The sequence below is a fragment of the Nannobrachium achirus genome (genome assembly GCF_963921795.1).
Source record: "Nannobrachium achirus genome assembly, chromosome: 19".
Taxonomy (NCBI): domain Eukaryota; kingdom Metazoa; phylum Chordata; class Actinopteri; order Myctophiformes; family Myctophidae; genus Nannobrachium; species Nannobrachium achirus.
This window is the reverse complement of record NC_137826.1, coordinates 33,357,502-33,495,651: the sequence shown is the minus strand read 5'-3', so window position 1 is coordinate 33,495,651 and position 138,150 is coordinate 33,357,502. Positions and strand designations below refer to the sequence as shown.

Below are 138,150 nucleotides of genomic sequence, written 5' to 3'. Positions count from 1 at the left end.
TGCATGTTTAGAATGGTAACAGCTGAAATCAATAATATACTATTATGTAGTATTACGATATTAACCTGAGGGGCGCATTAAGTGAAGGTGGGGGCCGCATGTGGCCCTCGGGCCGTCAGTTGCCCATGTATGCTTTAGACCATACGTTACCTTGCTCCATAAATTGTCTAAATTGGGCCCCTAAAGTCTGGTCAGGATTTGAATAATAATGAACTATAACCAACATAAATATAAATGTTGACACAGTATCAATGTACTAGTACCAGTTGTTTGGGCATGGGTCTGCAATGCAGTCTTGCAGTCATGTTGTATCCAACATGATTCACAATATGCACTACATTAACCCATATCAGAGACAACCAAACAAGGCACTGCTTAGTCAGGGGTTCAGGACATTTGCCAGGAGGAGCCAGGGATAGACCAGAACCACTACACTTCCTGAACCACTTCATTCATGGAATTTGCTGTTAACAAAGTACTGGTCAGATATGTGTGCATGAGATGAAGACACCACATCTCTCTTCATTCATTGGCCTGGTCCTTTCCCGTTTTAACTCTCATTCAGATATGGCCACCAGGAAATGTGGGTTGGAATCAAACAGGACTGTAAGCTTTCAACTAACTAATCAAAAGATGAAACGAGACAGTATCTCAGCCTGCGTGTCCTTCTAGTACAGACAAAGCACACCGTTGTATAAGAACCTTTCACTTAGCTTGCACAAAACAAGATGAATTTTCAGAATATACTGTAATATTTGTAATTATCTCCACCAGGCCTGAACGAATACCAGAAAACTCAACCTAAAACAAACTCACCCTTTTTTTAAATAAGAAATCTCATCCCAGGGCACAGAAATGTCACCCCGAGGTTAGGAAATCTCACCCCAGGACCACACAAAACTCAACTAGGAAAACTCACCCCAGGACTGCAGAAAACTCACCCAATTTATTTGAGAACTTTAGTTACTAGTTACTTTGCAGACATAAATTATAATATTATAAAACATGCATTAAACACTTGTGATTGACTCGTTGTGAGCTTGTAGATCTGCTATTTTCAAATATTTGTACTTGGTACTACATTTTAATGCCAACACTTCATCTTTACTGTGTGTGTGTGTGTGTGTGTGTGTGTGTGTGTGTGTGTGCGTGCGTGCGTGCGTGCGTGCGTGCGTGCGTGCGTGCGTGCGTGCGTGCGTGCGTGCGTGTGTGTTCTGCTGGACAGATTGGCGTTAAACTTTGCAAGCACACTCCCATAAGGCCATGGTGGAGGAAAGAGGCCAATTTTTTCAAACTGGCCTCATGGTGGTGCTATAACAGCCCGCTCCACATTTTGACCTATAACTGGACTCTGTATCATGCTGTAACTCCCCGTACGCCCATTTCTGGCTGACTATATTTTTCAAATTCCATTCCAATTGGCTTCGATTGGCTCCTCCAATCGTCCCCAAATTTGTATCACACAACTCTAAACAATGTAGAGCCAAAGGCGATTTCAGTTCACAAATAGGGGGCACCACAAATGTCACTGTCATTGTCTCCGCCAGGCCAATACCCGGATACCAGGGCAGAATGCTGTGAAAGGCAGAAGAAGATATGCCACCCTTTTCACATTGGCCTATTATAGCACCACCAGGAGGCCACAATAACCTGCCTGGCGGAGACCTGTGCTCTGAGGAACACTTTTTTCGAGTTTCAGAAATTAGATCTCTTTCCCCCCACACATTAAATTAGGCCCAAATGGTCTCCTGAATCACGTGGCAATGACAGCCAAACAGGATTTTGAAACTGTTTTTGACCCTATCTGTGTGTTGCCTTCAAGTATTTGTGTGTCATGATTGAATTTATCATTCAATCGTACCCACATGTCTGTGATGTTGAAGAGCCTCTGTAGAGTGCACCTCCAAAACCGCTTTTACTTCTGCAAAGGGCACAGCAAACATTTGCACCCATTCAGCTTGTACTGGTATATTATATCTGGAGGAGGCACAGAAAACCCCTGCCCACTCATGTCAATGAATGTTGCTCACCCAGCACATACCCCCCTCCTTCCGGGTTTGGGCCAATATGATAGATGAAGATAGGGTCAGTCCCGGCCAGTCAGGTACAATTCATGCGCATGGGAGGCAAAACTGGATCCGGAATTCACTGAACTTGACATTCGTACATTGGAGTCAATGAGAGCCGGCTGGACCAGCTTGTGAACAAACACTATTTCTGAACGATTGCATCCTTTATCAGTTAATCGCTTCAGGTATATAAAAGAAGACATGTCATAGGTTGTTTTCTAATCACTTTTTGTGCAAACTAAACGGCGCCATGTATTGTTTCTGGCTCAGCAGTATCGCAAGATTTGGTTGTCAGGATGTCAATGATTGATAGTCTTGCGATACTAAGGCACATGCAGAAATATACTTTGTGCTCTTTAAATACCTTAATAAGACTAGAAATACTGTTCCTACGAAACAGTGTGGGCTCGCTCGTGACTATATTCTGCATCGTGCTAACTGTCATGTGAAGCTCAACCAATACTCCAGCTAACACCACTCCCAGGTTTTCCGCACCCCATTGGCTAAGGGCCCTGCCTTTGTACTGTCTACGACGGAACTCACTATATATATATAAATAATGAAGGTAACATAGTGTTCTCGCCTTTTATACAGTGTACATAGAAAAGAAACACAGCAGAAAATAACGTGTGAATAATGTGTGATGGTTTTCACAAAGGTTGTTCAGAATAGTGTTTGTTCATAAACTGGTCCACCTGGCTCTCTTTGACTCCAATGTGTATTCCATTGAACTCCTGAATGCAGTTTGCTGAATAAATAATGGTCTTGATATGAAAAAGGTTTAAAACCACTGGTCTACGTCATGAACTACCGCCATGCACACGCCTGTGCTTTGGTCGAGCCCCTTCTTGTGCCCGGTCAGGTTTTGGGCCCTAGGCTGCAATACCCGAGTTGGTCACTTGTGAACTTTTGCTCCAGAAAGCCCTCCAAGTCCTGGGTGCTTGCTTGCACCATCTGTTGTACAAACTCTATTTCCCCTCGCAGCTTCCTTGTGTCTGGACGGCTGCACTCCATGACTGACACAGCCCTATAGGCAACCAGGCCTGGCTTTTCTAGTTCGCACATGGTAGCACTTGACCACACACAGACATCAGGATATGATGAGATATCCTGAAAATTTGAATAATGAATGTACAGTATACTATTTTTCTTGTGTTATAGATAGAGACTGATATGCTCCATCCTTGCTAGAATAATAATAATGTTGCCTTGTGAACAAAATTGGACACTCTTGTTTCACTCGAAACTGTCTTTTGTCAGGCTATGTACACCATTATTCTATTCTCTCAGCACTCATTTGTCAGGTAGTAATTGTAACTGCAATTATGTGTTCAATTTAGAAAAATAACCATAATCAACCACTTATGCTTTTGAAAGATATATTAGACGCTTGAAAGTTTCTGCTCCCCAAACACCACACTTGAAATTGAAAATGTAGAATTACATTTTCTATTACAGCTACAGTAAAGTGGTCCATATTGGAGAGGATGAATGTAATTTCAAATGTCTCCGAGGAGCTTTTATTTAATTGGTTTAAGATAAGAACAATCCCTGTTTAGTAAGGGGGAATTTGATGGATTATGACTGGAACCAGAGAGAGGATCTGTTGTTCCATACATCCTTTTAGAGATAGCCTAACTTCTGTATTAGCCTGCCTATTTGTCCTCTATATTAGTTGCTCATCATCACCAGAACTCTTTAATAGCACGGAGGCCTGCAACTTTGTATGCGGCTGTGTGTGGGCGGGAGCTCTAACATGATTGGGTCTGGGGTACCGTGAGTTTGAGTGGCAGCCCTTAATGGGAGCCCTGGAGAGGTAACCCAACAGCTGTGAGTTTGCAGCTAATGAGAGACAGGAGGAGGTAGCGAGGATCACATAAGAAACTCTCTGATAAACTGTTCCTTTAGAATGGCCACGGAATGACAGGAAATCATGTTTTCTCCAGAGAACATTACAGAAGGCTTTCTCTTTTGTTATAAACCTTCCTTTTGACATATTACTTCTGGTCTGTTTCTAATGCTTAGCAATTATGATCACAACAGTGTCAGGTGGAAGAAAGGATGAGGATAATGGTTGCTGCATGGTGGCCTTCGTTCACTGACTAATGACGAGGCTGATTTATAGCAGTGAACAATGCACACAAGTGGCTACACCTACACTGCTGCAGTTTGAAGAACTGATTTCACTGATTAAAGTTAGTAACCAAGGAGGGTACAAGGTGCGGCCTAATTTTTTTGAAGGATTGGAGGCTTCCTCACTGGCAAGCAGTGGTGTAACTATACGTAGGCCTACACTTAAGTAGCCTACTGTACTTAAAGGAGTAGTTCACCCCCAAAATTATTTATTTCTCTATTGATTACTCATGCCATTGAGACTTGAGTTCAATAATATTTTTTTGAATTTGTCGCATTCCTTAGACAAAAATGTGATTATAGTAGAGATCTTTGGGCGGATCCGAGATCCGAAATTACCCGGGATCCGACCCGGTCCGAGCCGGTTAACGGGGCCATTTATGAGCATTCACCACGGTGCGGGGCGGGGCCGTTACCGCCTGCCCCGGGTCTCTGGTTCTCTGACTGCTAGGACAGCGGTTCCATGATACCCGAATTGACCCGGCGATTGGCTGTTACATCTGTCAATCACCCCCATTTTTTCTCCTCCGGTCAGTGCTATTGGCTGCCTTGCTGCGTCACGTGACTTGTCAGGAACTATGGCACTAGTTTTAATGATAAACAAAACAATATGCTCTGTCTGCAGCAACATAAATTAACAGTGGATTATCATTAACAATGGCTAAGAAGAAAGATTACAGATCCAAAGAAAACGTGGATGTATTGTTCCTGTCCGCATTGATTGACTGGGAAATACAAATTAACAGTGGATTATCATTAACAATGGCTAAATTTTCAAAATTTTCTATAAACAGGCGGGGCCGTTCGGACCGGATCCATCACGTCTCGACTCTCGGGGCTAGTCGGGTAACGGTTCTCAAATTCCAAATAATAGACGGGCCATTTGGGTCCGGCTCCATTTTCCCCGGGTCCATTTGGGTTCGGGTAGTTAAAATGGGACCTGTGAAGGCCTCTAGATTATAATAAATTGATTCCGGATGGGGAACCAAATGCATGGCACTGGATGGGGAAACCGTCTGGGTAAGATACTAGAATCTATTTTTTGTCTTGGGAATGCGACAAAAAACAAAACATATTATTGAACTCAAGTCTCCATGGCGTGAGTAATCAATAGAAAATGTTTCATTTTGGGGGTGAACTACTCCTTTAAATACAACTACAAGTTTGAGATATTTGTACTTTACTTGAGTATTTCCAATTTCCAATTATTTTACATCTAGGCCTACTCCACTACATTTATTTCAAAAACTTTTGTAGATTTTGATGATTCTTACAAAACATAGCCTACATTAAATAACCACTATACATTGTGGCCATTTGAAAATAGACAATCAATCTACAAGCTCACAATACTAGCCTAGCACAGCTAAACAATCCACCCATGTTAAAACAAGGTGGGGATATACTGCAGAATAGTTAGCTGCATTAGTAGGCCTACATATAGTCTGGCCAAGCTATCACAATACGGTGCTGCCTTAGTTTTTTAGGATTAGAGGCCAATTTCTTCACTGGCAAGAGACCAAACCTAAAATGCGCTCCAACATCAAACAAACGTTAACAATCAATTCTCTAATTTCCCGAGATGGCTGAGACAACCAAATTATTTCCCCACTCACAGTAATTGCCGGAGGGTGGCGCCAAATGAGTAAGTAGCGCTCACATAGGATAGCCGACTCAATCCCAGATTCCATAATGATAAATTGAATCTAAACTAAGTAATGTCCTAATTCTGCAGCTTACTTTCTATAGGTCTACGTTCGTTGGGCTTATATAGGCTTATACAAAACATTATGCATAGGATGTATTGAACTTGATTATTATAGGCTCACTATATAAACTGTCCGTTGCCCTGAGACCGTCATGGATCGACCTTAACCTGGTGTTGAGCAGTTTAGCCAATTTGCCACGTAGGCTACGTCTACACAAACGTTCAGATTTAAAACATAAAGTGCTAACTGAAAACTCGTAGCTGTCAGCCTGTCACAATATGTTATGCTCAAGCAAAATTACCCGTATTTTCCGTATTGTTTAATAAAACGCATTTTAATCCGATCGGTTACTATTTTCTAAACACGTTTTTACGTATCAGAGTGCGGTACACCTCCCAACCAATGGTGTCACGTAGTTGAGAAAAAATCGAGAAAATGGCCGCCGATCGGATTAAAATGCTTTTTAGTAAACAATGCGGAAGATATGGGTAAATCTGCTTGCGCGTAACATATTGTGACATATTTGAGCCTTCAGTAAGCACTTTTTTTTTAAAAAGCTGAACGTTTTTGTAACGTACGTGGCAAATTGGCTAGACTCCTCCACACCAGGCTGAACCTCATCCATGGCAGTCGTGTGATACGACCGTCATGTTTCGGGGCTAGTTTTTACCCGTCTCGCACAATATCCAGCAAAAAAAGAGACACGATTCAGAAGTGCTGCTGCCACAGCCCTTGTTGACCTCATGTCAGTCAGTGAGCCTACATTTTAAGGCACCTGGGAATGGGATGATGACAAGGTTTAAATATCATTCTCAGGCGTTTTTTCTGGGGGTAAGGAATGCGAGTGAAGTTGTTCTATGTGCTGCGGTGACGGGGAGCCCCACCTCCTCCCACGCTCCGATGAGCGGACTGGAGAGAGGGGGCAAGTAACCTACCGACAGTTTCTCATCACTTGCTCCCAGCAAACGCTACAGTTGGGCTTCGCGTTCAGACCCAGGGTCTTTATTTTTGCGAGAGAGCGAGAAAAAGCAATCTGCATTTAAAATGTTCTTAGAGGTGTCAGTGCGTCCTTAGAGTGCGCTTTCCTTCTTTATAAGAAACGAAACGCTTGATAAACTTGGACCGAAGGGATGATATGTGCCAGAGTGCATATCTTGGCAACGATCCGTCAAGAATTGGAAAATGGCATGCAATAGGTTTATATCCAGTGGAATAACGCGTTTATTTTTGCAACGATATCATAATAAACGAATCTGACACAACCGATTGGCTGCAAATATTTTTATGGTAAAAGATTTTTATTTTATTTTGAACGATATGGATGGCTGCCAAGCCGAATGGATTGCATAATTTTGATGGGAAAGTTATAAATCGTTTTAAATGGATTTGCTCCCCGTGTCCCCGCTGAAGTTATTTTGATAATACAACTGAGGAGGTGGCGATCGGAGGGTTAGACACGGAGATCACCAGGAGAAATATCACTTATAACCTACGGACGGATTACGCGACAATAAGCGCTCTTTGACAAGTCTTTGGCTCAGGTAATGAAATGATGGCAATTGTCAATTCAAACCGTTTTAGCTGGTTATCTGTTTGTTTGAAATGTTTAAACTGTAAGGTGGACAGATGGATCAATTAGCCTAAGTTCCCTTTGGAAAATATGCTCTAAAGTAGGTCTATAATGATGGTAGGAACTGTAGACCTACAGTATAATAATGTTCCTCAACTTCCTCGGTATTATGATGATTTTGTGTGCAAGCAGATAGGCTATAGAGCCTATCCTGTTTCTTCGATGTTAACAGGTTGTGATGTAGGACAGCCTGGGCTATAGACCCATATGGGAGAGAGAGAGAGAGAGAGAGAGAGAGAGAGAGAGAGAGAGAGAGAGAGAGAGAGTGATGGCATAAGTGATAAGACGACGCGCTGCAATAAAAGCACATCAGAGTAGCCTAAATATAGCCTGCAAAAAGGTGTAGGCTATGTATGTGGAATGGAATCACTTCATGTCTGTTCATATGAATGCATGCTGCGCTTCATTCTGATAATTTGCCGCCGGCTTACTATAGGGATCGGCTAATTTAATTTAATTGAATTATTCCAATCTGATCTCGTGAAGCAGAAAATGTGAGCCGTTTCCCTCATCTGGTATCCACCACCGTGTTGCATTACATTCTTTGACTAATCATGAACGCAGCATTCCACGACATTCATCACTGTAGATCAAATTGGAAGACATTTGCTCAAATGACAGTTTCAGCAAATTAATTGGAACCACCACACTAATGGCCTATTTTATGTAGGCTATCACTATTGGTAATACTTTGGTTAATTCCCAGGCTGTTCTGTAGATTTACCATCACATCCACACAATCTATTTCGTTCCCTCCTTTGGTGAGGGATCGAGGTTGGGACGCACTGGATGTTGGCAGTGGCACTCAGTGGTCACATTTTACAGCGCTCTAGTTTATTCTGCATTTGTGACGTCTGCCACATCAGGCCATCAAAGCAGAATGTAGGCCTGTAGCCTTTGATTCCCTAAACATTGATGTGCCTGTCTATATATAATCTATATGCTACTATATATAGGCTAACAGTTGAGTTGTTTTGAAAGCAGTTGCATTATTAGAAGTCTGCATAGGAAAAGGTATAGGACAGTACAGTTCACTGACACAAGTTACACTAGAAGGATTTAGACCACAAGAAAGCTGTTGGGCTTGTTTAAATTGGGGTCCCTTAAACCAAGAATACTAATGGCCTATTTGGACATAGTGGAACTAGAGCAAATTGGGTAGCCTAGTTGTGGGATTTGTTATGTTTTGATTTCTTAATGCAAAATACTGTAGGTGATATATAGTCCCATATAAGACAATATAATTACATTAGCAGGTTACATTGTACCTAATACATACAGTATAGTTGTCATTTATCAAAATTACCCAAATTCTAATATTTGCCATGTTTCATTTGATCGTATTCAATGCAAATTTTAGGGTATAGGCCTATGACCTATCAAGTTGAATGTATGGAGGATCCATAGACAAGCCTGATTTTAAACTTTCGTGATGAATAGGCCTATGTTGGATGTACAGCTCGACTGAAACAATGTATTTTCATCTCATGAAAGGTGTTGATGTGTCACATCACATGACACAACACTTATTTATAATAAAATATGTTATTTCTGCCGTGTGTGACATCACATCTTTCACATGGCATGATATTTTGTCACTAAATAATAAATTAGGCTTTAAATTGGCCAAAACTAGTCCCATGATGATGTAATACTGCATAACCTGTTGCATGGTGGTGGTGGGAGGGCAATGTTGGCTCAGCTGTTGATTAAGTGTTTGGATATTGAGGCAATCATTAGATCCATCCATGCATTCCAACAAGTGCTAAAGCTGGACATCAGTGTGGTGCATTGTATATAAGAAGCTGTAATTTGGGATTATCAGAGCATCTCAGAGGAGACATGGAAAATGTGGTTAGTCTAACGGTACTTAAACGGCAATGAGTCAGTTACAATAAGATAATATCTCACCTGTAGATGGCTCAATTTGGAGGATAGGAGTACAACAGGTATCTTTTCTCTTGTGACAACAAATCATGCAGTCAGAATCAATGAGTTGACAGTATGCGTACAGCATTTTTTGACATGTTCTTTGCTAGAGCTGTCGAAGGGACTACTAGTCCACAGACTGAATGTCATGCAGTCACTCACTGTTTCCTCACTTAGCATCTTGTCTGTTTCTATAGTAACCAGGCCAGGCACGCATCATTTACTTGGAATGAAATTTTAATAGTCTGCTTGCAAAACAGGACACGGCACATTTTAGTCCGTCCTCAGCTTCCATCGCTGAAGAGTTGACAGCTATACTTATTAATACTTTTAGAATAAATTATTGATTCAATATTAGACTGCTATGATGTCTCCCTTCAAAGTTCAATTACATTTTGGATTTCTCGCCTTTTCCCCCCACATGCATAATGTGATCTTAATGTTCAGTTCATTTCAGTTCATGGGGTTCAAGTGAACTGTAAGCTATATACTATTATACTTGTATGTGGTAGTCACAAGCCAATAGCCGATCTACAGATTAGCTATTTTCCATGCACATCATCAACAAGTCAGGCCTTACATTATGTTGAGAACCACTGGTTTATACAATGTTATATCATTATTGTTATTGTGTAATATTGTTTAAAGGAGCCCTTTTCCCATTTTCAACCTTATCTAGTAGAATTGGCCTCACTAATGATCAATATAAGATGGCACAATTTCCATCTACTCATTATGTGTTATTGGTGGGCTATCAGGACAGTTCAGAAACCAGCCTACCAATGATATCATCAATGGGGATTCCAAGCGAATAGAAACTACAGCCTTTCTCCTCCTGCAAAGTTAGCATGCTGAAATAGAAGCCATTGTTCTTGCATTAATAAAAAATAAGTTTGGTATCTTGTTTCAAATGAACAGACCTGAGCGGTCCAAAGCCCTGCTCTGAGACACAGCGTGAATAGACAGAAATGGTGCCATGTCATGTTATAATGAGCGTTAGTGAGGATTTTTAATTCACACTCTATTAGCTGGCCATCATTGATTTGGTATTACAGAAGTTAACAAAAAAGCTACTTATTTCCTTACATTGCATCAATTTGCATGCCTTTAGCGTTGTGAGCAATATTCTGCATTCCAAATCATCATAATTCACACCAAGCTGACTGACCAGGATATATTTCCTTGGGAGTTTAAAGTGTGGAAGGACTCAAAGCATGATGATGGGGTGGAACGTGCCTTTAATTTAAAGATGGCAGTAGAGTCCAATTGCTCTGGCTTCAATGATAAATAGATCATAATAATCATCTCCTTGCAAAGGACTGTAATGTGATTACATTTAACAAGGGTTTGGAGAGTCTTTAGTGAAGGACAGTCTGGCTGGTGGCTTTATCAAATAATTTTAGATTAGAAATATGTTACGAGGGAAATTGGTAATAGCTCACTCAATTACATTTGTCTTGTTACCCTCTTGTAAAGTGACACACTGGTCACCTTGACATGGCAACATCATGATGGGAAGAGATCGGTTTTGGGAAAGTATAATATTGTGCTTATGGATTACACTAACTCCATAATTACATGGACCGTGTCTGTAACATATTGATTTTTGGGTCTGTATCCTTATTACTTTAGATAAGGAGGAGAATGACCAATAAGTGTGAGCATAGAATCCAGATTGTTTGCTTAAAATGTAATGCATGTTCCACCATCCATAACAGAACGAAAGTCATACCGAAAACAATTTATTATTCACTCACCGCCCCTTCATTTCAAGGTGTTTCTTTTCAGGCCCCTCAGGGCTGATTAAAGGTCATTGCCTTGAACATAACCTGTAACTTTGCCTGGTAGAAAGAATGATTGTAAACTGACTATTTTGCTATGCTACTTATTTCCAAATGGAATGTGTGTGTGTGTGTGTGTGTGTGTGTGTGTGTGTGTGTGTGTGTGTGTGTGTGTGTGTGTGTGTGTGTGTGTGTGTGTGTGTGTGTGTGTGTGTGTGTGTGTGTGTGTGTGGTTTAAATCGAGAGACCTGTTAACACAGTCATTAAGGTTTTCTATTGATACATGGTAGACGACTATCTGAAACAGCAGATTTTTGACTGCTAAATGGTTGATGTACAATTATCAGAATTATACATTTTGGAATCTGAATTTGGTAAAAATGAATTGACCCACCTGTAGAAATGTTTTTCCACAATGAATATTCTTATGTATTTTATGCCTACCAGTGTAGTGTCATCCTCAATGTGCGTAGTTTGATAGACATGCCTGTAGGTGTAATCAGTAGTTTACATAGAGTAGTGTAGTTCCCCGGATAAACACAGAGAGGGTTTCTGTTCTGACACACAGCGATATGTCTCCACCATACGTACTGCCTCATGTCTGGGCCAAGCTCAGGATCCAACAGGAAATCAAGGTGGCAACTTCAAGCATTTATTGCAAAGTAATTCCAGGAATTCTGGTGTTCAGTGTTCAGTGCAGAGTTGAACAAATAGGCTCCTGGCTTGGAGGTGTTCTAATGTTCCCGGACAAAGTCTTGGCACTTGGTGACTTCATCTTCTATACTGACTGATTTGCCCGGCAGGCAAACTGCCCGGGGGTTGAAGAATGAGTGGGACACTTTTAAAGTTGGACTGTACTGTACCAGGTGCTTAACGTTGTAGCGGCTTTGTTTTGGAAGTTGTTCAAGATTCTGGTTGAGTGCCTGGGCCAGCTGGTCTGCACGCTACCTGAGAGTCCCAGGTAAGACAGGAATGTCTCCATTCCTTCACTTGTGTGATGAGCAGTGGGTAGAGGCTGTGTGGGCATTGGGCTGTGAAGAGTTTTGTGCTGAGCAATGATCACGGCGTCCCTGAGACAATGTTGACAAACAGAGCCGGCTCTTGCACAGGGACTTAGCAACTTTGACTTTGACTGCCTTGTTGAGTTGGGCTTTGGCCAGGTGATGTTCATCTCTATTTCCCCTCCTTTTGATGTTCCACAGGGTTTGTAAATACTTGTACAGTGTACCACACAGAACATTTGAATGAAATACATTTGCCAGTATGCCTACAGCAATCCCTTGCTTAAGTAGTCAGGTAAGCAGCTGTGTTAAAGTCCACCTATATCAGCTCCACATTAAACCAAGAAAAGTCCTGAAGGCTAAATTAACTGTGAGACTGTTGGACCCATTTTACATTCTACAAGTTAAATTAACACCAAGGAGTTTTTCAGTGAAGGTTTGCAGAACAAACATGCTCAGATATGGGCCATTGTTAGACTATGTCGGCGGTTGTAATTCATTCATGTTGTTGCCTAGGGAGTGAACATTGCAAAGTCATATTCTAGGAAGTGCCGCAAGGAATCCTTACATCCCCTAGGGGGACTTTCCCCTTCAGCACAAAATGCACTATGTCGTGTGCAAGAGTTTCCCTTTGGCTGTTTGGTGTTTTATTAAATAGTCTACTGGACTGATCAGCAATGTGGTATGAAGGCCATAATGTATGATTTAAAAATGAACACAATTCTTAATGTAAACAAAGATCACCACCTTCATGGTTGCTGCCAGGCACATTGCCATCTGGAAGACAGCCACAGCGCCAATTGTAAGGCATGAACATTGTCAACCATAACGATCATGTCACTAATGCTAGCAATGCAATACTTTTCATAAAGGAGTCAATGTGGCAAATAATAAACAACACTCACTAAGTACGATGTTTAATAGATGTAAATTGGATGAGTCATTTTCTATCAATATAATTATGACTGCATTCACGCTTGTATGTGTACGTTGTGTTATTTCAATGTCTTAAACGCACATTGATTTAGCTTAGCATAATCTTAGTTAATGCCTTTGACCTAATTCAGAATTGTGACTTGCGGCATTTTGATGGCTGCCAAATTAGAGTGCCATGTTTTTATGTCAGTGCAGGCAGCTCTCAGAAACTTAGGTCTGTTCTGCTCATTGCAGTCTCTATCCAGTGTTTTACGCCTCCCTCCCTCCATCCCTCTCGACCACACACACACACACACACACACACACACACACACACACACACACACACACACACACACACACACACACACACACACACACACACACACACACACACACACACACAAGCATGCAAGCTCACACGCTTATCGACTAGTAGCTCCCCCTACAAATGTAAAGGGGACACATCAATAACCAAGCAATTAGTGCATCAATAACCTGCACTTCCAATTTTAACGAATTCAGAGGAGCTGGATTTGTGATTGGATTTCTATATATTTGTGTTTTGCTGTCTAGCTTAACACATTTGCTTTGTCCCTTCTTTTGAACATTGTTTCATGCAAGGAGGAGCAGAACAAAATATTGATTCAAGATTTAAATTATGCACTGTCCGCTCATACATTCTCTTAGACTTGTTTTTCTCTGTGTTTCTCTCACACACAATACACAGAAGGGGCTTCCAGCCTGCAGCCTGTACAGCGAGCTTCTACAGAAATTAAAATCACCTCATTATACACAGTAAAATCCCTAGTGTTGGTTTAACTCCAAAGAGTGTGCAGGTCCATTTGGTAACATTTCTGCACGTGTGTGTGTGTGTGTGTGTGTGTGTGTGTGTGGGTGATACCCTGCTGAGCGCACACACGCACACACACACACACGCACACGCACACGCACACACACACACACACACACACACACACACACACACACACACACACACACACACACACACACCATGCAAAGGTGGTTAAGAGCTTTTGAGAACCTTATATTTCACCTCAATAAACTCTCTGCTCCTATTTCAAGTTACCCATAGAACTCTTCACGCATAGGAGAGATAATTATAGTCAGAAATCCATTGCAGCATGAAAAAGTCAGAATTCTTTAGCTGTGGGGAATATGGATCAAAGAATATGCTAAAATGGTGGGTAGTAATTAATGGGGAGACATAGCGGCATAAGAATCAAACATGATGATTACAGTGTTTAAATTGGCCAATAACAATGGAGCAGAGATGGAAATCCCTGCATTGCGCATTGATGTAAGCTGCATGAGGTGATAAGGGATACCCCTCGTTAGAGAGGTGGTAAAGGATAGGCCCCCATTAGATACCCTCCATGAAGAGAAAGGTCTTTATTGCCTCTTGGGTCTCCATCTAGCACAGCTCGGTCCTGGGTGTTCATGACCTTTCTGTACTGTGAAATCCTCAGTGTTAATTTAACACTAGAGACTAGAGTGTATAAATGTCAATCAAATTTCTAATGTGTCCTGTCCAGTAAGGCTGTGGTTCTCTAATATTTTCCCATGAAGGACCCCCAAATTGACACTTATTAACTTGCGGACCCCCATTTGAAAAGATATGCCATGGGGACACCCATAAGAGAAGATCTTTACAGCTCTAGCAGTAATTCCCAACCATTTTAATTTCAAGGAACTCCAGTTTGACATGATGCATTAGGCTACGGACCCCCATTTAATGGCATTTCTATCGCTGGGACCACAATTTATATTGTAAAATCAGTGTTAATTTAACTCTGAGACCTAACAGGTCCATTTGGTCCCATTTGTACACTCTCTGAGTTACATACCCAAAAGGGTCCATTCGGTTCCTAACTATCATTTAGGTGGGGACCCTTGGAACTCCCTCAAGGACCCCTGGGGGTTCCAGGACCCCACTTTGAGAACCAATGGAATAAGGTCCATTTGTCATTCAGAGGGAGTTTAGGCCTGTCCTTATTATCAACATTTACAGTATATGCATTAGGCTACAGACCCCAATAAAAATGAAAAAGAAATCTCCCAGACCCCAATCTATTACTAAAATAATCACTCTCTGAGAGTGTACAAATGGAACCCTGTAATTGTCCATTTAGTTTCCAGCTAATAATTTTAGCTGGAGACGCCCTCTGTAGGTTTGTGTTTGAGGATATCGTCACTGTCGGGCAGAAACCTTGTATCTCCAAGTTTCACATGTGTATGTTTTTTTTGTAAAGTAAAGCCCATACAAGACTGTTGCACAAAACTAGAGAAAACAGCAGATCTGTAGATCTGTTTTCTAGTCTAAATCCTTTTTAAATTATAAATACAAAACAAACGGTTTTCGACATACAAGGTTTCCAGTTTCCACCCGACAACGACGATATTCTGTTCTGTTGGATTCTGTTTCCTGCTTCTCGTCAGACATTTAATGATGTCGAGGAACGTTCTGTAATATCGAGCCTCTCAGGCTGTATGAAGTCTTTGTATCAGATCTACATTTGATTGTTCTGCTGCCATAATGCATACTGGCCCCTCCAGCTTGTATTCTGTCTGAACTCTCTAGATATTTCCACAAAATGAAATTTGAACAAAAGACGTATTCATTACAGCTCCGAGACACACAACATAAGAAAGAAAACATGCTGACCTATTGTTATAACATTTGGAAAAAGCTTCTGTTGAAAAAAAAAACTAAAAGCGAAGAACGAAGTTCTTGCTGCAATAGTTTCCTTCGCTAACTGTTGTACTGTGGCTGCAGGGCGTCTGCATTTTGGGATTTGTTTTATTGACAAGTAACTTAGTTGTAAGTGTATAGGATGATGCCCGTTTTACACAAGTTAACTATGTACATCCTTCTATAAATTCACTGTATCTCTGTGCGTGTGCTTGTTTGCTTGTGAGTGTGCAGTGTTGGAAAGTAATGGAGTAAAGTAATGAACACTGTATCGTAACTGTGAGTGTGTCACCAATGTATCTTGAGAACCATCGATTTGACTTGACCCATACCGCTGAGGAGCCGCGGAAGTGATGCGCTGAATGATAAATCTGTGAATCCCCATATATTGACATCATAGTACTGACATCATAGAACTCCATATATGGGCATAAAAAGGACATATTAACTCATCTAGTGCCATTCCCGAGATGTCTCGTGAAATGTACTCGAGTATCTGTAGTGCCATTCACGAGATATCTCGGGAAAATTAATATATTACTGTAACGGCGAGTACATTACCGAAATCCGTCGCTGATTTCGCATCATCACGGCTCCACGAGCACAAAATAGTCCCATCCATAACATTGAGGTGGACGGGGGATCTCATCTTTAATGTCCATTATCTCAAAACTACACTTTAGAAGCTAGGATGGAGGCAGATGCTCGCTTATGTTACACAGTTATAAAAGCTCCCGGTCGGCCATTACACAACTCCACGTGGACATGGATCGGTTCCGGCGCACGACCCGATGACGTCAGACCGGAAGTGATTGCGCTGTGGACTTCTGGCCTTCAAAATAAGATAACGGCGGTGATGCCAGCCTGAAGGTGGCATCGTGGACTTTATAATCCGTTAATTTCATGGGCACAAAATGAGTTAACAGGCAGATATCAAAATATCCATATATATAGGCATAAAAGGAACACAGACAGATGGGTACAGCATGTACAACATGTACAATGGGTAGTGCATAACCAGATATTGTTACCGATTGCGATTCCTGGTCTGGTGTATGAAATGCAGTGAGCTATGTGATGTTGTCTGGGTACAAAGTCCTCTTCATTTTGTTGTTGTTGTCCTGTAGTATATAATTAAGTTGCTACTGTGCTTTGATCATGCAGTCAAATGTTTTCTTGTCTGAGAGGTGAAAGGTTAACTTGTCAGCCATCACTGAATGTCTTTGTCTTTATCGCTCTCTTTGATGTGCACTGTGTGACATCCCTATGTAATGCAAGTAAGTGATTTGCCAGCCTTGAAGATGTCATTTAATAATGGGGTGTTTTTCTATTTTTGCATTCGAAATGTCAAGACGCGGTTTTCCGAAGGAAATGCAATATTAACATGTGTATTTCTTTATCATTTACAGGCAGATCATCTGATGACGAGATGGAACTGAATTTGGGAGCAGTGCTTCTGTGGGTGCTGCTGTTGGACTGTGGTTTGGCTGGAGCCAGTATCCTGTATCGCGTCCAAGAGGAACAGCCTCCCAACAGTCTCATAGGCAGCCTGGCAGCAGACCAAGGGCTGCCAGATTCAGGCCATCTCTACAAGCTGGAGGTTGGGGCACCTTACCTTCGCGTCGATGGGAAGACGGGAGACATCTTCACCACAGAAGTCCCCATGGACAGAGAAACCCTGAGGGACTGCCGCATGCTACCCAAGGGTAAGCCATGCTACCTTGAATTTGAAGTGTCCGTGACGGATCTCATCCAGAACCAGAGTCCTCGGCTCATCGAGGGACGCTTCGAGGTGCAGGACATCAATGACAACACACCCCAGTTCCCCTCCTCTGTGCTCACCATCTCTGTCCCCGAGAACACTCACATGGGGGCGTTGTTCTCCATACCCGTTGCCACGGACAGGGACTCGGAGAGGAATGGGGTGGCCGACTATGCTCTCACGGCAGGGCCAGACGCTGCAACCTTGTTTGGCTTGCAGGTGGCCGAGGACAGAGGTGAGAAGCTGCCCCAGCTCATCGTCCTGGGCAGCTTGGACCGCGAGTTAAAGGATTCCTATGACCTGACCATTAAAGCAGTTGACGGGGGGAACCCTCAGCGCTACAGTAGTGCTTTGCTGAGGGTGGTGGTCACTGACGCGAACGACAACTCCCCCAAGTTCGAGAAGTCCACGTATGAGGCGGAGGTGTCGGAGAACAGTCCTGTGGGGCATTCTGTGTTGCAGGTGAGGCAGTGTTTCATTGACTTATGTCAAGTGTTGCATGCTTATTTGTATTTATTTTTTTTGTCACTGTCGAGCAGAAACCTTGTACCTCCAAGTTTCAAATTTGTATGTTTTTTCGTAAATGAAAGCCCTACTTCATCATACAAAAGTGTCACACAAAAGTAGTGAAAATAGCAGATCTACAAGCACACAACGCCTCGCAAGGCGAGGCGTTGCATGCTCGTAGATCGGCTATGTTCACTATTGTAAATCGTTTTTAAAATAACCAAAAAAAGGAAGGTTTTGGACATACAAGGTTTCCACCTGACAACAGCGATTTATTCGTTCATTTTCTCGATTTCCTTTTGGGCCAACTTGCAATAGTGGGGTTTGAAACTTTAATCGCAAGCAAATTATTTTGTGCTGTTGTCTGCACTAGTCTTTTGAATTTCATATTGAAGAGCTGACAAGCAGAGTACCGCTCAGCCAGTTTATTACAAAATAATAATAGCCTTTTTCGTATAATTCTCTCCTTGAGATGCATAGATTGCATTTCTATTTCCGAATCCAAGAAAATCTCCCTTTATAGATATAAAATTAATTCTCCCTGAATATCAGTTTATTTTCAGTGGAGAAATGCTTGCTCTAAATTGAGGGCTAGAGATCTCTCTCTGATATGAAACTGTTATGTAACACAACAGAGGCCACAATTAGTCCTTAAGGGATGCCCCATTTTCTTGAACTGATTCACTGGTTATTTGCTTATTTATTTTATGTATTTATGCTGCTGCAGTCCTGCAAGTATTTTAGCATTACTAAATGTCACGTGTGATTAAATGTTGATGCTAAACTCATTTACGATTTTCTTACCTTTTAACGTGGTCGCGTGTGTGTCCATAGTCCACGATGGAACACGTGTGCACACCATTCGCCCCCCCCCCCCCCCCAAAAAGAAAAAAAGAAAAAACGCATGTGACTCGGATCTGCCGTTCTCCAGTTAGCCTCAGCACTGTTTACAATGTATGCAAACAGAAAGAAACAGAGTACAGAGAAACGGTTTCTTCCGGCCCCAAAAAAAAACGTTTCTGGTTCTGGGTTACCCGGCCTAACCTGGAAATATAACATATAAATGAAATCAAATTAAATTCTCTGGTTTCTCGGGTGCAGCGGCCTTGACCAACTGCTTTTTCTCTGGATTCTCAGGTTGGGGCAGTAAATGAGTTAATTTGTTATGTGTTCTATTTATTTGTGGTTATAAGACCAGTGGAAGAAATTGACTAGTGAATCATCATCATTAGTGATGAAATGTATGTGATGTAACCTGTCGCCTAATCGCAGCATGCATTCATTAAGTCAAAATTAGCATTTCTCTAGCACAATTCCCTAGAAAATGTGTGTTAAAAAAAAGTAAAAGAGAAATACCAGCAGTGAGTTCAATAATGAACACAGTGGGGAGGGGAAGTAGTGAATCATGTTATGCCTCTAAAACGGTGTGCACACACACACACACACACACACACACACACACACACACACACACACACACACACACACACACACACACACACACACAGTCACACGCACGCACGCACGCATGCACGCACGCACACACACACATTATGACAATTAATTTGACAAGAAACTGCACACCTTCCCTTTGGTTCTAACCCTGAAATGTTCCCCTTGATTCAAACCTTTAACCACAGACATTCTTTTTTTTATGTTGTAGGTCAAAGCAAATGACTCTGACATGGGCCCTAATGGAGAAATTGAGTACACACTTCACCAGGCATTAGACCCAGTGCCAAAGCTCCTGCGAATCGATCGCTCCTCCGGCGTTATATACGTCAAAGGATCACTGGACAGGGAGGAAATCAGCAGCTTGTCTTTCTATGTGGTGGCACGGGATAAGGGCCCGCAACCTAAAAGCTCCAAAACCTTCGTAACCATCGAGGTGACCGACCAAAACGACAACGCGCCGGCAGTGGAAATCCGAGGCATCGGCCTCGTGACTCACAGCGAAGGCGTGGCCAACATATCAGAGGACATGCCCGTGGGCACGGCTGTGGCTCTGGTGCAGGTCTCTGACAGGGACGAGGGAGAGAATGCCGTCGTCACCTGCGTGGTGGCGGGGGACGTGCCCTTCCAGCTGCGGCCCGCCAGTGACTCCTCCACTGACAGCAAGAGGAAGTACTTCCTGCAGACCACAACGCCTCTGGATTATGAAAGGGTGAGGGATTACCGTGTGGAAATTGTGGCGGTCGATTCTGGCAACCCGGCGCTCTCCAGCACCAACTCTTTAAAGGTGCAGGTGACCGACGTGAACGATAACTCTCCGATATTTTCCCCGACCCTTTTCGAAGTGGAATTCTTAGAGGAGAATCAGCCGGGGGAGAGGGTGGTCGATGTGATGGCCTTGGACGCCGATAGCGGCACTAACGCGGAGCTCGTCTACAGCATTGTGGGGGACTCGTCCATCAAGGGCCTGTTCGAGATTGACGCAAATTCAGGAGAAGTGAGAGCCCGAACGCCACTAGACCGAGAGCACAAAGAGCACTATGAGTTCCGGGTGAGTGCAGCAGATAAAGGCTCACCGAGCCATAAAGGAACAGCCACTGTTGTGATAAAGGTCCTTGACCGCAATGACAATGACCCCAAGTTCATGCTAAGTGGCTATAGCTTCTCGGTCTTGGAGAACATGCCTCCCCTCAGTCCCGTCGGTATGGTGACGGTCATGGACATGGACAAGGGTGAGAATGCTTTCGTTCACCTCTCTGTGGAGCCCGACGGGGGGAAATTTGTGGTTCAGAATGGAACGGGAACCATTCTCTCCAGCATATCGTTTGACCGGGAAAAGGAGAGCAGCTATACCTTCCGCCTAAAAGCAGTGGACGCCGGGGAGCCCCCCAGGTCCTCGTACGTCGGCGTAACCATCAACGTGTTGGACGAGAACGACAATGACCCCGTGGTCACCAAGCCGTCAAATTCCTCCTTCAAGCGCCTGTCTCCTCAGTCGACACCAGACAGCCACGTGGAGTTGGTGGAAGCCGAGGACCTGGACAGCGGGCCGAATGCAGAGCTGTCTTTCAGCATCACCGGTGGAAATCCTTACCAGCTATTTCGCATCTCCCCCACCAACGGCGAGATCACCCTCGCCAAGGAGATGTCCAGAAAACACGGCGGGCTGCATCGCGCATCGCTTGGTTGTGCGGGTGAATGACAGGGGCAAGCCTTCGCGTCACACCACCGTCCTCGTTCACATTTATGTCAATGAGACCATTTCAAATGTCAGCCTAGTGGAGGCACTGGTGGGGCACAGTCTTTACACGCCGCTGGACAGAGACATCGCCGGTGACCCCGACAACGGCCTGGCTGCCCAACGTAGTAACATTCTTTATGGCAGCCTCGCCGGCTTGACGGGCGTCGTCCTGCTGATCGTGGTGGTGGTGTTTATCCGCCACCGCATGCAGAGCGAGGCCAAGAGCGGCTACCAGGCCGGCAAGAAAGAGTCCAAGGACCTCTACGCCCCGAAACAGGGCCCGAAGAGCGGAAAAAGCAAAAGAGGACGCAAAGGCAAATCCCAAAAGTCATCAAAACCTCTCGGAGAAGAGGAAGAGGTCAGCCTTCAGAAGAGCCTCAAGTTTAACCTTGACGGAGTCAACGACAGCCCCAGGATTCACTTGCCACTTACATATTCTCCAGGAAGCCCTGATATAGGCAGGCACTACCGCTCCAACTCTCCCCTGCCATCCATCCAGCTGCAGGCCCAGTCTCCTTCTGCCTCCCAAAAGCATCAGGCCGTCCAGGATCTTCCCGCCACGAACACCTTCGTAGGAACAGGGGGAGACGATAACTCCACCGGCTCAGACCAGTACTCAGACTACAGCTACAAGGCCAGCCAGTCCAAGTACAACAAACAGGTAAGAGCCGGCTCTCATAAGGCTATATGACAGGGGTCTTCAACGATTTCAGGCCAAGGACCCCTTAGCTGAGGGAGAAATGAAGCAGGGACTCCCTCTACATATTGTATAAATGTGTGATGCAGATTTTCATTGATTTCATAGATAGATTCATAGACTTGTTTGACAGCACTGTCATCGGTCTATGTTGGATTTGTGTTTTAGTTAACTTGACCTTTCACTCTGTACTTGGTCTGCTCTTTTTTACCTCTACACCAAACTGTATTTGACGAAAATAGCCAATCTACAAGCTCTCAACGCCTCGGGCTGTGAGGCGTTGAGAACTTGTAGATCTGCTATTTTTGGCTAAAGTTCTCCTCAGAATAGGGATACAGGGGTTCAAGTTGTTAATTTAAAAGAATGATCCTATCACATAGATTTGGCGGCCCCCCTGTAGTAACTCTGAGGACCCCCTAGGGGTCCCTGACCCCCTTTTGAAGACCCCTGCTATATGATATTCTCCTTACTGTCTATAAAAGCTGTGTGTGCGTGCGTGCGTGGCTGCGTGCGTGCGTGGCTGCGTGCGTGCGTGCGTGCGTGCGGGCGTGTGCATTTGTGTGCATTCATGTTTGGAGGGTGTTAAAGCCAGAATGCCATACAGTTTAGGATATAAACTTTGCATACTTGCATATGCTAATGTTATATTACGCTGCAGTCCAATCAGTTTGGAAAAATGAACAATCCTCTTAGCATTAGAAAGTCCAGGACTGAGAGTATGATGTCCTCATGTCCTCCAGAGACGACAAAATTCTAAAATATTTCTTTAAACATTTATGTCTAAGTATAAACATTATAATAGATTTGTGCCATTATTCCCATTTACAAAATGGAAACGGTTCCCCAGAAGCCTAATAGCTTCTCTGTTATCCAAGTTATTCTCTATGAAGCTGTATATAAATATGGCATAAGAGCTCAGGCTGGTTTCTGTCTATAGGAGACACTTAATAACATTGATTTTCACATTATATAAGCCTTGCTTAGGGTACAGTACTATTCCACTTAGATGTTTTGATTGCAGCTGGGAAAATAATCAAGAGTGACAGTTTTTCCATGCACAATATATTCCTTAATTTTGCCCATATCATTATGAAATTAATTTGGTTAAGTAGTTAAACATGCATTACAGAAGATTGCTCTTTTCACATTGCAAATTTCAGCCAATTAGGCATACTGTTGTTCTTCCACAGCTGTAGAATGAAGGCATAAATGCGTGTATAAATCATAGTGGCTGACTGGTTGTAAACATTTATAATACAATGTATGTTGGCTTAAAGGGGAAGACCACCCATTTTCAATATTGAACTATGTCATTAATATACCTTAGAGGAGTTGTGTGGAAATTAAAAAAAAAGTTCCCCCTCTTCTGTGTTGCCTAGAACTGGAGGATTGATTTTGGGGTTTGTATTGTAAATTACAACTTGATGACATCACACATTGTACTTTACAATACAAACCCCAAAATCAATCCTCCAGTTCTAGGCACAGAAGAGGGGGAACTTTTTTTTTTATTTCCACACCTCCTTCCACAACTCCTCTAAGGTATATTAATGACATAGTTCAATATTGAAAATGGGTGGTCTACCCCTTTAAGTATCACAATGAATTTACAGTAATTGTGAGATTTAACTTAAAGTTGAAGAGTACAATTGAGAAGTAAACAACTTTCTAGTAGTAATGCAATGTACAACACAGTAATCACATCTTCAATACTCAACCTGCAAGAAAAATAGCAAGAACATATAGCAAGTTCTATGATCCATGTCAGAATCACATTTTTCTCAGAATTAAATTGAGTATAATGTAAACCAGTTTTAAACAATCCATTGTTTTTGACACCTAAAGTATTCACACACGCACACGCGCACGCACGCACGCGCGCGCGCACACACACACACACACATCTTCGTTCTTTCTTTCTTTCTTTCTTTCTTTCTTTCTTTCCCAACAAATTTAATTTGAGTTTGTTCTCAGCCCATGGAAAAGTATGTCTATAAAAAATATAATAATAAGACCCAGTGGATTATTGTCAGTCTAGCTTATACCAGTTATTCACTTGTAAGCAATTGCAAAAGAATTGCAAAAAAAGAAAATCACTTTGGGCTTTATGTTGACGCTATGTCTACAGTACCCGAAAATGAACTCAAATGTGAGAGTAGTGTTAGGACTGAGACACTATTGTGTGTCAAAACATTCAATACTCTCTCACATTACATCCTGCAGAGCAGCAGAGGCAACTGCTTTGTATTTGAGATTCTGCCACCCTTGCATGAAATTGTTTTTCTATACAAAATTTTGCACTTATAGCAATCTCACTTTTGAGTTAAGTTCTAGCTTTGTAAACAAAACAGCCTGACCATGTCATCATTGCACAGAGAAGCTGTAAGATGAGCATTTCATTCTATTCAAATTACTCCCATTACAAGTGGTGGAAAGTAACTACAGTAAGTACATTTACTTAAATACTGAACTTAAGTACAATGTTGAGGTATTCGTACTTTACTTGAGTATTTCCAATTTCCAATACTTCTACTCCACTACAGTACATATCGGATCCAAATATTGTACCTTTAATCATACATTTATTTGAAAACTTTAGTTACTATAGTTACTTTACAGATATAAATGATAATACTGTAGAACAGGGTTCCCCAATAGGCGGCCCACGGGCCATTTGCGGCCCGCACACCAACCCCAGTAATAATGGTGGTATAAGATCAGCAACAACACTAGTATATCGTTGTTGTCAGGTGGAAACCTCGTATCTCCAAATTTGTACGTTCTTTCGCAAAGTAAAGCCCTGCTTCATTCAAGATTCAAGATTCAAGATTAATTTATTTGGTCCCGAAGGAAATTTGTCTTGGACAAATCATTCATCATTCAAGGCCGTCTCACAAAAGTAGTGAAAACAGCAGATCTACAAGCACACAACGCCTTGCACCGCGAGGCGTTGTGTGCTTGTAGATCGGCTGTTTTCACTAGTTTAAATCATTTTTAAAATGATAAATGCAAAACGAACGGTTTTGGACATACAAGATTTTCACCCGACAACGACGATATCTGAACTGTCGCTGGAGTAGCGGGAATGCCACCGTCGCCCCCTGGAAAGCTGTGGCCCTCGGCTTGGTACCCTAGACATGATTCGGCCCTTGGGGAAAACTAATTGGGGAACCCTGCTGTAGAACATACAGTACATGAACCACTTTAGCCCTATTTTATACATAGGATATTTGAAAATAGACAATCTACAAGCTCACAACGCGTCGCATCGCGGCAAGTTGTGAGCTTGTAGATCTGCCCCTCATTATCTATTCGTTTCCCTATTTGTTTCCCTATTCCCCGCAACGATGTCAGTCCATCCAACATTAGTACCAAGCAAGATATCTGGGCAACGCAGTGGCATTTGCTGTGCCCCCTTCATGATCCACAGAGGATGGCACTTCCATTTTGTTGACCCTATATGGCCTTTTGTTCTAGTGCTACCCACTCGCACATAAGATATCACACTAATGGGTGTAATGCAGTACAACTTGCCCATCCCACACTTTGATCACAAGTAAGATAAATCTAAAACCACTGGCTTTATTTATTGCAGTGGAATTTGATGTGCACCTTCATGCTCCTCTAGGTCACAAGAGGGTGCAGGGAGCATCATGACTCAACCTTTAGGGGATGCTAGCGGGGCTTTTGCTGAGCACACGTTCTGCAGAGCGCTATACTTTGGATCCATAGCCCATATACAGCTGTACACAATGCTTTAGTGCTGACCACTGAACATTTTCACTGGACAATGCGATAGCATATTTTCAGGGAACGGGGTGCTCTACTTATTCACATTCCACACCCAGATTTCCCAGCCAGTACTAGAGATTAGAATTGGCGGCTTTCCAATCACAAGCACACTTCTGTGCTCCTTTGCCCCAACCCCAATAGATTAGGCCTCATTTCCCTATAGTTGTTTGGCTTATGGTGTAAAGCAGGGGTCTTCAACGTTTTCAGGCCAAGGACCCCTTAGCAGAGAGCGAGATGAAGCTGGGACCCCCTCTATATATTGCATAAATGCGTGATGGAGATTCTCATCAATTTCATAGAAAGATTCATAACCACTTAAAATCTTAAATCGTCAATACTTAGTAAACCTGACCTTTCACTCTGTACTTTGTCTGCTCTTTTTTACCTCTACACCAAACCTATTAGCCAAAAATAGCTGATCAACGCCTCACAGCGCAAGGCGTTGAGAGCTTGTAGATCTGCTATTTTTGGCTAAAGTTCTCCTCAAGAGTATGCGAGGCGAGGGTTCAAGTTGTTCATTAAAAATAGTTATCCTATCACATAAGGAGAACTCTGAGGACCCAGACCCCCCTGTTGAAGACCCCTGGTGTAAAGAGTACTTTTGTAAATACACAAACACGCCTATGTGTTTGTCATAATGAATGCTTGTCATTGCAGCACATCTTGCCAGATGTGGACCAGTCATCAATAATAGCTCTATATATTCCAAGCTGTTCATCAAATTTTGTTGTTGATTTGTTTGTTTGTTGAACGAATAGTTTCCCTATATGCCTAGGAGCAACACTAGTGAAGAGAAGACAAACTGTATCATATCAATTTCATGTTGATAGAATGGCATAATTTCCTATTACAATATACAAAGGGTTCAGTGTATGGACCTTTTATTCACACAAATGCAATCTATCGCACCAATGGTATTAAAGCCCAGTCAGAATGAAAAAGACCAGCTTGACACAGATTTGGCTGTATGACTGGAGGGAAATTGAATATATTCCAGGGCTCATTTAACAATTGGATATCCCACACTGGGCAGTATGTGGCATGGAGGGCTGGGACATTTCACAGTGGTCACCAATCTACCTTTGGAAAGTGTCAGTGGCGACAAAAAGTCAAGTGCTGTTAGCAGTTGTACCTTTGTTTGAATGACACAAGGTCTTGTTTGCCTGGTTAAGTCTGTCCGCACGTTGCTGCACAGCCTCAACACAATATGGCTGTAGAGAATCACAACCGCCTCATGACTCACTCATCATCCTCACCCAAGAGTCAGCCTAGTGTCTGAAAATGTGCCCTCACCAGTGAACACTGGACAATTCCTCCAATATACAGTATACTGTATCTATACTGTATATGAACATCTAGTATATCTAGTCTGTCTGTCTGTCTGTCTGTCTGTCTGTCTGTCTGTCTGTCTGTCTGTCTGTCTGTCTGTCTGTCTGTCTGTCTGTCTGTCTGTCTGCATTTCAGTTCAGTTATCCTTTATCCCCTAGGGTAGGTACCCTCACAAAAAAAAACATGCAGTAATCCTGGTCTCTATACTGCCTCCCTCTGGTCAGCCAGGGCGCCTGATGGAGGGGAAAGGAACTGGTTGGAATAACGTGTTCCTTCCACGCGCTACGTCCTACCGGGGAAACTTCCCCCCCCCCTGTCAGGTGATAAGAAGCGGCTTGCTCACTCCTCAGTTTGGGGCTCTCCCCAGGTTGGCAGAGGGAGAGTAACGCCCAGGACTACAGCTTAGGCCACATATGTCAAACTCAAGGCCCGGGGGCCAAATCAGGCCTGTGAATGAATTATCTTTGGCCCGCGGGATGATATTTACTGTAATTATTAGAACTGGCCTTCTGGTATATTACACACACCACCATAATACTAAAAGTCCCACAATGCACTGGCACGTATCGCGTATGTCCAATCATTGCAATACGTTTTAAATAAACATTGAACCAGTCCGGCCCTCGACTTGTATCCTTTTTTTAAATTTTGGCCCCCCGTGTATTTGAGTTTGACATCCCTGGCTTAGGCAATTGGCACTGGGTGAAAAATGGGTTACAGAATCGTGGGATAAAAGGTTTAATTAAAAGTTATTCCCTTTAATCCTATTTTGGTATTTTAGAAGAAAATACACTATGGCCAATGTCATCAAATAACAATTCAAATCTGTAGTAGCAGTAGTAATAATAATAGAGAACAGAATGTACACATAGGGGGTGGTCTCATGATTTAATACATTCCTGTCACGTTAATACAACTTTAGTAACGGCCCGATGTGAAGGAAGTATACAGAAAATCATTTGTATATTATTAGATAAAACGAGACCCATTGTTTGGATCTTCTGACTTGATGTGATCAAACACCAACTTGTATCCAAGTCTCCAGCGGCTTTCTTCTGGATCTTGGAAGTGTTTCTGCTTGTTCTTGATCAGAGGGAAGTTCCTCATTTGGAGTTGCGGTGGGTAGGAAGGACTGGCAGTCTCATAGATTATCCCATCAGCACTGTCAAGTATGCTGATGAGATGGGCACTCCAGATCCACTTCACATCAGGAATCCAGAGGGCCCCACTCTTTTCATTCCAAGAAAATATTGGAATGTGTTGTTTAGACCAGTGGTTCCCAAACCTTTTAGCCCGTGACCCAAAAGAGAAATTTGATATTTGCCCGGGACCCAAACTAGTGAAAACAGCAGATCTACAAGCTGGATCAGCTATTTTCACTTCTTCCTGTGCTCTAATTTATGTAATTTCTTAGATTTTTCTTTGATTTCTTCATGAAATTACTGAAAAAATAATAGAATTTTGTTTGGGACCCACTGTTTGGGAGCCAGAGGTTTAGACCTAAACCCCTTCAGATGCCAAAAAACACTATTACACGCGCACATGAGTGTATATTTGTGAGCATGCACACACACACACACGCACGCACACACACACACACACACACACACACACACACACACACACACACACACACACACACACACACACACACACACACACACACACACACGTTGAGCAAATACATTTATGAATACTTAAGTAATCCAGCATATGGGCCCAGGTTTATTAATGCAGCCAGCGAGCAGCAGAGGTGAGCAGGCAGAGGAAGGTCCGTGGCTCTCCTGCCTGACCTCCAGTGCTCTGATCTCTGCAGGTCACTTGCACTTATCTCCCCACTCCTTCTGCGCTTATCTCCTCTTATCTTTACTGCTTTTAGCACAGCCAGAATTGCCATGGAAACCGAAATATTAATAGGCTCAGAGGGGATTACAAATAGAAAAAACGTAGAGTCTAGGGACAGAATGCTAGCTTGTCTGGTGATTTCTGTGCCCCCTCAAAGTGTCCTATGAGTGCATTTCGGGGGTTGAGAAGGAACATTTAAAACGTTATTTCATCGTTTCATAACATTCAAGAGTATGACCATTGTATTGGAAAGATACATCTATACTGGAAATTATTGATTTTGATGTTTGTTTTGATTTTATTGCGAGTGTCATGCACTCTGCACAATACAGCTCAACTGGAGTAACAATGCATCATCACATTCCTTTCAAATATTATATGAGAAAAAAAAAACTTAAAGGAATACTCAACTGTTTTTCAACCACACATCTATGTCTTTGTTGGAACAGGCACTGCCAAGTACAACATAGTTGTGTTCACACCACAAACTACAGCTGTTCTCCCTTCTGCCAGTAGGGACACCTCTCGCGTCACATCGAGAGGGGCCTGAAAAAAGAGCATTCACAGTGAATCCTGGGTATTGTAGGAACAGATGGCACAGTGTCATGTTTGTAATGGGAAATTAATATCGGGGTGTGGTGTGTGTGTGTGTGTGTGTGTGTGTGTGTGTGTGTGTGTGTGTGTGTGTGTGTGTGTGTGTATGTGTGTGTGTGCGCGCGCGTGCGTGCGTGCGTGCGTGCGTGCGTGCCTGCGTGCGTGTGTGTGCACGCGCGCGCCTGTGTGTCTTGTGTGTGCACGCGCGCGCCTGTGTGTCTTGTGTGTGTGTGTCTGTTGTGGGGGGGGGGGGGGTGGAGGGGTGGAGGGGTGTAGGTGATGGTGCATGTTATCAGTGCATGTTATCAGGATGTGTTTCCATCCGTGAGAACAGTTAATGTCACACATTGATAATATTCACACATTTCACAGTGGAATATTCCTTCAGGTACTGTGCCTATAATCAGCTGACATCTTTACACACCTTGCAAATAATAGTGTGCGATACAGAATCAAGCTTTTTCTCTAGAATACTGCATTATAACTAAGTCTTTCATTCGTAATTAACGGTACAGGTAAACATCACTATCACAAAAAAAGAATTACGTGGAATAAAATAAACATCCTCACTTGGCACCAGAGGAAGACATATAGGGTCTTTTTTTTTGGCCATACTTAAAAGTGCAAAGTCCTCCTTTCACCAAAAATAACCGGATAGAAATAGAGGTGGAAGACGTGCTGCATGCGGAGACTTGAGCATATGTATACGTGACACATTTTGGGAGTGTGTTCCCTCGGAGCTAGTCAGTTTGCACTTGGCTAGTGGGTACCTTCAGCAGATGGTGTCCGACAGCGCGGGTGATCACAAGCTTTGGTGGGTGGAGTCGGTTTAGGGAACAGTCACCCAAAGCCGCCGCTGTCTCCTTGATGGACAGCGTCTGGGAGCAAAGTGAATTGCACGCCTCGGGGCGTGTTTGCAAACGTGTGCCGCGTATGTCGTAACTTGTAAGTCCCCGACGCTGGTGTTTGTATAGGTGCGTTATGCTCAGTCTTTAGCTGGGTTTTAATTGTATCTGTTACCGGCATGTTAAGTTGTAAACCAGTCGCTCTCGGTCCACAGCATGACAGTGTATAGAGTTTGGGACATGATTCAGGTGATTGACAGGCTCCGTGAAAACACGGGCAGATGTCGGAGCTCCTGCGACGTATACCTCGGCAGATGTTGCCTGCGTGTATGGTCTCCCCTCCCACATCAGGAGGAACAGATTGACCAAAATAAATAATGAAAGTAATTGCCAAGTGATGTGACAGATGTGTTGTGACTTGTGGTGCCCTTGGTTTCTTTGGCTCTGTTTGAATTTGCATTCTTGTCGTGGAAGTATTTAAATGCTTGCATCCATAATGACAGCTTACTGTATAATTCCGATGTATTTGTGCCTTTTTCTTTTTCAAATGCCAGAGTGGCTGTAGAAAACACATTGGTAAAATTGTGAGTAACCACTACCATTCATGATGACACAGACAGTCTGGAACTTTTGATCAGTCAGAGGACCTTGATGGATTTTATGCATACGATTTAGCTCCACAGTAAACATTATGTAACCGTTATTTATTTGCTGCTGTATGCTTGCTTGGTTTTTCTTCCTCTTTTCTCCCTCTGGTCCTAATTAAAGCCACAGTGCTTCTTATTGGCTTTGATCTATGAATAGGTCAGATAAATGGTCAATGCGCAATTGACAAACACCCATGTGATCTGTAACCTATAGATTGTGTGCAGTGACACCCAGTAAATACAAACCCATGCACACACACAATGTGTACACAGTCAGGCACACATGCACACACGCGCAGACACACTGTGACAAAACAGAGCTAGACACAAGTGAGTTCATGTACACACCAATACACGGCCGTGATTTATACGTGCATTGCACACAATGCACCCTTACACACACACTCACTCATTTAACATTTCCATATGTGTGTGTGTGTGTGTGTGTGTGTGTGTGTGTGTGTGTGTGTGTGTGTGTGTGTGTGTGTGTGTGTGTGTGTGTGTGTGTGTGTGTGTGTGTGTGTGTGTGTGTGAGAGAGAGAGAGAGAGAGAGAGAGAGAGAGAGAAAGAAAATTGCGAGTGGTTAGCATTTGTATGCTGTTGTGTTCAGCTAAATCTACAGAAGTTGACATTATGGAAACGCTACACTGCTACTCCACTACCGTGTACCGTGCCAAGTTTTAAGAGGAATTAATTGGACTATCTTGCAGTACTGGCAAAAGAGATACCAGACCGGGAGACTTTTTGCAATTGCACGGATCTAGGGCTTCTCTAATTTGTCTCCACCTTTTGAATGTGTGATGTTGCGTGATGGTTGCTTGGGAAACCAGTGGCTCAGCCCAAGGTTGATAATTGGTCCAGTTGGGCCCAACATCTAACACCTTTCTTTTGCATGTGTGGCAGCATTTAATCGCATATCCCTGCTCCTTTGGACTAAACACAGTCTGAGATATATCAACACAGAGAACAGGATCAAGGGAAAAGGGCTCTGTTCATTTTTAAACGTCTGTGATGACAGATTGTGAGCCTTAATATAAATTCACACAATTAAAAGGCTGTAATTGTCATAGATAAGTGAGTGTTATCCCCCTGTGGTCCGCTCCTTCATCTTCATCCCTCGGCTGCAGCTATTTACAGCCAATCAGATGGATGACAAGAGCATGGAGAGTTGCAGAGGGGTGGGGTGGGGATAAGAATCGGGGCTAGTCTTAATTAACCCGCATAATTATTAGACAGGGTGTACACTTTGTGAACTTTAGGCATCCCTTTGAGCCGGGATTAGCCCAGTTTAGCACCATCGCTGCTATCTGAAATCAGCAGATGTATATTTTAGAGACAAGGCCCGAGGCAGAAATGTGCTCTCCTGGTAGAAAGCATGACATAGAATTTTCCCACTTTCCAGCAGGACCAGTGAGTACTATAAATTATTGGCACTTTGCCATCTGGGGGGGACACAATGGTTGCAATTGAGTTATTTATCCCTGTCTTGCTATCCATCTGGCAGAATTTCAATAGTTTTAGCAACACACAGGGTTTTACGTACGCATTGTACGCACACACACACGCACGCATGCACGCACACATAGAGAACACACACACGCACATGATGATTCTTTGTGTTCAAAGTACTTGCTGTGGTTGATTACACGGAGAATGAAGGCATGGAATCAGAGTATTATAGAGAATAATTTACGTGATTTCTGTTTTATAGACCAATAATGCGATGTAGTAGTTGGTGCTGCCATTGCTGATGCCGAGCACTGAAAAGTGCAATTTTCAGTTATCAATATTGCTGCCTTTTCCCCGTCCTATCTTAATGCTATTTTCACAGACATGGTATGCTCATTGACTTGCCGAAACTCACTTTCCGATGAAGACTAATGTCTGTAGTTGAAAAGAGACAGTGAGGAGAAAAAAAAGGAAATCTTTGCAGGCTGTAACTCAACCAAAACATTTGAAGCATGAAGCTCGGTCACTGGCTCTGCAGATTGTGGCTGTCGGGCAGAAAACTCATATCTCCATATTTCAACTTAATATGTTTTTCTGTAAACGAATGCCCCTCTCCTACAGTCAGTGTCACACAAATGTAGGAACAGTAGCCAATCTAAAATCTCTTGAGCTTGTAGATCGTCTATTTTCTCAGTTTTTTAATATTATGTAATTGCAAGTGAATGTGGTTAAGTCTGCTTGTGGATTGTATATATTGAACCAATGAAAAGTATATTAACAAGAGCCTGTGACTAAATAACCACATTTAAACTGTTGGAACACTGGTTGTGTTTTCCCATTTTCTAAAAGAAAAAAAGTCACGTTTTTTGGACATACAAGGTTTCTGGCCGACAGTGACGAGATGGGATAAGAGTGCGCGCATCACTCATGGTTGGCTGACTGACTGCAGAGTGGGGTAGACAAGCAGTTGGTGTCGTAGCATCTGCCCTCCAGTCCAAGGTGAGGAAACAAAACTCTCTTCGCTGGCAACAACATTACAGTTACATGCTTTAATGAACCTGCTGGAAGGTTGCAGGTAACTACCGTGAAGCAGCGATTCATTATCAGATCAGATGGGGAAGTAACAGCACGCTGTCAGAGCACTCGTAGACAATCTGTTAAAGGTTCCTGAAAATATTCAAATAATATTTAAAGCAAGGGTCTTCAACAGGGGTTCCGGGACCCCTAGGGGGTCCTCGGAGTTACTACAGGGGGTCCTCCAAATCTTTGTGTGATAGATACTCCCCTTTTTTATATTAACCACTTAAACCCTAACGTCCATATTCTGATAACTTTAGCCAAAAATAGCAGATCTACAAGCTCACAACGCCTCGCGCTGCGAGGCGTTGTGAGCTCGTAGATTGGCTATTTTCGGCAGAGGTTTGGTGTAGAAAAAGGGCAGACCAAGTACAGAGTGAAAGGTCAGGTTTATTAATTATTGACCGTTCAAGTGGTTAGATATTTGAAAACACACATGCATCCAAAATACACTGATGATTGTGCTGTCAAACGATGAAACTATATGGTATACAGTATATGGGTTGTGGGGGTCCCTGCTTCATCTCTGTCACACATTTTGAGGGGCAACTTCAAAATGTCTGTCGCATTGTTACATTTTGTATCTCTGTTTGCTTGTTTCTGGTTTTGGGAGTGTCCTGCTCATTTGACATGTAGCTAATCTAATCACGCTCATGGACTCCTTCATTTCATGGACGCCAACAAATTAGCAATAACTTGAAATGCCAACTGACTGTTACTGTCAGAGAAAGGTTTGCACAGATCAATTCAATTAGAAGCTTTCTATAGATCCTTTTCCTACTGACTGAACTACTGTACATAGAGTTGTCTTTAAATAATTAAAATACATCTTGAGCTTCCACTGACTTTATGGCCAACATGGTGAGGGTGAGAGAGAGTGTAGATGAAGATTACTTCAATTAGCTGGCCTGCCCTAATGAGGGAGCTGCTCTTTTAACCAGGACATACAGCGATCGATTTTTAGTTTGCCCCACATTCTTGGACTGAATGTTCTCCGATGGGTGGCCTAGCCTGGTGTTAAGGGATTAACGATTGCAGACAAACTCTCTGGGGCTTCCTCCCTCAGCGCTGATGGGCCTAGATTTTATGTGGAATGAAGCAGTCACAATATACCACATGCGAAGGGAAATCGAGGCGCTTTTCCCACTGCTGTTCAAGTGGAGAGAGCAAATTATGGATAACATTACTCTGATTACCTCCTTAGAGAGATTGAAGTCATAGCTCACGTGAGCCTCAGTGCTGACTACTTGCTTCAGCTCCTCAAATGTCAAGAAGTTTACTTTGAGAATGAGAAGTGTGTGTGGAAGATGTTGATTACAAGGGGAACACTCCACTGTCAAATTGTGTCTGTTTAGTCAATTTGTGTCGTTACTGTCAATCGAGGTCAAAGTGTTTCGATTACATGCTTGCCTGGAGAGCTCCAGATAGGAAATGATGCCCCTTGTGGACTGCCATTGAAGGCAATGGGAAAGTTCTCCATGTCAATAATTGAATAAAAAAACTTCCCGGTCCAATCAATGTCCACAGAGTTATAGAGAGTTGAACATCAACTCTGGTGATGGCAAAGGATTTCTTTTACTCCATCAATGTGCCGTTTATTCTCAAATTGTTTTTACTGAAATCACAATTCACTCATTTTGTTAAACTAATATGTCAGATTAGACTTGGAATATTTCTGGTTACACTGGCTGAAAAGTAGTTAGATACTATGGATGACATCAAACCCTCATGCCGAGGACAGTGATACGTCTATTCTGTTTAGCTGCCACCTTTAATTACAGACGCTGTGAAAACTCAACACCAGACTGATATTGTGGTAGCAATAAATCTCCAGGATAATTACATGCAATACCGGCTAAGAAAATGCAATTTTTCGGTTCCATTGTCAACATGGCACTTACTGTACCTGATCCTACAATACCCAGAATTCACTTCAGTCTTTTTTCTTCACTTCTGACAAATCTGTGTTGCTTTCAATTTCCTGCTTCAGTGATACAGACAGCATTGATGGGCTTAGCAGCAGCATGTATCGATCATTACTACTGATAAAGACATGGAGGTAAGGTTCAGTGCAGTAGGCCCACTCCCTTTAGATAAACATAATGTTTATGTAAGCAAGAGTTTAAGCTCCAAATCACAATTGTATAGATGTATGCCTCACGGCTGCTTTCAAAGAGGATTTATCTATTATTGAAAATCGAATGACGGCATCAGTGTTGATTTTGTCGACTAAAACTATGACGAAAAATGTTCGTCGACTACCTTTTTTTACTGACGAAAATGGAATAAAAGCAAAATAAAAACTAAGCGACGATGACTAAAACTAAGACTAAATATATTTACAATGGTTGGTTCTACCACCATTGATCATTATTGATCATGTCTGATGAAAAAGCCAAACATTTGCTCCTCAAAGCTCTGTTGTAACTTTCTACTGATATCATGTATGCTTCTTTTTTTTTTGCAAGTGGCCGGTGGTCATATTCCCTCTTTTATGTAAAAAAAGAAAACAACAATATATATGTCATAGTATATTGGAGAAACAGCACATTCGAGACGCGGAGCACTCGAGATGCGGCACGGGGCGGAGCAAGCGGTCGCCACAACAACGTACTCCAGGCGGTGCGCCGCTCTATTGTCCACGACACTGCGAGCGGCTACCGAAGCCCCCCTGTATCCACGAAGCCCAAACGAGTTACGAGGCCCCCCTGGGTCCACGAAGCCCCAAGCGGCGCGAAGGCCAGCGGACCTTGGTCCTGCTCTTCGCCCCCGAGCGCCGCAGGCGCGAGTGGCCGCGAAGAGCGGGCCAGGGCCGCGCGGCCGGCGGAGCGCCGCGCGAGTTACGAAGCCGTGGTGAATGCAATCGTTATATTTATGCCCAGGCCGTAAGGCCTGGGCAAGCGCACGTTAAACGCCCTGTCCAAGTGACTACAATGGAGCTAATGGCTAGGCTAGGCTAGGCTAGGCTAGGCTAGGCTAGGCTAGGCTAGGCTAGGCTAGGCTAGGCTAGGCTAGGCTAGTAAATAAAGAGTAAACACTTCCGGTCTGCGGCGAGTTCAAAGCGTGACGTAACTCTCTTATCCAGTGGCTGACGTCGCCATCTGGTGGTGATTAGTGTGTGGTGAACGTCAAAACGAGTGCTCCTTGACAACTTTTACTGGTTTCTTGAACATACTGTAACATATACATAAAAGGAGTAACTCCTTTAGGTAAAGCTGTGTGGAGGCTCAGCTCTCTCATGGCATTGCCTTTAGCTCAGATATTTTATCACCACACATCCCAGCCTCCTTACCTTCTGCCAGGCAGATTAGTGCTTTTATCAATAAGCAGCTTAGCACCAAAGTGTCCCTCAATAATGTGCCACGGTATTTCCTCCTTCTTATGCTTGAACTATCCAGGCTTCTCTTTTTCACCGTTTATTGCTCTCGCAGAACTCTCTTCCGCTCTCATATTTCCCTGTTTTCGACCATCAGAATTCCTCACTTTTCTCTAACTCCGAGCATTAACCTTTGACTTGGGAGAGGGGGGGAGAGAGAGAGAGAGAGAGAGAGAGAGAGAGAGAGAGAGAGAGAGAGAGAGAAGGGGGAGGGAGAGAGGGGAGAGAGAGAGATACATTATGTGCTCCTCTACAGGTTAGATTAGGAACCAACCCTGGGCTCTAGAGAGCCAGAGAGCAGCATCCCCATCAGACATATAACCCCATTAGAAGCCCTGCAGTGCACCATAAAACCCATTAAGATCCATTAGGGAGGCACTCTGGAACACAGACACCTTTAAGACCAGGCAGCCACAAAGGTGCACAGTTACAAATGGAATAAAACTAATTTACTCATTTAAATATATTTTTTTGATAAAATTGTCGTATTTATTCATGATATCTTAGTTCAAGGTCTCACATTAGAAAACCTTGACGTAACAGCCACGAGTGGAAGCTGATTTGTAAATGGACTGGTTCATTTAACTGTGCTACATAATGACGATGATGAACTTCTAATTTCCCTTCATACAGACTAAATAGCAATAACTCTACTGTATACACTACATCACTTTGTCTGCAGTGATCATCATTGGAATCGCAGCATGTAGGCAGTGGTGTAAAGTAACTAAGTACATTAACTGTAGGCCTACATTTAAGTACAATTTTGAGTAAGGGTGCCCTCACACCAAAATACCTATATGAGAGTGAAATCCACGTTCTGCCAATGCATTTCAATGAGAATGGAGCGGTTTCATGCCAGTAGAAGATTTCTGCAAAAACCGCTCCACTCTCATTGAAATGCATTGGCAGAACGCGGATTCCACTCTCATAGGTATTTTGGTGTGAGGGCACCGGCACCCTTACAGTACTCAGTTTACTTTACTGGAGTATTTCCAATTTTCTGTAATTTTACTTCTACTCTACTACATCTCAGAGGCGAATATTTTACTCCACTTCAATTATTTAAAAACTGTGGTTACTAGTTACTTGTAGAGTTTGATTATTATTAATAACCACTACAGCCCTATATAGATAGATAGATAGATAGATAGATAGATAGATAGATAGATAGATAGATACCTTTATTATCCCAAGGGGGAAATTCAGTTGTATATACATTTCTGCCATTTGAAAATAGCCAATCTAAGCTCACAATGTGTCACGATGCGATGCATTATGAGCTTGTAGATCTGCTATTTTCAAAAGAGTTTTAGACATTACATTTTATACATTTGAAAATGTGTAGAATGGGACATTCTGCATATTGAGTACTTTCTACTTTTGATACTTTAAGTACATTTGATACCAATACTTTTGTACTTTTACTCAAGTAAATTTCGAATTCTGGAGACTACATGCAGTATTGATACTTTTACTTAAGTACTTAACACTTAACACTTTAGTACTTTTTCCAGCACAGCATTTAGGCGAGGGTTGGGCATACTGCCTCTCATGTCATTACTGCTTATTAAAATGCGTTTGATTTGTTTGACCCAAATTTTCCAGAGACAGGCACATTTGACAGTGAGTGGGAAATTGGCGAGAAATTGGGAATGCTAAATAACACAGCTCAATTTTTATTTTGGTCATGACTGACTGGCATTGCTGTGGTTAACAAGGCAGTGCCTTGTATCCACGGTTGAGCCTCGTTCTAATACAGTGGAGGGGGTTCCAGGTGGTCCCCAGCTAAATGATGGAGAGTAACCAAATGGACCCTTATAGATCTTGAACTCTTGAGACGTAAAATGATTGGATTCATTTTACGCTCTCAAGAGCGTGTTGTAGAAGAATTGTTATTTTGATCAACATTTGCCTGTTATCTCTCCTATGGTACCACATCAATACAGCATGGAATTGTGGACAAAATCTTAGCCAACGACAACAAAATATTTTTAGTTTTGGGTCTTAGAGGTTAAATCTCATCAAACAGTGGCTCAACTGCCTAAATAAATTATGGACCCATATACCCATGCCCATATACAGTATATATAACATGGAACCAGACAGACAAACAGAAAGACAGACACACAGGCAGATACCGAGATTTGTGGATTTATAGATATTATGCATATATATATATATATGTGTGTGTGTGTGTGTGTGTGTGTGTGTGTGTGTGTGTGTGTGTGTGTGTGTGTGTGTGTGTGTGTGTGTGTGTGTGTGTGTGTGTTTTTTTATCACTGATCCAATGGACTTGACTCTGTACATCACAGTCCATCAGGTAGATGTTCTCCAGATTCTGTATGCGAGGGACAGACCAGTTTGTAGATCTGCTATTTTCGGTGAAGATATTTGGTGTAGAGGGGGAAAAAGGAGGGGGCCAAGTATAGCGCCCTGGGGGATTTCACTCAACAAAGTATAGAGTTGAAGTGGTTCATTCTGGTGAGGACCCTAGCAGCTACGTACCTTCTGACCTGCAAGCATGGAAAAGCCTTTTAGCCAAGACAAGGGATGTTTTGGCTATATTCAAATAAAGAGGAGGTAATTACTAATTATCTAGGTTGATTTCACTAGATCAACTAAAGACAAGGCAGCAGTGAACAATCATTTTGATTTGTTTTCCTCTACTTAAATGTGAATTAAAAGTTATGGTCCACAATTTTCTAGTGAAAGGTAATTTAAGAGTAATTTGACCGCAATTGAGTTATTCATTAATCACATTTGTGACATTTATCAAGCCAATTTAGGCCAGTCTTAATTAATCTGGTTAAGGTTCTGAGTCGTCCAACGCTAAATGTCATTTAGGCAGTTGTTAAATACAGCTAAGCTGTTGGTTTAACAGATAAGGCCAATTGTATATATTGACATTGTCTTCTTGCGTGTGTGCGTGTCACTCTGATGAACCTTGGTGTGACTGTCTCTCCATTGGATGTCACCATACACCCCCTTAACCACAGCAGTGCAACCATAGATCTTCAAAATGTCCATGTTAAATCCTGGAATTGACACGATTGAAGCAATTCAAGGATTTAACCCATTCAGAATGGGTACACATTATTGTGTATCATTATTTTATGCTTTAACTATTGAAAAATAGCAGATATACAAGCTCACAGCGTTGCACCGAGTGCCGCGCTGCGAGTTTGTAGATCTGCTATTTTTGAAAAATCGTGAAAATTTGAATTTTGACCCGATTCTATAAGTGTCTTTTGAATCCTTCTAAGATTTTTTGAAAAAAACAATGTTTCTATGTCAGCAATCTGGCTAGCCATCGTCAAAGAAAAAGTCCTTTTCACTTAACTGGAGCTCAGTTGGTCTGTTCTTGAGAGACTAAGTCTGTGGTTCTCAAACCCTTTCATGTGAAGGACCCCCAAAATGATATTTATTTGGCCACGGACCCCCATTCAACATTCAACCCAGAAGCAAAATTTGAGTTACAAACGTTCGCTTTGAAAATGCATATATTCAAAGATTTGCTCACATTTTCACGACTTTTTCAAAAATAGCAGATCTACAAGCTCGCAGCTGTGAGCTTGTATATCTGCTATTTTTCACTGGTTAAAGCATTCAATAATTCTAGGCCTGAATGGGTAAATGTGGAAATGAATGTTATTCATTTCCACTTTTTGTAGAGGTTTGTGTCTGATTCTAATGGCATTTAAGTACAGCACTAGTGATAATTATTAACATTCTCCGCTGGATGACGAAAGAAATGAACAATTCCAGTGTTGTAAAACAGCAATTTGTTTTAAATGGGTCAATGACATGCTGTAGAGTAAAGAAAGAACAGTGTATTCTGAGGACACATCTATCACTGTCTCTGGTAAGAAGCCTAACCTCTTCTATCAGGGAAACCAGCTCTAATTGATAAGAAGAAAGACTGCAGCGTAAGGAACTGTGTCCTTATCAAAACTGTCATGACAATTCTTTTCAGTGAAAAAAATAAAAAAAAATGTTGAAATGCTTGTCTGATAATTGCACGAGCGGTGTACTGTAGATAGCTCACCAGTTGTACATAATTGCGTAGTTCGAATATACATTACAGGCATTTCAGGATTATTATCCGTTGTAAGGCATCCGCACTAACCCACTCCAACTGGGGACTTGAGCCTGCTGTCTGTTTTGACACAACACTGTACTTCTCGAGCCAAAAAATAAATAAAATTCTGCTCGATCAGAGAGGTTTTCACTGAGGGAAGCACTACAGTGTTCATTACACAGCATAGGATGGGTTGACGTGGATGTAGAGCCAATGAAAGTGTGTAGAATTCTGCCTGTGATGCATCCAGGAGTGCTACATCAGCAGCCATTACAAGAGATACTACGACAGATCCTACAGAGAACAATGAGAGAGGGGCTGTGGAAAGGAATTGGAGCGGTACTCATTTCCGACCAAAAATCACACTCGTTCAATCCTTCTCTCTCGTTTTATTTCCGGCTAAAATAACAGGAATACGTGGATATATCACTATGGTTATAGCACTATGGTTTCATTATTACTATTCACCGACGCGCAAAAACAACAACTCTGCAATTGAAAATTAGCCTCTGAAAGAGATTCTAATAGCATTCAACCATATCTTCGGTTAGATTTACTCCAGGCTATAGTTAGAGCTACTGTTAGTGGGACATACATTCATTCAGTTAAGCTCAGTGAGCATGCCCATACAGGCAGACACAATTGTGTGTGTGTGTGTGTGTGTGTGTGTGTGTGTGTGTGTGTGTGTGTGTGTGTGTGTGTGTGTGTGTGTGTGTGTGTGTGTGTGTGTGTGTGTGTGTGTGTGTGTGTGTGTGTGTGAGAGAATAGTGTATTTATTGTAGCATGGGGTGCATCTCCAGTGGTGGAAGAGGAAAGGGCAGGTGCTTGCAGACTAGAGGTTGGGGGGGTAGATGATCAGATCATGGGTGGTTTGGTTAGAGAAAGAGAGGACTATAGTGTATGGGGGCTGTGTTAGACCAGAGCATCGTCCTTGCAGTTATGAAGGAGAAACAAACTGATTTGACAGTGACAAATGAACCATCTCCTCTCCCGCAACTGCTGGCTTTATCCCCCTCCAATTCCTCTCTCACTCTCCGTCTCTCATCCTCTTCCAACCCCCCCAAGCTGCCTTATTCTCACCTCCCAAGCTCTCTTTCTCAGCCTCATAATTTCCTGTCCTACATTCTTCTCTTCTTTTTGCTTTGCTCCCCATGCTTTTTCTCGCTCCCTTGTCTTCCAGACATTGTCATCTTCCATATTCTCTCACTCTCTCCCTTTTTTGCTTCTTTTGTTTTAGAAGTACTGCTGTATAATAAGTTTTTTTTTCCCCTCTGAAGAAGTTTCTGTGCATGCTGTTACACAGTAGACATTGATTTTGGTAGGCAATAGTTTTAGCCCCTGCTCTCACCTGATGTCTCTGATGACCTGAACACGGCAGTGTTTAAATTAAGCAGAAATTACGTTGATGTGTCAAAATTGCGCTGCTGCTTTTCAGGGGAGTTCTTGTTGCTGAGGGCTTGTAAGGAAAGGAAAAGTAAAGTGAAGATGAAGGGGCACCTTTGCTTTGATTATTGTTTGGATTTTAATGAGTGCCTTTGCCCCTGAAATAGACTTTATTTACTTGGGTGCATAAATGAGATGCCAAACAGAAAAGACAATTAATTGCTTGGCTTCCTTTGCCGTTTCCCCCCACTCCACCCCTCCGTGCACCCCCATGACGTTTATTATTATGTGTACTAGACTGAAACCTGATAAGTTAAAGGTTTAGGGCACCCCTGATAGCCCAAGGTACTGTCTGACAATGTTTTGTATTTCTTGTGCTGAAAGGCATGACATGAGTAGCATTGTGTTGCTATAGGAAGCTCACAAAAATAATCCTCTCCTTATTCCATAATAAAACACCTGTCCCAGAAGGGGGGAAATGGTACTGTGGCAGAGAGGATTATGTGGGTACATGGTGGCACAGTGTACGGTATGTACTCTTATTCAGGGAGTTTAACAATTTCAGGCTAGATACAAAAATGTTTATTGTACATCTTTGCATGACATCTATTTCCTCTTACACGCTATGTGCAAAGGTTTCTATCATAAACAGTCTAGCAATTCCACAGCATACAATGACAATGGTGGACCATGGTGGCATAATTTATCACTTTGTTGTGCTGCAGTTGTTGGGTTACATGGTCTTTTGACCATGAATATAGTTATAACTCACATTCCATGCATCAACACATCAAGTTCTCATACACTAGGATACGACTCAGACTATTAATTGTGTTTCATACTGCCAGGTTAGATCTATCCATTACTCCAGTTATAGCAGAGCAGTGGCCGAAGAAGCCATAATCATTTTACAGTACCACTAGTATCCCACTCACCCCTCAGGCTTTTAAAGTTTCAAGGCATGCTACGCTAATACAAAATTCCACCGCACTTAGTAGGTCTTATACTGCAGCATTCAACATTTCATACAAAAGCACTGCTGCAGACGTCCTCACACACTATGCAGTTACATGGTGGAGTTAAAACATTTTTCATACTAAAGCTAGACTATCCATTGTTGTTCATGGGCATTAAAAATGCATTGGTGTCCTGAATCATTCTAATGCAAATTGTAAGCCTGTAAAGGAATGGTGCACAGTGCACAGTGCACGTGCTCGATGAGTGCAAATCCATCAGGCAGTGGTAAAAAAAAAGTATTGTGTACTGAATGTAATTGGAATAACAAATAGTATATTATTCAACATATGGTCAATAGCACAGAAGATTAGACTAGAGACCAGGGGGAAAAAAAGTGATTGTTTGCCAGACCATTTCCTCTGGGCAGGCCCAATTTGCAATGTCATTAAGAGAATATTTGACTAAAGGTAATGGGAGGTATGATGAATAATACAATCTCACACACATATTGGTAAGCCGTTTAAGATTAATAACATTAACTTCACACTTGAATCTACTGTATACAATTTTAATAGTTTTGTCTGTATCCATCTAGCAGGCTTTCAAGTTATGCTAAAATAATGTATCCAGTTTGCACGGATTAAACAAAAATATGAAATCTTGCTTCCTCTACGAGTTTGTATAAACATAGCACTGAATGAATACTAGAGGCGTTGTACTGTGGGAATCTAGCTCTCAACAGGAAAGGAATATGCCTCTATTACAGTCATATGAAATGTCATTTGGAATTTGACAAGATATGAAGTATCCGGTCCCCTCCAGAGAATGCAGCTGAACATCATGTTGTTTGCTATCACTCTCCTGTTGCAATCAAGGGCTTGTGGGTGAGCTTTGTCATTGTGTGACAGAGAATTAAAAGTTATTAGCCAATGGATAATCGTGGGCTTTTACTATTTCAGAATGACTGCAGGCCTTTTTATACTCCCAAGCTGCCATGAATAATGAACTGAGCAAACAGATGTTTGGTCTGTTTGATAACTTTATTCTCCTTAAAGCACAATGCAAAAATTACTCAATTGTATTTGTCTTCTTCTGCTCGGCTGTGTTTATTCACGGGGAATGAACAAAAGAGAAATGTCATCGTCAGTTGTGCGTTTCCACGACGTCCGATAGTCGATTCACTGAGTTGGCTCGCTGGTTTCTATGGTAACTGGGTGCATATAGTACTTCTCAGTTCAGGGATCCGCTGACCTTGTTTCCTTTGACGTTTCAATGCATCACTGTTTAAACCATCATTGTTGTTTTTCAATCTGACCATTTCGCAAATCATCTCACCTTGGTCTGTCTGAAACAAACCTAGCACTCCAGGAGAAGAGACAGTGACAGATATAGGGCCTGCACATGCATTCAGTGGTGGAACAAGTTCTCACATTCTTTACTCCAGTAAAAGTATCAATACTGCAATATAGAAAACCTCTGTTACGGGTAAAAGTCCGGAATTTCAAATGTAGTAAAAGTACAAAAGTGTTGGCATCAAAAAATACTTAAAGTACCAAAAGTAAAAGTACAAAATGTTTGAAAATAGCAGATTCGTGATTCATGTTGTAGATGGGCTATTTTCAAATAGCCTAGGTATAAAATAGGGCTAAAGTGGTTCATCTATGTTTTATAATTTATATCTGCAAAGTAACTATTAACTAAAAGTTTTCAAATAAATGTAGTGGAGTAAAAGTACAATATTTGGATCCGAGATGTAGTGGAGTGGAAGTAAAAGTATTGGAAATTGGAATGAATCAAGTGAAGTACAAATAACTCAAAAGTGTACTTAAGTACAGTATTTAAGTAAATCTACTTAGCTACTTTACACCACCACTGCATGCCGTACTCCCCTGTCCTCTCCTGTCCTGTCCTGTCCTGTCCTGGGTGGTTCCAGCTGTCGGGAGGTTTAGTGGCACAGCTGGAGTGGATCTAAGTGAATCTTGTCCAACACATTGCTATTTTCATGGCTGCACTTCTTGAGCTCCGAGGCATCTTAACACAGTAGGATGACTGTCCAGCCTCCTCGTCAGTTCAGACAGCCATGCACTGACTGACTGCAGCTGCATCGGCTTCCACGTCAGTTCAGACAGCGTGAGCTGACTGACTGCAACTTTATTGAAATGGTAAGGTCAAACAGATGGCATCATATAATATCTTCCATGAGGTCTCTGTTTTTCCGAAATGGCGGCTCAATCGTAAACTCACTGTTTTCTCCCCTAAACCTTTCACACAAAAAAAAAACACTGTAGGATTATGCAAATTAGGATCTTAAATCGGTGTGATCAGTGACGTTACTGGCCGTTCTTGCACCCTGGGAGTGATCCTCAGAGTGCGTAGGTGGGGGGATGGCTGGGCATTTCCTCACCTAGGTTGCCTATATGTGATCTGCAATGCCTGGTTTGACAGATTGATCTGACATCATGAGCCATGGGGGGGATTGTTTAAATATGCAGGCCCATCTTTATTTGGGTCAGTACAGTAGGTGCGGTATTTCTGGATCTGAAGACGGCTTTTGACACTGTAAACCACCAGGTACTTCTGGTATTTTTGCCATTAAATTAATGAATTCTTATCTAACAAACAGGGAGAAAAAAATGCATTGGCACATTTGGCAGTAATCAATCAACATAAAGTTTGTGTTCCTCAATGATGAAAACTATTCAACTTATTATTATGACCTGCTTTTAGTTTTCCCTTGTGTGAACGAGAAGCAGCAAACTAACGTCCTTGATGATTGTTTGACGACATTTTATTTCACAAGATCATTGGTTCACAATTACACCTGAACACACACAAAAACAAGAAGAAAAGCTCTGATTTAAAGCTGACTGGTTTGTTTGTGCCTGATGCCATGACGGCACATTGAGGTTAGATGCGTAGCTGCATTTAGATGCGTAGCTGCATTTGTAACTCCTTATATAGTTATGACTGAGTCATGGTGACATGAGTGTGACAATGTAGTGACATGAGCATGACGTCAGAGTTCCGCCCAACAAGGGCAACTACCATACTGGACTGGAGTACAATACACACCTAGGGCAAACAATCTTCAGTTAGAGCTACCCACTACTGGAATAGTCTGCCTATTGAATTAGGAGAGAAAAGGAATGACCTAATCTTTAAACATAGAGAGATATGGGTTAAAGCAAATTAACTTATCTCCACTAATCATCCCTGACACTGCCTTACTGACATTATTTTCAATATGTGATTGTTTTGTCTAGATTGCATTTAATGTATTTCATTGTATTGTATTGTTTTGTGTTGTACTGTAGTGCCTGTTGAAATAATAACCCTAAACTACCTATTTTAATAACCTGCCCAGGGAATGAAATTTGCTTCTTAGCCAACTCTGGCACACTTACATTGATTTGGAAACTGAAATGTGAATTAATGTGCATTTTCCCAGGTAAATAATTTGAATAAATTATAATCTCCTGAATCAGTCACTGAAACACTGTCTTGTGAATGTTTGGATACCCTGTGGTCCACCAGAGACACAGTGACTATCTTAATACAGTTACTGTATACGTGTATAGTATACCGTATATCATCGTTGTCGGGTGGAAACCTTGTATGTCCAAAACCGTTTGTTTTGTATTTATCATTTAAAAAATAAACTAAAATGACTGCTTTTGTGCGATGGCCTTGTATGATAAAGCAGGCGGGGGGAAAAAACATACAAATTTGAAACTTGGAGATACAAGGTTTCTGCCCGACAGTGACGATAGGTCTATCTGTTTGATAGTTCAGTTGGCAATTATTCCAGAGATCAGCCTCTCTCCTGTTTTCAGATAATCAATCATGTTTGAAAGCTGCATTTAAACAGAGCACTCAAGGGAACCTGACTTCATCATACATAAAGCTGAGGAGGGCAGTTTCACAAATTTGACTGAATAGAAAATTATATATTTTTTTTCCCCATCACTTTCGGGAGGACCCTCTCCTCTGTCACCATCTCATGTTTTTAACTGACAACTGATAAGCCAAGAAGGGAAGCATCACTATGTGGATGAACAGTAAAAAAAATCCACACAGCAGTTTAACTCTAGTGTGTTGAGGTGTTTGGGGGTAAAAAGAAACAAAGTAGAGCTCATTATTTACCCGGTGAGAGTATATGCCTCACAATTATAATACTGCATAGTGTACTGTATGGATATAGCCCTATACTGTATGCATTCACTATGTTATTATGGGGTGGTCTGATAGAAACTCCTTAATGTGCTGTGTCAGCTACACGCTCTCTTGTGATTACTTTCACCTGAATTGACTTAGAGAAAATTGCTAGAAATGGACTAAGCCGAATGCAACGTATGAGAAACTTGAATCTTTGGGGGCTCTGTTTTGGGAGAGACGCAGACCCCAAAAATGTATTTAAAAGAGAGCGCATTTGATGATGTGTCTGTGTGTGTTTGATAAGCCCACGTCTTAAATCAATGCACTGTGAGTGCATGATAAGCCCATCGTTTGATTATTGCTCTCCTTAAAGCCTGTGTCTTTGATCGGTGCTCTCTGCGAATTTGTTTAACACTACGTATTTGATCCTGACTCTGAGTAACTTCCTTTAAGCATATGGATTATTATATATGGTCTATAACAGGGGGAGGGTGTCTCTTATCATGGCACTGCTGCTGTGCCGAATAGGCCATGTCTTTTGGTTCTCTTTTCAGATGAAACAGTCAGTACATCTCATAGCTGTGGGGATTACTCATATTAGACCCACTGTTAAAAATCCCTTTTTAAGTCATGCCTGTAACTGTGTGTAAGACTAGAGCAAGGCATGTGTTCTTTGTGACATATCGTACATGGGGGTTTAGTCTTTATCGAGGCCCTAAATGTGGCACACGCCATATTGTCAGTGGGGAGAAAGGGTGGTATGTGTAGTCTTCTCTTGCTCAACTGTGGGGCTGCCAGGGGTGTGACTGTATATTTCTCCAATCAGTTGTACTGGCTTTAACTCACTGAAAGGCGAGAAATTGTTATGAAAATAAACCAGACTTCAAACTTCATAAGCATCATAAGCAACAAGTATTTTACAAGACAGTGCCTGGCTTTATTTTACTTGCAGATGTATTTGAAACCCGTTTCCCAATGGCTTTACATCTTACTGTACCGTATATACTTTTCTGCTTTGAGATTAGGGGCAAAACCTAATTTTCATGCACTTTTATTAAGCAAGTTTGACTTCTCACACAGATGCATCTCTCTCTCTCTCTCTCTCTCTCTCTCTCTCTCTCTCTCTCTCTCTCTCTCTCTCTCTCTCTCTCTCTCTCCTGCTTGGTCCAGGTAAAAATACTTTTGTAAATAGTTGATGCATTCAAATGAGGATGTATCCAACAAAAATGATGGATAAAAACAATATTCCTGCTCTTTACTGGTGATAAAATGCTTTGAAAACTTACACTATTGTGTTAGGTGGGTCTATGATGGACCCATCAACACAATAGTGGTGGTCCCCAGCTTGCTCATAGACAGGATGCTGGTCCCTGGGTCAAAATCAGTTGAAAACCCCTGATTTGGATGGATGGATGGATGGATGGATGGATGGATGGATGGATGGATGGATATACTGTAGATAGATAGATAGATAGATAGATAGATAGATAGATAGATAGATAGATAGATAGATAGACAGACAGACAGACAGACAGAGTGCACATTAGAAACAGAAAGAGCCTTTCATTATAACTACATTGCTTCACATTCATTCCGTTTATTTCCTCAGCTGAGTCTTGTTTGTGTCTTTCAGCATGTTCACCATGCTGTCAGAAACACTCACTGACTCAGAAACAATTACTTAATGCGAGGTTGGAGGCTGTGGGGGGAGGCTTATGACTTGAACATAATTCAATTAATTTTCGGGTATTTCAGTGGTAATAACGCTTGCCAGACTTGTGTAGTCCTCTGTATTCCAATGTGGAACAAGACTTCAGTGAGCACGTGCTGCTGTGTTTGGCTTCTGCTTTCTTGGAGATACCGTTCCATGGAAAATTCATTGTCATTCATCTTCTAAACTGATGCACTTTGATCTTCCTTTAGTGGGACACACTGTTTTCTCCACGTTCTGTCCATCTTAAATATGTTTTGTTGAGCAGATTTGTTCTGTATTAAAACTCCATCAATTCATAGTCTTAAGAGTCGTATTAAAAGCTTTTCACTGCTAGGTTTTTATTTGACAAGAATGTCTTGGATATTCTTCAGACATCCTGTTGTGAAATGTTTATACTTTGGCTCAGATGTTACTTTCCAACATCATAAACCATGCTGTACAAGGCCTAATAGTTTGTGATTTGTCAACATTGAGAATTGTATTCAGTTAATTTGATTTTGACATTTGCTTTTGACAATGCTGTCTGGCAAGATGAAGACATGAGCACAATAAGTAGTATCTACTTCTCTCTCATTTTAAGGTTTTTCTTTTTGGCCAGTCATTGCATCTAATTTTATCCACGTTTTATTCCAAAAAGGCATGTGTTTTAGAGCTAGTCATCATCAAATTCAACTAATCAAAATTAGACATTAACTTTATTATATCTTCACTGTCAGTGAGAAACCTTGTATTTCGTTGTATTTTTTTGTTTATTTACCTTTTTATCCCACGATTTTTGTAATCCATTTTTTCACCCAGTGTCAATTATCTAATGTAATCCTGGGTGCTACAATCCCTCTGCCAACCTGGGAAGAGCAACGGACTGACCTCATGCTTCCTTCATTGCACGAGGAGTCCAAGCTGCTTCTTTTCACCTGACAGGGGGATTTCCCCAGCTGGACGTAGTGTGTGGAAGGAACACGTTATTCCAACCAGTTCCTTTCCCCTCCATCAGGCACCCCAGCTGGCCAGGGGGAGGCAGTATAGAAACCAGGATTACTGCATGTTTTTTATCAGGGTACCTACCCTAGGAGACACGGGGAGAACATGGAAACTCCACACAGAAAGGCCCCTTTGCCAACCCCACCTAGTGTATGGGAACTGATGACGCGGAGGAGAGAACACGGCCCCAGCAGCCCAAAGCATCCCCAGCGGGAAACAAACCCAAGACCTTCCAGCTGTGAGGCAGCAGCACTACCGACTGCACCACCGTGCCCCCATATTTTAACTTTTAGTGTTTTTCCATACATTATTGACCTACTTCGTTGTAGAAGAATATCGCCCAAAAGTACCGAAAATAACCAATCTATAAGTTCACAAGGCGACGCAGATCTTGTAAATCTGCTGTTTTCGCTATTGTAGAAATATCTTTCTACTAAGTATGTCTGCGACTCTTATACATATTTAACAAATATTTACTATAACTAATATTTGCGACTGTAGGTTGCAGTTAACTATGAAAACCGGCACATCTTGTCCGCATCTCTGTCACGGCTATGGGTTTGTCGCTCTGACATCATGCTCTTGACATCACTGTGATGTCAGGGGAACCACTCTTAACAGAATGGATTTGCCGCTCTGACATCACGCTCTGGCTTCACTGTGATGTCACACTAACAGAATCCCTTTTATGCCCATATATGGAGTTCTCTGATGTCATCAATATTAAGCCCATATCTAACAGGACTTCATATGGGAATGCCCATATATGGAGGCCACATCGGCCACATACCACACTAACAGAATCCATATATGGCCAAGACAGATGGCCAAGACAGCCCATATCTGTGTGGCTGGTTCTACAGACAGGGATCTCCATGTATGGGCATAAAAGGGTATGATGTCAGATGTCATAGACATCATAGGACTTTCACATAACGAATAACCGAGTAAGCATGTTTGGGCTCTCACAGCATCTCTCCATATACAGTACATGGATCGCCATATACTTTATGGTTACCAGGGGTCTCCATATATGGGTAACTGGTCCAATATACATCACTGGCCAGAACTCGCCCATGTCGCCCTAAGGCGTACTACTAGTACTAACTTATATTTTTACATATCCTGAAAAGTAACTGTTTTGGACATACAGTATAAGGTTTTCACCCGATGGCAACGATATGCATTACTATTTCATGGATTTACTAAAGTGCAGCATTATCTATAATCTTAATGCATGTACTGTAAACTATCACATTGTTGTTTTTAAGATTGTGAACTGGTATATATGGCATTGCTTTGGTATATTTCCGTGCTCCTTCCCTGAAATGATCATGTTATCCTGAAGAAATGATCCATGACTGATGTTATTCCCTGAAGGACAATCTCCCAGTAAAGATTTGAGTGTTTGGGAGGTTTCAATATGATGTTCCTGCCGTTATTACAGTTGTAAAACTAGCTTTTACGGTAATTTGATGATGCTGATGGTTTTCCCTTTCAGGTGGTGTTTCCTCTCTATCCCAGACATCTCAAAGGATCCTGTAGAGAATTCTTAGTGTTAATTGTTCTTGCGAATGGAACCTTTCAGGGCTGACCCTATTATTTCCTAGTCTCTGAGTATTTCTCTGAGATTTAATAGCTTCCCTGATGGTTTCACAGATCGGGCCAAGGTTCAGGTCCATACCCTCAGGAGAAGATCTGGGATTTTAACAGACAACAGTGGGTGTGGCCAGTTTAATATTTTTTTCAAAGAGATTGCTGAAAGTCTTCACATTATTGAGGGAAGTGAAGCTGTCATTTCCTGTTCAAAATCTTTTGCATTTTTCCCTTACCATATCTCTTCTACCATCTTCCTTTTACTTGTTTATTCCATTATTTATAATTGAAAGAGATGATGGTTGTTTTATTTTCCCCATAGGGATATGTAGGTGGGGCCTATTGAGTAAAGGATAATGCAGTGAGACGAAGTCAATTATAAGAAAATGACCACACGACAGGGGGGTGCTATAGCAAAAACGTCTAGAAAAGTCTTCCATGATTCTCATTCATTAAGTGTAGCATATTTTTTGCAGCCAAGTGTTGCTAATTCACAAAGTAGACTACTTCTAAGAACTAAAAACACGCAGCTACAGTAGGAAGTGGGTATTGACATTTTCTTTTAGCTATGAACAAACTCTACGCCTCCATCTCGGGAGCATTCTACGCTTCCATCTGTTATCATTAGTAGTGTTAGAGGATTAATAGCCAATAAGAATGGAATATTTGCCCTCGTGGTCTGTTATTTTTAGGTGTTACGGCACAATACCTCTCAAAGTTATTTATTGACGAGGTACACAGAATATCCGCCGCGGCTTTGCCCCAGCTTCAGAGAACAGTGCCGCGGTAAATCTGAGGAGCATAAAGGTTCATGTTTATTATTTTATAAATGTGCCTCAGCAGAAAAGAACCAACAATGAGTGGGTTGGAAGGTGAAGGTGCAGAAAAAGTCTTGTAGGAGATTGGAGCTCCAGCTCGTCACCTGGGGATTGAGGTCAGGCGCTGGGCGCAGAGGCAGAGGGCAGGGAGAGGTGCTCAGGATTGTTGAGTAGGAGGGATGCAGGAGGGATGCTGTTTCTGTGTAGTCTGTAATGGAGGGAGTTGCTAGGATACCGTGGAGCAGGAGACGGTATGCTTTTGGAGAGCATGCACAGAGAATGTGCCCGGCTGAATTTCATGTCAAGCAAACGAGAGCCACTGATTGTCGATTCTTATGAGAAAGCAACCAGGAATTTGCAATTTTGTGATCATAACACTTCTTTTTTTTTTCTTTCTTTTTATTTGCCAAATCAGCATTCCTCCTACAAATATTGCAAGGGCTTGCAATTTTGACCAATTTGACCATACTTCTTCTGCAGGAAGCCCTTCATGCCTGATCACAATTTTACTAGGCGCCGTAAAGCGGTAGAGGGGATGTCAAACCTGGCTGTAAAGTCCAGGGGCACAGAGGGGTGTAACACTGGGGCAGCGGCCGAAGTCGAAACAGCTATCCAGGAGCTTTCCCCTCTCAGAAGAATTGAACCTGACACAGCAGAACTTACGGCATAGTGTCAAAAGGAGAAATCATTACACACAACCTTATCAGCTCTGTGTATGCATAATTTAAAGGGAAGATGTTCAGTAATTGGCAAGGTTTAAATATCTTGAGCTGAGGTAATTGAACAGTCTCTCCACTAATGGAAATGTGTCGGACATGCTCTTCCACCCTGCAGACCGCAGACAGTGAGTGACAGCAAGCCAGGCAGAGAGAACGGAATACGTGGAGCAAAAGAAAGGAAATGCTGTCTTATTATTTGCTTGGCTGTGGAGAAGAAGATGTCATGAGGAGAAAGAGTGGCTGGGTCATGTTGTTCTGCTGCCATTGAGCTGCTTGGAATTATTCCATCTCTTTCCTCTAATATTTATCTTATGATAAACCCACTGTTAGCTCCAGGGCTGTGTGAGTACTATTGTCTTTTCATCACCCACTCCTCCTGGCTATTGAGTTAGGTTTGAATGCAGTCTGAGGAGAGCTTTCCGTTCTCCCAGTGGGAGCCCGCTTCCTGAGAGGCAACGCTACATTTTAAAGATATATGAATGTTTGCCTAAATTTGGTATTCGTTGTGTAATATTAAGTTACAAACCTTATGTGATGCGGGGTGCGCCCTGTGTCTACAGTTTGCAAAGTTTGCAGAAGTGTTGTCTGACCCTGGCCCAGACACGCAGTACAGTACCAGTCTCAGCCAGCTGCATTATCTGGCATAATATCTTCCTCCACTGTGCCTAAACTAGACTAGAAACTGTAGATTTTATACAAGGTGAACGCTATGAATACGTCAGTGTGCAAAACCTAGATTAAATGGTTCAGGTTGATAACAAATGTTCCGCTGTAAAGAATAAAAACAGGCGTTAGGATACAAAATAGAATACATACCATACAAAACAAAACAAATCATTGTTTGTTGCTTTTGGAGATGAAACAATAAAAGCACCCTCAGAAGATGCTTTTGCTTTTGTTGAGATTTCTGATCCTGTCTTTGGATGCCTGTCTATTATAAAGTACAGTACACCATAGCATAGAGAATATATTTTCACCTAAATGTAACTTTATATCTATGTTTAGAAGACTTCTCTACTCTCTAGCAGTCTTATGGTCAAAGATTTGTTGGCCCAAGCCATGAGAACTGGCTTTTTAAAACCTTGTTTTACGTCCTCTGTTCTTTGAGTACTCTTAAAGCATCTACAGACAAAGCTGTCTCGTTCTGAGTAACTGTGACTACATCGGGAGAACAATTTGGGTGACGTTGGGTGATATCTCAGATCTCTTAAAAGTTACTACAGCTGACAGCTGATGACACTGTTGTGCACCTGCATGAGAGGAAGCTACATGAATGAATGATGCTACACACACACACGCGACGGCGACGTGGCGTGACATTGCAAAAATACGTTATTTCTCATAACATATTATATGTCTGCATGTTTACGTTAGTGCAAAATGGTATTAAAACGTGAAGAAACGGCACTATTTCATAGTTTATTAAAATAATACGAGTCGAGTCTGACTCCGCCATGACAGTTTTCACGGACCAATCAGAGTCCACTAGACTCTCACGTGGGCAGAGGACACCAATCAGAGTCCACGAGCGAGTCTCACGTGAGCTCAAGAGCTCTGTTTGGAGGGGGCTGGGACCGGAGCAGCCAAACCACGTGCCCCAAGCATACAACCCTGATTGGCCCATTCAATGCGCCCGCTCTTTGGGCGCGCTCGAAATAAAATAAAATATGTGCAGCTTCAGTCCACACTACAAACCACCCACCAACAGGGGGTGGTGATGTGCGGACTGAAGTATCAGGCTACCACTGAGCAGCTCCATTTGACTGAAACCAAGTTTGAAATTAGAATTGAGCACACAGAATAACAATACGAAGCAACTGAATTAACATGGTAGTGGATGGAGTGTCCCACTGAATGTCCCACCAAGACACAGCAACCAATGGGTGTGGAGAGGGGCAGGACAACGGGCGGGACTTGACAAAGGGTGAATTGTCGGAGTGGCAGCACTTCCATAGAGGTTAGGGTTAGGTATAGGGTTAGTGTCTGAATGGGGGGATGTCGGAATGGCAGCATGTTGGAATGGGGGGGATGCACCCATATTATCGGTTGATAATTTGAATAATAAGTCAATGTGCTACAGAACAGCAAAAAGAAATGCATAATAACAATACATTTAAAGCAGAATATAAAACAATGGTGGAAATCACCTGGGGAATAAGATCTATGAGGTAAAACCAGAAAAGCTAAACGAATGCTTTGTTAAAAAGGAAAGCCTTTAGTCCTCTCTTGAAAACATCAACAGACTGTTAGAGCTCTCAGGTGGTCATGGAGAGAGTTCCACAGACGAGGGGCAGCTGAGCAGAAGGCCCCGTCGCCGATGATGACTATCACAAACCCTACATAATCATGCACGGAAAGAATAGTGATTAGTTCCCCTATATACTGTATAACTCGGTAGGGAGTAGTGAATGACTAAGTGATCTCGGACACAGCCTTTGATATTGAACCGCAGAAAGGTGAGTCAATATAAGGTTTAACCCCAAAAAAATTGATACAAAAGGTTTTTCAATGGATTCTGGTAGTATTGGGTGTGCTAAATAACATACTCAAAATCTACCAAAATCTACCTCCCCGAAAGCCGCCATTTTCAAGATGGTGTCCGCGTTGACTGCGGGGAGCTTAAAATGGCTATATCTCAAATGGAAAAGATTTTGCTAATATTTTGTCAACTGATTCTGGTACCTCTGGACATTCTTTAGAGCATACTAAAAATAGAGGAAAATATTCCTTTCGGAAAGGTTTCATTTTCAAAATGGCGCGTGACTGGCGTCCACGATGGCTGGCTATAAACTGGGATTTAATATGTAAAAAATCATCACAATTATGCACTTGGTGACACGTTTTTGACTTTTGGCATGGTGTTGGGTATGGACATAAGGTTTTCAAAAACCATCAGCAACAAGTTGGGCTAGCCCCCTAGTTGTCTGTTTGAAATGAATTCATTATTAAATAGGTCTTTATACATGGTTGAAACCCCAAATAATTGATGGAAGAGATTTTTCAATGGATTCTGTTACTATTAGGTATGCTAAATAACATCCTAAAAGCTTAGGAGAAACAAACCACTGAAAAGGCATAATCTTCACGATGGTGTCCATGGGAGCTTAAAATGCATATAAATTGGGAGGGAATATGTGCCATCTTGAAAAGTATGCATTTCCAGTAGTTTTCTTTCCCTAAGCTTTTAGTATGTTATTTAGCATACCCAATAGTAAGAGAATCCATTGAAAAATCTCTTCCATCAATTATTTGGGGTTTCAACCATGTATAGACCTATTTAATAATGAATTAATTTCAAACAGACAACTAGGGGGCTAGCCCAACTTGTTGCCGATGGTTTTTGAAAAACTTATGTCCATACCCAACACCATGCCAAAAGTCAAAAACGTGTCACCAAGTGCATAATTGATATGATTTTTTACATATTAAATCCCAGTTTATAGGCATTTAAAGCTCCTGTAGCCATCGTGGACGCCAGTCACGCGCCATCTTGAAAATGAAGCCTTTCCGAAAGGAATATTTTCCTCTATTTTTAGTATGCTCTAAAGAATGTCCAGAGGTACCAGAATCAGTTGGCAAAATATTAGCAAAATCTTTTCCATTTGAGATATAGCCATTTTAAGCTCCCCACAGTCAACTCAGACGCCATCTTGAAAATGGCGGCTTTCGGGGAGGTAGATTTTGGTAGATTTTGAGTATGTTATTTAGCACACCCAATACTACCAGAATCCATTGAAAAACCTTTTGTATCAATTTTTTGGGGGTTAAGCCATATTTTCTCTTAGAATGACTCACCTATACAAAGAGATGGTGGTCTGTGAACTTTTGAATTAGCTACAGGAGCAATACAGTATATCCACCGTTACAAATAAAACATTATCTGTCATCTTATCAACACTCTTTTGCCAGAAATGAATACGTTCCATAAAATTTGCATCCGTGAAGTGCCAGTGATCGGCGAGTCATCTCTCTCCGTGTCTCTCTCTCTCGTTCATTTTCCATTTTCCCACTTGTTCTCTATCTCTGTCTCTCTGAATTTCTAGCTCTCTCCCACTCGGTCACTCAGTCACACTCACTCTCTCTCTCTCTCTCTCTCTCTCTCTCTCTCTCTCACACACACACACACGCTCTCTGCCTGGTTCTCTCTCATGACTTGTGCTGTCCACATTTTTTGTACAGTTTGCAGTCGGGGAAATCCTTGTGAAATGCTGTTCCTTTCCAACACGACCCACCACAGATTCAACAAGCTTAATCGTGTGATCTGGCCCCCCAACAACTGCTTGTTGCCTTTAGTGGATACAGTTTCAGTCATTGTTCTCTACTATCATAAGCAGGTATCTCACTGTCTGTAGTTATCTTTGTTCGTAATACTATCTGCTTGTTATGGCTATAAAACGGAGAGTACAAAACAATAGCTCTCCTTTCACTGAGGCAGCAATTGTTTTCCAGAGTAACTGTCATGGCAAGTTTAGCAACTATTATTGTTTGAGTCATCAGCTGAATGGGTTTCCAAATTCTTCTTATTATTACTAATTTATATTTGATCAATAATTGGGTTTTTAGAAGGTCCTATTGCTAGAACAGGCCCATATTTATCAAATCAATCAATCAATCACTCAATTCACATCACAGTTACATACAAGTGGGAGAAATTCTTGTTTGTGGAGGCTCTCAATTTTACAGTTGAAAGAGAAGTAAAAATAGAGTAGTGTTGTCCGAAGAATCACAAAGTGCATAAAATAGTAGCATGAATTAGTTAATTGACTGATGCTAAAACTCAATCAAGCCTATTACTGCACATTGCATTTTGTGATCATTATGTGAGTCATTTGTACAGTAGCATGAGTGGGGTTTCCCATGCACCAGGTACAGTATGTGCTCATGTCATTCCTTTGTCTTGTTTTGTGGCAGCGCCCAGACATTCCTACTGTATGACCAGCCCTAGAATGAGCTACTGTATGCTACGATAGCAACAAAAGAACGCTTTTATTCTTCCTTCCGTCTTCTGATTTCCTCTCCCTGCAGGGTAATACTGTGTGCCTCGAAATGAAACACCAGATGGGTGCAAATCACTTTCAAGTTACGCTCTGCCTTTCACACAACACAAAAAGAATAACAGTGCCATATAATTTCAGTGTTGGAGCTCTATGGTAATTTGTAAATCAATGGACAAATAAATGGCGTACTGTAAAACTTACAAATGGGGACTTAATTGAAGAAAAGATATAGATGGAGAGATGGCCTGGTGGGGGCCGAGAATAAAAGCCTGACACGGAAGAAATTAATCCTCAATATCCACTGCGCCCACTGACTGCACCTTCACTATTGCAGGCTCAAGCTGTCTGGTCCATTCATGAATCACTAGAGCTGGGAGACAAGCAGGAGAAAACCACCAGCTCTCATAAATAAAGCAGGAACCTACTAGCGTCTGCCACTGACTCACCCAGCTCTGTTCTGATTCAGTTTTGGGAATGGGGAAAAAAGCCTGACAAACCTACCACAGAGACTAGAGAAAACCTGCCACTACGCACTGCATTCAGTCTAAAAACGTAAGCCTCTTTCCTATTACCCAGCGGTATTCTCTGGCTATATGCACTAACACCGTGGGATGAGAGGAAACACGTTGCTTATGGACGAAATGAGATGCAGGTAAAGGGAACATTAAATCACACAAGTTTAATTTCCTGCTATTGATTCAGGACGGGCACCTGCATTTGAGTTTCAGCTATTCATCTGAGAGGATATAGGGGTCGTTATCTATTACAAGTATACTGACTCTCTGCTCAGCCTACAACATATTGAATGGTTCACATCAAAATGTCACTAAAATGCCAGCAGGAGTGGGGGCAAAAAAAAGGAGCATTCTCTCATACTCTGCCAATGTTTGAAGAGAAAAACATGACTGAATTCCTTGAGTGGTTGCTCATAATCTCCATCATAGCGATGCTCTCAACCCAAGCATATCTGATAATCTACACTGTTTGAATTTCAATGGCAGTAAATCCCATCCAGATAAATCGGAGCATTTCCTGCTTCTCAAAGTTGTCACCCGTACTGTAAAAAGCAGTCAGCTTAAATCATATTTCAAATTCTGAAATGTTGTGTGCACATGTGTTGCACATTGTACCTTTTAAATCAGCATGACGCCTCTCATTTCAAACGGTTGATGTGGTATCTTGGTTAAGCTGGCCGTAAGTGGATATGTTTTTATTGCTTTCAACAACACAATCTCAACGCGCGCAGCCATGAGTAAAAACAATTTAAGGGAAAAAATGAAAAAGACCAATTGAATGAAAAAGACCAATAGAGGGGAACGACAGGAATCACAATACCGGACGGACAACATAATCAACGTAATAAACTTAAAATAAATCGAAAATATAAAAGTATTGTATCATTGGCATTCAAGCATTCCTCTCACAGATTTTCACTCCATTTCTCTCTCTCTCTCTCTCTCTCTCTCTCTCTCTCTCTCTCTCTCTCTCTCTCTCTCTCTCTCTCTCTCTTATCCCTGTGTCTCTCTCAGTATAGTATAACCATGTATGCATCTGTCTCAGTTCGTCTGCAGTAAGGTACGTCTGTGTCCACATGAGTAGGACGTATAGTAGACCAGGTCAAACCCTTGCCATGTTTAGATGGACAGGGTCAAACAACGTGATCTGTATTTATCAGTGGGCTGCTGCTCTGGTGCTGTAAATGTGAATTTAAAGCCTCTTTATCCTCTTTTTTTTCCCAGCTTTACAAGGTGGGAGATCACATGCATCTCTCCACGCTTAACCCATTTAGGCCTAGGATTATTGACCGCTTTAACAATTGAAAAATAGCAGATATACAAGCTCACAGCGCGGCACCGAGTGCCGCGCTGCGAGCTTGTAGATCTGCTATTTTTGATAAATCATGATATTTCTTTGCAAGTCTTTGAATATATCTATTTAAAAGCGAACATTTGTAACTCAAATATTTGCTTCTGGGTGGTCCCTGGAACAAATATTTTGAGATGGGGGGGTCCGCGGCCAAATACCTGTAATTTTGGGGGTCCTTGACATGAAAAAGTTTGAGAACAACATGATTTAGAAGAAGGATTTAGAAGTCGGGTCAAAGATCGGGTCAAAGATATTCAAAGACTTGCACACATTTTCACGGTTTTTCAAAAATAGCAGATCTACAAGCTCGCAGCGCGGCACTCGGTGCCGCGCTGTGAGCTTGTATATCTGCTATTTTTCAATAGTTAAAGCATAAAATATGGGCGCGTTCCAGGTATTTGAGAGTTAAGCCAGAGTCTCAACAGCCCAGTGGGCTATCTGTAATACCCACGACCCTCCCGGTTCTTCTTCTTTTTTTCTTCTTGTGTGGGGAAGGTGGGTGTACAGTAAGCTTACACACCACATCTGTTCCTTATGTTGCTATAGCGCAGCATCTGTCTTTGGTGCCCAACAACTTAATTCACAGATTACCTGCTCACTCTGAGAATTATCAGGTAATTGAAGATAACACCAATTCAATTTCCAGATAATAACATGTCACTGCTCATATTAAGATTGCATAATAATTGGGCCTCGGAATCGAAAGGCACATTTTGGATTCTTACGATTGCTGAGCTCTTTCCCACACACGCACACGTATACACACGCACACGCATGCATGCGCAGTCACATGCACATGGAAATAGAGACAGATGGAGACGTGGGAGAGATGCGCTTTCATGTGGAAAAGTGTCTCATGGACATTGATATTTTGTTAACAGATTAGGGGGGATAAAGCACATCCTGTGGTTGATATGCATCGATGTCGTGTATTTGTTTACTAATTCGTGCTTGCCACGATAAGCATGAAATGCACAGTCTACAATCTGGTTCAAATCAATAGCCCTCTCAAAGCATTGTAATATTGAAAGGAGTGCATTGTTGGCTGCATTGTATCTAATCAGCCCTCCGAGTGCTCTTAGTAATTATGGAACGTTTCATGCTATAGATAAACTAATGACTGTCCATTTTATGAGAGCAGCGTCCAAACAGCCACCTGCTCCCTCCATTTGGCCATCTGAGTGCATATTAATCGATGCTACAGTGTCATTGACAAACAAAACAGTGTTTGGATTGTAAAGGGCAGATTTGAATGAGTTTGACGGCCTCCACGGTGGTCGGCTTTGATACCGATCTGAGATTTTCATTTCATCTCTATGACAGTTCGAAGCAAGTTCCGCATGTATCCATTGCTAAAAATATCCGCTGATGCCGAGAGAACATTGAGATCTCAGGGAAAGCTTGTTGATCATTGCTTGTGCTCATTATTCTTATGGCTCCTGAGCCCACATAAAGCTCCTCACCACTGTCACCTCACTGTAAAGGATTGCTTTCTAACATGACATTATACAAGCACACAGAAAAGCGAAGGTAATATGTAACCGAATCTATTTTGGCAGTGTGTTCTGTAACGACACAAACAGACTTCATAGGGAATAAAGGGAGTTGGGGGGCGGGGGGGTGGACCGGAGGGGGAGGCAGGGTGGAATCATAGACTGTCACAACCATGTCTGTCTAAGCTTCAGGAATACAGGAAGCGAATGCTGTCTGATGTATTAACCATGAAGGAGGGGGCAGTCTCTCTCTCTTTCTTTTTCTCTGTGTGTGTGTGTGCGCGTGCTCATGCCATTCTATAGTCCTCCTAAGGATCGGGGTGGTGTTTGTGTGTGTGTGAGTGCACGACTGCTCGTGTGTGCATGCACGCATTGCTCATAGACAAGGGAAAGCGAGTGGGGAATTGGGGGTGTTTGATGTATTAATCATGCATATATGTGATTGAGGGCTGCTCTGATGGGCTGGTTGAAGCACTGAAACCATCTTCAATCAGGGGCTCATTTAGGTCCCTTTGTGAGAGTGCCGAACAGTGTTCGGTTAAAAAATAAGTGGAGCTTTATGAAACAGGTGCATTTGTGAATGCAAGAGTGTGTGTGTGTGTGCATGCACGCGCGTGCGTGAATGCATGTGTGGGCGTGCGTGTGTCTGTGGGGGGGGGACTAGGCTGTGGTTGAAAAAGTACTCACATTTATTTAAGTATAATACTGCAATATAGAAATACTATAAGTCTGGAATTCAAAATGTACTTGAGTAAAACTACGAAGGTATTGGCATCAAATGTACTTTACGCACCAAAATTAAAAGTACAAAAGGTTTGAAAATATCAGATCTACAAGCTCGAGTGCCTGGCACGTTGCCTGGCATTGACGCGATATCTATCAAGTAATTACAAGTGGTCACTAGTCACAGATGAAAGGGGAGCTTTGTGTATTAGTTAATCAATAATTCAAAAGCATGGATGTATGACACACATGTGATCCATATACTATCATGTTTCACCAGCTCTTACAGTACAGTATATCATGGGTCTCTTTTGAAGGTGAACGTCCATTTTGGTGTACAGTACGTCATTCAAAATGCTGCGATTAGTTTGTTGTATGCAGGATGTCTGTCCACTGCATTCAGCCACACGGCTTGTGTTAACAAAGGTGCCATTGACATACAGAAGAAAATAATGTACCTTTATTGTTCTCTCCCACTTCACGTATAAAGTTTAAAGTGTAAAGTACTCTCACTATCTACAGTTTAATCCATGTCCCTGTGGATTATACATTTATTTAGTTTGACACTTTAATTTACTGCAAAGCTCCATCTCTATTGTTGCCAAGCAACTCTGCTATTGTGCAACACAGTGAATCTGTATAGATTTCTCAGCTGCATAGTGCTAATTTGGCACTTCTTTAAGAAGACATTGTTCTCTTCAATGTACAGATAAGTTTGTGTTTGTCCAATCTTGCCGCGGAGACATTATTTCTGTCCCGTGTGCATTATAAGATGCAATATAAACAATAACATTTGTCACTTAACCATATTAAATAGGCATGCTTAGTAGACACATTACACAATACGACCCCTCTGTGTTGGAAACGGAAACTCTTACTGGTCCATTCGCTTCCACTCGTACACTCAGAAATAGGATTCAGGATTTTACAGATACAGCTCTTAAACACACCAATCCAACACTCTAGCATCTATGCAAGAGTATCATAGAGTCAAGTTGATGCATCTATCAGCTGTATGCTGCTAACAGGAGGTGACAGCATGGCCCACAGTATTTAAAGGTTCATGGCGCTTGTCCTCTGATAGCTACGATATGACATGATGAGCCATAAATATGCCAGATATGATTCAAATGAGCTCTGAAAGGATATGGCAATAGAATATTCATGCTTGGATATTCTGCTTTGGGGTTCGCTGCTGTCAAAAGCCCATTGTGGGGCTATTCAACTAAATTTAATCAGCTGTTTTTAATCAGATCTGTCGTCAATATCATGCTATATCTGTATCAACAGTGTTTACTGTATAGCTCACAGCATTAGCAAGGCTTCAGGGAGATTATGACGAACACAAATCCACTCATATTCTCCAACATCTCATAATGAGTCATTCTCTATTAGATCCTTATGGCCATATTTGTTTTTTGATGTCAAGATGATTTCTGGTGATACTCTTACAGAATGTCAATCATGCCAAATGCTAAAGGAATCTTGTGTGGTGGTGCGCCCAGCTCTTAATAACGACCACAAAGCCCCCATCTCAGTTGATTTAAATGAGATGCACCTGTTACATGAAAGGGTTTGTTTACACTTCACCTTGACATGCATGCCCATATAACTGGAAATGCCAAATCAATACTTTGCTGCTTTGAAAGCAGGGCTTTTAGCTTTTAACTACTATACAAAAACTGTCTATAACAAGGGTCTTCAACAGAGGGTCTGGAACCCCTATAGGGTGTACTCAGAGTTACTGCAGGGGGTCCTCCAAATCTTTGAGTTATAGAAACTTTTTTCCTATTTTATTTATATCAACCCCTTGAACCCTAGTGACTACCGGTAAGTACAGAGTGAAAGGTCAAGTTTATTAAGTAGCCTATTGACGGTTCAAGTGTTTAAATATCTGAAAATACAAATTGACATGAATCCAAAATACACTGATGATTCTGCTGTCAAACAATGAAACCATGGAATCTCTGAAAAGGTTGTGGGCATCCCTGCTTCATCTCTCTCTCAACTAAGGGGTCCTTGGCCTGAAAACATTGAAGACCCCTGGTCTATAACTATAAAGATAATGATGTGAGTAGCCACACTTCTTTGGTGTACCGTCAGATGGCCAGCAGCTCAACGTTGTGCAGCCTTGTCCTCGTCTCTGGTCCTATGCCAAAGAGGCAGGATTCTGAAGGTAGTCTGTATAGGGAGCAGGTGGTAATTATATATTCAGCAGGCTGCTGAGTCTCTGCTTGCCAAAGCCTGGCTTGTTCACAGATGATTTGAAGCGTCCGTTCCCAGTACATAGGCGGTTCAGCAGGGTCCATTGACGCCGGCATGGTAGGTCTTCACCTATGATGCTGTCTGCATTCACTGTTGAAAGACAGCATTCTGTGCATCAAATTGCTCTGACGGTGATCCCAGTAATGTTGTTACAATTGACACCGTCTGAAAAAAAAGGCTTAGAAACATCGTGCTATGTACCCCCAGTGATATTGTTCACCAGTGTTGTTGTCGCCATCCACTTGAGTTGGGACAATTCAATTAATAGTTTTCTTGTAGTTTTCCTCATAGTTATCAATTTTGGTGTTGACAGTCTCTCAGCAGCGCGTCCATTTCAGATCATCTGCTATTTCGATTTGGAGAACACAGGTAGAAAGTGAACAGTCTACCCATTTCAGTTGTGGGCTTTGATGTTATTGATTTGATATTCTCACGCCAAGATTCTGGGCTGCCCTGCCGCATGATTGATCACCATTTCAAGCTCTTTCTGCATCAATTGAGTGGGAAGACAGGTGGAGAGAAAGTAAATGGGAAGTTACTGTGGATGCAATGTCATCTTTGGCCTGGACACTCACACAGATGTCAGCCCTCGGTTGCTGACCAACATCGTACATGATACCCCCTGCCCACCCGCATATTATATTAGATGGGTAATTGAGGCAATATGAGTGGAGAGAGAGAAATGGAGATGGATGAGGTTTGTCTTGTCAGCCAAATGGGTGATGAGACCGGGGGAGGGAGGGGGGCCAGGACTTGATAATGCTGTACAGTATTGCTACGATTGGCATGCAGTTGGCCAATGAATTAAACAGCACTCTCGTCTCCGCCGGTGTGCTAACTCTTGGAGTCTTCGACACATGGAGACATTTCCCTCAAATCAATGTGATCTCTCTTGATCTGATGATTTTTGGTGAGCTGTTTTTTTCTGCCTCGTTGGGTCTGGTCTCTCTGCAGATGGATCAATGTTGAAAGCATGCTCCAGTGGCTGTGGCTGGGCACTTGTAGCCAGGGAAAGGAGAGGGGGGGGGGGAAAAGAATAAAAAAAGGTCGCTGTGAATCTAATTAAGGATGATCTTTTGGTTGCCTGATAAGATGAAAGGACGCATGGGGCGCACATACAGTTACATCAAAAGGATTACTTTGAGTAAAGGAATGAGATGCGCACACATTTCCAAAAGCCTCCAGCTCTCTGAATGTATTGCCAATCAGGGCATCTTGGATGCGCTAACAAATGAAGACAAGCGAGACCATGGGAGATGTTATTAATAGCATCATGTGTGAGGCATGTGCGCATGCTCACATACTGTACGCATGCACTAATGTGCACACACACGTGCACACAAGGATCAAAAACACACACACACACACACACACACACACACACACACACACACACACACACACACACACACACACACACGCGCGCGCACACACACACACACACACACACACACACACACACACACACACACACACACACACACACACACACACACACACACACTCACACACACATACACAAAGACAAAAACAGTGGATGCCCAGAAAGAAAGTTTTAAGTATGGTTGAAGGCTTTGTCATCCTTCTCCCCAATCCAATTACGTTCCAGTTGATACAGCTGGAAGTCTACGCATGCTTCCCAGCCAGATGCTGTGGGGATAGAGGTATTAACTCTGAAGATGGGAAGTTTGAGCGGGAGTAAGGTGCCCAGCAGGGAGTGGATATTGAGGATTAATTTCTCTGGCGTCTGGCTCTTAACCCCGCTCCTCCCCGCCCCATCAGCCCATCCCTTTCAGCCCTCTCTCCTTCGCTGTCTGTAGGCTATTACTAAACTCCCACTACGACTTTCAGAAAGACATCTGTATCAAAACATTTACAATTTGATGCTCAACATTAACCTTGCTCTAATTCATTTATCCTTCCTGGCTGACAGACATGAGTATGTTGACAAAGGCTGCCTGTACTGTCTCATAGACAACTGGCATTGTTTAGTGGCTATTCAACTTCTACTCTGGGCTCCAGAACACTGTAAATATTGATTGATTCTGATGAACTTGAGTTGAAAACATCTTCAAATGGCTTTTTCTTGGACAGACTCACTGCAACGCAAGCCAAGCCATTCCCACTCCCAAACAGTGCCCACAGTTGGATCAAAATGTTTATTTACTTGAACATTTTACCCCAATTACCCGATTCTACAAATATCATCTAAATCCTACAGTTTAAACCTATGTTTCTATATATAGAGGGTATGCGCAATTTGCGCATGCATAAAGTGAATGGCAAATCGAGTGGCAAAGTGAGTTTAGTGTCATTTAACGTCGTTTAATGCAATCAGATAGGACTTTTCTGTTTGGATGTATTAGCTGTCAAAGCCAGAAAGTAGTTTTTTGCCACTCTGTAGGCGTTCCAGCATAACTTCCGGGTATGATCATGATGTCACGTGCATACCCTCTATTAGTGGTTCTCAATTTCTTTTTTAGTCAAGGGCTCCCAGAATTATATGTATTTGGCCGTGGAGCCCCCTTCTCAAAATATTTTGTTAGAAGAAGCAACGATTTGAGTTAAAATTTTTCACTATATTCTATATTCAAAGATTTGCACAAATGTAAAAAAAAAAAAATCATTCTTTTTGTTGCAAAAATAGCAGATCTACAAGCTCGTAGCATAATTCTTTCCCAACTAACTTCTGCAGTGACCACGCCCCACAGTTTTTGTATAATGTGCATCACACACATTTCCAGTCGAGTTCTATGGCGAGAGGCTTACCCTAACCTAAAACACATCTAACCGATACCTAAACTTAATCATAATTGTAATGTCCCGGGTGGTTAGATAGGGAATGCTCTGGGGGGGTTGGGGGTTTGTTATACATGTACTGTATATCTCCCTGCTCTTAAATGGTTGTCTTCTAATGTCCTGAGCAGGGAGTAATGTATAGCAGAGCCTGGACGCCAAGATCATAATATTCACTTGTATGTTACAGTATAAATGATTCGCTAAGCTGTTCGTAAATTAGTGAAATGAAATAATGCATTATTTTCACATTTACAAGCCCATTATTATTGCTGTTACGATGTCTGTGGAAACCAGAACAAAGTAATAAAGTAATGTTACTCTTATGCTGTAGCAGCTGTACACAAGATGTAATAATGAAGAAACCTTGAACCATTCGGTTCTGACTGTTAGGTTAATTAAATAAGCATTTGAGGATTCAAAATCTGTATTTAACAAATCTTTGGGAAAAATCTGATTCGACAATTTATTTCATGCTGTCCAAGTCGACAGCTGTGTGAAATCTACTTATTTTGCTGGGTCACTAGTGAAAGCACGCCAAACCCAAGACAACAAAAGGCAAAAAAATGCCAGAATCATTCTGAGAATCACTTGTCTAGGAGGCATACACTTAATTTATGGAAGTTGTACAATGGTGTTGTGTGCCGAAAATCTACAAGCTCACAGTCATACCAACTTATAGATTGAACGGTGCGCAACACCAAAGTTGCTCCTGCCGCACTAAAATGGCCAACCATGTGCTTACTGCTTCTAATCTAAAATTAAGCAGCTGTAATAAGCTACAACTATTTGATTATGGCCAATCAAATATCCTAGTCAAATGTGAGGTGTGGCAGAAGGCTAGCCAGTTAGCTATCAGCTGGTGAGAATCAAATCCTATCAGTGTTATGAAGCCCTAGCAGATTTCACATTATGTCCGCTACCCTGCACAGAGCAAAGAGCTGTTTGATTTGGAAATGTGTTTAATGTTTATCCACCATTTTGACACTTTATAAAAGATCAATATAAAAGAATTAATTCCATTCCAATTAGCTCCCATTTTTAGCAATGCTTTACCCTCTAGACACATATAAAAGATATTTTACAAATCGAGCGAGACCAACATTCTATATACCGTATTAGCAGTAGCCTTGAATTTCAGTAGGTGTTCCAACTCTTCTCAGAGATTCTCTCTACGTAAGTTCGTTTGAGTTTAAACTGCGGGTCAAATAAAAGGCAGTGGGTTGAATGGATGGATGTCTGGCGAGGCTCAGTTCATTCTGAATGATGCCCTGAAGCAGTGAGCAGTGAGCTGACCAGAGCCTGTTCCTCCTGCCTCCCACTTGAGGTGTGTTCTATGGTGAGAAGTGCTTTAATGGAAGAGAGGGGGGCAGGGAGAGTGAGAGAGAGAGAGAGAGAGAGAGAGAGAGAGAGAGAGAGAGAGAGAGAGAGAGATCCATAGCTCAGTGTTGGACAGAGGGCTGACAGAGAGCTTTTTGTCTGAGGGTGATACATTCACACCAGCTCCTCCACATCCTGTCATACGGACTGGCGTGAACAGTCAGATTTGTCATTAGATGTGGCACTTACATTCACACTCGGTGGGTCCTGCTGCTGCAGTAATACTCGGTTTTTACTGTGACAACATTATGGTATTTCAAGGCCAATGCGCTGTAGCTACCCACTGTCAAGTGTACCATTTCCCATTATGTTTCGAGGGGAAAGAAAATAAGTGGCAACTAAGACGGCGAGGTTTCGGTGAAGTCACTGGTCAGTACCATTAGGGGGCGACGTAAATGGTTTTCAATGTTTTCGTTCTCAATTTACACTCACAAATTACATGTGAATAAAGAGACCCCTGTTCCTCATCCGATCCCTCCGCTGTCTGATCGCTTTATGCTCCACTCAAACCCGCGCTGACTCCTCGGCACAAACCCCACCCCCCACCCACCGCCCGCCTTACGACAATGTCCCTCCATCCCCCTCCCCATCGTGTTCCCTAGTTTTGTGGTAGCTGTGTCTCTTTGATAATCCAAGACTCTTTGAAGACTCCAATTCCACGCTGCTTGCCTTCAAGCAATTGCACCTACAAAAACAACTGTGCGTGTGTGTGCGCGTGCACACATTAGAGAGGGAGAGAGAGAGAAAGACAGAGAGACAGAGAAAGAGAGAGAGAGAGAGAGAGAGAGAGAGAGAGAGAGAAGAGAGCAGTAGATGGGACGAGAATAACGGACATAATAGTGGAATGAAAAATAAAAACAGTTCCATGTGCAGTTCCTTTGCTTCCGCTTCGCCCTCAATGATTTTATGCTAGCTGCATATCTGAGAGGTGCACTCCTTCATTGTCATATTTGTTGGTGCAGCTCATTTTTCCTATGCCTTCAGAGGCAGCAGTTCATTGATTCACACCCACCCATACACACCCAGTGTGCCAGCCCCAGCCAGAACATATTCAGAAATGCTGAAGCTAACAGAGAGAGCCAGGTCTTACATTTGGGGAAGTCAGACAAGGTGTCAATTGAAGCGTTTCTATGCTTAGTTTTGAACCAAGTCCCACAGCTTTAACAAAACTAGCATAACACCAAGTACAGTGAGCTTTGTATCCATTATGACAGTGCAGCAGAGTGTAGCTTCCTCTTTTCTTTTATGAGATAACAGTTTTGGGTTATTGTTTGCATATTCTATTCTTTAGTTCCTAAATTTTCTGAGCTGCTGTCTTTGTGCAGGAGTTGCAGAGGGTCGCGAAAATAATTAGCTAAACCCAAATTGTCTCACTAAATAGTTGAGACAAAAAATAATAATTGCCAAAAAGACCATTTTGCATTAATTTCTCTCTCCTACTCGCTGTAATTCTACCGTTATTCTTTTCACCTTTCCACAAATCTCTCTCCCCGTGCCTTTCTGTGTCTTCATTGTTTCAGGCTCAATCTTTGCACTGCATTCTTCCACGTTGCTCTCTCTTGCTTCCTTTCTGTCTCTGTCACTCTGCCTCTAGTTGGCAGAGGGGCTTGCCACTGGGATTTAGACGAAATTGAATTGAATTATGAAGGAATTTCTCTGCAGCACGATTGGCATCATTTCCTCCACACAATAGAACATCATTCTCATATCTCTCAGTGTGGGGGGAATGAAAATAGGCCGTGCACCATTCTTTCTCTCATCCTTTTAAATTGAATTTTTCATATCACAGGGGCACGGAGACATCAGCCGCTTCCTATAACATGGGCAGAAAACCCATTTCATAACATTGGAAAGGCACATAACTGTGATTCAATGGGAAGAGTCTTGACTTACAGCTGCAGTGTACTGTATACCTCAACGTGGAATGATAAATGGTGCCACGTGGGTTTCCTGCAGCATGAAAAGTTGAAAGTATTCCAATAAAATGCACTGTATTTGTTTGGCTTCGCAACCAATCTAAAGCACTCCACTGTAACCTAAATGAAATTTAACGTCTTTCTACTGACCCACACTCATCTCCTGCTCTGTCTTTCTTCTCCCTGGGGCATGTAATTCCTTTTGTGCCTTTGTGTTGCACTCACAAAGGGCTAGTTTTTTATTGTGCGTCATAGTCATTGCCTCGAGGCCAGACAAGGGTGACGGAGATGAGTGAATTATGTGTGATTATTTCTGCCTGTGAACATGTACAGTAGTTTACACGTGTTTTTTTAAGCATCTTTGGAAACAAGACAAATACTGTATTGGGGCTAATTGGTTTGTTTTGTCACTGGCACAAACACTCCACTGCTCCCTGTCTTCAGGAATAAAATGGAGCATATACTGTATAGGTGTCGTGTAGTGCATAAGCAGTGCTGACTTGCTAAGTTGTAGAAGTTATTCTGGGACCATGATAAAATGTTAAATAGACATTTTTGTAATAAAGATAATTTTGTCTGACTATACACACTTGTGCTTTGTAGTTTCATACGAACAGTATAGCGCCAGCAACCAATATTGCAGTTTAATTTACTCCAGATTACCATTTAGAAATACTGTTTAGCTTCAGCTTTTGCTGCCAATTTGGAGTTTACAAACAGCTCATTGAAGTTCCCTTGGTAATTGAATCAAACAGTTGAGAGCAACTGTCATTTTGACAGGACTTTGACAGAAAATAGCTTGAGCCATCACAGCTACTGTAGCCTTGTCACGCTTTTGTCATGCAATCAGAAACGGTCTGTTACTCCGGCTAAGAACCCCATTCGTTTTGCTAGATTTCAGTCATGAAAAGTTTTTCAAGCTGCTTATTTTATTGCTCATGAAATGTATTATTGAAGAAGAACAATAAAAAAATGTGCAAGCTCTTGCTACTTTACCATGCTGTTGTCTAGCATAGGTCTAACATTGGAACAGCATAAAGGAACAGCATGTGATTGATTGATTGATTGATTGATTGATTGATTGATTGATTGATTGATTGATTACTTTATTAGAAGTTTGCATAGGAAAAGCACAGTACAGTTCAGATACTGTACATGGTCTACTAATAGGATTTTAACCCATGAAAGCACTATGTCTTGTTTACATTGGGGTCCTTTTGTACTCAATTCATAGTGAATGTGAACTGCAAATGCGATTTTCGGAAGTTGGTGGTTTACAAGGCTACCTTCGAGCATCGGAAAAAAAGCAGATCTACAAGCTCAGAACGCATCACGGTGCGACGTGTTGTGAGCTTGCACATTTGCTATTGTCACCGCACAACACCGACACACAACAGAGTATACATCAGGCTTAAAGATCTGAGACCACATGCTTGTAACCTAAATAGATTGTGAGCCCGGACTGAATTGGTGTTATGATGGCTTTGTGTATTTGTGTGTGTGCATCATGGTATGTGTGTATTCATGTGTGCGTTTTGTGTGTCTTGTGCCTTTAAGCAAGGATTTTTCATTTCATTCTTCCCAGCTCTGCCGTAATTGCCTCCACTGTGAAATGACCTGGGAGCCGCAGCTGTTAATTGTAGCATCACATTTTATCCGTTTACCTTTCCTAAGGCAAGAATACCTCCGCTGCCTCAGTGGAAGCGTCTTGTTCCACTTCCAAATTGTTGGCAATATAGCCATTATCTGAGTTCAGGTTGGCTATTCTGCCTGTTTGCCTTAGCGCAGCCCACCTCCCAAAAGTTGAAATGAAACTTGCATCGTTGTGCATTACTCCGTCCCCCAAGAGAAATTCTGAATAATCAGCATACTGCTCTGGATATTAAGAACCATTCTAAACAATGTTGCTGTGTAATTACAAAGAATACTCACTGTATTTTGCGGTGGAGTAGGGTCTTACTGTAAGTAACAAAGTATTTTTTCACATAATGAGCCTTTACATTTATGAGGTACTTTAGACATTTTAATGCCTCTGTGATCAGTTGGCCACTAGCACTGCACATACAGGACATCATAATGGACGTCTGTATTTACTTCTGGGATATCAAATGCTATAGTCATGCCACTTGCCAGCCACATGACCTTGTCTCAGTGGATATTAAGTAAATGGTAAACAGTCTCTATAGTTTCTATAGTGTCCTTTATTCAAAGCAATTTATAAAGTGCATTTAAATCCACCCATTCACACACACTGACAGCGGAGGCAACCATGCAAGGCACCAACCTGCTCATTGCGAGCAGTTAGCGGTTCAGCGTCTTGCTCAAGGACACCTCGACAATGATCCAGGGTCTATCTCTTGAGCATCTGCCGCTGCAATGTATGAATTATACTGTGGGTATTCCAAGCATATAGATATAGTTATTTAGCTGCCGGCTGGTTGCACAATACCACTGGGCTGTTTTTCCATAATGCATGTCAAGAGCATATCGTCACAAGAAATCTTATACGGTATGTCCACAACCTTTACTTCAGGAAAAAAGAAAACCTCCAATGGATCCAATTTGGTTATTATTTAGTCACAAACTCTTGTTAATACTTTTCATTGGATTTACAATAAATATATTATCCACACACCACTCTTGCTGCTCCCAAAGTGAATTGAACGGTATGGGCATTGTCTATTCTTTTCTTTTACTATATGTGTTTATCCTGCACAAATTGAAATTCTCTCTTGCTCTGCATAAATATTTTACAAAACCCACAGGTGTGATTGTTTTGAAAATGTTACATTCTTTTAAAAAACTCTAAAATCGAATTGTGTGAAAATAGATGTTCTAGAATCTCACAACACATTGTGATGCAGAGCTTTGTGAGCTTGTAAATTGACAACTTTTGCTACTTTCGCGTGACACTGTCATACGATAAAGTATAAAATCGGGCATTGATTTATAAAAAAAACGTAAAAAGATGAAATACGTATAGATTTATGGTCTTCTGCTCAACAGCAACAATACGTGACAGGACATGAAGGTAGCAACTTGTTCCCAGACCTTATAGGCCTACAGTAGGCTACATCCTGATTAGTCAAACTGCACATGCATGCCAGGATTGAAGGAGACCAGAGGGCACAATAGACCGACTTAAAAGACTAAAACGTGAACTACCCTAACCTGTCGTTTAGTTAAATGCCTGTTCTCTGAGAAAGTGTAGCTGCTGACGGCAAATCTCAACTATACCTGCACAAGCACTGGTAGCCTCGCATGCTGGCAATCACTGAGACTTTAGTAAGACGACAGGGCTCCTGACAGCAAGGTGGTGCTGGATGGCTCCAGGGCATTTGGGATGGGCTGTTACAGTGTGTGATGGGAAAACATCACGGCAGCGGTGTCTGCCTTCTCATCAGGGATCAGTGGTGCAAATCAGCTATGGCAAGAGACATTCGACAGTCTAGACACTAGAAATAATATGCTTTTCACTTCTGTCTGGCTATATTCAGCAGGAAAGTCCCTGTTTTTGTGTTAGTTTCTCTTAATTGTCATTTCGCTTTGCTCTATGCAGGGGTCTTCAACGTTTTCCGGCCAAGGACACCTTAGTTGAGAGAGAGTTGAAGCAGGGACCCCCACAACCTTTTCGTAGATTCCAAATAGTTTCATTGTTTGACAGCACGATCATCAGTGTATTTTGGAATCTCAATTTGTGTTTTCAGATATTTAACTATTTGAACCGTCAATACTTAATAAACTTGACCTTTCACTCTGTAGTTAGTCCACTCTTTTCCCCCTCTACATCAAAGCTCTTTGCCAAGAATAGCAGCGCGAGGCGTTGTGAGATTGTAGATCTGCTATTTTTGGCTAAAGTTCTTAGAATATGGACACTAGGGTTCAAGTGGTTACGGTAATATAAAAAAGGAGAAAAAAATGTTCTATCACTCAAAGATTTGGAGGACACCCTGTAGTAACTCTGAGGACCCCCTAGGGGTCCCGAACCCCCTGTTGAAGACCCCTGTTCTATAGTGTGGCATGGCTTTGCAGGAGGCTAGCTGTGTGCATGCGTGTGGGTGTGTCCTAATCTCATAAACTGCTGGACCAATGTCCACAGAAGTACCTCCACTATTTAACGTTTTTTTTTGTCCTTCTTCTTTTTTTTCAAACTATCCTTTTTTAATATTTAACATAAAGTTTATAATGACAGCCAATTGGACTCTGATCAGGCTGATATCTTTCCCAAATTTGGAACCCCTCCTTTCGCATGTGGAGGGGTGGATTAGCTTGGTTTTTGTAGGTAAATTACAACTATCGGCGTTGTTAGCTGTGTATTATTATGTTAAATGCCAAACATATTAGGCGATATTAATCTGATCAATGTCAGCCAACATATATATGTCATCTACTCTATTAGTCAAAAGAGATGTCAATAGAGGAACGGATGCGCCTCCATACAGCCATAGCAGCAGAGGCAGTTCAGCTTGTATATGAGTGCAAATACAGTGGGGTGTATGCAGAATGAATGCAGATTGCATCTGCACTAAGGGCCAAAACAGACTTAATTAAAATGTTCATTCAAGATGGGCTGCGACAGTAATCCTGTAATATGCATCTTTTTGACTTAGAGCTTTTACATTTTATACAATCTGTTAGGATTGAAGCGCAACTGTGACAACAAAGGAAAAAAATAGAAATATTGGATGACTGACAGATTTTGACAAGATGACATTTAGGATTTGGGCTGTGGGGTGAAAACAACATAATCATTATCATGTCTGACACAAGTGAACCCTTGTTCTGCGAGTGTACGGTAGGCCCCTCCCTTCTGATTACCAGTCCAAAAGAAAACCTTGGTCTAGGAAAAAAGAAAACATAATATCCTCTTCTGTATTCCTGTTAAATCGGTAGCTGCACTGTGCTCAGACAAGGTGAAGTTCAGCTCTTGTGCTTATTATTATTGCAGTTGCTTATAATTGCCTGCTTCTGCCTGCATTCATGTGTCTTCCATATTGTTGCAAAGTGCTACAATTATTTGAAAATGTGCTCCATCTTCTTCTTCCACTATCTTTTCTGACGGTTAACAAAAAAAAAAAAAGAAACTTGGGGATATGCGAAATTAAATAATTGAAATCTTTCAAAATTGAATGTCATTGCAGAAGGTTTCGCATAGGTGAACAAATTAATCAAATTTCCTTTAAGCTTTCTCTCCAGGTCGGGTAATACATGTATCTCAGTCTCATATATGAAGATTAATTTCTCTCTTCCCCCCTTTGGTTAAGTACTATTATAAGTGGTGAGAGGATAGTTGTACAGTATCAACTATGCAAAAAGGTGAGTGTTCTGTGCAAAGCGTTTATGGAAATGAAATTCGTAACAAGCAGCTGATGGTAAAATAAAAGGTAATGCTCATTCAAGGGTGACAGGTTCAGGGACAGACCCAAGATTTAAGGCCATAACTATCAGGTTTGCAGAACGGAGATAAAAGCCCAGTCTATCTTTCAAAAAAAAGGTATACAGTTTTTGTTCCATTTCAAATGGATTATGTTCAAGGCAGTAGAGAAACACAGTGTCAGGTTCTGGGGCGGTGAGGTATAGTCTGGACATGTATATGGGAGTACAGACTGCTACTGAACAGCTTAGATAAGGGAATTAGGCAGAGGCAGTGGCAACTCTCATTTTTTTTGTTGGTCATTAAACTTTATATATGGAAAAGCACTTACCTGGAGAACAAAAGAGCATGCCATGTGCTACCCTAGCTTGCTGAATGAGCACTGTGGGGATACAGCTGAAAGAGAGCTGATTCACCCATATTACAGCTTTTGGGAATATGGGCCCTCATTTATGAAAATGTACTTAGCTTTTATCTTCCCAAGATCAAGAGATCAGGTTGATTCCTCAGGATGTTTTTTTTGCATATGAATAAATCTATGCATGCACTTAACTTTTATTGCATACCAGAGCTCCATAATGTGGTACAATCACGTGAGACAAACTTCCACTCGTAACATATAAATGACCGATATTAAACTAATTGTTAATTTCATATAGCCCTTTTAGCCCCACTTCTTGGTGGGCAAGTCTGATTTTCCGTCCAACTAACACTTCAATAGCTCCCAAGCAAAAAAAAAATCACACCCGTGTGAAGTGGAGCTGTGTGTGTGTGTGTGTGTGTGTGTGTGTGTGTGTGTGTGTGTGTGTGTGTGTGTGTGTGTGTGTGTGTGTGTGTGGATCATGTGTACCGATTTTTGTGACATTTGAAGAAAATTTGTAGGAAAAGGAGCAAAAAGTGTGTTTTGGAGAAAATTCAAGATGGCGGAAAATCTATCATGGCGCAAATGGGCGTGGCCTATATGGGGAGATGCGTCATGACCCAAGGAATCCAGGGAAAAGATATTTTTAATTTTCCGACATACGGTTCAAGAGTTACAGGCCAAAACGTAAAGTGGGGTGTTATGGCGCCACCATGCGGCCAAATGACACAATTATTTTTTATTTAATCCTTGAAATCATTATGAACCTCCTCTCCAAGTCTTGAAACTCTAGCCCCTATGGTTTGCGAGAGACAAATAATTGAATGTGAGTTTTTGCGATTCCCATTATAAGTCAATGGGGAAAATTAATTCACTAATAAATTAATATCAATTAAACTATTGAACCTTTCTCTTAGCAAGTTACTAGCCCACGATTCCCGAGTAAGCCGGTCGATTTGACATATGGCGCGAGTGTGTGGTGGCAAAACTGTGGGACTAGTAGCGTGCCGAAGTTTAGGAAGTTCAGGCTACATACACACAGACACACACACAGACAGACAGACAGACAGACAGACCCACACAGCCACGTATAGGGAGCCTGTGCTTCACACAGCTCCAAAAAAAAGAGTCCATGGGATTTGCTGTGCACCTTCATGCTCTGCAGAGGATGAGCCCTACTGATTTTGATGACCCAATGGCCTTTCCTCTAGTGCCACTTTTAGTTCAAAACGTCCACTTTTACACAAGATACACTAAGTCATAATTTAATGGGCAGATTGCCATTGTCCATGGCCTTTCCTCTAGACTGGAGCCTCCTTCAGTGATGAGGCAATGATCCAATATATAACCCCCACCCCATATGTTGTGTGCGTGCTTGCGTGTGTGTGTGTGTGTGTGTGTGTGTGTGTGTGTGTGTGTGTGTGTGTGTGTGTGTGTGTGTGTGTGTGTGTGTGTGTGTGTGTGTGTCTGTGTCTGTGTCTGTGTGTCTGTGTGTCTGTGTGTCTGTGTGCTTGCGTGTGCGAGAGGGAATTCGTGAATTTTTGCGTGCGTGCACTTTTTTACATTGCAATATGTAATACATACAGTAACATACTGTAGGGTTTCTTCATACTTTCAGCAGCACAGGTAAATAGACAGTGTTATATTTTATGCTTTGGTTTCCTGAAACAATTTTGTCTAGCAGACAAAATCAGCATTTACACTAGAAAGAGTAATTTTTGAGGGAGGATTTAAGAATTCTGATCTGTGATCACTGCACACTCCGCTCTCCATCCTCAGACCTCCGGACCTCAGCCCTCAATCCCTATACTGTCCCTCAATGGCCAAACAAACCGTCCAGCAGCCTCCAGTCTCCTGGAGTCTAATCCTACTGCTCCCCCTCCAGTCCAAGGCTTTGTCCCTGTCTGCCTGACCACTTCCCCTCTCCTGCTTCCATCCCCTCCGTCTTGCTGCATTCCTGCAGCCCCCCAGGCCCTGGCAAAGGATTTGTGCTCCGACTAAAAGGAGAATCTGTTTCCCATCTCAGCAGCCTTAGCTGGTTCTCATACCCAGAGAACATGCTGACTCTCTGGAGCGATGCCTGGAGGAGCAGTTTAAGCAAGGATCCATATTTAAACAACTAAATGGCCTCCCTCCATTTAAATAGTCTCGGAGCCTCTGAGACCTCTAATCATATTCTGAGAACTCGCCTTGTGAATATCATTACTCTGCTCCAGCCATGTGAAGCAATATCGCCTTTAATTGAAAATCACAATAGCCATGTGTCTGTTAACCACTGTCCAAATAAATCCATCCTAATACGTGCAGACTGTTATGCAGGTCTGCTGTAGGTGCACAACCTCATCGCTGAAGACTTGTAAACTTTGTTGTGCAATGAAAAGCAAAAGCAAAAATAGTACAAGTAGATCGTCTATTTTGGAAAATCATGAATGTTTAGGAAACTTTAGAAATTGATTACATTGGGGGAAATGTTTTGCATATAATGATAGGCAAAATAGAAAGGGTGAAAAAAATCCTTTGAAATGTTTTTAATAGTGGTTATTTTAGGTGATCGGTATGACTCAATCAATTTTCCACTACTAATGTTTTTTAATATGTTCATATAACTTTGGCAAATTGTGTTTCCTATTAAAAAAAGGACATGCTGATTGACAATATTTATTGGTATTATGGCAGGTGAGTGAATTGTAGAAATTCAGAACTGTGCTGTAAAAGAAAATAACTGTTATGAGAAGAGATGAGGAGGCATCATGAAAACGCTGGAAGCCCAATGAATCAGATTAATGAGAGCGTTTTGATAGCACCTATGTACGCGCTAAAAGCATCTCTCTCTCTATAGCCAGTGCAGACGCACTGAAATGACCACCGTTCCAATCATTGCCAGAATGGATCTGTTTGCCAGAAGAGTGGATGATGGGGGTGGGTGGGGGGGGGGGGCGAGTGCAGGGGCCATATTATTGATCTGGGCTGACTCCTGCAGCAGAATCAGCCGCGTTCTGCTGTATCAGTGCTTTCTTGACTTTTACGAGAGAGTGGGGGTGGGAGAGTGTGTGATTGCGTGTGTGCACACCGTACGGAGTCATCTTTCGGTTGGTCATTGGTGGTAAGTAGCCATTAGTAAACTGATCTGAGCAAAGAGGAGTCCCATCTTCGTCTAACTTTGTTTACTATCCATTCAGTTTCATATAGAGTGTGATCTTGAATGATTTATTATGGGCTCCTCTTTCCAGGCTGCTATATATAGAGCTTTCTTATCAGTACAGTATATCGCAATGAAATCAGCTGTGGTGGAGCACTCTGTTGCTTGCTAAGACATTTGAGTATTGCTGCCACAACCATTATTCTCAGTTAAATGAATATTCCGTTTAATTTACTGGTATGAAGGTTTTTACAATTTTGTTAAAAATAGTTAAGGCATGGAAGTGGTAAACAATGAAATAGAAGATATATTGGAAGAAGAAATATCTGTATAGCCAGCACCTGACACAGTGGGCTCAATTGAGGCAAAGGTCCATATGAGTATTAAAATAACAACACAACTTTGCATAGAAATACAACATTATCCATGCAAATACATTCAGTACTTCAATCATTACTACACCCACACATTAACCAACTAGACCTTATTATACTGTATATTTAGTTCAAATCTGTGAATGACAACTATGTTATTTTTGTGAATTGATCAAAATCTGCTCTTTGAAATTAGGAAATCTACAAGCCCCCAATGTTCCGCTCAGCGATGTGTTGTGAGCCTGTAGATCGGCAAAATCCACAATATGGTTTCCTCTGCCAACCAGGGGAGAGCCCCGAACTGAGCTCATGCTTCTTTCAGTGCATAAGGAGTGAGCTTCTTATCACCTGGAAGGGGAGAGCTTCCCTGGTTTGGACGTAATGCATGGAAGGAACACGTTATTCCAACCAGTTCCTTTTCCCAATCATCAGACGCCCCGGCTGGCCAGGGGGTGGCAGTATAGAGACCAGGATTACTGTATGTTTTTGTGAGGGTACCTACCCTAAGGGACATGGGGAGAACAGGCAAACTCCACACAGAAAGGCCCTTTCGCCAACCTCACCTAGGGTGTGGGCGTTGATGACGCAGAGGAGAGAACACGCCCCCAGCGCCCACAGTGTCCCCCTGCGGCAATCGAACCCAGGACCTTCTAGCTGTGAGGCGCCACCGTGCCGCATCCGTTTTTCATGTCTACATAGATCCTCTGAACCATATATTTTAATCTGATGTATCACTTACTTATATGTTTGCAAAAAATATCTGTTTTAGAGGCCAAAATCACCATTTCCGTGTGCCCAACACACAAAATAATGTGCGTTTAGAAAAAGCATACACGTATAGCCGGCACCTTAGACTGCCACAAAACCAGTACAGAAACACGATCACCCAAGGAAGGCATTACAAAAAACAGCAATAGCAAGTATTCAGTGAAATGCAAGTTTGTAAATTCCTTTTTTCTTCCCTCTCCAGAATCCCCATCGGCGCGTAACCTTCTCCACCACCAACCCAGTGCAGGACCTGCAGGACGCCTCTCAACACAATTACTATGACAGCGGCTTGGAGGAGTCTGAGACGCCCAGCAGTAAGTCATCGTCTGGTCCCCGCATGGGACCCCTGACCCTGCCTGAGGATCACTACGAGAGGACCACACCAGATGGCAGCATCGGAGAGACCGAGCACCCTGAGAATGGTACCACGGCAATCCTTCTCTTTATTTTCTCTCTCTCTCTCTGTGTTTCTCCATGAATATGCATGCAAATGTAAATGCCTCCAATAAGCTTTGTGTTTTGTAGCGCATGGTTTGACATTCTCTTTCAGATTTGCGTGTGTGTGAGGCTGTGACTGCACCCGCTCTATTGTTCCGTGCCTTTGCTTTGCCGCTTTAAAAAGTTGAAATGTTGTGGCGTCCGTGACATGCTGCGTATGCAGATGGTTTCTAGACATGTTCGATGTTTAAGCGTGTTTGTGTGTGTGTGTGTGTGTGTGTGAGTTTGTGTGCGCGCGTGCGGCGTCAGAGCTATAGGGTTACCAGTGTTCTCCATCCTCTTCATCAGCAGGTCCTCCGTCAGACACACTTAATGACCCTCTCTCTCACGAGTGTGCTAATTAAAAAGCCCAACTAATGGAGCATTTGCCCTCTAAATAAATCTAGACCCTGACATCTGTGCACACAACACAGTGTTTCCTATAAACACGTCCCCGCCGCCAACCCCCCCTCCGGAGCCGAGTTAAACTGCAGCATAGGTGTGCGGTGGCAGCCACGTTTTCCCTGACTGCTGTGATCAATCCACATGCGGTGGGTCCATGGTAGAAAAAAAATAATAAAGATTTTTACACAAGAGCTGTAACCTCCATTATTATCACCCATGCACCATGACTGAACAATTATGTGACCTTTAGCGGCTGTACATAACTAGTCTTTAAATGCACTATGATAAGAGAGTCACGCGGTGGGTTCCGTCTCAGCGGCGTACTCGTCGCATGCACCCCGGATTCTTTTCATACCGTGATACTTTATTGCTCACATTGTTACCCGGCTCCCTTCTTTCTAGGCGTGATTACCGTGATTACCATTCTCAATTTGTTAGAATTTTACATCTCATTTCGGCACTGTGCTTCTTTTGTCTGAGTAGCCTGTGGGCTTCTATGAAATATGAATTCAGGCATGTTGGCAGTGTCGCGGGCCTGGGAGCTGTAAAGAGCTGTTAACACCAAAAAGAAGGGGAGAGACAAACCCTGGTATATAGTGACTAAAACGTCTCCACCTCAAAATAGAAATGCAGTAGGAGAAAATGAGTGATGCGCTACAAGTAATGGGTCGTGCTCCTGTTTATGCTATCTCATGCACTTTCACGAACTGTGCAATGTGTAATATATGGCTTTTCTACTGACATTGTTGTTGCTGTTTATTACGTTTCTTTTTTTACTTTTTTTCCCATCCCAAGAACACAGGTATTTGACAGGCAGGCTTCTCTTTGTTGGCAGGAGAACGGAAAATTGTGAGTGGAGAAGGTGCATCAGTTAAAGAAGGTGGAAAGATGACAAAAGGATGAGAGAGATGTTACATTGTGACAGGGAGTGGGGACTGAGTGCCGTGACAGGGAAAGCAAAGCCCCCATAGGATGAGTACCTAGTGCTGGGAGACAGGGATGTGAACCAACTAACCAAGGAGAGACCTAATTAAAATGTGATTCTCACTTCAGGGAGATAACAGTAACAGCCCAAATAAAATGATGGATTGGAAAGAACTCATGAAAGATGGAGAACTTCCTCCCCTGACTCCACCTGCATGACGCCGTGACGGTGACAGCCTTTCTTTCTTTTTCTTTTTTTCTCCTTTCTTTTTTTTCCTGGGAATTTTGAGTGACGGGGTGACAGGCTGTATAGGGCACGGTGCTTTATTCGTTGGCGGAGGGAAATGATTGACAGGTGAAAAGTGCCGAGGTGTGTCACTCTATTTAAGCCGGATAAAAAGCAATATGTGAACTCCCAGACTTCCTGGCATGTTGACACGCTGACATGGATGTGGCCATGTTTTCTTACAGGATGATCTTTCACTGTACTAGGGGAGCTACGTTTTGAAAGTGCGTCTGATGTCCTGTGTGTGGTTCATGTCCCACGTTGTCTGTTTTTGAATATGGCATTACGGTAGTGTGTTCACAGTATGGATGCCAAAATTCCGTTAGGTTTAGTCATATTTTAGTCACCTGAAATGTTTTAGTTTTTGTCGACTAAATATCATAAGATTGTATAGTCGACTAAATCTACAGTTGATTTAGTTGACTAAAATGTATGTTGGCAGGCCTTGATGGCATCGTAATGCTTTATTTTACACTTGGTTGCATGCAAAAAATAGATGATCTACAAGCTCACAACGTGTCACAACGTTGTGAGCTTGTAGATCTGCTATTTTCAGAGAGCAACACCTGAGCGACACCAACCTTCTCCCCTTTATGCCCATACATGGAGATTGCTGATGTCATCAGTAGCCAATTATGCTCATATATGGGCAATTGGGCATGCCCCCTTTTGTGCCCATATATGGAGCCGACTGATTTGTTTGCGGCTGATGCCATGATGACACATTGAGGTTAGACAACACACTCCATATTTGGACGCATCTGCATTGCGATCTCCTTATATGGTTATGGCTTAGTCAGAGCCGAACCCTCCCATTAATATTAGGATATAATTACTTGCAGCAGCAGAGCGCGCAAGTACTGCGTTCGGTGATTTTGTATGTGGCGTATCTGTTTGTGTTTATGCCAGTCAGGGATCAGCATTCTTGGTGACGTCACCATTAACAGCCAATGAGGGACCAGCATTCTTGGTGACGTCACCATCAACAAGTGTGACCTTTAAACATAACAAGGCGTGCTCTGCTGGCGCACAAGTAGACCATACATGGCCACGAGTGCACAAGCCACAAGTTGGCACCTCGACGGAGTGCAGTCTAGTACATCTGCAGTTGTTGTAGGTGGTCTCCCTACTCTTCCAATGAGACATTTAGTGTGCAGACCCTGGTGACGGGTAGGACACCTGAAAAGCACCATATCTTGGGGATTCAAGGATCCTTCACTCTTGAAGGATCAGTAGAAATCTGGCCACTCATTCGAATCCTGGTTAGGATCCCGTTTAATCCCACCGGTCACAATAGTGACCGTAATTATTTTCTTCATTTATGAGGCTATAAAATGTTATTGAATGATTCATTCATGCATTTCCAGCAATTATTGAAAAGGTTAAAGGGTCCCAATCAAATATGTGCAGTGTCACATGTTAACTATAAATTGTCACATGACCAGAGCTGTTTACTTCCTGTCTGCACCAAGAGGAGACGATGGAAGCATCAAAGCCCCAAAAGAAAATGTTAGTAAAGTATCTTAACATAAAGATAGGACCATGATTTTTGGTACACGTCTTCTTTAAGATGTCTAGTATTGGTGTATGCCTTTGCAATTACTCAAATGTGTTCAGTGTGGTCATAAAACGAACAAACATATCGACGGCAACAATAGTGACCGGTGGGATAATACATTAGCAACTACTGTAGCTATACACATACTAATACACATAGCAAATTATTCTCTTTCTGCTGTTTTCTTTTACTTTAACTGGGGAATTCCCGGGGACCACCGACTCCTGGTGCTCCAGAACGGATGCAAAAGTCGTCGCGCCCCCTAGTGGAGGACCCCCGCCACTGCAGCGCACATAAAATGCCGGCAGCGCACATAAAATGCCGTAACTCAGGCTAGGAGCGAACGGGAGAGCTGGGGCCGGTACCCATGCGTCCGCCTCGGCGGTGCTGAGACAGCCGTGTGTAGAGCGCCACCTTGTGGCAGACCCCCGCCACTGCAGCCCGCTAAAAAGGCCGTAACTCGCCCCCCCCGAGCCACTTGACGGTCGCTTATCTCCCAATTATTGAGTCTTACTGGTATGTTGGATGAAAAATAGCTCCCAGACAAGGCATGCAACATTGCAGTGTCTCAAAGTGAGAAAGATGCTGTCCTCAGTGATTGTGATAGTGATGTGTCAGACAGGGGCAAACAGGTTATTAGGGGCAAGCCAGGCTGTTGAATGCACGTGCTGAATTTATGCAAGTAGATGAGTGGAACGATGACTTACTAGTAAAACGCCTAAGGGCGACAAGCGACCTTGCCGTGAAGGGTGAGGTCACGCCATGTCTTGGCCATCTGACCAGTTATGTACATATATTGGACCAGTTACCCATAATGTAGACCCCTGGTACCCATATATGGAGATCCATGTATATGCTGTGAGACCCCTCCATGCTTATACTCAGTTATATGTTATGTGAAGGTCCTATGACGTCTATGACATCTGACATCATACATACAATCCCTTTTGTGCCCATATATGGAGATCCCTGTCTGTAGAACCAGCCACACAGATGGTGGTAGGTAAGTAATAAGATGAGGGATGCAGTATGGTGGATGGTAAGTACTGTAGGTAGTTAGATGATGGATGCGTTATGGTGGTTGGTAGTTAGTAGATGAAGGACACGGTATGGTGGTAGGTAGGTAGTAGATGAGGGATGCAATATGTTGGTGGGAAGGTACTGTAGATAGTTAGATGAGAGATGATGGTAGTAGGTAGGTAGGTAGACCATACTGCTGTGTTGGTTGGTATGTAGATAGTTAGATTAGGGATGCAGTGTGGAGGTACATAGTTAGATGATGGATGCAGTAAGGTGGTAGGTAGGTAGGTAGTTAGATGATGGATGCAGTATGTTAGGTAGGTAGGTAGGTAGGTAGGTAGGTAGGTAGGTAGGTAGGTAGGTGATAGATGCTGTAAGGTGGTATGTAGGTAGGTGATAGATGCTGTAAGGTGGTATGTATGTAGGTAGGTGATGGATGCAGTTTTGTGGTAGGTAGGTATGTATGTACAGTAGGTAGATGAGGGATTCATTATGGTGGTAGGTAGGTATGTAGTTAGATGATGGATGCAATATGGTGGTAAGAGGGTAGTTAGATGAGCGATGCGGTATGGTGTGGTATAGTTAGATGAGGGATGCAATATGGTGAATGGTGTGTACAGTATGTAGGTGGTTAGATGAAGGGATGCTGTATGGTGGTAGGTAGGTAGGTAGTTGTATGAGGGCTGTAGGTAGTTAGATGATGGATGCGGCACGTGGTTGGTAGTTAGTAGATGAAGGACACGGTATGGTGGTAGGTAGGTAGGTAGTAGATGAGGGATGCAATATGTTGGTGGGAAGGTACTGTAGATAGTTAGATGAGAGATGATGGTAGTAGGTAGGTAGGTAGACCATACTGCTGTGTTGGTTGGTAGGTAGATAGTTAGATTAGGGATGCAGTGTGGAGGTACATAGTTAGATGATGGATGCAGTAAGGTGGTAGGTAGGTAGGTAGGTAGGTAGGTAGTTAGATGATGGATGCAGTATGTTAGGTAGGTAGGTAGGTAGGTAGGTAGGTAGGTAGGTAGATGCTGTAAGGTGGTATGTATGTAGGTAGGTGATGGATGCAGTTTTGTGGTAGGTAGGTATGTATGTACAGTAGGTAGATGAGGGATTCATTATGGTGGTAGGTAGGTATGTAGTTAGATGATGGATGCAATATGGTGGTAAGAGGGTAGTTAGATGAGCGATGCGGTATGGTGTGGTATAGTTAGATGAGGGATGCAATATGGTGAATGGTGTGTACAGTATGTAGGTGGTTAGATGAAGGGATGCTGTATGGTGGTAGGTAGGTAGGTAGTTGTATGAGGGCTGCAGTATGGTGGTAGGTAGGTTGTTAGATAAGGGACCCAGTATGGTGGTAGATACTGTAGGTCTTTAAATGAAGGATGCACTATCATGGTATGTAGATAGTTAGATGGTGGATGGTTGAAACCGCAGTTTATTATGAGAAACAGCACATCATGTCCATGTCTGTCCGTCCGTCACGCTTTTTTATGGTCTATGGGTTTGCCGCTCTGACATCATGCTCACTCTCACGCTCTGACATCACTGTGATGTCAGGGGAACCAAATCCCTTTTATGCCCATATATGGATATATGGAGATCCCTGTGATGCCAGGGGAACCAAATCCCTTTTATACCCATTGTGGAGATCCCTGATGTCATGAATATTAAGCCCATATCTGTGAATATCTATGGGTACCAGGGGTCTCTATATATGGGTAACTGGTCCGATATATATCACTGGCCAGATGCCCAAGATATGGTGCGACCTCGCCCTTTAGGGTGAGGTCGCTTTTCACCCTTAGGTGTCTTACTGGTAGGTAGTTTAATGAGGGATGCAGCATGGTGGTAGGTAGGTAGTTATGGCCTTTGGTGTAAGATTTTAACTTTCTAGGATAACTATATTTACTATACACTTTAAAGGGTTGATACAACACATTATCCCACCGGTCACAATTGTGACCGAACATAAAACACACCTTTTCACCTACTTTTTCATGAAAATTTCAAAAAAATATGATTGATTATTGCAAAGGGTTACTAATGACACAATATTTGAATATTCTTATGTCTGGGAAAAATTCGGGATTAAACGGATTCATGTTGTGGACTGCAGCTTTAACACTCAAGATTTTGCTGTGTTTAGTGTTGCCCGATCCCGATCACGTGATCGGATCGGCCGCCGATATGGCCGTTTTTATAAGATCGGAGATCGGGAAAAAAATATCGGAAAAAAAAAAAGTTTTTTTTTTTTTTTTTTTTTTTCAAAAAAATATTTTCTGGGAGTACTGAAAGTTACAGGTAAGGTGAATGCGATATGAAATGTAAGCTTACCATAATCACAGTAATCCTTAATCATTTTCAATCATATTCAAGGGCTTTTGGAGAAATGAGACAGACAGAGCACTGCAGAGGGAAGGTGATTGTGTCAGACTCTGTGTACAGCTGGCAGCTGATGCCAATAAGTAGTAATTGGCCCCTTGTTAATGGATCAAAGGAAGGCAATTATGTCTCTCTGCACTGTCAACTAGCTGCTACAGATGCATACTTTTCAAGCAGACTGGTTAATTTTGTTTCAACTTTTAAAAACTTTAAAAATGGCCAATGTTTTACCAGTTTTTATATAGTTTGTTGATTATTTTTGATGCTGTAATGGTCTATTTTATTTTATTTTTTGAGATATTAAACAGGTTTTAAAAGTCCTTAAATCGTGACTTCACTGCCAAATTTCAAAGGCCACACCAAAGGTCCGCTGCACAATGATTGAGAAACACTGCACTAGTAGGCCTATATCACTATACACTACTCATAAGCTTTGTTTTTAATTTGTTGATTCAGTGCTGCACTAAGTGATAGAATGAATAGAATTTTTTTTCTTAATGCCTTGCCAAAAGATCGGATCGGGAAAGATCGGGATCGAATCGGAAGCAATAATATTTGATCGGTATCGGATCGGGAGCAAAAAAACCCTGATCGGGGCATCCCTTTGTATGTAAATTATTTTGCATCTTCCAGTCTATATTATACTATTATATTGTTGTTGTCGGGTGGAAACCTCGTATCTCCAAGTTTCAAAATGTGTATGTTCAAAACAAACGGTTTTGGACATACAAGGTTTTCACCCGACAACGACGATATACTATATTTGGTCTGATCGGATCCCAGGCTGTGATTTCCCAAGGACGAGTCGAGCATTTTAGAATGGATAATATTTATCTTAAATGGAACTGAAAATAAGGTAATTAAATTCAGCCTTTCCATGGAAATGAGTGTGTAATTGTATTCCCATCTACACAATTGCCCTCTTCGAGAACAATCCAATGTGCTAATGTTAAATATTATCAGTACTGGAGAGGCAAATTGCAACTATGCCTTTTTCTAGCACTTAGGATGAGACTCCCTGCACTTGTTAGTGAAATTAGAATTTATATGTATTGTTAATAAGTTGTAAATTACTTTTTAAGTGAGCATTTTCTAATGAGCATTGGCTTGTGAAATAGCACCATCTTTGCTTTATCTAAACCTTTGTTTAATTTTTAGAGCTAGCAGCCAGGGCCTTGTACATACTTGTACTGTTTGTACATACTTGTACTGTATGTGCAGTGTTTTCGGGCTGTCTGGCAAGGTGAATGATTGTATGGTCTTTGACTGCATATTGAGCTCAATGCAACAGACCTGAACATATTATCTGGTGGTGCTATAGGCTCTTGTATTTAGAGAGAGAGACACGGCTTAGATTGCAGCAAACATAAGATTTGTGGTAGTTGACTTACATGCTGCTATTGATTCCTGGAGTTCCTTCTTTTTGAGGGTCTGTGCAACTGCCCCCTCCTCCTTGCTCATTTTTGCCTACAGGCTCTTTTGGAGCACTCTACATTCCAGTTTCCCCTTGTGAATTCTTCACTTTCATGTACTCATGCATAGAAAGCACATAGCTCAGCTGTTGCTTCATCTCATTCACAATATTTACCTCTTAGTGTGTGTGTGTGCATGCATACATACGCAGTTGCGCACACATCTGTGTGTGCGTGTGTGTGTGTGTGTGTGTGTGTGTGTGTGTGTGTGTGTGTGTGTGTGTGTGTGTGTGTGTGTGTGTGTGTGTGCGTGCGTGCGTGCGTGCGTGCGTGCGTGCGTGCGTGCGTGCGTGCGTGCGTGCGTGCATCCATGCACGTGCACATGTGCATACACGTGTGCATTGTTGTGTAATAGAGTGTATTATGGTATTGCATCATGTTACTAAATCATTTTAATTACACTTTTATGTTATATTAATAGCCCTGACCAGAATCGGTGAGCTCCATAATTCTTTTGAGATTGATCCTGGAATGTATGATACTTTATCTTGTATGTCTGGTCGTTGTCAAATGAAAGTTATTTTTAGCTTTGAAATAATATGGATATTTTCTTCATCATTATGTATTGTACTTTAGCCATCACACTATGAGCCCCCTATTACAGATATTAACTCTACTGTAGGTCTTCTCAGAACACATATTGTATCAATTTCTTTAGTGGGTAATGTGTTAGAAGTTTGAAAAAATACACATAAATTAGTCAGTGACAATGTTTCAACCTGTGTGAGGTTGTACATATGTAAAATGATAAGCATTGTATTAAAACTAGAAGGTCGGCCGGCTATGCCGGCCTCCCCTCTAGGTCGCCGCGTTGCATCTATCTGTGTTTTTTTTAGAAGAAAAACATTTTTTGAGAAAAAAAAAAAAATGAGAAAAAAAAATGTTTGAGAAAAAAAAAATTGGAAAAAAAAAAGTTTTGAAAAAAAAAAAAAAAAAAACGTATTGGTGATGCGATGACGTGGTGTATACGGATGTTACTGCGATTGAGGTGAAAGAGAAAAGTGGAAAGTTGTGAGCTAACTATTAGCTATTTGTGTGTGTGTGTGTGTGTGTGTGTGTGTGTGTGTGTGTGTGTGTGTGTGTGTGTGTGTGTTCTGGCTACGCCCCCCTCGGTTGAAATTGGATCCGCCGGTCCCATAGCTGGGAATACGAGCCAATCACCGGTCACCATGGCAACGTGGGGCCAATGATAGAGTTATGGGCGGTTTTATTTATTCCCTACGCCCTACCTATGAGTTGGAGTGGATGTAAAGGGGGCGTGAACGGGCTTGGAAGTGGGATGCGGCAATAGGAGGAATGTAATAATAGATGTTGTGTCAAAGCAGCATGTTGCAGATTGAGTAACAGAAGAAAAAAAAACACTTCAAAACTACAGTATACTGTAAGTACTATTTTTACTGTAAGTGATTCACCAGCTTTGTTTGTCAGTTCAGACACATTTTCTTTAACAATACATGATCAGAGCATAAGAACAGTGTCCATCTCACTCTTTAAATAGCATTGCCTGACTTTTTATGTTCCCCTAATTAGTGTTTCTCTGTTTCATCTCTTGTCTTCATTTCCTTTGCACTCATCATGTATTATGACAAGCAGAGGTAATTATTTGCCTTTTGTTTTCTAATACCTACTACTGTATTGTCATCGCATCGGCACTCGGGCAGATGAGGCCATAATCACGGCGGTTGATCATTTCAGCACATACAGTCAAATCCTCTGTGTTAAAGGGATAGTTCCCAAAATATATTTTTTTCCTCTATCGATTACTCACCCCATGGAGACTTGAATTCATGGATATGTTTTTGTTTTTGTCGCATTCCTAATCCAATAATTTGAGGAGACTCTTTGTGTCTCCATAGCGAACAAAGCAGGCTATTTGTTTCTCCATAGTGAACCGCTGCTGGTCATCAAATTATTGCCATACTCATCATTGGCTTCCAAAGTCCCACAGGCCCATTGGATCAGTGCTTCTGGTTCTGGCTGGAGCAGCTCCTCTTGTGACTGTAGAGTCCAATATGGGAGTGGCAGTCCTTCTGACACAGCTCACAGATGAAAGAGGAGGCAGGTCTTTCAGCCTGGTTTGTTCTTCTGTGGGCCCTCTTCTCGTCCCACTGAAGCAGCAGGTGTTCTTCAAACCTCTGAAGTCCCTTCTGGGTTTCAAGCCCCCACGTGTCTCTGTTTTTAGCTGAGGCTTCCCATGTGGTTGTGTCGATGTGAACTATCCCTTTAACGTATCGATTGTTAACTCTCTGCGTTAAATGAACGCTCAGGATTTCACAGTGTACCTGGACACAGATTAACTCTTGACCTCAGCCACTTGGACCATACAGTTGTCCAGAGTCCTGTTTAAGTCATCGTGGATCCTCAACGGGACGACACCTTTCTCCCCGGAACAGCGGTTTGTCACTCCAGTCATGGCCTCTGACTTTGTGCCTCTAATGACTCTTAGTGGGATCAGCAGCCAGCCGTTGTCGCTGTGATGGGGGGGGGGGGGGGGGAGTTACCACACCGATGGGACCCCAGTGGGCTGGAGACAGGTACACATAAACACAGTTTACCACAGATGGAGGTCTTTCCGTGTGGCTGGATGCCCAGCATGGGGTCTCGCTGTGTCTTGCTCTCGGTGTGGACTCTGTGCCATATGGACCATTCAGAGGGGGCAGATAAAATGGAATAAATAGCATTTGCATGATAATGAGGTTCTTTAGTAATGCCGTCTGATTTTCCTTCCCTTAGATGTGTCAGATGATGCATGCAGTCTCATATATTTTCTCTTTTGAACTCCTGTAATAGATTCTTACCGCCGAGGCTTGCATATAAGGCTTTAATGCATTTGTCTTTGCTTTACCGAGTCATGCACACGGTCATGTTCATCTGTGTAAGCTAAACAATGAGCCACACGGAACCCTTATGAAGGACTGAAATTCAGAATGAGATATAGCAACAGAAACAGAGAGCTTTAGAAAGGGAGAGAGGGGGGAGCGACAGACTGAGAGACAGATCAGCCGGAGCCTAATGGGGCTTGTTTGTCTTGTGGATGCCAGCCTGGGCTGCTTCCCCATGCCAGTGTGTGGTGTGTGGTGATGCAGGGGTATGGATTTCCTCAGACAGATGTCGCTGTTCCTTGTCAGAGTCCCTGCCGGTTAGTGCAATTGAGTTCAGCAGCAGGTGCCAACTTCGCCCAGTGCAAAGGCCCCAGCCTAACTGCAGTGGGACTGCAACCCCTTGAGAGGGTACGGGTCACCATGTGGCTTTTTTTGTTTTTCTTGGTGTGTGCGCGCACGCACGCATGTGCGTGTGTGTGTGTGCGCTGGGGGGTTGGGGTCCCTTGAGGCCTCTAGAACAAGCATTGTGTTCTTGTCAAATCATGCGCTAATGTATATTACCCCCCCCCCCCCCCCCCGCCCCCCGCCCCACACACATTTACTTTCATTTCATTTTAGAGCAAGTAGGTCGTTGAACAGCTTAACTGGGGCAGAATTAAACTCCCTAACCTGGATCAGGCTTTGACACCATGGACAATGATTTACTATTGCACTTTGAGCAGTCACTCAGTGGGGTCATGAGACAATGCAGTCCGATGGAGAATTGTGCCACTGATGTGTTGGAATGATGAATGTTCCGACGGTGTCCTCTTCCCATCTAGAAATGTGAACATCTGAGGCTGCATCTCCTACTAGCAGCGACTGTGTTCCTCACTCTCATCCCAGAAATCTGACCACAGTCCCAAAGACTGTACACAAGACACAAGACAGGCCATTAGAGTGGCCCGCAAGTGTGAATTTGGCTTTACGTGTCACAACACAAGCCAAAACTCAGACTAATATAGCATTGTACCTTATTGCCTTTTATAATGAAATGGCGACAACCTTTGTGTCACATGTTTACAGCCTATTGTAAAATGCAGTTTGAAGTGGAACGCGAGCCCCATTATGCCTGTGTCCATAGTGTACATCTTGCATCTGATTTCATATTACCTTCTGTTCTCACATAAAAGTGATTTCTCTTTAGTTTCATCATCTAGTCAGTGATGTCCAACTGGCTGGAATATTTTGATATAAAGTTATACCATGTAACTTTTTTTATGAAACAAATCTTAAAATTGTCCTAACTGTTAAATCGCTAAAGTTTTAGAACACCCACTCTGTTATTTTCAGCTTCTGAAGCCTTCTCTTTATATGTTTTCTATGAGTTGTGAGGGGGGTAGAATTTCCCGGCAAAATGATGTCATCTCCCACATGATACACTACCGGCCAATCACAGCGAGTCTTGCTGTCTCTAAAGGAAGTAGCTTCCCTCAGCAACTGTGTTTACATTGGTGAAGGAATCTTGCAGGCTACTCCCTCAATCCTGGTCTAAAAATGACGGGAGACGGCTCTACGGATGCGTATCGGCGAGGCGGTGGTCCGCGGAGCCCCGTTCCGGTGGTCCGCGGCGACTCCGGACGAAAAAAGCAATACCGCTACTGGCCACTAGCTGAGCAGCTTCCACAGTACAGCTTTAACTGATGATACATCCTCCTTCTTCTTTTCTCCTTTTTTTTTTTTTTTTTTACATTTCAGGACGATTTTTGAACACTGCTCCTACAGATTTTGGCCTAACATCATGCAAATTGGTTGGCAAATCACAACCTCCGCCCCAGATTTCTCACATGCCCCTCTTCTAGCGCCACCATCAGGCCGACTTTTGCAAAACACATTTTTTAATATTGCTCCTACATATTTTGCCCTAAAATCATGCAAAGCGGTACACAGTATCTCTAAAAGTCATGTCATCAACATGGAACTTGCCCATTTCCCATATTCCCTCCTGATTGCCTACCATTGCCTTCTAAAGTTTGTATATGCGACCTGACGGTCGCTTATCTCCCGATTAGGGAGTCTTACTGGTGTATTTTGGTGTGTCTTGAAGCTGTTGGAATCCATGTCATAATCATTTATTTTATTATTTTATTTATGTATTGGTTCTGTAATTTCTTATTAACGTACAGTAAGTGTCTCTGTAGTTGATTTTCAGCAATTCTATTCTTTGACAAGAAAGAGCAAATAGTGGGAAGAATATTTCTTGTTTCCTCGCAGTAACACAAATCATCATTTATTATGATGAAAGCATCATGTTTCAGACTTCATAAGAGGAACGAGGGAGGCAAAGATCACAGATGAATATTAGCTTAAAGTCTTTATTAATTATTATAGTTTTGTTGTTTTTGACTTGTTATCCCGTTTCCTTTATAAATTCCCCATACATCATTCAGTTTACTACATAAATGTATCAACTTGATAATTATTTTTTTTAAACTATATACATTACAGATCATTCTGTATTATTTGGAGAAGTAGATAAGAGTACAGTAGATATACAGTACATGTAAGAACATTGCATTCCATATATAGTGCTTTTAATACCACACTATCACTGAACATGTCAGATGTTAACATTAAGCCTGCAAAAGATAAAGCATCTCTGGGCCAGTAATGTATGTATGCACTGTATGTATTACTCTAATAAATGTAGATAACGATATGCAAATAGAAAAAAGAAATCTCCATCACAGTGGGAACACAGAGCCACTGAACCCATTTCAAACTAGCGCACTGGCCTGCTTTGCCATATAAGTGGATGCTGGAAATGTGAAGTTGGCAGGATGTGCGCGAGCATAACCTAAGAAGTGGATGAGGTTATAGAGAGAAATAAGAAAGAAATGAAGAATAATTTCTTCATTAGCCGGGGCTTGCTCTTGGCTACAGAAGAGGCTCTTTACAGCTCGCTCTTCAGTGGCAACTCCATGGAATCCTCTTGCAGGATAATTATGGCATCAGAAATAGAAAAAAAGTAGTGGTTCTAAAGGTGGCCTCATCGGGCCTTACCCAATATCACCTCAGATGGGGTTGGCGGAGTGGGTAGAGCTCTGTGCTTTTGGGAGGGGCTGCTGGCCGTGGGCCAGCTCCACTTCAACCTCAGTTGGTCCGGGCTGTTCATGTTGCCATCAGTGAAAGGCCCAGGGGGTCACCTCTCCATCATAGTGTGATGGGGACGGAGAGCCGCTGAACGTCTTTCTAACTAGTGCAGCTGCCCTGCGATGATGGATAGCACTTGAGGGACTGGAATTGTGTGGGTCTCTGACATGTACTTCCTTATTTCCAGTGAGTCGCGGAGGAATTGAGTTGCTCGGGCTTTAAGGCTTCTGCACAGTCAGTTGAGGATATCTTGGAATTCACATGGTTCAAGGACCCTAGCAACTCAATGAAGAGGATAGCAGCAGTGCAGTGAATCTGAAAAGTTCCTCCACTATTTCCCTTCACAAGTGTCTGGTAACATTGGCACTTAATTCTCAGCTTTGTATTAGCAGGATGATTCTATGCACACACACACACACACACACACACACACACACACACACGCACGCACACATGCACGCACGCATGCACGCACAGCATATATGAGATTGAAATGGAAATAATCCCCCCCCCCCCAAACATAAGCAATTGTGTTCGTATAAACGATGTATCGTGGTTTGATTTGAACCCCTCGACTTCACAGTGATGGACAGGTACCCCTGTGCTACCCAACTTAGCGCCTATTTCACCATTTCTACCATCCCTCTCATACTGTACAGTATGCACACACACACACACACACACACACACACACACACACACACACACACACACACACACACACACACACACACGTACACTTGCACTACTAGCACTGCTACCTCGTATTAAAATACTAATAACTGCTGTGGTGTTATTATTTCTTGGTGAAACAATTTTTCTGTTCAAATATTTAGAAAATATCAGTCAGATATAATTATAACATATGGAATATTTAATAAAAAAAGATCACAGAGAGCTGCTTTGCTAACCTTAAAATAACTATTCTAAGGTGACAGTACAGGGCCATGTGTTTCTGTGGTTAATGAAAGAAAATAGACCAGACACAGACATGGTTAATCATATTCTTCTTTCTAACGTCTTCTGTTGAGTTCTTGCCACCTTGTAAAAAAAAAAAAAAAAAAAAGAAACAGGAAAGAGAGAGAAAAAAAAGCACTGACTTCTTTCTTTCCGTGCTTAATAAATGTCTTGTCGGAAAAGTTAAAGACTGGCAGATAAGTGGAGATACGGGAGGAGACCGGCAGAGTCTTTCTGATGTCACTCTGCTGCACAAAGAACAAGTTTTACATTTCTTCTCTGTAGAAACTTGAATTGCCTGACTCAAAGCAACATAGCTGTGTGTGGTTCAGGGCATTGTGGGAACCGGGAACAATGCTACTTTACCAGTCAATTGTCAGACATGCAGAGACTTATTTTTCCTTTCATTTTTCCACTCTGGTCAAATAAAGCTTTTGTCGCTTCAGGGTGATTATCTAAATGCTATATAGACAAGACGATGAAGACCTTTACAGAATATGTATAGCTACTGGGTTCAAAAAGTTGTACTCTAGTCTCTGCCCAAACTTTATTTTCTGGGCACAGTTAGCGTACATGGAGGTCAAAGAGTTAGCAAAGTGATAACAACGTAGCAAAAAAGGAGAGGAAAAACAGCAAATGGTTTAGGGAAGACATCTATTTTTCTAACAACAGGTCAGTAGGATCAATCAATGATTGGTATTGAGCTTGAAAGAGGTACTTTAGAATAAGCCTGGGAGGAAAACGAACGAGAGTAGAGAAGAATGTAGAGCAGTAGAGGTCAGAATGCTTTGGCTTCTTTATAGGTAGTAAATGGGATATGCTAGTTCCCATTGCGTGTGATCAGACTAAACACTTGCAGTCTGTACTGAACTCCAGTAAGGGTAAGGGCGCCTCTCTCCTGAACATTGTACAACCAGTGAATCCAGATATCAAGCCCATTCAGCAACACGCTTGTGTACTGTAAAGACCATTGTAAAGTGCTTTGAGTGGTTGTAATGCTAGAGAGACCCTATATAAATGCAGTCCATTTACCATCCATTTACTATTCCAGGACCATGTTAAAATTATATTGTGTGTGTGAAAGATGAAAAGTGTGTTTGTATGCACTCAGGTCCCTGTGATTGACAGAAGCTATGCAAATACCGGTATGCTCTTCCATGTTTTGGTTTCTGCAAAACGCCCACCCATGTTCATGTTAATGTGAATTCACATCGGGGTGCTTTACCTGGCCACTCTAAAGTAACAATAATGTCACTGTTGTATATTAGTTATATTATCTATCTATAAATGCGACAAATCTCTGCGTGTATGTATCTCTGCGTGTATGTAACCCGCGTATCTCGAGAACCGTTCGTCCCACCGGCTTCAGATTCGGCACGCGCGTTCCCCGACGCGGCGCGGAGTGCAGTGCCGAGCCTCGACCCGACCCGACGCACGGTTTTCCGAAACCGGCGCAAAACGTTCGGAATCTCCTTATGCAGAGCTGATTGTTGACATCAGGCTGTTCCGGAGGAAATCGGCGCAAGCGCTGACTCATTGTGACATCACTTCATAAAAGGCTCTGACATCACGTACGCCGGCGCGAAACGTTCGGAATCACCATATGCGGAGCTGATTGTTGACATCAGGTGTTTCGGAGGAAACCGGCGCAAGCGCTGACTCATTGTGACATCACTTCATAAAAGGCTCTGACATCACGTACTCCACATGAGTCAACAAAAAATCTCTGTGAATGTGTATGTATGTATGTAATCCGCGTATCTCGAGAACCCTTCTTCCCACCGGCACGCGCGTTCTCCAGATATGGGCATAAAATGAATGCCCGTATGCTGATGTCTGACATCAGAGTTTTCCGCAACCGGTACTGTGTGTGCAGAGATCTCCATATATGGGCATAAGGGGACAAAGGCAAACAGATGGTCAAAACGGGTCCTATGACAACAGGTATATTGGGGTTTGCATTAAAGGGTGGGGACAAAGGCAAACAGATAGATGGTCAAAACGTGTCCTATGACAACAGGTATATTGGGGTTTGCATTAATGGGGTCCGCTCCAAAAAAGATAAAGAAAATAAAAGAGACAAGACAAACATAAGACAAGCAACAAAGCGTGGGACTGGGAGGATGACTTGAATGATGCAGATTTAAGCAGGCTGCATATTCTGCTTAAAGAAGAAACAAACAAAAAGATCTCATATATGGGCATAAAATGGACGCATATAAACAGATATCTCCATATGCTTAAAGAAGAAACAAACAAAAAGCGACAGAGATCAAATGGACGCAGATAAAAAGATATCTCCATATATGGCATATATGGGCATAAAATGGACGCAGAATCACAAAGATCTCCATATACGGGCATAAAGGGACACAGACAGACAGATACAGAGATCTCCATATATGGGCATAAAATGGATGCAAATAGACAGATATCTCCATATATGGCCATATATGGGCATAAAATGGACCCAGGATTATGATGCAGATTTAAGCAGGCTGCGTATTCTGCTTAAAGAAGAAACAAACAAAAAGCGACAGAGATCTCATATATGGGCATAAAATGGACGCATATAAACAGATATCTCCATATGCTTAAAGAAGAAACAAACAAAAAGCGACAGAGATCTCATATATGGGCATAAAATGGACGCAGATAAAAAGATATCTCCATATATGGCATATATGGGCATAAAATGGACGCAGAATCACAAAGATCTCCATATACGGGCATAAAGGGACACAGACAGACAGATACAGAGATCTCCATATATGGGCATAAAATGGATGCAAATAGACAGATATCTCCATATATGGCCATATATGGGCATAAAATGGACCCAGGATTATATCTGCAGTGATCTCCATATATGGACATAAAATGGCTGCCGACAGACAGACATATACAGATATCTCCATATATGGGCATAAATGGACACAGGCAAACAGATGGTCAAGACGGGTCCTATGACAACAGGTATAATGGGGTTTGCATTAAAGGGCGGGGCATTCATTCCCTATTTACATCGTTCCCGAGTTGGCCAGGTCGCCGACTAGACGCTGGGCCGCCCTTTGGGCGGCCCAGCTTCTAGTGTTGAAAATGCAGCCAAGTGGACCGCATATGATAACATGCATGTTGAAACAAAATAATTCACAGACAATTTGCCTACAGCAGCTGAAAATAATAAAGATGCAATTAAAAATAAAAATAAAACTATTTGAGTGTCCAAGGGGGCATGGTGGCACAGTCGGTAGCGCTGTCACCTCACAGCTAAAAGGTCCCGGTTCGATTCCCACTGGGGGTGCTGTGGGCGCTGGGGGTGTGTTCTCTCCTCTCCGTCATCAGTGACCATACCCTAGGTGGGGTTGGCGAAAGGGCCTTTCTGTGTGGAGTTTGCTTGTTCTCCCTGCGTCCCTAGGGTAGGTACCCTCACAAAAAAATGCAGTAATCCTGGTCTCTATACTGCCTCCCCCTGGTCAGCTGGGCACCTGATGGAGGGGAAAGGAACTGGTTGGAATAACAAGTTCCTTGTCCTACCGGGGAAACTACCCCCTGTCAGGTGATAAGAAGCGGTCTCACTCCTCATGCATTGAAGGAAGCATGAGCTTATTTCGGGGCTCTCCCCAGGTTGGTAGAGGGAGAGCAGCGCCCAGGATTACAGCTTAGGCAATTGGCACTGGGTGAAAAATGGGTTACAAAATCATGGGATATACCGTATATTTAAAAAAGGTGTCCAGTCACAAAAGGCCACAGCAATTTAGACCCTCTGACTGATGGTCTCTATAATAAAATGATGGAGAATTGTAAATGTTATGCTTTCCCGTTTCATTTAAGTGTATGGGAAGCAGATTGAAGATGGGGGTAGAATGGGCGAAAATCAATTATGTGAGGAGTCCAGGAGCACAGATATCATAACTTAATGATTACAACATTTCATGACTATGTATATTTATTTTTATTTTTTAAAGAGAGCTCTGATATAATCAATAGTCACTAAGAATGTCTTATATATAATGTTTTTCAAACAGAGAACACGACCAAAACAGAGGCATTGATTGCACGGATGAAATATTTACCTAATATAAAAGGAATTATTTCTTCTCTTCATAAAATATATCAAGAGAAGCGAGCTCTATAGGCTTATAGCCCATACAGACACAATTATCTGCCTTGTGTTGCCTTAAAACCATATCAATGAGTTATTACCTAAACCATTATAGATTCTAGCTTCCTCAGGGTTCAGTCCTAAGCAGAATAGCCTTTAAACATTGAACTGAGCTTAAATGTTGATGGTTAAGAACACTATTCGATGTGGAATTGCATATAAAAAGATATTTGTTGCAATTATGGAATAGCATTTTTTTCATGGGGAATAGGATATACTGTATACATACATAATGACACAATCAGATCTACTGGTATACTTTAATATGCTATTCTAATATAGAAGTGCTGTTCTCTCGCAGTCTTACTGATTGTTTTGGACCTATTTTGTCTGAAGCTGTTTTTAGTATCACTATTTTATGTTGGACAATGCCTTAGTATCGCTTGACATATCATGCCGTATCACTTCTCAATGGCAGCAACTGATGCGTGAGGCGATAATGTCAACAACACTAAAGCTTTGCCGAACGTACACATGTGAAAGATGTTCTAACAACAAATTAGGTCCAAAACAAAAACGGTCTGTGCGTGCGAGAACTGACAGGAGATACAGTAGAGCCTTCTAGTGGATTATACTGACGTACTGCTGGTGGACATGGTCCACACTTCAAGCTTTGACAGCAAGGGCTTTGTCTGCTCAGAAACAGCTTACCCCACCACTAACACCTTACACACCGATGCCAACTACTCTAGATAGAATTTGATCTGGAAGCTCATATCATGTTACAGAGTGTCCACCTCCAGAGTGTTTCTATGTGGATGTTGAGGGCCCTAGCCAAAGCAGTTAACACAGAATAATCAGCACTCTCCCAGGGCTATTATTTAGAGTTTATGAAAAATTGTGAATTGAAAGAAAGATAAACACAGCAGGCAAAAGTTAATAGAGATGAAGATTCATGCAGATTTAAAATAGACGTTATTGACCTTATTCATGACCTTCCACTGTTATCCACCTTTGCTGGTCTCTCTGACTTCCATGTGGAGAGATTGTGTGCTTGTCAGCAATGTTTGACAGTTCCAACATTGCTGCGAAATGATTTTTGACGCTATTGTGAAATATTTGAAAGTGAAAGGAGCAAACAAAGATTACTGGAGTGTTATTAAGCTTGAAAACCTTTTACATAGCCATTTAGACCTAATATCCATTATTTCCTTAAGGAAATGGAAATGTTGAAAACACCCTGCCAGTCCTGCCAGCTTTTCGGTGCCATTTTACAAGCTTGTTATTTCCCACCTACACTACTACTGTATTTGTTTGGGCGTTTACGCTGTAGATGTTTGTGCTAAACAACTAGTTGGCCATGTTCCACTTCCACCAGCAGCAAATTGCGGCATCCTCACATATTTTCAACAAACATACAGGTCAATAGAGGGTATGCGCTTGACATCATCATCATATACCCGGAAGTTATGCAGGAACGCCTACTGAGTGGCAAAAAAATACTTTTTGGCCTTGTCAGCCCATACATCCAAACAGAAAAGTACTATCTGATTGCATTAAACGACGGTAACTCACTTTGCAACTTACTTTGCCATTCGATATGCCATTCACTTTATGCATGTGCATACCTTCTACTGTATTAGAAAAGCCTCTGCCAGGCCAGGTTGCCTACCCAGGGTCAGTGAAATTTGGAAGGCAGTCATAGCCAATGAGCAATGGAATATGATAAATCTGACAGATATGTCTTCACGTGACTACAGAATCGTCAAATCATGCCAGGTGGAAATGCGCGAGCTACGGTTCCAGAGTTGAAGGGCCCTATTATAGCGACAAACTTGTGTGCAAAGTATCAGGCCGATCGTTCCAACAGTGCTGGAGATTATCAGTTCACAGACACAAACACACACACATGGACGGACAGGGGACTGCTTACCTGAATAGTAGTACACAAAGCAACCTTGAGAACAAAATATAATGTTCACAAAAGGATAGAGCCCACACACAAGTTAAAAAGGATAAAGCCCACACACGAGTTACAGGAGGTACAAAAGACTTCTTTATTTGGTTGACGAACAAAACATAATGTACCATTATAGTGCTCAGTGATATATTCTAACTTAAAGAACATCCAAAGCTCTTTTAAATAAATGATATGCTTCATTCTGTTTTATAAATGTGGAATTGTCAAGCATTCAAATGTTGCCTATGATATACAGTAATATAATGTTGCGATAAATGCAACCATATTCAAACCAATTGTTCTGTTAGAATATCTCTTTGTGAATGTTGCTGTGTTTAGGTACTGCCAGTCTCGAGACAAATACATTTCTGTCCAAATGGATGTTTTCCTCTGGAGAAAGAAAGGGGTGTTTTGGGCTGTCAGTGATGGAAAAAGTACTCATATTTTTTACTTAAGTAAAAGTATCAATACTGCAATGTAGATATACTCTGTTACAAGTAAAAGTCTGGAATTCAAAATGTACTTACCGGTACTGTATGTACCAAAAGTAAAAGTACAAAATGCATTGTGAGCTTGTAGATCGGCTAATTTCAAATAGCCTAGGTATAAAACATAGGGTTAAAGTGGTAAATGTATGCTTTTAATGTGATAATTTATATCTAGATTATAACTAGTAACTAAAGTTTTCAAATAAATATAGTGGAGTAAAAGTACAAGAATTTGGATCCGAGAAGTAGTGGAGTAGAAGTAAAGGTATTGGAAATTGAAAACACTCAAGTAAAGTAGGCTACAAATACCTCAAAATTGTGCTCAAGTACATTACTTAACTAAATGTACGGTACTTTACATCACTGGAAGCTGTTGTACAATAAGGCTGAAACATGTCAAAGTTAAACAATCACAAAATCCTGCCTCCTTGTTCTTGTTCTCACACTGCATGACAGCCAGAGTATACATTCACACCCTGTTCTGATAACCAGCACTAACACTAGAGAGCCAAGAGAGCATGTGAAGTGTGCTCAGATGTGTTGTCTTTTTTATTTGTTTTTTTGTCGTGTGCTCCATTTACCGGGTGCCTCGCACCGTAATTCTCGATGCGAGCATTTGCTTGTGATCAAATATAAATTCGTATAATATATCATTGAAATCGTTCTAGATAATCCCAATCCCCAGTATTTCTTTATTTCCCACGTCTCTCTCTCTATGTGCCGGTGGGTCTCATAATTTGCCTGCCATCGATCATAGTGGTGTGGCACGCGCGCTAAAAGGCAGCCGGTGGGGAGAGGCTGCATTCGCAATCAAACAGAGAGAAGCAGTGTGAAATCTCAGGAAGAGGCAGCTTCCCCCATCATGCCCGTGGGCAGAGGATCAGACGATGAGGAAGCCTGCCTCAGACACTTAACACCTCCCACTGGCGCCCTGATGCAAGCAGCATGCAAACCCACCCCTCACATGTATCTGTCAGCCGGGGGGTTAAGCTCTGCATGAACCGCCACTCTGTTACTGCTCTGTGGAGTGCGTGTTGTGCTGGTTGCAGAGGAGGTGCCTCCAGAACCAACCAGCACAAAGTTCACGTGAACCCTCAGATGTGTTATTGATGGAGGTGGCAGGGGTCTCCATGCAGAGAATTTCTGTGTTTCATGGTATGGTTTCCTAAACAGGAAAGATAGAATGCAGCCATAGAGGGGGAAAAAAACACAGGTGCAATCCGTCTACCTCTAGAGGAGTGCCACGGCGCGCTGCTGTGAGAAGTGACAAAATGGCATTGAGTCACCGCTCTTCAAAACCAAATCACCTGCTCTCTAAATCCAGTCGCCTCCCTGTTACTGCTGCTGGGTTGACAGTGCTGTGATTTACCCATCTGTTCTCTAAGGGCCACCTCCTCCGTTCTCCATCCATGACACACAAGACTATGAACTCTAAAGGGTTTGTTCGAGACCTTGAGCAGATTTATTCCAGGCATACATCCAAGACGAAGCAGGTTTGGGTGGGTGAAAAAAATGCCTCCTTTTTTCCTCCTTGATTCTCGCTGGTCTTTCAACCTATCGTTGACTCATCTGATTCATCTCTGTTGTCCACAGTATATTTGGAAGACGTTCATTCCAGCCAGGAGATGGTTGTTTTATGATCATGTTAGGCTTAGCAGAGCTCTGCGACTATGTGTGTTGCAAAGGTTAGATACAAGCAGAATGCTGTTTTATATGGTATATAAATTGAGTTTTCTGTCAATTTGAGCTGAAATAAAGACAATCAATAATGCTAGACTCCACCAAAGTGACATAAATTAAGCTGTAATGCTTGTTCCGTAATGATGTGCTTTGTTCATATTAGAAAACAGAGATTGTCAAGAGAAAGGGGTTATTTAACCACCATGCCAATGATGATAATTTCCACTCAATTTATTTCATTCATTGTTTTTTGTTAGTTTTTCTTTTTCTTTTTTTTTACAGATTCTTCGTTTATGTGGAACACCAACAAATACCTCCAAGTAATTGCATTTCACAGACTAATAGTCATAGCAACAATGGTCCACGTGCAGTGATCACCTGAAGATCAAGTTGTTTGTCAGTTAAATAGGACATTAAATAGGAAAAAGACCAATAATGTGTGAAGTTTCTACAATTATCTATGGCTAATTGTGGGAGTGTGGAAATTAAACACTTGGCCTCAATTGTATACTCCCTTGTACGATGGCGTCGCACAGCAAAAATGGCCAGTCTATATCACAACTAAGATGTTGTGATATAGACTGTTTTTGTGTGTTGTAGACTTTTTTTGACAACATTTGAGCATAATGACATACTGTACACAAAATATGGAGGCAAGATTAAGTTAATTCATGTGTAAAAATAAAGAAACTAACAAAAACATTCAAAGTGCATATGCACAGAATGTGCATGTTTCCACTTTTTTGTGCACTGCGTTTTAGTGGTGAATCTATTCTATACAAAGGTTTACGAGGCCCCTGGTATGCCGTAAACCTCTTGGCTGCTCTTTAGATGTTTTTAATCAAGTGTGAAATCCTTTTGGATTTGATGGCTTGGAAGCTTGCTTCTCAGCACGGCCCACCACTCCACCCATGAACACCTTTGATGGGGAGAAGTCCATTTAACTGATGTAACTAGTCTTAGAGTGCACCAGAGTAAATGAAACTCCACTCATCATTCAAGAGGCAGCTCACACGGTTTTCCCTGTCACCTATCTTTTCTTCATTGTCCACATTTGATTCCCCCCACCAATTAGCCATAACAAGTCTGGTTTATTTGAAAGGAGTCTTAGTTCATTGACATGCTTCTAATAAGCACAATTTTAATTAGGTCTAGTAAACAGAGAGAAGAATTTGCCATTTAGGCATAATGACACGATTAAGCATGAATAAAGACAAGCTACAGTATATTGTGAATTTAATATTTAATAGCCTCAACATATTGCTATCCGGGATTACTGAAAAGAGAGATTAACCGCAACAATAGATTAGGCTATGCATTGTCTTTTGTTTAGTATTAAGAATTAATATGATTCTGTATGGTATAAGGTTCCCTTTCCATTACATTTCAAGAAGTAGTTTAAAGATTTTAGACATTTTAGCCAATACAGGAACTCTCTATATGGCATATCAGTGGGCGTGGTTTACTGGTGCAAAAAAAAAAAATCCCATAGACTTTTACTAAAATATTTATATATATTATTTGAAGCCTAGTATTGAGCCATCTAGGATTCTGGTGAATCATGACCATAAAACCTTTGATTTTGTGAAAATAAAAATATGTAAATAAATCGCTAAACAAAGGGTATTTATTAAATGTAGTATTATCATATGATTAAATATTCATCCTGGATGGCTTGATTCTAGGCTTACAATAATTAATATAAATATTTTTGTAAAAGTCTATGGGGAGAATTAATGGACAATGTTTTTGTGGCACCAGTAAACCACGCCCACTCCTATGCCCTATAGCCAGCTTTTGATTGTTGAATTGGAGGACCCAGATGTCTTTTCTTCAGCATCAGGGGCCTGACATTTAGTGTGATAACCATCTTGCCATTGATCATGAGGACAGGACAGTGCTGATGGTGTATCTCAGAGGCGTACCGTCAAGCTGGCCTTTTCCCGCTGGCCAACATTGGATGTGAACACACCGCTGTACAGTACCTCATCTCTCCTGGTTGCATCACTCAACCACTGCTTCTCTCCACTCGTGTCTGTAGCTGTGATTGAGCACACGGTCTTCTCTGCAAACAAAAACTCGACTGCCTTTACAATGTGTTATTTGTCACAACAAGTATCTGTGATATGGATACCGCTCTTAAGAAAGTAATTGTGATGTGGGCTGCTTTTAAATGTGTTTGAACTCACAATTTTGCAGTTACGGTAGCAGCACATATAAGATTTTAACGTCTGTTTTTGTTCAATGATTTCGGGCGTGAGATTGACTGTGGAGGTTTTTTAAACAGGAATGGCATACAAATGTTGTTGTCGATGCAACATACCGGTAGTTATTATTTAGTTACAAATTCTTGTTAATACTTCTCATTGGTTAAATACTGTATTTATAACACAGACAGACTTAACCACTTTCAACCTGGTGTGCCTATTTTGGCTGTGGCCAACTTGGCTATAACCCAGGGGTCTTCAACAGGGGGTCCGGGACTCCTAGGGGGTCCTCAGAGTTACTACAGGGGGTCCTCAAAATCTTCCAATCCTTTTTATATTAACACCTTGAACCCTAGTGTCCATATTCTGAGAACTGTAGCCAAAAGAAAAGAGGGGAAAAAGAGCAGACCAAGTACAGAGTGAAAGGTCAAGTTTATTAAGTATTGACGGTTCAAATGGTTAAATATCTGAAAACACAAATTGACATAAATCCAAAATACACTGATAATCGGGCTGTCAACGATGAAACTATATGGAATCTATGAAAAGGTTCTCTCTCAACTAAGGGGTCCTTGGCCTGAAAACAATGAAGAGCCCTGCTTTAACCTGACCAACTGATGTACCGTATGACATGAACACTGTTTTAGCATGGGGAAAAAAATAAAATAACAAAGTTTTCATCCTGAACATTTTTTTTTTAGTTTAGTTTAGTTTATTTGATCACTCACATTTTTACAAGTCATACATCCACTTAGTCATTGTTACATGTGGTCAAAAGGAATAGGCTGAAGCTGAAAGCTTGTAGAAGCCTATCCTACTTATTCAATGAGTAAAATACAGTGATTAGTTATAGGAATGTTTGAAATTCAAGGATACATCGGCCTCATAGCAGATATGAGAATGGAAAATTAAAAATTAAAAAATAAATGGAAAATTAAGAAAAGGGAAAAAACATGTTGGAAGAATTTCCATATACATCAACACTAGCAATTCAGAATATTGTTCCATTTCATCCAATCTTTTCTCCAATTCTTCAATCTTTTGATCTCTTTCCTTGACCGTCGCCTTCAAAGCCAAGACCTCCTTCATCAGGTCAGCCTGATGTTGGATCATCAAATTCGTCAAAGTAGTCGTCAATTTAATTTGGCCCTGCAGTGAGTTTTCACCACAAGTGGCCTTGAGCTTGTAGGAGCTATAGTGCTATGCGACCGTCTCTGTCACTGTCTCAGTTCCCTCTCAAATAGAATGGGATGGCTTAATAGGCCTAATTGAATTTAATAGTGGTGAACGTTATCTTCCAAAGTGTGCAAAAGTAATGAAAAACCGCAGACACAAAAGATCGCAATGACTTGTTTATACATCAGCTTTTTTTTTTTTTTTTTTTTGGCCTGAAAACAATGAAGACCCCTGCTTTAACCTGACCAACTGATGTACCGTATGACATGAACACTGTTTTAGCATGGGGAAAAAAATAAAATAACAAAGTTTTCATCCTGAACATCTCAAATAGAATGGGATGGCTTAATAGGCCTAATTGAATTTAATAGTGGTGAACGTTATCTTCCAAAGTGTGCAAAAGTAATGAAAAACCGCAGACACAAAAGATCGCAATGACTTGTTTATACATCAGCTTTTTTTTTGCAACTTTTTGAACTGTCACAGGATGTATTATAAAATAGAGCAATCATTTATGAAAAACATAAAAAGAAATCAGAACACATGGAGGCCACCGACATTTCTGTCATTTATTCTCAGTCTTATTGTACACTGCCGGCAGTGCCGGTCCTTTCATTTCACGTGTAAACATGCAAGTTACAAATAAATGAACCTTGAACCCTGAAGATGAAACACGTAGATACAAGGCCTCGGCACGACAGCGAAGATATATTACAGTAAATTGAGTGGTCGTCCTCAGATGTGACTCTGTTTATAGATTCTCAACAGGTGTTTGCTCAGCAGGTATAGGCGTGCCATCTGTGCGTTTGTGGCAGACACATGGAAGGGTTCCTCCGTGCAGAATTGTTTTCCGTACCAAAAAAAGGATCCAAAATTCACATTGCTAGTTGTTTTTCCTTTGTGCTACAATATCTGTGTTGCGGTTTGAGAGGAGAAGCATTCACAAAATAAACCACTTTGAAAGTTTTTTTTTCTTTTCTTTTCTTTCTTTCGTGATAGCTGCATATTATTAACTACGCTCATTCGAGAGCTATCAGCCTTGCACATGAAAATGAGGTCACTGGGTCATAGAGTAGACCTATTTATTAAATTAGGAACACTTGAATGAAAAATGGATAATAATCAGGGGAATGTAGCTCATTTCAGTGCTGTCAATCAATAACCTGTGCAACACTGGCTTTGCCCCTGGGGATTCGCGGTTCTCTCTTTTGCCAAACATGGTATTTTCGTCATGTGGGTGTCTAAGCTCGAGCTTGTTTTTCTTTTATGTTGTATGTTGACAGGCCTGACACACATTTAGATCACCAATTACAGCCACCGAACACTGAGACGGGTTGCAAACAGTGTGTTGTCGCTGTTGGGTGGAAACCTTGTATGTGCAAAGCCGTTACTTTTCAGGAAGTGAAAAGAAAGAACCTGCGTTCCAATGGATCCAATATAGTTATTATTTAGTCAGAAGCTATTGTTAAATATTTAAAAACGAACCCAGACAAAAATCTTCAAAGATATTTCAAATATTTAAAAAAAATAATCTCCTCACATCGCCATATGTTGTGAGCTTGTCGAATATTTCCACTGCATCACGTGCAGTTGAATAAAATATGAAGTATAAAATAGGGCATTCATTTAACAAAATCATAAAAAAGGGATCAAGGAGATACAAGGTTTTCTGCGTGACGGCAACAATATAATGGAAACAAGTCACTAGACTGCGGTGAACAGGGTGACACATGCCAGACATACCATTATAATCCTTACCAAGTGCTTAGCGGTGACTATAGAAGCTCTAAACAACATGTACACAACAAACCGAGGCATTGAATGCATCATATCAACTATTGGGCCGACGAACACACACAGTGGGTCTCATTACACAGTGCATAGCAACTGCTACATAGCAACAGCTGATGATTGCTTAGCAACAGCTGCAAAGACCTCACAGAAGACGGGGAAGATTTTCATGGGGTGTTGCACATGAAGCCATCTCATGTTCACAAGCAGCCTCTTTTTTTCCCAAACCTTCGACATGTATATGTGATATGAAATTCAGTCTGATGTTTGTTTGTTGCTTGAACTTCACTCATGGCCAGGGGTGTTGCACCAAATTCTGGGCCCTGGGTACAAGGATTCACTCACATTTTGTGATTTAACTATTGAGAAATAGCAGATATACAAGCTCACAGCGCGGCACCGAGTGCCACGCTGCGAGCTTGTAGATCTGCTATTTTGAGTGCCACGCTGCGAGCTTGTAGATCTGCAAAAAAAATTATCTTGAAAATGTGTGCAAGTCTTTGAATATTTCAAATCCTTCTAAGGTTTTTTGAATGATGTCAGTGGTGCTCAAACCTTTTCATGTGAAGGACCCCCAAAATTAAATGTATTTGGCCACGGACCCCCATCTCAAAATATTTAGTTCAGGGGGCCCCCCAGAAGCAAAATTTGAGTTACAAATATCTGTTTTTCAATAGCTTAAAGTGATCCCTGACTAATACGACAAATATGTCTTAATACATTATAATTGTCCTCTATAACTACAATGTAAAATACACCTTAAATATTTTATTTCTTCTAGAAATAGCTAATCTTTCACTCAGTAGGGGAAATGCCTGTCGCAAGTTGATGATGTCATAAATGTCATGTGTCATTTTTATGGCATGCATGTGCAAAAAAACAAAACACAAACACATTTGAAATATTGATTTGATGCTCATATTAACCATAGGAAGTATTAAGTTTTTCACATGCATGCCATAAATTCCATAGGGATAGATCACACTTTTTGTCACACATTTATGACATCATCAACTTGCAACGGGCATTTCCCCTATTGAGTGAAAGATTAGCTATTTCTAGAAGAAAGAAAATAATTGAGGTGTTTTTAATTTTACATTGTAGTTATAGAGGACAATTATAATGTATTAAGGCATATTTGTCGTATTAGTCAGGGATCACTTTAAGTATAAAATAATTACAGACCTTGGGCCCTAGTAACTCAGTCCCACTCCACTCCACCGCCCCCCCTCCCCCCTCCCCTCCCCTCCTCGTGACGCCCCTGCTCATGGCATTCTTTCTCTCTCCTCCTCTTTTGCCCCACAGATATCCGTTCCCTCCCTGATGTGGCCATGACCGGGAACTGCACGCTGGAGTGCAGTGAATTGGGCCATTCAGATGCCTGCTGGATGCCCGGGCATCCTTCCCCGGTGCACAAGGCCAGGAACCCCCCCAAACTCTCTACCTTCGTGCCTTACCAGGAAAGAGGGAGCCTGGGGCGTCTGGCAAACGGGAGTGCCAGGCTGGGTGGCGAGGAACACCGGGCCCGTCTCCCGCCCTCCCGCAGTGCCTACTGTGCCAACAGCGGCCATGCCCCCAGTGCGGACAGCCCCCTGGAGGAGATGCCCCTGAGCGTGGCCTCAGAGTTCCCGCCCACCTCCCCCACCGCCGCCCACACCGCCCACACCGCCCACACCGGGCACACCGGGCACACCCCAAAACGAGAAATCTACCTGTGAGGAATATACTCTCATCTTGATTGGTGCACAGCTGAAGGAAGAAGCGCCCGAGAGACACATACTTTCATAAAGAAACATAGGTCGTCCATATGTTGAAATCAGTGCCCTTTTTGTAGGTAAAAGAATAGGCTGTGATTCATTCAATCACTAGCATGTGTTTTTTTTTTTTTTTTCGTATTATTTTTTTCATTAATTTATTCATTTTTATTTATTATTTAACTTATTTATTGTGGAACTCCGCTAATTAGGTGATTCATTCATTTATTTATACAAATTGTTGAAGGTTACTTGTCAAACATATTACAGTAAATACAGACTAATTAATGTGATTACTACTGATTTAGTTAGCCAAGTCCCACTTTGTGGAGCAATCTCTTGAATTTTAAAGTTGTGATCAGTGCTTCTGTGCCATTATTAGATATACAGTACGTCAATAGGGTGCCAGTGAGTCCCTAAGGGTAGGCATAACGTGTTTGATTAACAATCAAATGAAATGGTATTTCTTAATGTATAGTGCTGTAAATACATTTGAATGGTGTGTTCTACATTATATTTTTGTCTGGCAAAAACTGATAAGAAGAAAAAAGCCCTTGCCTCAGAAATTTTAGCATATTTGAGATTTCCTTTGCTGCTGCTGTTTAGACTTGATCGAAACCACCTCCAGAAGTAGAGCTTAGATATTGCGGAAGGCATTCGGACGGCATCTTAGCAACTCCCCACAAATATACACCTGTGACCCCTCGCAATCACAATAGAATGGCCTTTAACTCTACTCTGTAGGCGTTGGTGGGCATAACCGAATGGCAACTTTATTTTGGCGTTGTTGTGACTCACTGACTCTCAGCACTGTGACCTATCGTTCTTCTCACACTAAAGCCACAGTCCCTCTGAGTCACGTCGAACCCTAATCCCATGCAAGATGCATTCTGATTGGCTTCTCAAGAGTAAAAGCCAGTGGATCCGCGGCGATTGATGAAATCACACCGTTGCAGTCTGAAAATCTCCTTTTATGTTGTGACAATCACACCTTCTCAGCCTGTTTACCTCTGGGCCAATCAGTTTGCATGCAGCACTGAAGTAACAATTCCTTGCTAGGCTTAGAGGGTTATTTCCTCCACCTAGTCCATAATAAATCTCAGTTGGTCTGATGAATGCACAGGAGGTATTGTATTTACACAGGCATTTAGATCAAGACACTTCTGTCTCTAAAACAAATTGTAGTGATACAGTGTGTGTGTGTGTGTGTGTGTGTGTGTGTGTGTGTGTGTGTGTGTGTGTGTGTGTGTGTGTGTGTGTGTGTGTGTGTGTGTGTGTGTGTGTGTGTGTGTGTGTGTGTGTGTGTGTGCGCCTGCGTGCGTGCGTGCGTGTGTGTGTGCGGAAGCGCCCTATCATGTTCATCTGGCTGGTTGTGCCACCTGCATCCACAAGATATGTTTTACTTCCTGTGAGGTGTATGTGGTACACTGCCTGTCCTACACTGTAAAATCCAGTGTTATTGGTACAATTTGGTTTCGTTTGTACGCTCTTAGAGTACATTCAACCGTCAGGACTTTTACTGTGGCCACACCACAATGAAATTAATGACACTACTAATTTATACTATAAATATGTTTCCTATATGACAAAAAGAAAACACAGGGACCTCGAATTGTTATCAACAAAAAGAAAGAAAGAAATCTAGACAATGGTTTTCCAGGGTATGAAGGAAATAAGTGTGACTTTATATCATTTAATTATATCAGCAGAAACATGCTGAGATGGACTAAAATAATAAAGGTTGGACTAGCAGGAGTTGAGTTCAATTAGTCACCTCTCCTCCTTGTCTCTACAGGCTTTACATTGAACAAACATTACCTTGTTAAGCATTTTGTTCCCGTTTCTGCTATTTGGAAAGAATCAAAATAAGACATGCCAGTGGGCTTTATCTATCTCTACAAAGACTTATTTTCCCAGTGATTGGAAAGGATACATCTGAAGGACATGGAATATTAGTTCGTAATTGGATGATAATGATGACTCCACTACCCCGTCTCGCAGCACCACAGAATTGCAGAGTATCTTTGATTTAAACATTGATTTGATTAGATTTGTGGCTACCTTTCATTCTCCTTTTGACCTCTGCACAGTATTTCCATAGAGAGATAGGGCCTGGAGTAAGAGTGGAGAGCCTAGAATGGACATTTCCTAATTAGGGTGAGTAATGAGTGCGGAGCCAGGGCATATGTGAGCACACCCCCAGGACAACACAGACCCACCAGATAATGTGAATCCACCCGCACAACTACAATCATTTAAAAGGGGTAGTTTCTTTTAAAATATATTTATTTTTTATCAGCACTTAACCGTACACCACATTTAGAATAATTAAGCTGAAAACATATGGAAATTACTGGACATGGCCATGATTAAATAAGGTGGGCGATTATCCTGCCTTGAGGAAAGAAAGCACATTATGCTGTTTTCAAAGCCATTTAGCAACTGAAATAAAATTCAAGTAAGAGTCATAATACACTGTGATTAAGCCCCCATTGCCCCCAGCTCCTCTCTTAGAGCTGAGGATAGCAGCTTCTCTAACCGAAAGCAGCGGGGAAGATCACTGACCTGGAATTAATGATAAGTGTGAAACATAGCAATGAGTGATAAAGTCAATGTCACATTAGCCTCAATAACAACTTTATCTTTCCGTCCCTCTGCTCTGACTCAGTTCAGATCCACTCATTTTGGCTCCTTTATCTGGAGATTAAATCTTACCTGGTTCCAGCCTACGCTTTTCTCTCGTCTTTTACTGATTCTGGACAACAGCCTCCAGATCGGTCTCTTTGATACCCTATAAGATGAATGACAGGGGGAGCTTGAAGCTTAAGGCTCAATCACCGGATCTGACTGGGACTAAAAACAGCTGGGCTTGGGTCTCTTGTGACGCACGTCCTTCCACCAGACCATTATCCCCCTGTCTCAATGTACTGGATTCTGACTACAGCCAATAGGACTTTGGTCTCATGCCTGGAACACTGTACCGCCTGGTTCGACCTCTCTTTTGAACTCATGCTGAATTGACTGTGTTTACTTCTCTCTCCAACACAACATGGTTCTCCTTGATCAAGGTTGAGAGGACATCATGAAGCACTTAAGTACACTCGAGAGTATGTAAAAAAAAAAGAACGAAAAAAAGAAGAAAAAAAAGATTTGTATTTTAGCATTGATTTCATGTTGAATTCACTTGAGTATCTTTTGCCTCTCTGTAGTGCGTGTCGTATGGTGATCATTGCTGTGGACAGATGGACATAATGGTACAGTATGGTCAAGGAATTTTTATTACAGATTTAACACTCTTTAGCTAACTGGTCGTGAAAAGAATATCTCTTGATGGTGTACATAGATCTCCACATCCCCATGCCTGCTGTCAAGCAGACTATGAGTTTAGCATGAATTCCAAAGATAATTGGTAGAAAATGTTTACTGTTTTTTCCGAAATGTTAGTGCTGGTTCCTGTTCGAGAGCCCTCTCCCTAACGAACTGAAATTAACCGAACATTTCATATTTTTCACAGCTCATGTAGAATAAAGTGATGATTGCCTTGAAAATATGTCTGCAGGAGAGGACCCAGTTGTTATCCTAATTGTTGGTTATATTTATATAGGACAAAAATGCTTGTGATGCCATGTTTTTGTACAGTTTTATGTACATATAAGTGAAGCTTTCTAAAAGTTCTGATAAAAGCCGATGGCATATAAAAATTGTAACATGTTTTCTTGAGATGTGCACATCTTGCCTTGGTTGGATTGACCTATTGACCTTTGCTGAGTCGGTGTGAATGTGGCCGTTCTATGCCTGCACTGTAGTCATTCACAGACTCCCGAATCCCCAGGACTTTATCAGATTTTATGTTTGTTGTGAACAGTGGATTGTCCTATCTTACCAGTTTGTTCAATTCCTGTGTTCTGCTTCGTTCTGTTTCCGCATGTTGACAAATTCTCTTGTAATACTGTAAGTCCTCAAGAAGTTTGTAATAAAATCACTTCAGGGAAAAAAAACAAAAAGTAATGGCTAGAGTGTGTAAGTGTTGCGAAGGGATTCTTAAATTCGGGGGAGTTCTTATATTTTATGGAAGTTATAACATTTTTACAACATTGTACCAAAATCTGCCTCAACATGGGGCCCAGGTGCTTAAAATGTACTGAGCCCCTCGTTGTTTGTGTTAGAGTGATTAATCTGTACATCGGGGAGCACTAGCGAATTGAGGTGCTATTGTGGGCATTTTGGACATTTTGGGGGACATGGAGTAGGGAAATGTAACAGTACATCTCCATCATACAGACTTTACCTATTGGTACCAAGGTAAAGCATAGAGTTTTGGTTCTTATTATGGGGCTTACAAGATAGAATTCTAGGATTTCATTGTACCAAAATATTTTGAGTGAGTGAGTCAAAACAGCTTTTGTAGCGCATTACCGCTTGAAGGTCCCCTATGGTAGATACCAAAAAACATACAGTAATCCTCGTCTCTATAATGCCTCCCCCTGGTCAGCCGGGGCCCCTGAAACTGGTTGGAATAACATGTTCCTTCCATGCACCACGTCCTGGGAAGCTTCCCCCTGTCAGGTGATAAGAAGTGGTTTGCTCACTCCTCATGCATTGAAGGAAGCATGAGCTCGGCTCGGGGCTCTCCCCAGGTTGGCAGTGGGGGAGAGTAGCGCCCAGGATTACAGCTTAGGCAATTGGCACTGGTTCAAAAATGGGTTACAAAATCGTGGGATAGCAACCTAATGATCATTCCCACATTTCATGAAAATCTGCCCTTACTTTCTTAAGTTATCCTCCTAACAATCCAATTAACAGACAAGGAAATTCAACATTAAACGGTACCTTTTTTCAACCTCAATATATATTTTGGTTTGAAAGAAAATAGAAAATAGTCCAAATTTGCTTAATTGCTTACCAAAAACAACTACTACTGTACTGTACTTGGTGAAGCCGATGGGTTGGTGTTGTCTATCAGGGAAGTCGCCTACACCTCCCAACAGACACAGACAGATTGGGTGCGTCCTCCACAGACCCACGGACAGGCAGATACAGACATTCGTGGTTCTGGACAACGACAAGACTGACAGAATTCCCATCCGACACAAACCATCTCAGGGACAGGGACTGCAATGTATAGATAGGTAAGCAAGACTCACAATACAGGAAATTATTAATAATGCCGTGCAGGCTTCAGTGTGCGCTCAGTGAATGGAGGCCAGCAACATTTGTGGTCAAGAAAAACAAACCTAAGAAACTAAAACCTAAGAAACAAAAACCTGAGAACGAGTCGAGTGACCAAGATATGTCTGCAGCCATGTCTGCGGTCAGTCGCTAGCATTAATCGAGAGATAAGGTGGCAAGAAGGGGGACAGGAAGAGTAAAGTGCAAGGGTTTGAGATGGAGTCTGAAGACATGATTCATCAGACTCATGCTTTCTCTCTTCGGCAGGTAACACATTTTTATGTCATGAGAGCTGCGGCAGTGCCTTGCAAACATTTTGTTTTGCACCTCCAAAAGGTGTTCGAAGTAGCTGAACATCTCCTTTCCAATTGGCTCGACTAATGCACTTTGTGAACTATCATTACAATTTTGAAGAAAGGAATTGGCTGGCTACAAACCTCCCTCTCTGAGCGACTACAAACAAACCACCAGATTGCAGTTATTTAATGGAGAAAGTACACACTTTGTCCACTGTGTCTCCAGAAATGGTCAGATCTCTGAGACAAATGATGTCAAAGCACATCGGAGGTTGATGAAAACGAACAGCAGAGATCCTATAAACATCACCATTCCCGCCCACTGTATATAGTATACTGTACAGTGTGTGGGTCTAACATACAGAACTCAAACCTGAGCTGCAGGGAGTATAAATACTTTGATCTTTATTGCTAAACTTTCTTCGCTTCGGGAAGCCCTGCCCAAGCTGAAAAAAGTTCAGTGTCGTTTGTAGTATGCTGCAGCCTTAAGGTGCCATCACTTGGACGATTTTAAATGTAGCATTGGATTATCCTTCTCAGGGAAACATTAAGATATTCCGCAATTCAATTTGCATATCAAAGTGATGTTATTATGGCGTGACTCCACAGAGGTGAGCCGTCTATAGTCTGTCTGACTGTCTAGAGCCAATTTCACAACCTGCTGGACTGCGCCACATTTCTTGAGCACACTACCAGTAGTCCACAGAGTACCCTCCACTATTTATTTTCTTTTTTCACATAGTTTATGTTTTAAACTTTTTGAAATATTTAACTTAGGCCTAATGATGGGGCTTTGATCATGCTGAAATCTTGCTCACATATGGAGACATACAGTACATTATAGATACATCATAGACAACTGATGACATGGCTGGTGTACATTGGGGCCGCGCCATTTCTATGTAGATCCTGACAGAACCATGTCATTTCCCCCCACATACAGTATGTTCAGTGATGGACAAAACCCCAGTACTTGAGATCATATTAAAAGTAAAGGTTGAAAGTTGCTCAGCCACATTTTTAATTGAGAACTTGCTTTTATAGTATTCACAAAAAGGTTCTCAAAAGTACATGCTTTTAGAAACATGCTTTTAGAAAGGACGATTTCACCCATTTTCAACGTCAGATAATTGGTCCTCACTAATGTCATGATAAAATGGTACAATTTTGTTCTTCCCGGCCTGTGTCTCGGGCTGTGGACACGTGGACACCTCAGAAACCTGCTTACCAGTGACACCATCGTTAGGCAGTTAAATAAATATATATTTAAATTAGTATTTTTATTTGGATTAAAGCGAGAACAATGAAAGCCTGCAGTTTCTATTAACTTGGATTCCCCATTGATGATGTCACTGGCAGGCAGGTTTCTGTGGTGTCCACAGCCCTCCTCTGAGACACAGACCTAGTAGACAAAAATAGTACCATATTATAATGAGCATTGGTGAGGACCAATTATATGAAGACAGGTTGAAAATGGTTGAGGCTGTACTTTAAGTATTCAAACGTACAAATTACAATGCATTTATAATATCAACACTTTAAAATGTAGATTCAGATTTTCCAGTATCCTATCCTATATTAAAATTGGCTAATGGATGGCCGCCCCCAGCAGGCCGGCCAAGTATGGTTGAAGCATTATGATATATTACAAACACCAAAACTCCCCAGTTCACACAGAGATAGCTAACTATGGCAATAGCCATTAAGATTAAGATCATTATGTTAAAAGAAAAGAAGAAGAAAAAAAAAACAGCTGTGTGTGTGTGTGTGTGTGTGTGTGTGTGTGTGTGTGTGTGTGTGTGTGTGTGTGTGTGTGTGTGTGTGTGTGTGTGTGTGTGTGTGTGTGTGTGTGTGTGTGCGTGCGTGTGTGTGCGTGCTGCGTGCGTACGTGCGTGTGTGTGTGTGTAAGCCGCTGCCCATCTATCATATTCATTTCAGGCTAACTTCAGTTTGCAAATACATCAAAGATGCGATTATAAATCCATTTCTAATGGATGAAGCCTTGGCCTGGAAGAGAGGTCATCAGGTGGTCCCCAGCCTTCTTGGAGTGTTCCCACCATTAACCACAACACTCTCCAGTTGGTGGGTCAGCACAGCAGTGATTGGCCAAAGCACTGCCCCTCTGCAGGCTGACAGCTACTGTCCACTCTTTTATATCACACATAGGCTACTGTAAACGTTGCATTCAAAAGATGGAGGTTTGAGACACAGCCCCCCAGGTATTATAAAAGTATGAAATCTAGTTGAACTAGATTACTATTTCTATGCATTTGATGTATGGATGTTGATGTATTACCTTGCTTATTGTACTGTAAGTCATGTCTGCTAAATGCCTAGATTTTAAATTATAATTGTAAATTGTATTTAGGTAGAACCAGGCCCGGCGCCAGGATGAAAGTGACTGAGGGTGCAGTTAAAAAGGCGATGGGGCAATTTTTATTTTATTTTAAATGTTGTCATCCTGCTATGCCTATTCATTGATTTAGCCATGCAATATCCTCTGTCTGAAATGCTTAACAACAAAACAAGACTAGGCTACTGTCAATTATCCAATTACAGTATTTCACTGCAGTGGTGAAGCCAGTGTTTTGCTATTTTCTATGGGGTATACAATGCTTAAACTAGGGGTCAGAAAATACAACTGAAGGGCAACAGAAAAGACAAACAAACAAAACCATGCTTCCCTCCAGCATGTTTAGCATTTATTTCCCCACTGTGCCAACCTGTAATGGCATACCCTACATTTATTCCAGAGCCACCATGACCCGTTTCTGACAAATGCATTTTGAGTGCAAAAGAAAAAAGAAAAAGACTCCAGTCTAGAAATGGTATTTGGCTAAAAGTGTTATATGATTATTCAGCTGTGCTATGACTAATTGGTCATTTTGGATTTGATTTGATTGGACTGGGGCCTGTGTGGGTGGGAGGCCCCATAGACCCATTATCTATGTGGGTAGGAGGCCCCATAGACCCATTAGGCCTATCTATCTATCTATCTATCTATCTATCTATCTATCTATCTATCTATCTATCTATCTACAGTATCTATCTATCTATCTATCTATCTATCTATCTATCTATCTATCTATCTACAGTATCTATCTATCTAGATAGACAGATAGACAGACAGATAGATAGATAGATAGATAGATAGATAGATAGATAGAGAGATAGATAGATAGATAGATAGATAGATAGATAGATAGATAGATAGATAGATCTGTTCTATATCTATATATTCTATATCTATATATTCTATACCTATCTGTGTGTGTGTGTGTGTGTGTGTGTGTGTGTGTGTGTGTGTGTGTGTGTGTGTGTGTGTGTGTGTGTGTGTGTGTGTGTGTGTGTGTGTGTTGGGGGGGTGTCTGTGTGTGTGTGTGTGTGTGTGTGTGTGTGTGTGTGTGTGTGTGTGTGTGTGTGTGTGTGTGTGTGTGTGTGTGTGTGTGTGCTTATTATACATTCAATATAAAGTAAAACTATTAAAAAAGCAATTCGATTATGTGATGATGATTGCTGGGTTATATATGTACTGTACTGTAGATAATAATTAGCTTGGTGCACAACTCTGAATGTCAAGGCTGCAAGGTTGAGCACATCTGTAAGCCAAGTGAGCAGTTATCGTGTCTTTCAAACATAAAAGCGGCAGTAAGAAAAGACAACATAAAAGAACAGGAGGAGAAGGTAGCAAAGCCCCCTAAATTAGATTCCTTTTTTATACAGTCTCCAGCATAGCAGCAATGCAGCACTTTGGCTGGCATCAGCATCGCTGCTCTCAGTGGTGTAAAAAACAACCTGCAGCAGGTAACATATATGCGCATTAGTCAGGACCAAATACATATGAACATAGTTTGACAATGGGTGAAGTGGTCCTTTAAGTCAAGGGTCTTCAACAGGGGGTCCGGGACCCTTAGGTGATCCTCAGAGTTACAACAGGCGGTCCTCCAGATCTTTGTGTGATAGAAACGTTTTTATATTAACCACCCTCTATAGCATCCATATTCTGATAACTTTAGCCAAAAATAGCAGATCTACAAGCTCACAAGGCCTTGTGAGCTTGTAGATCGGTTATTTTCGGCAAAGAGGTTTGGTGGATAGAGGGGAAAAGAGCGGACTAAGTACAGAGTGAAAGGTCAAGTTTATTAAGTATTGATGGTTCAAGTGGTTAAATATCTGAAAACACAAATTGACATGAATCCAAAAGACACTGATGATTGTGCTGTCAAACAATGAAACTATGTGGAATCTGAAAAGGTTGTGGGGGTCCCTGCTTCATCACTCTCTCAACTAAGGCGTCCTTTGCCTGAAAACATTGAAGACCCCTGCAGCCTGGATCATCTCGTTCATCCCTTATGCCTCTCTCCTGGTACGAAGGGGTACGTGTGTAAACAGGGGCAGGACAAAATATGCAGGCTATGGGCTTCTTAAGCCGTGACATCATTTTGTAGTCAGGTGCCAAGCAGATTTATTGTCAATATGGGCAGTGCTGTGTCCCTCGCTATTTCAACAGATCCGAGACAAAAATAACGACTAAAGTATAATTCTACCACTTTCCTGTCAACAAGAAAGAGAAGAAAAATTAGCTTATAGTAAAAATATTCACGGTGCCTCTTGGCACCAGAATTTCTCCTCCGCCTACAAAATGATGTCAGACTTAAGAGGCCAATATGTATCAATCAATTACACTGGATGAAGCGGCAATGCAAAGGTACTGTTGTGCATTGGTTCTCAAAGTGGGGTCCGGAGACCTCCAGGGGTCCTTGAGGGGGTTCCAGGGGGTCCCCAAATGAATGATGGATATGTTAGGAACCAAATGGCCCCATATGTGGCTGTAACTTGGAGAGTGAACCAAATGGACCGTTTGCACACTCTCAGAGTTATGGTGGTCAGTGGTGTAATGCCAATGTCCAGGGACGTCAAAACATCTTGACATTCTGTCTGAATAATTTTGAAAAACCACCGTGGCACAAAATCTTTTCAGATGGGTCCTTGACTTGAAAAGGTTTGAGTGTGTGTGTGTGTGTGTGTGTGTGTGTGTGTGTGTGTGTGTGTGTGTGTGTGTGTGTGTGTGTGTGTGTGTGTGTGTGTGTGTGTGTGTGTGTGCGCGTGCGTGCGCGTGTGTGTACAGTAGTCTCACTAAAAGCTGACTCCTTGGTACAGTGAGCTCTACTATCCACTGGATTCATTCCAAAGTTGCATTTGCCAAGCTAGTGTTTGGTCATCGCCGGCTGAAAGGTTGCAGATTACACATTTAACTTGATATTTTACTGGGGTGATATGTTTTGTATACATCATCTGGCTAGTAAACAATAGTGATTCATTTTAAAGCACATTTCTTAATTAGAATTCTGCCCAACACAATCACTGCAAACTGTGGTGTGCATCTTTTGACCTTTAACAAGAAATGCTTTGAAGCAAAATACAGTAACTGTGCCGAGGGATTGCCACACTGCTACACTTTACTGTATTCTACACTGCACAACTCAACTATCTGACAGCATAGCCTTGCGTGTTCGGAATCTGTAAGATCTTGACTAAACAATGTTTTCGAATCAAAGCAAAATTGATGAATGGTCTCTTAAGTGCTTGAAGCTACAGTAAACTAAGGTACCGTATATATATACCATATATATACGGTATATTGGGCATATTGGTTGGATCATATTGGTTGGTTCAACAAAAAAAAAGAAAAATCATACAACACATCATACAACATTGTGCAAGTACAGTAACGGCAGGGGAAGCAGCAGAGAACATATAGGCAAAAATCTGTGTGCAAAAGTTGGAGTCTATAGAACCTGTGAGACCCCCAGACATGCTTACTCGGTCTCGTTATGTGAAAGTCCTATGACGTCTATGACATCTGACATCACACATACAATCACTTTTATGGCCATATATGGAGATCCCTGTAGAACCAACCGTGTGCTGTGAGACCCCAGACATGCGTCCGTGCGTGTCAGTATCTGTCTCTCAGTCCTTGTCCCCTTTTATGGGCATATTGGTTGGACTTTTAAAATATGTTTTGAAGCTAAATAAAAGTACTGAACACTAAATGTGCTTTCAAAATATGTGTGGGAGTGTACTTCACACTACACACTGCATGTTAACTAGAAACTAAAAAGAAGCAATGGCTATAGTTTTTTGTTGCTTCACTTTGCCTTATCGAATATGGTGCTATTTTTAAGATATTCAGTTTTTCACACTTGCTGGCTTGCTTCAGGATTTTCAACTTTGCAATGTTGGCATCTCTCTCTGTGCTAATTTAACTTTATCTGTGTTAATGCAACTTGCACTTTTACTTTTGAATTTGCAAGTCAAAATGTCTGTGTGTTCGGGTGGCACAGCTTAGAACTACTTGCCCACCACCGTGGAGACCGAGGTTCAATTCCTCCTCGGCGCCCCCGGCTTGGCTGGGTGCTCTAACAAACAGTTGGCGGTGTTCGTGGGTGGAAGCCGTCCACATGCATTACCCTCTTCCGGTGAAGAGAAGTGGCTGGTGACTCCATTGTGTAGTGGAGGAGGCATGTGGTGGAGGCAGGGGCGTCACAAGGGGTATAAAGTGGGACTGAGTTACTAGGGCCCAAGGTGGAGGGGCCTAGTAACTTTAGCTATTGAAAAATAGCAGATATACAAGCTCACAGCGCGGCACCGAGTGCCGCGCTGCAAGCTTGTAGATCTGCTATTTTTGAAAAGTCGTGAAAATGTGCGCAAATCTTTGAATATATGTATTTTTTAAGTGAACATTTGTAACTCAAATTTTGCTTCTGGGGGTTCCAGCTGGAACTAAATATTTTGAGATGGGGGGGGGTCCTTCACATGAAAGAGTTTGAGCATCACTGACATGGAAACATAGGTTTTCCTGGCACACATTTTCACGATTTAAAAAAAATAGCAGATCTACAAGCTCGCAGCGCGGCACTCGGTGCCGCGCTGTGAGCTTGTATATCTGCTATTTTTCAATAGTTAACATTCATGGGAGGCCCGCAGTGAATCCTTGTACCCGGGGCCCAGAGTTTGGTGTGACGCCCCTGGGTGGAGGCATGCGGCACACCCTCCCCAGGCCAACTGTGAGGGCTTTAACCCACAGCGACAGGGACAATGTAGGCTACTGTAGTTCATTGTCCAAGAGGAATTGGCAGAATGACTTAAATTGGGAAGAACAAAAATAAACTAATAATAAGTATAACAATAAAGACTTGACTTGGAACTTCAGAGTTTCCCAGTCTGCCTGGTTGCCATAGTGGTTAATATAATATAATCTTCTAGCCCCATATTACATTTTTGGTAAGACAATTAAGGAGAAAATGTTAAATTGGCTGGAGGGTGGGGTTAACAATTGTAGCTCAGAGGTGAGGGGGTTTTCCCTTCAAGAGGTTTTCTTTACTTTTATTTCTTTTGCATAATTATTGTCAATATTGTCATCATAATGAAGACAGAAAATATTATGATGATTTAAACATGTATTGCTAATGACCATCCTAACAAGGGAGTAGGCACTTTGTTCTGGATGTGCAGCAGCACAGGACCTCTTGTGTTGTCAGATTGTGTGAGAGAAATAAGCAAAAGCTGAAGACAAGCAACAAGAGGCAACTACAGTACGTAGGCCTATAGGCCACATGAGCATTTAAACCTATACATTGGTTATTTGAAAATAGCCGATCTACAAGCTCACAACACGATGCGACACGCTGTGAGCTTATCTGCTATTTTCAAAACTATTCTTGAAAAAGAAAACACACACACAAACACTAATTTTGGTAAAGAAGAGTTATAAAAGTTTCCAAATAAAATAATTGTAGTGGAGTCTGTATGTGCCTTTGAGATGTAAGTGCATGGAGTAGAAGTAAAAGTAGGCCTAATGAAAACAAAAAAAAAAAAAACATTCAAATTGAACTTAATTACAGAACTTGAGTATCACAGCACTTTGTTACTTTCCACCTCTGATGAACAGAGACAACCCTATGAGACAACCCTATGAGACAACCTGTCATCATGTCATGTGACTATTATAGAATGTCATGTGACTAATGTAGAATTTGGCACAGCTTGTTCATCTGGTTTCCTTGGTAATGTATGTACCTGGCTGGCACCCTTCAAGCCTCTTGCATAACAAATGAACTCACCAAATTACTTACAAGTTATGACGATAACTTTATTTTAATTGGAATTGGCAACAAAACAACAACAAAAAATACCTACCAAGGCCTCTCATGGGATATCCTACACAGCTGAAGAACCACTTAATGGAACGTTTGCCAAATCAAGGTACTGTACCAAACTTTAATCCTTTATGCTTCCTACTGTAATGAGACAGAACTAAGCTGCTTTATTTCCTTAAAATACCACCTACCTAGGAGGTTTCCTCGCCAAGAGACAATATGCCTGAGCTTAACTTTTTACAAACCAAGACACTGCTTTGTAGTCTTTACCGTCATATTCGCCACTGGTTCTCAACATGAGGTTCAGGGACAGGGACCCTATTTTCAGACTACATTAAATATACATTTATTTTCATTTAATCGTTTGAATAGGGCTGCAATACCTCCCATCAATGCATCATAACAGTTTTTGCTATTTGATTGTATTAAACGACGTAAATCTCACCAATATTGGGGCTCTATGGAAAGCTTGGAATATCCTCTTTCTATCTGCAAAGTGTTTGTTTCTTAAAAGCCCAACGTAGACATGTTATGAGTTATATCTGTCAATAAATCTGAGCAGACATGTTTTTTTTAACCTCGGAAGCGCTTGCATTCCATAAGCCATGTCCCGCTGCCTCCTGCTTTAGGCTATGTGACATTTAGAACCAGCTGGTACACAGGACCACTGAGTGACTTCCCACGAGCGCTTCCAAACTCCAGCACTTTGAAAAAATAATCACCTGAACTGAATTTCTTGATAGAAAGTAGCTCATAATAACATGTCTACGCTGGGTTTTTCTGAAGCAAACACTTTGCAGATAGAAAAAGGATAGGCTACTCCAAGCTTTCCATAGAGCCCCAATATTGGTGAGTTTGACGTCGTTTAATACAATCAGATAGCAAAAAAACTGTTTTGATGCATTACCTATGCATTACCTATGGAAGGTATAGGGTGTGCCAAATGTAGTTCTAAGAGCGGCCATTTCTTGGGTCAACACAGCCTTACACAGGTGTTCTGATTAGACTATAGCGTTAGTTCTATGCAATCAAACAATTGAAACACCTGTGTTTTGACCCAAGAAATGGCCGCTAAGGACTACAATTGCGTCACCGCTGGCACACACTATTGCAACCCTAGATTCAACCGATTAAATCTAGTGTTGCAATTTGTGGCTAGGTTTTCCCCATACAGAATACGGATGATGGGGTTTACATAAGAACCAAATGGACCTTATGGCCCTAAGGGCTAGGTCGTGCCATGTCTTGGCCATCTGGCCAGTGATGTATATCGGACCAGTTACCCATGGAGAACCCCTGTACCCATATATGGAGATCCATGTATGGAGATATGCAGTGAGAGCCCAAACATGCTTACTCTATTCGTTATGTGAAAGTCCTATGACGTCTATGACATCTGACATCATACCCTTTTATGCCCATACATGGAGATCCCTGTCTGTAGAAACAGCCACACAGATATGGGCTGTGTTGGCCATCTGTCTTGGCCATATATGGATTCTGTTTGTGTGGTGGCCGATGTGGCCTCAGTCCTGTTCGATATGGGCTTAACACATCTGGTGCCAACCCCGAGTTTCCCGAGTTTGAAAAGGTACCACCCCTGTGCCAACCTAACCTGACTTTCGCCAGATAGTTGCAGCAGTGCGTAACGCTCTGCCTTACATCTGGGCTCTCTCGGGCACACTCGATGTAAGGGGCGGGCCATTTTTTGAATTTCTGTAGCTGGTGATTGGATGTGGCCGTTTCTATCACGGTCTGGGAGTGCCAACTCCAACCACTCATATTGGCCTGTCTGCATGACGTTGCACCCAGAATCCACCTCCTGGGTTTCCACGTGGTCTGCAATCAGACTCTATTGGCTCAGAGCCGCTCAGAGCCCGCCCATAGCTGCCGCTGATTGGTCCGGCCCGGGACTTTACGAGTGTTATCAACGCTGGCCGAGCAAGCCCAGATGGTAAAGCAGAGCGTTATATACGCAATGCTGCCACCATCTGGCGAAAGTCAGGTTAGTGCCAACCCCGAGTTTCCCGAGTTTGGGCCGTTTTTGAAGGAAAAAAAAAAAATTAAAAGATTTTTTTTTTCAAAAATGTTTTTTGGACCTCCAGAAATGTATTAGGCATGATCGCGATCGCGAAATTCCATGTTTAACCCCCATACCAACCCATTCTTTCAAACATGGCAGCCATGTTTGTTTACATCTGAAGAAAACATAATGGCTGGTTAATTGCGACCGTCAGGGAGCAGTTTACTATGAAAACCTCCACCGGCCGTCCGGCCGTCACACGTCACACATCACACCTTTGCCCTGCTCATATCTCCGCATCAGTATGACATCACACCACATGTGTACACAAACCTTTGTGTACGTTGCTGTGGCAACAGTCTGTTGTTGCTGGTTTGTTAGTGTACGTTAGCAACCACCTTAGCAACCATGGTTTTACCCTAGCAACCAACTGTTTACCCTAGCAACCAACTGTTTACCATAGCAACCATGTTTTTTTACCCTAGCAACCAACTGTTTACCATAGCAACCAGATACGCAGAGCAGGGATCTCCATATATGGGCATAAACAGGTGACATCACACTGATGTCAGATACTCAGAGCAGGGATTTCTCCATAATATATGGGCATAAAAGGGATTCTGTTAGGGATCTCCATATATGGGCATACAAGGGATTCTGTTTGGGATCTCCATATATGGGCATAAAAGGGATTCTGTTAGGGATCTCCATATATGGGCATAAAAGGGATTCTGTTAGGGATCTCCATATATGGGCATAAAAGGGATTCTGTTAGGGATCTCCATATATGGGCATAAAAGGGATTCTGTTAGGGATATCCATATATGGGCATAAAAGGGATTCTGTTAGGGATCTCCATATATGTTACCTGACTTTCGCCAGATGGTGGCAGCATTGCGTTGCATTGCTTTACCATCTGGGCTCGGTCCGCCAGCGTTGATAACACTCGTAAAGTCCCGGGCCGGACCAATCAGCGGCAGCTATGGGCGGGCTCTGAGCGGCTCTGAGCCAATAGAGTGACGTTGCCTGAGTGCATGACGTTGCCTGTCTGCAACGTCATGCAGACAGGCCAATATGAGTGGTTGGAGTTACTGTGATAGAAACGGCCACATCCAATCACCTGCTACAGAAATTCAAAAAATGGCCCGCCCCTTACATAGAGTCTGGCCGAGAGATCCCAGATGTAAGGCAGAGCGTTACGCACTGCTGCAACTATCTGGCGAAAGTCAGGTTACCATATATGGGCATAAAAGGGATTCTGTTAGCTGTTAGTGATCTCCATATATGGGCATAAAAGGGATGCTGTTAGGGATCTCCATATATGGGCATAAAAGGGATTCTGTTAGGGATCTCCATATATGGGCATGAAAGGGATTCTGTTAGGGATCTCCATATATGGGCATAAAAGGGATTGTATCACAGATGATGCCCTGTTAGGAGATCCACACTAACAGAATCCATATATGGTCCTACCGACAGCTGCTATAAGCCAACCCTGGCGATAAGGTCTGAGTCGAAGAAATGCTTCTTTCCTGGCAAGAATTGCCCCTTTATACTGTAGGGCTCGTTTGTGTATTGTATGAAATCACGCCACATCATCGGCTGAGGACTGTGTGATGTCATCATATCTCCATATATGGAGACATAAGTTGCTCATGCCCAAATATGGGCTGGTGAGGTCAGACTTAGTGTGATGCGTAGGTTATCTCCATATATGGAGATTCAACTTCAATGAGTAACCATGGCAAACTGTCAACTGCCCGTATGTCTTGATAATTGGTAAAACAAACTTTTGGCCTATTTGTGGAGATAAGCGACCAACGGTCGCTTATCTCCCGATTAGGGAGTCTTACTGGTCATGAATGCCTGAACGGATTTCCAAGCGGATTTTTTTGTTTGAAAGCTGTGAACAGTGTGCACACACGTGCACGATCCGTGCACTATAAATGACATGGAAGTCTATGGAGACAATGGCATCGCGGCACATTGAAGAGAAAAAATCATTGCAACTTAAGTGTTAATATTGATGACATCAGGGAACTCCATATATGGGCATAAAAGGGATTCTGTTAGTGTGACATCACAGTGAAGCCAGAGCGTGATGTGAGAGCGGCAAACCCATTCTGTTAGTGATTCCCCTGACATCACACTGATGTCAGAGCGGCAAACCCATAGACCGTAAAAAAGTGTACACGTCCAGACGGACGGAGTCAGCATGTGCCATTTGCCCATTTCACATACTAAACTGCGACCTTTGGTCGCAATAACCCTAGGGATTTATGGTCTTTGGGTACCAAAGATAACGTTTTATCAAATAGGGGTCCATGGCCTAATGCATATCAAACTGGGTTTGATATGCATTAGAGGTCCTTGTTGAGAATCACTGATATTATTAGGCCAGCTAGGGGACAAGAACAGGTGCGCTTCCTCTGATTGCTGCCACTGATTTGGGCAGTGGGTGCTTAGCTCCAGGTGCAACTGAATACAAGGATCCACATGAGTGGAAAAAGCAGCACACCAGAAAGAGAATACAAGACAGGCTCAGATATTGTTATTATTAGGCCAGGGGTTCCCAAACCTTTTTGTCTCAGGGCACCCCACAAATATTTTTTTAATCCGAGGCACCCCTACATTATAATTTTCACTCCCAGCACCTTATATTTATAGCATATCGTCGTTGTTGGGTGGAAACCTTGTATGTCCAAAACCGTTCATTTTGTATTTATCATCTATAAAATGTACTAAACTAGTGAAAACAGCATGCGAGGCGTTGTGTGCTTGTAGATCGGCTGTTTTCACTAGTTTTATGCGACAGTCTTGTATGATGAAGCAGGGCTTTACTTTACCAAAAGACATACACATTTGAAACTTGGAGATACAAGGTTTCTGCCCGACAGTGACAATATTTTAGTGATTATGTTGCGAGGAAAATGTTGAGATAATAGCCATTTTGGTTAGAATTGACTGAAAATAACTTTGTACTTCAAGTTTAAAATGATACTAAATATTTTTTCAAGTGTCCAACTAAATTCCAAATATTATCAAATTATCTCGCGGCACCCCTGGACTGCTGTCACGGCACCCCAGGGTGCCCCGTCACCCACTTTGAAAACCCCTGTATTAGGCGAATACATTTTAAACAATAACAATTACAGGTTACGTAAAAAAAAAAAAAAAAAAACATGTAGGCCTACGACAAAAACTGCCAGTGCAGAACACTGGAGAGAAATGGCCCGGTATTGATTGCTACTGTGGCAGGAGGTGTGTGTATCCATATACAGTAATTATTTCTAAGTTGTAATTTGTATTTTCCTATTAACCTTACCTCAGGGAACGTGCATTTGATCATTGGAGTCAGTGTGACTTGTTAGGCATTTCACTTTAGTATTGCAGTGAGAGATGACATAACTGACACCTGCGAGACTCATCTGCTGGCTGGAAATTACTCCTGTGCTATCGCAGGCCCATTGCTTTTGAGAAGGCCCGTTCTTTTTTTCAGAAAGTGCACTAGTACTGCTGACTGTCTATCTATCAATTATTAATGTGTCTACTTTCAGTGGGCGAGTCACTTGAAGGATGTGCTGTCTCAGTATTATGGTTATTATCAGCTTTTTGACCTATGAAAGTGTTCACATAGCTTTCCGTGGGAGTCACTTAGTGGGGAGAGAGACCTATGACCACGCAGTAATTGACAACACAATAAAGATGAGACCGAGAAGATGATGAATTGGAGAAGACGTTAAATTGAATCAATAACTCGATACATAGCTCATGTACAGTCAGACCCATAATTCAATCGGTTGAAGTGTGATATTTCTTTAACAAAATGGCTTGCTCACTACACCACTGGAACATGTGGTCTAGTGGTAAAATCATGATTATTCAATGCATATTAAACCGAGTCAGGTCAGTAACCAACAATGACCTGCAGTATAAACAACCCAATATAAATCTAATATGGGTGAAACAGTGCAAACTGACACCTCCTGGATGCCAAGGAAATTGCATTGATATTCTCTAAGGGAGACAAATGACAGAGAAAACTAGATAATAAAGAAATATAGAAAATAATATGGCATTAGCATTAGTTTACATCAAACCCGTAGTAAAAGAAGTACAGCCATACCTACACAGTATAATCTCCTCAGTTTTATTTATCCATTTGTAACTCTGAGAGTGTACAAATGTCATTTGTACTCATTTGCACACACTCTGAGTTAAATTAACCCTCAGGATCTGTGTAAAAAAAGACCCCTTTTGTGTGTATTCTTAAGATGCTGCATTAATTACAGAGTGTACTGTAGACCAATACAACTCTCAACCTGAGGTTAGGAGATAATTGTGTTCATCTAGTGCTACTTGGATACTTTAATATTTTAGCATGATTTAAAAGAGGAAGAGAATTGTATTTATTTTCTACGAGTATATCCATTACATTATAGATATTCATCACTGGGCTGCAGGAGGCTCTGCAGGGAAACACTGCTCTCCTGTAGCCCTTTTCCTCAAGATGAAAATACTACTCGGCTACTGCTGCTGTTGCCGTGGAAACCTGGTCACTCTCACTCTTTTACCCACACTCTCCAGCGCTCTGCTTCATTAAGTGCTTTTGCTGCTGGCAATTAGAATAAAACCAGCGGCAGGGCTGGCTGCCTTGAAATGCAGTCTCCAATTAAATACTGTCAAATCGCAATGTCTCTTCAAGCTACATCTGCTCTCTCTCTCTCTATAATAAACCATGTGTCGTGCTTCTATGAGCCTGAATTGTGGTAGCTTATATAGGCTATGAATGCGTGTAAAATCCATTGCAAAAAAGAAAATCCTGGGTGCTACTTTAAGTCACGAGGGTAAAAAATGGACCTGTTAATACACGGCCGTGAATACAAATGGATAGGGTCTCACTGTAGCTTCTGTGTTTAAGTGGTTTGCTCTTTAAGGCATGCTCTGTGCTTTAAGCAAAAATAATACCCTAAAACCAAAACCATCACGTTTAGTGTGCAGTGATTATATACTGCATGATCGACTCAAACAAATTAAGTATGCTCGTTGATCATGACCCAATAAGAACTGCCCTCGTCACCATTTTGATTTTGATGCACTGAGAATGTAATCAGCATTAAAGGTGATGTAGCAAAGCTAAGTGCATTTATTTTTATTTTTTGTAGTTACCGTTCGTTTAGCCACATGAGCCCTATAGTAACATTCAGCAAAAATAGCCGATCTAAAGCTCAAAATGCATTGTGACGCTTTATACTTGTAGATGGGCTGTTTTTGGCAAGGAGATTTGGTGTAGAGGGAAAAAAGGGAGCAGACCTAGTATCAAGCCCTTTTGGGACCCTGGGCCACAAAGGATATACAGTAGTTTAAATGGTTAGATAGTTGGGTAAAAAATGTCAGTTCCGTGACCACGAGAGCAAAGGTCCATATCTCAGTGGATTTGTCATCTAGGAGGGTTATTAAACAAATTTTGCCGGGGTGTATTTTTTTAAATGGCTGGGAAAATGTTTGACAGCTAGGGTAATTTTCAGTCTCATGCACTTACTATACGCTATACTATAAAGGAAAAAATGACTCCCAAAAAATCTGCTTCAAGTGGGATGTGAGGTGTCAAACTAGGGGTTTTTAATTATTATTCTGAATCCATTGCAAGCATTTGTTTAGCATGAAAAACATTCCTTGGGCTAAAAACGTTTTCCCGACCATTTAAAAAAATACACCCCGGCCAATTTTTTTTAATAACCCTCCTAAATGACAAATCCATTGAGAAACTGACCTTTGCTCTCGTGGTCACGGAACTGCCATTTTTGACTACTATAGAGGACTACTCTAGAGTCTGGACCGATGCATGTAAAGTTGTAAACCATCATCATTTAAATCCACATATTGCATTCATTCTCCTACTTGCAAAAACGCATTAGAATAGAGGAAAATAATCAGCCATATGTACCGCATTAAATCATTTGTGAATGCAGTGCAACCTCTACTCAGTTGTCTATGACGCTTTGCATTGCTCATTTAACACTCTATTACCCACCACCTGAGGTCATACCCTTAAGCATTACACAGTTAAATCCTCAGTGTTAGTTGAACTCCAAATTGTGTACAAATGGAACCCTCACGGGTCCATTTGTTTCCAATTATACAATAGAGAGTACAATAGAGAGTTCAAGTTAACACTATGGATTTTACTGCGTTCTAAACTGCATGCTGTGCATGCATTTCATTTGTACAGACACATTTTTATTGTAGTGTGTGAGCTCATGGTACTCTGACCACCCATGATCAAATGTAGTTGCTGTTTTTACACAAACACTACCAGTAAGACTCCCTAATCGGGAGATAAGCAACCGTCAGGTCGCAGCGTGATTTTAGGGCAAAATGTGAAAGAGCAGTGTCCAAAAATGTGTTTGAAAAAGTCGGCCTGATGGTGGCGCTATATGGGACAGATCCATGTTGATGACATGAGTGTAGACATACTGTGTAGCGATTTGCGTGATTTTAGGGCAAAATCTGTAGGAGTAGTGTCCAAAAATGTGTTTTAAGAAATCGGCCTGAAGGTGGCGCTAAATGGGACAGATCCATGTTGATGACATGAGTGTAGAGCAAGTGTGTACCGATTTGCATGATTTTAGGGCAAAAGTGTCCAAAAATGTGTTTTGCAAGAATGGGCCTCATGTTGGCGCTAGAAGAGGGCCATGTGAGAATTGATTTGGCATGGATCGGGGGAACGGTTGCGGAGATATGAGCAGGGCAAAAGTGTGACGTGTGACAGACAGACTGACAGACTGACAGACAGCTGGTCGAGGTTTTGATAGTAACTGCGACCTGACGGTCGCAATAACCTATGCATTGGACCATAATATCTCATAATTAGGTTATTTGCTGGAGGACAAATTTGAACACGGATAGTTTGAAGATACAATTGATTTGCTCTCACTCTTTATCCTCACAGAATACTAAAAAATGATGGAGCATGCACGAGAAAAATATATAATTTCACCCTCCTATTTACACCTGTAAACCGTAACATGATGTGACGAATAAAAGTATGTTCTCTACTCATTACTTCATTCGAATTCAACACAATGTTGGCAAACATTACATTTTATAGATCATGTTTGGCTTAGGTTCTTGTAGACAAGAAAGGTCAAACAACAAACAAAAAATAGTGAAATTATTATTATTATTTTCTCAAAGTGAGGTTGAAAGTTGAATATTTTCAGCAAAGTGAGTATAGAAATTGAGTAAAGATTTATTACTCAGTGTATAAACAAACACGTTGGTGCAGCGACAGTGTTTCCACTTGGCTCTACATGGATGGCTCTACTGGATCTTTCAGTTAGGTTGTCATTCGATCTTTTTAATATAATTGGATATTTCAGGTCTCAAGTCTCCCCGATGCACATAATTTTACATTATTTTAACCAACAGTGGTTCCCAAACTATCGAGGTACCAAAGTACTGTATGAAGCCATTTGAAAATATTTTGTGCCATGGCCCTCCATAAGAGAATATATTTGTTTTTAGATTCAATTTAGTACAGAATTCTACAGCCGTCTATACTGTAGTTGGGGGATAACCTATGATCTTAGTACTAAACTAACTTCTCGCTAGTGAAATGATAGCTGCAGTAGGCTGTCTCTCGAGTATAATGGTGAAATTAAACTTCTTGAGAACCCCTGGAAAGCCCTGATGGATGCCTGAGGGTCTCCAGACCCTACTTTGAGAACTACTAGTAGATGTTAAAATATAATTAGTACATCTCCACTACATGGTTAGAGTCTCTCTACTCTTCTACTGAGAAAAGTAGACCCTGGTGCCGGAACACCAGGGTATTGACACCTACGTGTTGATGAAGTACGGCCTCAATCTCATAAGCACAATATCTCCCCTGGCCAAGTGACTAGAGCCTCTTGAGTGAGAGAAATCTGGTTTCTCATGCGGGTGAGTCAGTGACACAGGTTTGTTTCCTGAGTAGAACATAAAAGTTACAGATTGCAACTTGGAAACTCTTTTGCCATTTAAAAAAAAAAGCATTTTAAATATTTCAAATAGCTGATCTACAAGCTCACAACATTTCAATGTAGATCCGCTATTTGAAGTTATTTTAAAATGTTTTTCAAAATAGTAAAAAAAAAAAGGCAAAGAAGTTTAGGGATAAGGGGTAAGGAATGGACAAAAGCTAATAGTATGGAACTGCATCTACTATTGTATTCAATGCGAGTCATTATGCTACATTTCGCTACAAGTAAAGTATGAATGCATTTTCAGCCATATTACCTGGCCGTGGGCATGCCCCTTTACTGTGCAAAGCCCAAAATACGTGCAACTCATAAACGTCTCAGACCGTTGGTGCCTTATTTGTTGGTTGTCCTCTCAGGCATTTCAGGGTATTGCTATGAGAATTCAGCTATGACTCAGCCTGTCTCTAAATGGTGGTATGCAGTATATACAGTTGTAGGGATAGCAAGTAAACAAAGGTTTGATAAATCCAACTCCCTGTTCCTGCAGCACAGATTCAGGACTAGAATGTATAGTGTACAGGTCCTATTTTTTTCCCCCTCCCTGCAAATTATTTTATTAAACACTGTAAAACTTTAGTATGGAGGGGGGAGAAAATGCTGAAGTTGTACATTCTTATTTTGGAGAGCTATAGCAGGAGCCTTGTTGCGCAAAGTTAATTTGATAACTCTTACCCTTATTTACATTTTCTCATTAAATCAAAACCTGTACTCCCTACAGACTCTGTGCTTAAAGCCAAACATAGTCAAGAGTAAATCCTTATAGAGATATGTTGTAAAGGAGGAAAAGCAAATTAGATAATATAATATTCAAAGTCTGGTAATCCATATAGGCTTCAGACTTTTAGAGATAATTGCACATAAAAATGTCAGCATAACAAAGTTAATGATTTATTGCATCAATTGTAAACTTAATTGTCCAAATACTTTTGGTGTCTTGAAATGGGGAGCCACTTTACAAAGTTAATGTGGTATCTCTTGAACTTGTCATCTGATTTAGTTGAAAATATCCTCAAAATGAAAGCTGACCTAAACATTCATCGTTGTGCCATTATACATTAATTTAAAGAGAGACTATTACTTGCCAATTATTTATTGGGCAATAAAATATGGGAGTACAAAATATTTAGTTGCTCAATGCAAATCATGTGATTTCAGAGAGAATGATGTTTTCCTTTATCCTCAGTTCTCACCTTATTAAATATGAGATTATGCTTATGCTTGTATTTTAGTCTTGCTTTTGTGTTACACGTGTTGTAGTACTGTCCTGTTGTATCTTCTGGGCTGGTAGCTATTGGATTAAGTCAGTAACTAGTTCTGTGCAACACTGCACACGAGCTCTCTGCTAGCCAGCCAGGGAGAGCTCACTTTCCGCTCCCTTAACATGTTGCCTTCGAGGATACACTTAATGCCTTCCATTTACATCTCTAAAACCTGACGAACATGACACTTAAGCTGTAATCTAATTAGCCACCACTATGAGTCACGATGAGTCCAAATGGAATTAACACAGTTTGCTTTTTCCAGATGACTTCAGCATACTGTGGACTGTCACATACTGTATAACTGTGACTGTGTATTTTCCTCATACACTATTGTTGCCATTGTTCTGCTTATCCTGTGCATATGCAGTACACTATAGTAGCCTATTTACTCCACGATTAACAAACGTCAATGTCATTTTATTTTGACCAATATATCCCATAGAATTGGACATGCTGAAAGAAATCCAACCAAATTGACAACTGAATGTATTAAATGTCTGGCTTTTGTATCAGCATGACCTTGTAGCATAAATACAATCAAAATAAAATCAAAACTAAAGCCAGGTGTGTGTGTGTGTGTGTGTGTGTGTGTGTGTGTGTGTGTGTGTGTGTGTGTGTGTGTGTGTGTGTGTGTGTGTGTGTGTGTGTGTGTGTGTGTGTGTGTGTGTGTGTGTGTGTGTGTGTGTGTGTGTGTGTGTGTGTGTGTGTGTAAAGTTGTACAACGCTGACATTTGACTAATGAAAGTGTGTTGTGGGAGCTCAAGTTCACTACTGGAAAAATACATTGTATCAAACAACCAGTATACAATTCCCTTGCAAGAACCAAAGGAATCCCACAACAAATTAAATGTTAAGGAATATTGAGCTACTGGTCTGAAGGCATATTGAGGGAATTACTGTTTCTCTCTGTTATGTTCTTGACGGTAATATAGTAGACCCTCTGTATATTGTAGAATTATGGCCTTTGTTTTACCGGGTACACATTATTGGCAGGCTGTGGCTTTTGTGATTAATTAGTATAGTCTAATCTGAAGATTATTTCTTGGAGACTAGATCAAAAACATCTGACCAATTAACATTTCCAGGGTTATTACAGTACATAGTGCTGTTTTTTAATCTACCTTATTTATTTATTTTACTTCAAAATTCATTTTAATTAGTAAAACAAAAATAAACATTACATGCCTTAAACATAGTTATCACTTAACAGCTTTAGATCAACTGGTGTGTTAATTACAGGGCAAAATAGTAAATACATTACAGTGATTTCCTGCAATGTCAATCACTCATTATACTGTATACCAGTTATCACTGAACACATCAGTATGTTGTCATCAAAAATATAAATGAATTATCCTTTACACTAATTACACCGTTATACGTTGAAAGAGGTTTCAACTGTTGTGTAGTGTTCCATTGTATTTATTACCAGTTGACCTGCAGAAAAATATAGCTTTGGCTGCTTTTAGCAATAACACATTTGCTAAATGTCAAGAATTCAAAAGAAACAAATCATCTTACAGTGCTGTATTGTACTGTGCGTTCTGTTTTCCTACTCATAATCCAGTAATTACTGTACCATAAATGAAAACAAACTGGTACGAGATCGTTTTGAGACAGTTGTGGAAACTACTTTCAGTAATTATGCATTAATCTTGGAAGAAATCCCCCCCTGGAGAGGAATTCATAACTTTTTTTAATGGTTTATGCTTGCACGTTTTACAACACATTAACACTAACTAATGAGCAGTCACTTGCTCTGACAG

The 138,150-nt window shown here is 41.7% G+C and overlaps 1 protein-coding gene across 1 annotated transcript; it reads left to right on the top strand.

The window, feature by feature from the left end:
- Nucleotides 1-17,294: 17,294 nt before the first annotated feature.
- LOC308304782 (protocadherin-1-like) lies at nucleotides 17,295-111,412 on the top strand (the record flags this gene model as incomplete). Its single annotated transcript, XM_080749412.1, is given in 5 exon segments — nucleotides 17,295-18,104; nucleotides 19,813-21,276; nucleotides 21,278-22,003; nucleotides 81,052-81,271; nucleotides 111,000-111,412. Coding segments are annotated over 5 exon segments (3,618 nt in total). The 5' UTR covers nucleotides 17,295-17,309.
- Nucleotides 111,413-138,150: the final 26,738 nt, after the last annotated feature.